Source organism: Panthera tigris, chromosome E1 (assembly GCF_018350195.1).
Source record: "Panthera tigris isolate Pti1 chromosome E1, P.tigris_Pti1_mat1.1, whole genome shotgun sequence".
Taxonomy (NCBI): domain Eukaryota; kingdom Metazoa; phylum Chordata; class Mammalia; order Carnivora; family Felidae; genus Panthera; species Panthera tigris.
Window position 1 is genome coordinate 43,829,426 of NC_056673.1, and position 121,896 is coordinate 43,951,321.

The following is a 121,896-nucleotide window of genomic DNA, read 5'->3' on the forward strand; positions in this document are numbered from 1 at the left end:
CTAGGAACCTGGAAACTCACCCAAGAATCCTTCATAAACAGGAGACCCTTGCTGGAATGCAAATGCTTGCCTCTCAGGGACTGCTTCCTGCAGCCCAATGTCCCCCACATACTCGGTCTTCTTAAAGCAGGAAGCCCCTGAGTCCAAAGAGAAAAGAATTACTCTGGGAAAAATCTCGGGCCCCTCGTAACCCAGCCTGGGCAAAGCCTCACGTGCCTGCAGTTCTGACCCAGTCAGTGAAGTGAACTTTGGCAGGAAGGGCAGGTCTCCTGAGAATCCTGGCCTGTCACAGCCCAGGGTCTCCTCCAGGCCATCCACTGCTGCAGCCAAGAGAGTGTAAGCCAGGGGCGGGTCTGATCTCCACCCAACCTTGCTTAATCCTTAAAGCTGACTGTGGTCAATTGAATAATGTCCCCCCAATAGGTATCAATATCCTAGTCCCTGGAACCTGTGAATGCTCCCCTCCATGAAGTGGGGGGGGGGGGGGGGGAGGTGGGGGAGGAGGGAGAGGAGGACTTTGCAGATGTGATTAAGCTAAGGATCCTGAGATGAGAAGATTATCCTGTATTATCTGAGCAGGCCCTGAGTGTAATCACAGGAGTCCTAATATGAAAGGAGCTGAGAAGTATTACACGCAGAAGTGGCTTGGGCACTGTGATGCTGGAGGCAAAGATGAGAATGATGTAACCACACGCTGAGGAACACCAGCAGCCACCAGAAGCTGGAAAAAAAAGAACCAGTTCCCCTCCAGAGCCTCCAGAAGGGGCACGAGCCTGCTGACCCCTTGATTTCAGCTGGGGGATACTGACTTCAGACTTCTGGCTTCCAGAACTGTGAAAGAATAAGTATCTGTTGTTTTAAGCCACCAGCCTTGTGGTAATTTGTTACAACAGCCACAGGAAATTCATATGTACTGGTCCACAAACATCCCTCACACAGGCGTCTATGTACCCAGCACTGTGCTTGAAAATGAAACATTTTACAGAACAGAGGAGACAAAGAAGCAACAAAACAGCAAAACTCCCAGTCTGTGTGTTTCTTTCTGCAGAGGAGAGCCAAGCACAGGGGAAGTCAGTGAAGGAGAGGCAGGGATTGGGGTATGAGTTACCATTCTCCGGGCAGGCTCCAGGGACTTCTTTCTATTGTTAGATTATTGCACTTTGGAGAAAAAGTAGAAAGGACAGGAGAGTAGGGGGGAAACACACAATCACTGTTAAAATTTTGGTATATTTCCATCCAGTCATTTTTTTTTTTCCTTTCAGAGGTTTTAGTGTGTTTCACTTACATAGTTACCATCAAACTGGATATACACATTGGATATATGCAACATTTACATAGTTGCAATCACATCGGACATGCAGTCAAATTGGATATACATAGTTACAATCAAATATGCATACCAATATACATTGGTATTTTGCTATAAATATTCTATGTAACCCTTGAACCTTTATTTGGAGCAGGTTATGTAGTATTCTATAGCAGATATAACCACATAGACTTTATATTCTCTTATGGATGTTTGATCTGTTTCTTATAGCACTATGAAGAATATTTTTGGCTGCAAATTACTTTATATATTTGAGAAAGTGTCTGTAAGATAGATCTAGCCATTTTATTTCTGGGAAACTGGGGATACGAAAATCTTTGAAGGTTGTCCTTCATTTTGCTGAATTACTTCCCAAATCATATTTGTGACAATTCATCCTGTGTATGCTGTAAAGTAGGGAAGTGATCATTTTACCACACCCTCACCAGCATCTTTGTTAATTTGATATAATGAGAAACAGCATCTCTTTAAATTTGCATATCTCTGATTAGTAGTGAGGTTAGATCTCTATTTCCTTATTCTGGTTTATTAATGGAATACTCTCCATTCCGGGGCTTACCGCGGAGTCTGACTAGTTACCACTTCCTATTGATTCGGCACTAGGAAAATCTCTAGAATCCATTTTCTCATTCCCATTTTTACAAACTTATTTGAAGACGTCATCTCTCACCTGGGCCATTGGGATCTTTGTTACAGAAAAGAGAACAATTGTTCTTAGTCACGTCCCTCCAGCTGAAAGACTTCAGATGCCTCTCTACTGCCTGTCAAACCAACCCCAGCTCCTCAGTCTGGTGTTGAAAGCCAGCCACAACCAGGTTTCTCTGCCAGCCAACTTTGCCTCCTACCAGCCTCCAGCCTCTGTGTGTGTGTGGTTCCCTGCACACGCTTATTCTCACTCCATGCCTCTGCCCCACTGTTCCACTCACTTGGAATGTGTTTCTTCCACCCTCCTCTGACTCCTGTGTACACATTATCCTCTGAGAACCAGTCCACGCTCCCCAACACCCCTGTGCAGGGCCCTGTCCAAGGTCCTGGAGATGAGCAGTCACAGGATGTATAGTTCCTGACTCAGAGGGTTTTACCGCCAAAAAGCAGGTGGAAGAGGGCACAGATACATTCTCACTAATTAGGAGCCTTTTGGCTTTAAGAAGTAAGTGTCTACTCAAAATATCTCATACAAAAAGAAGAACTTATTGGAAGGATATGAGATTTCTCAGGACACAAGGGCCACCAGCTCAACTGGGGCTCTGGGGAATTGTAAGTTAGAAAGCTGTCAGAAAGCAAAGCTGCCCTCTCTGCCTCCCAGGGCTGCATGGTTTCTGCGTATCCACTTCCTCCCCACTCCTCCCTGAGCCAACTGCCTCTGCACATGCATTTTGCTCTTGGCCCACTGTGGTAGTGGCCCCAACTCTGGGGTACTGGCCTCAATCATGGTCTCTTGGCCCAGGGATCACCACCAATGGGCAATGGTTTCTATTCAGACACCATTCAGAATCTCAAGGGGGAAAAAAGTATGTATTAGATTTACTCTATTTGGGCAGGGTCCTGTCCTTGGCTGTTGGTGAGCCCATGGGTCCTTCACTTGGGCGCCTACCCCTGGCTTAATTAGCTGTGGCTAGAGATGAAGGGCAGGGGGAGCGGGGTCAGATGGTAAAAAGGGTTATCAAAATCTGAATTTTAACAAGACCCCCAGGTTTTTCATGTGTTTATGAAAGTCTCAGGAGCACTGCCATAGAGCAGCAGCTCCCAGAATGATCTCTGATCCATCACCTGGGAACTCACCAGAAAGACGAATTCTGAGGTCCTTCCCCAGGCCCTGGAGAAGGTCTGGGAAGGAGCTGAATGTTTCACACAGGTGCTGTAAGCAAGTTCCATTCCCTGCCCTCCATTTGCTACAGAGAAAATTCCCATCTTCTTTCCATGATGAAGAGTCAGTGTCTTGCTCTCCACCTGTCACCTGTGGGTCTGCCAAAGAGAAACCACCCCACAGCTGCTCTATATAAATGTAACACATTGGCTCCATTCATACTGGTCAGAGGCATGTCACCTCTCCCTGTGGCCCTCATTTTCCTATTCAGGCAGCAAAAGGGCCAATGATGTCTATTGTCCCTTCAAGGATCATGGGTTTTAGTGTCCTGGTTGGTTCCCCCCTGTGTTAGTATCATGTGGTTGCTATGACAAATGCCACAAACTGAGCAGCTTAAAACCACAGCCTGGAGGCCAGAGGTCTGGAATTCAGGTATCAGTATAGCTGTTCTCCCTCTGAAGGCTCTAAGAGAACCTTTCCTTCCCTCTTCCAGCTTCCGGTGACTCCAGCCATTGGCCTGTGGCCACATCTAGCTCCAGTCTCTGTCTCCATCTTCACATGGCCTTCTCCTCTTCTCCTCATATCCCTCTGACTTTCTCTCATGAGTGCACCTGTTGTTAGATTTAGGGACCACCTGGATCACCCAGGATGATTTTAACTGGAGATTCTTAACTAATTATCTCCACAGAGACCCCTTTTCCAAATAACGTCACATTCACAGGTTCTGGGTAGACATGTATTTTGGGGAGGCCGCCATTCAAAATACTACACCATCCTCCCCTTCCAAATGTTTGGGACCAGACTAGGGACAAATGGTACCCTTGTCTGATCTCCATCTTTGTCTGGAATAACTACAAATGACAAGATTTCTCGTTAGCCCCATATTAGAGCCAGAGGAAAAAGAATATCAAAGAAACAAGGCACAGCCCCTCTTCTCAAGGCACCAGTGGTTGGGTGGGACCAGAAGAGCCAAGAGGGATGACACTGTTGCACCCCTGACCATGGCAGTGCCCACCCTGGCCCCTATCTCCTGTCAATTTCCGGAGCTCTGGCTGGAGGATGAGAGAATGCCCTGAGAGGAAGTCAGAGCATCCTGGATAGCATTCTGGGAATGGCAGGACCCCCAGCACTCCCAGTTCCGCCAGTGCAGGAGGTATTATGATTGCCAGAATGGCAATTAAGGAAGGGATAATCAGCCAGCGTTCTTTGTAGTCTGTCTCAGGGCCAAGGAAGATGAGACTTTCCAGAAAGTGAGCTGGTCCAGAAAAGGCCCATCCCAGATGGCTGCTAATGTCATTAGTCCAGTAATGCTGAGTGAAATGAATGAGCTAGCCTGGCCCCACTGTGCTTCTCTGAGGGATGCTGATAAGAACATGATCTCCCAGGTAGGGACCACCAAGCATGGGACCAAGGAAAGGAGAGACAGGAGAACTGAGGACAGGGTGTTCGTGTTGGGCACAGGGAGTCAGGGCAGACTCGGGTTCTCTTCCCAGCTTGGTTACTAATGAGTTGGGTGAGCTTGGAAGTGTTCTTAAATACAGAACCTCTACACATCATTAGAAAAAGACAAACAATCCAACAGGATATAAGATGGGCAAAGAATTTGAGCAAGCATTTTACAGAAGAAACACAGATGGCCAAAATGCATATGAAAACATGTTCAATCTCTCTAGTAATTAGGGAAGCAAAACCGAAAACCACCAGAACACGAGTGGTAAAGTGGGTGACATCTGAAGAAAAGTGGAAGTCTAGTTGATAGAACCGAACCGGCGTTCATGTCCTAGTTTTGATCACTGTGTTAGGGCTACATAAGATGCTAACATTAGAAGAAGCTGGATGCAGGGTCTCTGAGAACTCTGCTGTCACAACTCTTCTGTTAGCCTAAACTTTTTTGCCAAATAGAAAGGTAAATAAGAACTACCAGAACAACGATGACAGAAAAGAGAGAGAGGTCACTGTCTACCCAACAGAGTGGCAAGAATTACACAGATTAGAAAGATCCAGCGCTGGAGGTGGTACTGAGGAGGAGCCGGCTGCATCGTGCACCTTGGGTGGGAGTGTGATTTGATACAATTGTTTTGGAGGACACTTGGGCAGTATCGGTTACAATGTCATTTTGTGTGCCCCTTGACCCAGGAATTCCAGAGCTTACGATTTACCCCACCACAATCTTTCTACTTGTATTCAAAAAGACATGTCCAAAGGCATTTGCCACAGCCCTATTTGTAGTAACCAAGAGCAACCTACATGCCCAGAGGAAATGCACAACACAGGAAAGGTTAAATGATACACTGCCTCTAGCCCTGAAATATTACATAGCAGGTAAAAAAGAACGCAACGCATCCACATGAACAAAAAGGAAAAAGCTTACAAAGCAAAAAAAAAAAAAAAAAAAAAGAAAAGAAAAGAAAAGTATAATCTCACTGGGGCACCTGGGTGACTCAGTTGGTTAAGCATCCAGCTTCGGCTCAGGTCATGATCTCACAGTTCATGGGTTCACATCCCGCATCCAGCTCTGTGCTGGCAGCTCAGAACCCAAAGCTTGCTTCAGATTCTGTGTCTCCCTCTCTCTCTGCCCCTCCCCTGCTCATTCTCTCTCTCTCTCTCTCTCTCTCTCTCTCTCTCTCTCTCTCTCTGTCTCAAAAATAAATAAAACATTTTTAATTTTTTTTTTTTTTTAAGTACAATCTCAGGGCACCTGGGTGACTCAGTCGGTTGAGTGAGCATCCGACTTCGGCTCAGGTCACGATCTCACAGCTTGTGGGTTCGAGCCCTGCATCGGGCTCTGTGCTGACAGCTTAGAGCCTGGAGCCTGCTCCAGATTCTGTGACTTCCTCTCTCTCTGCCCCTCCCCCGCTCACGCGTTGTCTCACTCTGTTTCTCAAAAATAAATAAATCTAAAAAAATAAATTTTTTTAAAGTGTAATCTCACTGATGCAAAGGAAAAGCACAAATAAAACCATACATGCCTAAATGTGTGTATAACAAATGTGTCCACCACCCCCAAAAGCTAGGAAAGATACCCTCCCGACTGGCCCAAGTTTCCTCTGGAGAGGCCGGAGGGAAAGAGCTTCTTCTGGAGAGGCTGGAGGGAAAGAGATTGGGGCACGCAGGGTGGGTAGGGTGGTGCCAAAGGGGACTTTTACTTTTTCTGTATTCTTTGCATTTTTAACAATAAGGCTTTCACGTATTACTTGTGCAATTTTTTACGATATGTTTTCAAACCAGTGCTAACCTTCTCTGACCTGCAGTTTCCTTATCTTTAAAATAAAGGAGGTGGTATTACAGTGTTACGTGTCAATTTTATCTCAAATTTTAAAGATTCAATTGATTAATTAATTAATTTAATTTAATAACGGTGTTGGGTCAGGGCCCAACCTCTTGGGTTGCTTCCAGCTCCGAATGTCTCTAACTTGAAGCTGGGCTGTGTCCACACCGTCCCCTCCCCACCCTGCTCACACCCCCTTCTCTGTAGTCCCCACACTTGCCAGCTTATTCCTGACTTAAGGCTTTCGAGCTTGCCGTGTTTCCCAGATGGCACGCTCTGCCCCCATCTTCACAGCTGGCTCCTTTTGGTCATTTAGAGCTCAGCGTAATGGTCACCTCCTTGGGGCAGCCTCAAGGTAGCAGTGGGGAAGGAGGGAAAGGCAGGGCCAGATCAGAGGGGCCTGGCAGACCAGGGGAAGGAGTGAGGATCTCAGCCTCAGGTGGGTGGGAAGTCGGGAGGGATTGGGTACTGGAGGGGCAGGGTGAGGGGAAGAGGGTGGGATGACACAAGGCTGCCTCCACACCTCATCACAGCTGAAAGTCTGTCTCATTCATTTTTGCGGGCAGAACGTTGGACATAAGGTAGAACCTGTCCTTGAGCAATTGGAAGTCATTTCAAGGTAAACAGAGCTGGAAGAGGAGGGGAGCGTCAGAGTGAATCTATTTCAAGTGAGTTTCCTGTTAATGTAGGTTTATACTCCTCTGCAGCACAGTGTTTTTCCGTCTCCTGGACAGTAATGGCCCTCCTAAATTCACTTAAGACTTAAAGTATCCTGTTTTGACCTCTTCTCAGATCCTGTTCTCAAAAATGTCTTTCAACACAATGGCACGTCATCTCTTCTTGCTTCTCACTTCTTTCCCTGACCACTGTTTTCCACTCATCCTCTTTTCCCCAAACTTCCTAAGATTTTGGTCATTTCTCCATCCCCCTCCCCTTCCGTCCTTCCTCACTTACCAAGACTGAGATTCTTTGCCCTTCCATAAATTCTCTTCCCAGAGGCATTTTGTTGCTGGTCCTGCCCACCCTTCCAGAGTGGTCATTGGGCTGGACACACATCGATTTGGCTCCACGCACATTTCCAAGGCTGGCTTCCGCAGGCTGAACGCACAGAAAAGCTTCCGGAACTTCCTCCTCCTTCTTTCTCATCCACAAGCCCAGCCTCATGAGTTGTAAATGGTCACCTGCAACTCGCTGGGGTAGAGAGGGGGAGCTGTGGGTTCAGCTGCAGGGAGGGCAAGGGAAGGTCCGGGCAGGGACTCAGACCCTATCAGGCCTCTCCCCATCTTGTTCCTGCTTCTCTCAGAGGCACTTTCTCCATGAGACTAGAGCCCTGGAAGGGGTGGAGAAGAAGGGAACCTTTTCTCCCAGTTACAGCTAGACGGAGTCCTGGGGTCAGCCCAGTTTGGATCACAAACCCACTTGCACAGACAGAGAGGTGGACACCATTATAGAGGACCCCATCAGAACCACATGGTTCAAAAGGACAAAAGGGATATTTCTCTCTTTTTTTTTTTTTTAAACGTTTATTTATTTTTGGGACAGAGAGAGACAGAGCACGAACGGGGGAGGGGCAGAGAGAGAGGGAGACACAGAATCTGAAGCAGGCTCCAGGCTCTGAGCCATCAGCCCAGAGCCCGATGCGGGGCTCGAACTCATGGACCGCGAGATCGTGACCTGAGCCGAAGTCGGACGCTCAACCGACTGAGCCACCCAGGCGCCCCAATATTTCTCTCTTTTTTAAAAATGTGTATTCTTGAGAGAGAGGGAGACAGAGCACGGGCGGGGAGGGGCAGAGAGATAGAGGGAGACACAGAATCCGAAGCAGGCTCCAGGCTCCGAGCTGTCAGCCCAGAGCTCAACGCAGGGCTCGAATTCACAAACCGTGAGATCATGACCTGGGCCTAAGTCTGACGTTTAACTGACTGAGCCACCCAGGCGCCCCCAGGTGGATATTTCTTCTAAAGAAGAGGACATACATCTCCAAGAAAAGGGGAGAGACTCCTAGGCAGACAAAACAGGAGGTGTCCACATTCTCCCATGTCTAGCCCACGACCTGGCCTCCCTGTATATGAAGACTGATTCTTTAACAGGCAGGCAGACCTTGAGAGACTGGCTGGGACCACTGGTTGTTCTTGCTGTCCCTCCTTAAGCAGCTGCTGCCCAGAGTGCACTGGCTCCCAGTTCCGTCAGCCCCCAGCTCAAGGCATTCATTTCCAAGGCATCCTGGATTCTGCCAAACCTGATTTTTTTTTCAGCAGCCAGTCTAACTGGAAGAAAGTTATTTTAGATGTTAAAATGTCAGATTTGGAAGGTTGGTTGTGTCAGAAAATGCTTCATTTGTGTACAAAGGATGGGCCCACGCTTCCCTCCAGGATGCTGCCTTTCAAAGAATCAGAATTTTTTTTTTTTTTAAGAGCTAAGAGACCCCCGGAGGTCATCTATTCCAACCCCTTTATTTTACAAAAGAGGCAACAAGCACAGAGAAGTTGAGCATTTTGCCCAGTTCAAACAGCTTGATAGTGGCAGTGGCGATTAGGAATCTTAAAAACGAATGGACACTAAGGGTCTCCACCCGATGATGTTTGCACACACAAATAGGGCGATGAAAATGATCTCGGACAGGCCTGCCTCACTTTTTTTCTTTAGGCTTAAAGTTTAAGCCATAGATTTTTTTTTTTTTAAAGAAGTTCCTACTTTCTTTTTTTTTTTTTTTAACGTTTATTTATTTTTGAGACAGAGAGAGACAGAGCATGAACGGGGGAGGGGCAGAGAGAGAGGGAGACACAGAATCGGAAGCAGGCTCCAGGCTCTGAGCCATCAGCCCAGAGCCCGATGCGGGGCTCGAACTCATGGACCGCGAGATAGTGACCTGAGCTGAAGTCAGACGTTTAACCGACTGAGCCACCCAGGCGCCCCTTTAGATTTTTTTTTTTTAATTACATGAATACTGAATCTAATTTTTCTCATCTACAAAATGCTTTATCTTTACATGCCTTTGATCTTCAGTGGGCAATGGATCTTAGCTTTACATTTCCCTGCCCTTTGCCTTCTACTTGGGAGTTCAGGGACATGGGAGCAAACACTTCAGGGCCCCAAGGGGATTGGGGCAGAAGAATTCTTTGTAAAAGAGTTGCTTCTGTCACTGGTCCACTCTTTCTGGTTTATCTAGTTAGGTCTTCACATGTGTCTTCCTTAAAGAGACACACTCCCCTGTATTTATCACGTTTAGTGTCATTTTTCTTCTTTAGTCTGTTCATAATTTTGATTCCATATCCCAAACCAAAAGTCACTGGCCCAACTTGCAAGAGAAAGCAGTTATTGTGGATGAACAAGCAAAGCACTGGGCCCTGAGATGCTATTGTTACACACAAAAGCCCCTCTATGACTTTGTGAGAGTCAATCTCCCACATCACACAGCACGAGAAAAAGGGCACTCACTGTGCTCATGCTCTGTTTAACCCTCCCGAATTTGTAAACAACTGAAACATAACACAAACAAGTTTTTTTTTTTTTTTTTTAGCTTGCTGGTGTTTTTAACTCAATAAACTGTTTGTTAATTAACTTCACGAGCTTTTCTTTTTAACCCCAGATTATGTCTGCATGAATGAACTCCACGGGCTGGTTTGAATCGGATGGTTTCTTTGAATACGGCTGATTTCTGTGTTTGTGCCTTGTAACGGTCAGGATGGGATAGGCTGCGGTGGAGTAACAAAAAAACCCCCAGGTATCCATGGCTTGCCAAAGGTTTGTTTTCTGCTCAGGTTACATGTCCCGTGAGGATCTTGTTGTAATCACACAGAGATCCTGATGGAGGGAGGTTCCATCTTGTGACGAGCTTCCACACCCACCTCAGCAGGTGGCGAGAGCTCTGGAGGAACTTTCACCAGCAATCGAATGTTCCAGCCCGGAAGTGACACCTGTCACCTCCCTTTACAACTCATTGGTCTGAAATAGCCCTATGACCCCATGCAACCACTGGGCACTGTGCCACCAAGAACGCCACACAGACCTCACCCCCCCTCCCCCAACACACACACACATCCCTCACAAGAATCCCATCTTTATACTGGGTCCAGGTAAATGCCTTTCTGGGGACAGCCCAGTGCCAAATCAATTGGTCAAACATTTAAGTACTAATCATGAGGAATTTCTAGTAGGTTTTTAGACAACCAAAGTCATAGAAATTCTTCACCTAATTTTATGGTATATAAGTTGTGCCTCAATATTAAAAAAAAAAAAATTCATCTGCTCTTCCACGGGGTTGGTGGTGGTGGAGGGGACGTCAGAAGGGTACGATGACATCTAGCGGGTAGAGGCCAGGGATGCTGCCATATACCCCACATGGCTCAGGACAGGCCCCACAGCAAATGCTCACATGGTCCAAAAGTGGATTCGCTGAGAAGTCACACCTCCAGGTAGAAGGCACACAGGAGCGTCCGTGAGACAGGCTGTGGCCGAGCCCGGCATAGGGTGGTGACCAGATCCCACTTTTGATAACTAATTACAAGTGGCCTCAACTCTCCCAATATGAGTAGCCCTCCCTCTCCAGCGGTGACAACACAAAATGTCTCCAGACAGCGTCATAAGTCCCCAAGGGCAGAATCTCCCCCAGTAGGGAACCCTGATCAGAAACAACACCAACCTTTGTCAACAGCACCATTTCAGCTGTGCTGCAGAGGAACCCTGGGCTGGGAACTGTAAGACTTGCCTTTAAATCCAACTCTGCCTTGGGGCGCCTGGGTGGCTCAGTCGGCGAAGCATCCAACTCGGGCTCAGGTCATGATCTCGCAGTTCCTGAGTTCCAGCCCCGTGTTGGGCTCTGTGCTGACAGCTCAGAGTCTGGAGCCTGCTTTGGGTTCTGTGTCTCCCTCTCTCTTGGCCCCTCCCCTGGCTCATCCTCTGTCTCTCTCTCTCTCTCTCTCAAAAAAAATAATAATTTTAAAAAATTAAAAATAAATAACTAAATCCAGCTCTACCTTTATATCACTCAGTGGCTTCCCTCTTGGGACCCCAGCTTCCCTCTCTGTAAAATGAGAGGATTGATCAAGACACTTCCTAAAGTGGATTCAGAACTTCTAGAAGGCTCTAGGGTTCGGGTTCTGGAGTTTTTCATTCCAGCATCGTTCCAGGCATAGCCTCACCCTCTCCCCCAAAACAATAGTGGGGGGATGATTTCAGCTGCACAGCAGCACTGTCCAGATGACAAGAGGCGGGGGCCGTGGGGGACCACAGAGCGTGGAAGGCCAGCAGCCAGTGGAGAAAGAGAAAGATGGGGAAACGCATCATCAGTGGAGCTATGGGATGCATCAAAGGCATTTCCTGGGCTGACCCTGGGCTGATCCTGGGCTGACCCCATTAAAAAGCCACCTGGGACCCAAGGAATAGACAAGACGAGAAGGGGCTGGTAAAAGATTTTTGGAGAAGAAGTTAACAGGATAAATAGCGAGCTCTGTACACAGAGAAAAGAGCAATGCACCTGAGTGGGAGGGAAGTGTGTGTGTTCGTGTGCGTGCACGCCCGTCTCTGCTGTATCCTTACTAATGGCAAGAGAAATTGGACACTTTCAATTCAGCTTGAATCTGCCTGTAAGCTTTAAAGAAAATCATGATCACAGGATTATTAGATTTGCTGATCTCTTATTGGCCTCCTGACTCTTGTTCAGCTCCAATCAAGACAGGCATGAGAGAAGGAAAGGGAGAGGGGTGCCCTCTGTTCCTTGCCAGCCACATTTCCTCCTGGTCCATCTCCGAATCCAATAAAGCCAGCAAAACTTGAAAGGGAGTGAGAGGTATTTAATAAACAGCTGTTCAGTCTGAACAATGATTCAGGGCTTTTAGAAAGCTGGAAGAGACAAGCCAGATGGCCCTTTTCACTCTAGATCCCCTAAAAAGGGCATATATATATATATATATATATATATATATATATATATATATATAAAAATTTTTTTTCTTTGTGTTAGGTTTGTACTTGTTTGGGTTTTTTGTTTGTTTGTTTTTGGTTTGGGTTTTTGTTTTTTTTTCCAGATGCATGAACAGTTCTTTGGATTGCGAATAAACTGAGCTCCCAGGCTGTCCTATATCCACAGTCAGCACCTGTTTCTTAGAAATATCTCACCCGGTTGTTCTTTTATCCATTCAGTCTGCCAGCCGCTCACTCATCAGCTGTTTCTGAAGCACCTGCTGTGTGTCAAGTACTGTGTTATGGGCTGAGGGTACAGAAGGGAAGAGAATTCAGCCCTGGCCTCCCAGAGCACCGCACTCAGATAGACACAGGCATGTGCACAAGCAATCACACCCCAGTGTGGTCAATGGGGCACCTGGGCAACATCTGGCCCTGAAAGGGAGGGCTCAGGGGAGCTAAGTCTTGAAGGACAAGTAAGAGTTATTTTTGCAGAGATGAGAGATGGATCCAGGCTCACGAAAGGCATAAAAGCAAGAGAAAGTGTGGTGATCCATTGAACCATAGAGAGTGTATTGTAATTGGACAGTAATGTTCAGACAGGAGATGGTCAGGCCATCCCACGTCTATGGTGCCCAGGAGCTCTGCCCTGGGCCTCTGTCCCTGGTTACCAAACTATGGTTCCCATTACTCACTTTCCCATTATTCACGGTAGCTATCTTCTCGAAAGTCGCCATGCACACTGGACTAGCAAATATCAAGCCATACTGCCTGTAGGGGAAATACAGGCTTAGAATCTTACAGACCTCTGGTCACAACATTCTCATCAGATGGATAACACATACCCCAGTTTTACACGTGTCTCTGCTTTTTTTTTTAATTTATTTTTTATTTTTTAACTTTTTAAAAATTTATTGTTGAGGGGCGCCTGGGTGGCTCAGTCGGCTGAGCGTCTGACTTCAGCTCAGGTCACGATCTCATGGTTCGTGAGTTCGAGCCCCGCGTCAGGCTCTGGGCTGATGGCTCAGAGTCTGGAGCCTGCTTCCGATTCTGTGTCTCCCTCTCTCTCTGCCCCTCCCCCATTCATGCTCTGTCTCTCTCTGTCTCAAAAATAAATAAACATTAAAAAAAAATTTAAAAAAAAATTATTGTTGAGACACAGAGCACAAGTGGGGCAAGGGCAGAGAGAAGGAGACACAGAATCCAAAGCAGGCTCCAGGCTCTGATCTCTCAGCACAGAGCCCGATACGGGGCTCGAACCCACGAACCGTGAGATCCTGACCCGAACCAAAGTCAGATGCTTAACCGGCTGAGCTGCCCAGGTGCCCCCATGTGTCTCTGTTTTAAAACACCTTATTTAATACATATTGATTCATTAATGTTGAGCTCATGGCCAACAGCTCATACCTGAATGATGCTTGCCTAACATACATAGTTTCTTGGTGAGGCACGTCACAGCCTTCTTGTGTTTACAAACACTAGACAACACTTCAGCGTTATGTTTGAGGGCAATTTTAAATGGCAAAATCACCAACAAATAAACACAAAAATGCAAAAAGTGTGGCACCAGACTATGAAAAGGACACTTGTTTACAGTGTGTGAGCTGGAAGGAGAAGGCAGAGCATTGCCTTGTTTGACCTCAGCTGGGAACGTGCCCAGTTGGGCCAATCACATTTTTTTGCCACTCTGCCCATGTCCGTGAATGACTGCAAAATGCCACGACTATTGATTTGGGGGTTACAAATACATTCCAGAGAGTAGGCAGATTGACAAATCTGGAATCGTGAGTAAGATGGATTGTCTGTGTTTCCAAAACGTAAATACAGACCTCTAAATTCTTGGAACTGCCAATGACCACTTACTCAACAGAATATTTTGATTCTCTTCATTTTGATTTTTCCAGTAATACAGGAGAAAGGCATGAGCGAGTGTAGGGCTCTCTATCAATTTAAGACTAAAGATCTGGGAACTCATATAAAGCCACATTACACTAGAGCAGTGTTCAGAACAGACCATCGTGTGTCATTCTAGAAGGGCAGCCTGTCAGAGGGTGACATTCTCTGATGCCAGGGAAACCAGACTACTTAACCTGCAGAATCATTCGCGACTGGAGCAAAGGAGAGTGTCTCAGAGCCCCAGAGGGCTTCTCTATTATGTCAGCTGTCAGCAACCACGTTGTCTGTATTCATATATGGAGGAACACCAGGAAATCACAGCATCGTTGGGCCCGTTGCTGTCAGGAATGCGACAGGCTTTGCCCAGCAATGTTTTAAGAACGGTCTGGGCAGCCTGGTGCTTCAGAATTTTCTGGAACAAAGTGATAAATACATTCCCAGGAACCCTTCCAGGGAGATTATTTATTTGAAATGCTAGACACAGGACTAATAGATTTTACTTACTATTTTAAAATACAGGTAGTCTCTTGTATAGGAAAAAAAAATGCTGTAGAAACAGTACCCTCAGTTTAATCTCCTAGCTGACCCACTGATGTCATCAGGGACTTTTCTGTATCATTAAAGAGTACACGTCATTATTTAGGATTTGATCTTTAAAGGATGTGTGCTACTAACTGCCTAGGTGATATTTAATGCCAATTTTTTTGCATTTCCCCAATTAAAAAAATTTTTTTTTATTTTAGGGGGAGAATGAGCATGTGCATGCAAGTGGGAGAGAGGTTCAGAAGGAGAGAGAGAGAGAGAGAGACAGAGAGAGAGAATCTTAAGCAGGCTCCATACTCAGCACAGAGCCTGACGTGGGGCTCGATCCCATGACCTTGGGATCATGACCTGATCCAAAATCAGGAGTCGGACATTCAACAGACTGAGCCACCCAGGCCAGGTGCCCCTGCATTTCCCCAATTTTTTAAATGTAATTTTGTAGACAATAGATTTTATTTTTTCAAGTAAGTTTAGGTTCACAGCAAAACTGAGTAGAAATTACAGAGTTTCCATTTGCCCCCCATTTGCCCCAACACATGGCCTTGCTCACTATCAACACACGGCATCAGAGTGGTACCTTTGTTACAGCCCACGAACCTAGTTGACACATCATTATCACCCAAGTCCACAGTCTATATTAGGACTCACTCTCCATGTTGTCCATTCTGTGAGCTTTGACAACCACACAATGACACGTACCTACCATCATAGGATCATAGAGAATAGTTCACTGTTTTAAAAATCCTCTGTGCTCTACTCTTGCCCACCCCCCCCCCCACCCTGCCACCCACCCACCCACAAAACCACTGACCTTTTACTGTCTCCATTGTTTGGCCTTTTCCAGAATGTCATATAGTTGGAATCAGTATGTAGCCTTTGCAAATTGGCTAACCCTGAATGTGTAAGATCAAAGTTAATAAGACACTTGCAAATTGCCACGCTGTGAGCGGCTTGAGGTCTTGGTCATAGGTGTCTTAGATGTTGAAAGCATGAATGGATGCATCTCCAATTAAAAAAAAAAAAAAAGGCAAGCAGATTCTCCAATTAAAAAAAAATCAGAACACTAATAATAATCACTAGTAGCACTTACAACTTAGTATTACTTGGGAAAAGAAATGATGATGATATTTTCTCTGAATAAAGAACAGCTTGTAAAACCTAAGGTACAAATGTCAAACTGTGTCTCTCTCCCTCTCCCTTTCTCCACAGATGATGGATGGAGAAAGACAGAGGGAGAATGAGATTTGATTCAGATCTTAAAATCCTAACTATATCCTCCACAGAGTGGGAACTTTCCAAATGATGGCATGGTTTAAGTGAAAGGAATTTCTGCTCAGCTTTTTCAAGTTTTGTGTTTGGCGTCCTCTCTGAGCATTCCCCAAATTACCTGACACTCCCCTAGGGCTGGGTTATCCAGAGTGTCTGAGCAAAGCCAAATATAAGGAGAGGATGAGCTCACAGATCCGTTATGCCTTGTCCCTATTTCTAGCCCCAGAATCATCTTTGCTTTTTTGACAATAGAGCTGCACTGCTGAGTCATGTGTAACCTACACCTTCGTCTGAAGTTCATCCTGCTTCCTGCCGGAACCCCGGGGAGCATAGCAAGGAGCCATGGCCTCAGCAGAGAAATGGAGGGAAGGAGAGGTGATTAGAGGCATTTGGGAAATATAAAGACAGATAGGAAAACTTGAGCCTAAACAGTAAGTGGTGAGAGGTACGTCCAGAGCAATTAAAACATGGATCTGCCTCACTTTACATAACTAAGGTGTTTATAAATTTACATGTAAATCAACCTGCATTCTAACTGCAACTGGGGGAACTGACATTTAGGCAAATCTGGTGATGGTGCCTTCTGTACTGTGATGTATTTGTCTGTCAATATCCACTTTCTAATTTAGCTGTAGTATATTGATAGTTCCCTATGTTGGCTTTGAGAGAGGACTGTAGGTGTCTCAACAAAACACCTCGCCTAGCAGACAATTAGGCAGGACAAATACATTTAAGGCTGGGTATATAGCCCATGAATCTGGGCCTTTGGCTTTATATTGAAAATAAAGACACGTTGGTCTTGAAAGCTGTCACATGTCTCAAAAGCAAATGTCTTGTTATGAAAAATGTTTGCGGGGGGTTCCTGGGTGGCTCAGTCGGTTAAGCATCGGCTCAGGTCATGACCTCAGGGTTCATGAGTTTGTGCTGTCAGCACAGAGCCTGCTTCATATCTTCTGTCCCCCTCTCTCAGTCCCTCCCCCACTCATGTTCTCTCTCTCTCTCTCTCAAAAATAAATAAAAACACAGGGTGCCTGAGTGGCTCAGTCAGCTAAGCGATTAAGTGTCTGACTTTGGCTCAAGTCATGATCTCGTTGCTTGTGAGTTTGAGCCCTGCTTCCGGCTCTGTGCTGACAGCTTGGAACCTGGAGCCTGCTTCAGATTCTGTGTCTCCCTCTGTCTGCCCCTCCTCCGCTGGCACTCTGTCTCTCACTCTCTCTGAAAAATAAAATGAACATTAAAAAAAATATTTTTAATAAGTAAAAACATTAAAAAACATTTAAAAATAAAAATAAATTTTTTTTCAGGACACTATTTCAAACAGAAAGAATGGGTTGCTCATTCAGAGGAATTACCAAGTGAGATGGCCTCCTTGCATTATTGTGGTTATTAATTGGTACCCCCTCCTCCCCCTGGAGCTGATATTAATCGGCTCACAAGGCCCTCTCTAATAAAGACTACATTTCCCAGGCTCACCGGCAGCTTTGCGAGGCCGTGTGAAAATCCCGGCCTGCAGGATGTTAACAAGAATGTCATATGTGACTTGCAGAAAATATCCTCAAAGGATAGAGATGTTCTCATCTTTATTTCTTCCTCCTTTCTGGGGATGTGATGTTTGGAGTTTAAGCAGCCATTCTGGACTCTGGGGGAGTGAAGGGTTTCAGGACACCTCCCCCTCCCACTCCATCCCCAAATGTGCCACTTTGGCATATGGATGATTTTGAGCTGAAGGCACTTGAGACCCTGTAGGCTCAAGAGAAACTTTTTATCCTCCCTTACCTACATAGAAGAATCTAAATTGGGGGTCTTTCCCAGAATAGGGGTTATTAGCAGAGATAAATTGTATCTGAGTGACCCATCTGTAATGGCAGGGCAAACATCTAATTACCAAATATCTGCTCTTATTGTCCTGTGCAGTGCTTTTCTTTCCTCTGAAACCCCAGACCCCCTACGCCTTTCTGTTTAGTTCAGAATGACATATATACCTCATTTTACCTGACCTGTCTTGGGAACTTCCGTGTCTACCTGGATTCCCCACATGCATGTAAATTTGACATTCTGCTGTTAATCTGTCTCATGTCAGGTTGATTCTTAGTCCAGCTAAAAGGACCTTTGAGGGGACGGGAATTTTGCCGCCTAAAAGGAGTGTCCTAAGGATGGCAGAGAAACCAAACCGATGGACATGGGCTCCAGGAAGGTTTTAGAATTTCTTTTTTTTTTTTTTTTAAGTTTATGTATTTATTTATTTTGAGAGAGAGTGTGAGCACGAGTGGGAATGGGCAGAAAGAGAGGGAGAGAGAGAATCCTAAGCAGGATCCGCACGGTCAGCACAGAGCCCAGCCAGGGGCTCAATCTCACCAACGGTGAGACCATGACCTGAGACTAAATCAAGAGTCATCAAGGGCTTAACTGGCTGAGCCACCCAGGGACCCAAGGTCTTGGAACTTCCAAATCAGCCTTTGACTCCTCTTTGTGGACTTCCATGTAAGAGAGAAATAAAATTTTCTCTTATTTAAACCACTGTTGTGCTGCATTTTTTTGTCAGAGCTAAATCTCAGACTGACCCAGTCATAAAGGAAATGCTCATTTCATCTCATTGTAGACTTTATTTAATTCAGTTAAATGGACTTATTAAGCCCCTCTCTACATAGAAAAAGAAGATAGGGGTTGTTAGCTTGAAAGCGGAAAAGCTCGTCTTTATTTTTACAACCTTTACTGGAATTTTAACATATCAGTACTGAATGTAGTATTAACAGTACCTGCGACTTTGTCATTAATAGATATGTATTTTTTAATTATTTATTTTTGAGAGAGAGAGAGAGAGAGAGAGAGAGATACAGAGCACAGGAGGGAGGGGCAGAGAGACAGGGAGACACAGAATCGGAAACAGGCTCCAGGCTCTGAGCTGTCAGCACAGAGCCCAATGCAGGGCTTGAACCCTCGAACGGTGAGATCACGACCTGAGCCAAAGTCAGACGCTTAACCAACTGAGCCACCCAGATGCCCCGATAGAAAGATATCCAATGATGCCTTCTCTCTTTGGAACTTAATTTGAAATTTGGCTGTCATCTTTCTCTAGTTATCTACTACCTACCACAAGGTCCGCTGACATAGTCACATGTGTGAGAATCTTATGATAGACCAAGTTCAGGTTCTTTTCCCAAGGGTCTTTTTCATCCTGAATGTAAGTCAAGGTGTGCATGGCAGAAACTTCCACCCTAATCCTTTCTCTTCTTCTTGGGTACACAACTCTTCTACATTTATTGGTGTGCCTGGCAGCTAGGGGTGGCCATGTGATTAAATTACAACACTGTGATTAGACGCTAAATTACAAATGTGATTAGACGCTATGTCCAGCCTCTAAGACAGCCAGTGTGCTTCCTCCATTTGCTCCTTCTCCTTCTGCCAACTGGACCCAGCACACGATGACCCAGCCTCAAACAAGCCACACAACAAGACTCTAAGGAATGGCAGAGACTCAAGATGCAGGGAGTCTGGGTTCCTGGGCCTCATGTGGAGAAGGCCACCCACCGACCTGGAACACTGCCCCCTAGGCTGCAAAGGAAGTGCAGTTTGAGCCGTTACATTTTGGGGTCTGTTTATCACAACAGTTTAGCCTACCTTGACTGAAATAGTATATGAAAAGATTCGGTAGCAGACTGCCCAAATTCTATGCGTATCTGGAGCTTAGTTCCAATCCCACGTGGGACACTATCACACAAAGAAATTGAAGTCCAGGAAGTTAATGAATTTACCTAAATCATACAAGATGGCTAAGATTAGGACCTAACTCTTCTGAAACCTAATCCCTATGTCATTCCCCTTCTATGGTTCTGTAGGGAGGGCATAGAATGCTGAATGTGGCCATGAGATTTCTTTTTTGTTGTTGTTAGGTTTATTTATTTATTTATTTCTGAGAGAGAGACAGAGAGAGAGACACAGAGAGAGGCAGAGTGCATGAGCAGGGGAGGGGCAGAGACAATCCCAAGCAGGCTCTGCACTGTCAGCGGGGAGCCCAGTGTGGGGCTCAACCCCACGAACCATGAGTTCAGCACCCAAGCTGAAATCAAGAGTCAGACGCTCGATGGACTGAGCCCCCCAGGTCCCCTGTGGTCATGAGATTTCTATTTCAGCAAGAGGGAAGGGCAGGGAGAAAGGGACGGGATGTATTTCTTGGCCTGAATTAGTCAGCCATTAGCTACCTATGGTGATTAAATTATCTGGAAAGAATACCCAACTCCACATCACATACAGTTAAATGACAGAATGACAGATCTGTTTAGGGTTGTTTTGAGCACTCATTACTTCAGTTCAACGTAGACAAATGTGATCATTCAGTATCTTGGCACCACAGTGTCATCAGGCCCCTGTCAGTTCACAATTACCTAAATCTTAAAGGAAACAGGAAATTTGAGTGAGGATGACCGTTAATTTGACTGCTACATTTTATTTTACGTATAGAAATAAAATCATGTGTAGCAAAAGCATTGATAATGAACATGATGATAAAATGGCCACTATTTCTTGGCTCTGCATGTGGAACTTTACCCATATGCACACACACACACAAACACACTGTGTAAGAATATATATATATATTTATATAGATTTATATATATATATAAATCTATATAAATATATATATTTAATAATATATATAATATAGATTTATATATATAAATCTATATAATATATATTTAATAATATATATATTATATAGATTTATATATATAAATCTATATAATATATATTTAATAATATATATATTATATAGATTTTTATAAAGAAATTTATATTTAAGACTATATATTAATATATATATTCTCATTAAAATTTTTTAATGTTTATTTTTTTATTTTTGAAAGACAGAGATAGAACATGAGCAGGGGAGGGGCAGAGGGAGAGGGAGACACAGAATTCGAAGTAGGGTCCACAGTCTGAGCTGTCAGTATGGAGCCCAATGCGGGCCTCGAACTCACAAACTGTGAGATCATGACCTGAGCCAAAGTCAGTCGCTTAACCGACAGAGCCACCCAGGCGCCCCTATATATATAGATTCTCATTGAATTTCTGTATCATCAGCTTTGCTGTGATGACAGCTCTCAAAATCTCAGTGATTCACACAATAAATGTGCATTTCTTACTCATGTTATATGTACTTCCTTGTGTGTTTTTTCCATTCTGGGACCTAGGCTGAAGGTGCAGCTCTACAGGACATGCCATTCTGGTGGTGAAAGAAAGAGCAAAAGTAGTAGAAATTTGCAATGCCTCTTAAAGCTTCTTTTGGGACAAATTTACATAATGTCCATTAATTCTAGTAGCCAAAAAACATCAAATGGCCGAGTCAAACATCAATGGGGAAGTAGAAGGCCGAGGCAGTGCAGATCACACAGTAACAGGCAAGGACATATAATAAACCCCATACGGGAAAAAGGGAAAGAAAACAATTGGCTACAATAACACAACTTCAGTGCTACAAGAGAGCTCTTAATTCCACTCCCCTCTTCACTTTGGGAAAGATGAATAACTCTTCCAAGCTCCTTCTAGGGGTTGGAAATATCCCTTTCGGTTAGGGTGACTAAGGGAGGCTTTGGTAAAATTTGAGCTAAGGTTTGAAGGTTACGTAGGACATTGGGGGCGGGGTGGGGAGAAAGAGGAGGGGAGAAAGAGCAAGGACTTTGTTAGGCAAAGGAAAACCCCAGAGTAGAGGTGGGAAAATGCCAAACAAGATCCATCTGCCACAGAGTAAAGGAAACTGGAGAGACATGGGCTCCTTGAATAATGGGAATTGAAGACTAAGGAGTTTAATTTCATTTAGGGGGCAGTTAGAAAACTTTAGATATTTTTGAGCAAGAGAGCACCATGATTGAAATGATTGCTTCTAAAGACTGATCTGATTAGGGGGTGCAGGGTGGGCTATACAGGGAGAAACAGAACAGGGAGACCAGAAAGGTGACTACATTTCCAGAAACAAAGTAGCAGCGTTTAACTAGAATGGTAGCAGTTGCAACAACAAAAAGGTCAGTTCTGGAGACTCAGAACCAGTGGTTTAAGAAATTAGCCCCCCCCCCCCATCATCTACCACTGCTCCTAATAACAACATATTAATCTTGTGTGAATAAAGCATTTTTAACAGCCTACTTTTTGTATTAATGTGTAATATACACTATTGGGCTTTTAAGAAGAAAATATGAGTGCTATGTGAATTAAAGCTTCAAGACAAGTTCCCATACCCCTATACAAGATGGTTGCCACCCAAGCCCCAAACATACAAAGCCCTCCTCTGCCGGGGAAGGGGGGGCGTTAAATTAAATGTTTTGATAGACCAAATGAGGCCAAACAAAGTCGGGGGACTGGGGGACTAGATGAATAAAAGCCACTGGTCAGTTTCAATTTGAGGTGTGCTATCCAGGTGAGAGTCTCCAGCAGGCATTTGGGAAATTCAGACCCTAAGCTCTACTTACAGTATAATGGTGTTCCAACCAACAAGATAAAAATAACTGTGTATGTGAAAATGCTTTGTAACGTGGTAAGCGCCATTGGAAACTTCGTCTAATTTAAAATTTTATTCTAGGATCCAGGTTATGTAAATAATAGACTTGAGTACTCCTTATTAAAAAAAAAAAAAAAAAAACAACCCTACACTACTGTATTACAACTACATTAGCCTGTTTAAAAATTTTCTAATGCTTTATAATTTATTTTTGAGAGGCACAGAGACAGAGGATGAGCGGGGGAGGGGCAGAGAGAGAGAGACACAGAATCCGAAGCAGGCTCCAGGCTGAATTAGCCTGTTTAAAATGGATTTACTAGGAATTCACGTTGGTCAGTAACAAAAAAGGCGGAAAGAAGGCAGGTAGAAAGGAAGCGGACTCAGGGAAACAAATCTCCAAGAGGGAGACCATTTCAGGGAAACTCGGGGGGTCGGGATGCCCGGCCAGAGAAAAGCAGGGCGAGCCCAGGGGGAGGCCTTGAGGTCCAGGCTGGACGGACTGCGGAGCTACGTGGAAACACGCCCAGGACATTTCTGAAATAGGACATCACCCCCCGGGACAGGAAGGATAAGGGGCAGCGGATCTGGGGACAGAGCACCAGCCCCTTGGCGAACCCAGGGGGCAACCGAGTGACTCTCCCAAGGGCGGAGACCCCTCAGACAAGACAAAGGCTCCAGCCGCGGGAGGAGACCCAGGGTGCGCGTGCGCCACAAAACGCGCGTGCGCTTGGCTGCCAGCTCCGCGGCCCGAGGTGCGGGGGGGAAGGGAGACAAGGGAAGGGAGGCGTCAAGAGCAGTGAGCCAGGCGGCGGGGGAGGGCCGAGTGGTGCGGCGCTCGCGCGCGCCCACTGGTGGCCGGAGGAGAGAACGCCCACGGAGCGCTCGATGCCCACCCCTCCCTTGGGGAGGCTCGCGCTCCCGCTGCTCGCGCCTGCGCCGCCCGTCGGCCTCGGGAGCGCGCCCTCTCCCTGGTGCGCGCGCTCGCAACCTCCGCCACCCACCAGCTCCGGCACCAGCAGCAGCAGCGCCGCCGCCGCCGCCGCCCACCTTCTGCCGCCGCCACCACAGCCACTTTCTCCTCTCTTTCCTCTACTGTCCTCGCCCTCTGTCGACTATCAGGTAAGCGCGTAGCTCCTAAATCTGCCTCCCCGTCCGCCCCCTTGCACCCCCATGCTGCCAGCTCCTCGCCCCCTGCGCAGAGATGGGTTTCATGAGGTAAGCATAGGTCCGAGGCAACAGCGGGGGCCCCTCCTTGGCGCCCTGTGCGCCCTGGAGCTGGGACCGGGGGCGTCTTGGAAAGAGGACCCATGCAAGGGATGCACGTATGCGTGTGTGTGTGTGTGTGTGTGTGTGTGTGTGTATGTGTGCTGAGGGGGTGTCCATGCGACACCCGGCAGAGGTTGTGCGCGAAGGGTGGGGCGCGGATGGTGGTGACCTGGGGGAGGGGGCTGCTGTGCACTCTGGATCGTCACCTTTTGCCGCAATGGGCGTGTGTCTATGTGTGTGTGTTGGGGGTGTCCAATGACGACCCCCGAAACCGAACCTGTAATCCAATTTCTCTGCTTCGGTTTGCTATAAGCCCTTCAGGAAGGTATGGATCCGGTTCTAGAAAAGATGACTCCCTGCCTGCCCCTCCCTACACCTCCCCGGCAGCAATTCCATTGGGGCTTTCGCTGCCCCTGATTTAAGGCGGTGGCCCACCCCCTCCCCGTTTTCCTCCTTCAAAAACCCGCAGGGGACATTTGGGGGCTGGGAGTGGAATCGGGGAGATGGGGAGGGGTCCAGGCGCTGTCACTTTAGTCGCCCTTCCCCCTGCGCGCGCCTGGCACCGAGACGCGAGCAGCGCCGTGCCCGAGAGAAGGTAGTGCGCGGATCCCGATGTGGAGGCTCGGAAAGGCGAAAGGCTGGAGTCACCTGGCCTTGCGATGTGGAAAGACTCGGCATCGGCGGATCCCGGCTCGCTCGCTCTAGCAGCCGCAGCCCCGCACAGACGCGCGCGGGGGCTGCAGGTGCATTTCGGGGCGGGCCCCTTTCTCTGCGCTCTGCGCCTGGCGTCCAGCGTGTGCGCTCCCTGTCGGAGGCGCGGGGCTGGCGCGCAGGGCTCGCCCCTCACTGCGGCAGTGGGTGTGGACCCGGGTGGGCAAGGGGGGGGGGAGTAGGCTGTGCCTCCTCCCACTCCCACCCCTGCTTTTTTTTTCCCCTCCAAACGCGAGGTGCCATCTTTTTGCGGCGTGTCACGTCTTTACGGTTCCGTGCCAAGCCGGGTGGCTGGGCTTTGGAGGACAGGGCGAGGACTGTAATTAAAGGGGGAGAGGGGTAATCAGAGCTGGAATCTTGGTGTTTTGCTGTGGGCTTGAGCTCTGGGGGCGTTCACCCGGAATCTTTCTCAGGGACTAGCTGCTTTGTTTGTAGGGCTTACGTGATCTGCGTTGCCAGCCCTAGTTTTTTGGCTCTTATCGATGAGGGTGTTTAACCAAGGTTCCCGCCCCTCCCCCTATTTTCCGCCCCTCATTTTCGAGCCCTTTGTTAGATCTCGGGCTTGCTGGGGTCAAGGAACTCGAGTCACAGCCCCGAGGGCATGCCTGGAACGGGCGTGACCCCGCGCGGCCCCCTCCTGGAGCCGGGCCGCGCGCCAGGAACCGTCCACCGAGCCGAGGGGCTGGGATTGGAGGTCTCCGAGATCTCTGCGGGGGGACGCTCTGCGGGGTCCCTACACCCCAAGAGGCCTGGGGGGGACCACACTCCACCAGGCTGCCCACCAAGGGGCACCGGCGACACTCAGGAGGTGGCGGGGACAGCGCGCAGTCGGAGACCCTCTCCGCTTCATGCCCTGTTGCTTCCCACGCGGGAGAATGTGAGGAGGGGGCAAAAGGGTTCGTCGGGTGCTTCGGGCCACACCCATTTTTTCCAGAGATGACTGGGGGAAGGGGGCACGGAGGGGAGGTTGCTATGGAAACCACACGCGTCCCGAGAAAGGACCCTGGGGCGTGGCCCCGCCCCTTCCCAGCAGAGATTGAGAACCCTAGGGACTGGCGAGGCCGCGGCCCCTCCATCTTCCGCAGGAGGGAGACACCCCCCCTCCCCCGACACACACACACGCATCCCTGACTGAGCCGGTGGCTCTTCCTCATTGGCCTCCGGCGGCCGCAGCCACCCAAATCAGCGTCCCTCATGTATTTTTTATTATTGTGGCCGAATATTATTTTGGAAACGTGCAAGATTTTAACTTAAAAGCCCGAGTTCACCGCGACCCTTGAAACGAAGCGGGGGAGCGGGGAGCGGGAAAGGGGAGCACGGACCTCCGGCAAAGGAGTCCGAGCCTCGCCCTCCTGCGTAGAGCCTCGTCCGCCCGGTTTTCTGGTTAATTCTATCGCTGAAAACTGATGCGGGGGCGCAGTTCCGAGAGGGATGAGCATCTCTGAAACCGAATCATCCACACGAGCTGCACAGATTGATCTGAATGTCCGGGAAATGGCCCGGCTCAGGGTCGAGAGTCCACCTGGGGCCAGGCCGAACCTTCCCGCTGTGGCGTCGGAGATCGGAGCCCGGGTAGTGCCCGGCCTCCCTGCAGAGTTGGGTCCGCCCCGGGCGGGTTGCAGTAGAGGCTCAGGGATCGCTTCCAGGCTCTTCTCGGCTCGCCCCCCTCCACCTCCTCCACCCCCGCTACCTTAGAGCTGGGCTCGGAATTCTGGTTGTTTGCAGAGCGAGGGTCTCGTAGCCGCCCTGAGAACTGGTAGTCCATGGCCAAGGTTGCCCAGGGCGGACCCCGGGCGGAGAGGTCGCCTCCTGTCGGTTGGGGGAAAGGGAGCTTTGCCGGGAGCGAGCACATTTAGCTCAATGCTTAGGAACAAAGCGCAGTCCAGACGTCCGTGATTTTGCTCCATTTTGAAATGTGTTGGCGCTTTGGTGGGGCTGTCGGTAGGCAAGGCCTGGGGGGCTGCTAATGGAGGAAATACCGGGGCCAGGGGCTGGGTGTTCATGCGCAGATCGGGAAACACCATCCCAGCTCTGAGCGCGGCTCTGAGCGTGCTTGAACTAAACGGCTTCCCCACCCCAGGATCTCAAGGGATGCAGCATGTGTGCCCACGCTGCGACAGGAAATGTCCATGCACCGATCCGAGGGCCATCAACTCCTGTCCCCAATCCCCATCCGGCGGGAGCTCCTTTACGTCCCTGGAGACCTCACTTAGCCTCTGGCACCCAGGAACCTTCAGGCCCCCGGCTCCAGCTGGACTGAGTTGGGATGGATGATGGAACCTGCGACAGCCGCCTGGCTCTCCAAGCCACCTTGCCTGTGCTCAGGCTCAGTAGGGTGGCTTTTTTTTTTTTTTTTAATCCCCATCCCTTCAAATGACATGTCCATAATTAATTAAGGTATTATTTTGCATTTTATGATGCTACTTAGGTTTGCTAGGGAAGAATTGCTTATCCATTCCTCCATCCCCAAACAATAAACAAATTGCCACCCCACCCCACCCCACCCCCATCCCAGTGCCTGGTCTGGAGTCACTCCTGGAGCTAATCAATTCCTTGACCAGTAGTTGCTTCTGTAACGGGTTGTGTTTACTGCAGTAACCTGGCTTGACTCTTGGTGTTGCCTTTGGATAGTTTGCAGGAGAGTTTTGTTGGCTTTGCTGTTTTTTGGACGAGTGACAGTCCATGACTGTGTGCCTGCCCTACACAGACCTCGTCCGCACCTGCCCGTGATGGAAGGGCGTGGCTTTTAACTGGTTTCTGGTATTAGGCTCAGCATCCTTGACAGGAACAAAAGAAATGGATTATTCCCATAAATTGCAAGAAGAAAACTTAGAATCAGTTAGACTGAGAAAGGGTCAGATCAATTCCATTTGGAGAAGAGCTCCTTCTACTGAACATGACCTTTGACCCCCATGCCCTTTGAGGGCAGTGCCAGCCTGGAGGTATGACAGGATTGTGGTGACCTTTGTTTAGGTTGGATTTCCTTTCTGCCCTTTTAACATCAGTTCATGAAGCCCATTTGTTGACCACTTTAAGAAATTGTGTTTTATTCCCCCTTCCTTCAGCATTTATGTATATGGTCTGAGTGGCTTCACAGCTTGTGTGTGTGAAAGGATGTTAGTTTTCTAGTGAAACGTGTAATAGTTTTCCAACTAGATAGTTTTGTCCTTACTCCCACCTTGAAAAAAGAATCACTCAAAAACAAATAAAAACATGCCCAGGGGCTTAATACAGTGCTGGACATCCAATAGGTATTTGGTCCATACCCATTTAACAAATCAATGGGTAAAATGGGAAAATGCAGGTCAAAAAGGTGGCAAAGAGAAAGTAGAATGGGAGGGGGGTGCCTACTCAAGGTCATGGCATCAGGAAGGTTTGGGAACAAATCCAGTCCAGTTTGTCCCTTTCTCAGTGTCCAAATGGCACCCCTCAACCTGCTTCTGCCCTTTGGTGCACCTCCACACCCTCCCTCCCCTGCTTCTGAGCCACCCCCCTTCTCGGTACAGCACTTCCTGGCTCATGTCACCCTGGTTGGCCAGAAGAGTGCTGAAGAGGGAGGAAGGGAGAGAGACCACACAATCCCACCCTGCCATCTCTGGGACTGTAGGCGCTCCCGGTACCCGAGGTCAGAAGGACGGAGGTGGGAAACCCCATTGGCCTCTGCCACTCCCCGTCCTCCCACCCAGCCCTTTTCATGATCCCGCTTCAAAAACTGCCCTCCGACACCTCTACACCCCCAGAAATATCCACCTGACTAGTCACCCCCAACTCACCACCCTAGGTGCTTCTGCTAGTGCCTTGCAGGAACACTCGCATGGAGGGGCACCTGAGCAAGTGGTGAGAGGAGAAGGCTCCTGCCTCACCAACCGGGCTGCAGCAGAGAGAGAAACCTGATCTTCCAGCCGGGACTCTCTGCTGTTTTCCTGTAAAACAGTGGGTCTCAGCTCCCGGGGCCACTGACATTTCTAGAGACATTTTTTATTTTCACAGCTCAGGAAGAGTTGTGGCATCTAGTGGGTAGAGGCCAGGAATGTTGCCAAAGGTCCTGCAAGCCACAGGACAGTCTGCCACATCACAAAGTATCCGACCCCAAATGTCACTAGTACTTGAAACATTGTTACTCTGGTCCTCTTAACGTGGCAGCTTATGTTCCTCAAGTGCCTTTAAGGAGGCATTGTTCTAAGTGCTCCCCAGAGATGATCTCATTTAGTTCTCACGGCAGCCCCCTTTGGTAGTAGGTGCTGTTACTGTCTCTGTTACATATGGAGAAACTGACGTACAGAGAGGTTTAGTAACTCACTAAAGGTCACACAGCCAGTAAATGGTAGAGCTGGGATGTCTGACACTAGCCACCTCCCCTTCTCAGCTACACATGGCTTTAGTAGGCCTTTGTGGGCTAGCCTGGAAACCCAAGCGTGCTCTGTAACATTGACCCAGTGAGAGTATTCAAGTTCCAGAGCCACTGATTCACAAAATGAGCTTTTGAGAGAGTCTGTAATTGGAACACAATCTAAAGCTCACAATTTCTGATCTAGCCTTGACACGTGGAGCAAGGGATTTCACTCAGCCTCTGTGCCTCTGTTTATAAAACAAAGAGAAAATATCCCAGGGACCTTAAACCCAGGAAGCCCCAAACCCAGGTTTTCAAGACCGCTCTATCATACAAAAGAGCAGCTGGGTCCGATTGACTCAGATGAGGCTAGAAATCAAGACTGGGGGCTCATGACATAGATTCCGCTATGGTCAGGGTCAAATCACTGAAGTTTTAGGGACGGCAGATTCTCATCTTAGGTCCTGCCCCTGTGAGAGATTGAAGCTCTGGCACCAACCAGTGGGACCAGCTCTGAGCCTGTGGCTGTGAGTTGAGTTGGATGGGCATGGAAAGGGCCTCATGCAAGAATCTCGGGGCTCCCTTGGCAAAGGTGCTACCTGCTTCTTGCTTCCTGGGGCCCAAGCTCTGCAGGAAGTATTCCTTTATGCTGTGACTTAGAGGGACTGCCTAGAATCCTTCATCCCCAGGACTCACTGCCCCTCCACCCTGGGAGAAGTTTGGAGGCCACTGTAATCCCACAGCCTCCCCTGTACCCTGTGTGGGCAGTCAGACATATACCATACCCATCAGTCTCACCCCAATTACCTCGCCAAAAGGGTTACTGTCCAAGAATGCGTTTCCTTCTCCAGGCGCCATGTTCCTGCCACCTCCAGGTTTCTTTTCTGCACAGATGGCCTCTGCCTGAGTGTGGGGAAGCAGTGTGAGGCCAGCTCGGATGGGTTTTGAGCTTTTTGAGTTCTCTGATTCGGAAGCATCCTGCAGGTGTGCAGCCATGTGGGCTAGAATCGGCTTCCACAAAATACAAATTTGAATGACTTCCAGGTGGATTATCTGAATTTGTTTTTGCTTTGTTGACATTTTAGCGGGTTCTGTACTTGCTCCAATCAGGGACGCTATTGAAAGAATCCCCCCAAAATGTATTTTGTGCCTCAGCTGTTGAAGGAAGGTTTGTGAATACCTTGCAGGCAGACACCGTTTCTTCCTCAACAGGCCCTCAGTGCAAGGCACTGGCCGGCGGCAGAGAGAGGTATTACTTTTGGTCAGTTGTTTAAGGGTGTGGACTCTGATCAGACCTCTTGGGTGCAAATCCCGGCTCCCCCACTCACTGTGGGACCCGAGCTGTATTGTCCCCCAAGAATTTGGTGTTGTCCCCAAACTGGGGTATGCCAGTACCTATCTCACTGGTTGCTGTGAGGTTTAAAAGGGGGTGGGGGGTGATGCAGTGCTTAGCCCAGGGCTTGGCACCTAGTAAATTGCTCAGTGAATGGTCTCAAGGGCAGCAGCCTCTGGATCAACGCTGGTGACTGGATGAATGTTCAAAGGCATCTACCGACCCTACTGATGGAATCACTTGTAACAGATAAATTGTTACACTGAGTAAGGCTCGAGCTACAAGTAGGCACCTGCCCAGCTACCCCTGGAGCCAGGCTGGAAGTGGGTTCCCCGACTTCACACACACCCGTGTTTAAATGTGCAGACAGAACTCTTGCCACAGGCAAGCAGAATGACTTGTCATCTGTTGTCCGTGCTTCTGTCCTCTTCCTTCCTGAAATCCACTCCACGCCAGGAATAGACTGTGTAATCAACATGCCAGCCTGAGCCGGACCACGCCCTCCCACCATCCCGGAACGGTGACCTGGCTTAGCTAACGCATGGATTCAGAGCTCTTACTTGTAACTCACTGAATAAAAAGTGAGCGAGGATGGGCTTGGGAAGGTAATGGAAGGCAGTGGAGGAGACGATTTACAAATGCGTTGAACTTGGTAAACTGGTAAGCAGGCTTCATGGTCAAGCAGGAAATGTTAAACAAAACAAAATGGACATGTTCTGAATCCAGGGAACTCCCAAGCATCTGATAAGCATGTTCATATCTGAATTTCTAAATCTGGTTTAACAAGCCTTCCTATCAATGAAATGAAAACTGAGGGTCATAATACGTTAGTTTTTCAAAGCCATTCCATCAGAAAAACCATTACAAAATGATGCTCTTGGTGTTTGGATCAGCTGGTTGGAATTTCTTGTCTTTTTTTACCTAAGCCACACTCATAATACGTTGGTTAGGACTTCAGATTTTAGTTCCTTGGAGAAAGGGCTTACACTACAGAGGAATCTGAATGCAGAATCTCTCTAGCATTTTACTATTTTGTTCACAGTCTGTAACATTTTGTTTGACAGTAAAAAATTACTCATCTTTTTTTTAATTTCTTAAAAAAAATTTTTTTTTAATGTTTATTTATTTTTGAGAGAGAGAGAGACACCGTGAGCTGTGGAGGGGCAGAGAGAAAGGGAGACACAGAATCGGAAGCAGACTCCAGACTCTGAGCTGTCAGCACAGAGTCCCACACGGGATGTGAGGCTCAAACTTGGGGCTCAAATTCATGAACTGCGAGATCACGACCTGAGCCGAAGTTGGACTCTTAACCAACTGAGCCACCCAGGTGCCCCCAGAATTACTCATCTTTATGAAATGTTTCCAAAGCCTTCAACTGGATTTTCCTAAAACCAGTTAATGGTTTTAAGAGTTTGCCCTTCATTTTGCACTTGAATCTCATTAGCTTGCATCTTATTTAAATGATGGAGTTATTGTAACAAGTGTGAAAGATTGGCTGTGGTAGGAGGAGGCCTTGGCTGTGGACATCAGGCCCTGTGGACCCAGCCTTGAATATTTACAGTCCTTCCTTCCTGCTTCTTGCATGGTGACAGCTAGGACAGGACCTACTGTGGAGACTTTGGTATTAAGTGAATGGTGGGCAGTCCCCCACCCTCTCCCCACATCTTTTCCCTGCCCACCAGGACTAGCTCAGCACTTTGAGTCCATTCACAGAGAATCCTGGTTTAAGGGAGTGTTGCAAAACTCTCCCCATAAGACTCAAAATAAACGTAAATCCCTCTTACTATATTAATTCTCCATAGTGAAGGAATTTTAGATCAAGGTCCAACAATTAAAAACCATTGTAAATCAGCACGTTAGAATTAAATCTGAAGCTGGTGAAAATAGTGTTCCATTCATGGTCCTTCCTTTGCTCTTGTCCGCTGTCCTGCTCAATCAGGCATCCAATAGAAGAGGGACACAATTATCTCTGGTCCCAGCTTCTGGTTTTCCTACCCACCTGTGGCCTAGTTTTCTATATTTCAAGGAAGGCTGGATGATGTTGTTTTAGGATTAGTCTGCAGTTGTAGCAGAGAAAGGCCAGGATGCACTTTCATCTATATGCCCTCCTCCCCAGGACACCAAGGGGATTAGAAGACCCCTGGGTCCATAATTGCTGTCATGTCATCTCTAGCCGACACAAAATGCCAAGAAGGAAGTGCTGGGAAAGACTAATTCATGGAAACGCGCAACTGTTTCCCTCCTGCATGGCAAAGGACCTGAGTTAGGACCAGTGTTCTAAATTGTGTGTCAGCCGAATTGTCCAGTTCAGCCGTATATTTGAAGGTCATTTCAGAGATGCTTTTTTCCAAACCATTATCTTAACTCACGCTCCCTCTCACAGCCTACCCCTCAAAAAAGAGGCTTATTGGACAATTAATAATCTAAAACCAAGTGCTTTCATGCCCAAGGGAAGTTGACAATGTAAAAAATCTCTTTGGTTTAAAGTATATAGACATATAAATATTATAATTATATATTTAACTGTGAATATTCACTCCCTTATTTGTTGTATGTCTAGACTTTATATATTGAGTTTGCCGAACACCTGAACAGCTTTCAACTTTAGTATTAGCAACGCATCCGAATTTAAGTCAAGGTATATTGGGGCACCTGGGTGGCTCAGTCAGTTGAGTGTTTGACTTCAGCTCAGCTTATGATCTCTCTGTTCGTGGGTTCTTACCCCGCACCGGGCTCTGTGCTGACAACTCAGAGCCTGGAGCTTGCTTCAGATTCTGTGTCTCACGCTGTCTCTGCCCCTCCCTCACTCATGTGCGCTCGCTCACTCTCTCTCTCTCTCTCAAAAATAAATAAACATTAAAAACTTTTAAGTCGAAGTATGTTAATAAGCCAAGCAAAGGATGTATATACAAGTAAGATAGTTGTATATAATTTGCTGTATTGGGGTTCGGTAATAATTGTGGTGTAAATTCTTGTGAACCTGTCCCTTTCAAAGTTGCCCGTTGCCAAGAATAGCAGTTTGGAAGTCACCAGCCCTTCTGCCATCCACTTTCGTCTTGTCTTTTCCTTAAGAACAGGGAAATTCCACACTGGCCCCAACCCACATGCAGCAGCTGAGTTTCAGCTGGTGCTGTCACCACAAGCCCAGGTTAGAAATGAAGGAATTCGCAGAACATCCCTAAATCCGCTTGAATAAAGAAGCTATCAGTGACAGACTCACCTGAACCTGCTTTAACTCTCTTTAATCTTTCCCCAGGGTTAATCCTGTGGGATGTGCCTCCTGGGCATCTCTACTGGGTTCAGTTCTGCCTCCTGTCGTTCTGAAGTCCCTCCCTTTTTAACACTGCAGGGAGTGATGGCTGCACTCTGTTCCCTGCAGAGTGTTAATAAAGACTGAATAAATTGAAATAAATCCCTTTCAGTGTCACTAAAGTGCTATAAATAATTATGAACCAATGCTTGATGCCTGATGGGAAATGCACGGGAAAAAATTTTTTTTTAACTGGCAGGATTCATGTTATAAGTTGACAATCTGGGCCAAGTGAAAAAGAACTTAAAAAAAAAAAAAGATCTCCTTATCATTTATTGCTGGCAAAAATGAATTCCAGAAGCTAACCGTCACCTCATTTTGTGGACCCGTTATCACCCGCTGCGTGGGCTTGCCAAACCCTGAATTTAATTGCAGCCTTTCCTACTTGCCAACTGAGAGACTTGTGGGGAAGTTAAAGATTTCCTGTACCTCCATTTTTGTATCTGTAAAATGGGGATTGTGCAGTCCCCCAGCCCCAAGTGGATGATAATGTGGGCTCCCTTCTCACTGGGTAGTTGCAGAACTGAAATAAAACCATCTATGAGAATTCATTTGAGCTTCTCAGAAGACAGGTACCACAGGGAGTGGGGATCCCTCCCGGGAGCCAGAGTCAGGCGCCAGACCTGAAGTCTCTCGTGGGTTGAATGGAGCCTGATGCCTGAAATAGTACACCTGTGGCCCCCTTGCCCCCCTCTTGCGGGCCAGACGGTGCAGGCTCATTCCCAGGGGTGAGCACCCGTCAGCAGGGCCTGCACCCAGGATGGATGGACAGGCGGCTGCAATCCAGCCTGTACGGGTTGTATCTGTCCCCCTCTTCCCAGAGGAGGCCTAAAGCCAGGGTGCAGGACAGGACAGTGGGTGGAAGTGCCCGTAGCATAATCTCAGGTGATATCCTGCCCCTGCCAGTGCCGACTTCTCTGGAGAGGGGCTGGAGCTTTCCTGACACCCCCAGATGGAACATCCTAGGAGCCCTTCCATTTTCCCTGGGGGTTTTCAGTTTCCTCCTAATCAGACAGGGACTTGCTACAGAACCTTCTATTTCTAATGAGGCCTGGGAGCAGCCTCTTCCGGCTACCGGGTGGTTAGCCCGGGTCGGGAACCGATTAAGGCAAGAGTGATTGAATTAAAGGTTGGAGTTGACAAGGGGGTATAATATTCTGTTGGCTCTTTGGTGGCAAGAACTCAGTGAAGTCTCATTCATGGAAGCGCTTGCTGTTGGGATTTGAACTGACTGGAGCTGGGCTGCCGTCTAGCTGTCTTTGCCCAGGGAACGGAGAAACCCGGTTTCTCAGGCGTGTGCATGGTGGGTAGTATTTCAGGGCAGGTGTGTAACCCCAGCCCGACTTCCCTACTTCAGACCAACTTAATGCACTCCCTACTGGTCCAAGTTGGTTTTATTGTATGAAGATGCTGATAATAACGGTACCAGCCAGTTGCATTTATTTTACTAAAAACATCGCCTTATTTAACCCTCACTACACAACCCCCGCCCTCTGAGGCAGGGATCATCATCCCCATTTTGCGGGGCAGCAGACTGAGGCCCAGAGAGATCTCGGCCGGGGACACAGCCAGATCGCACTTCTCTGCAGCTCCTGTGCCTCCTGCCTTCAGTGCCTCCCCTCTGGGTCCGCTCTCCAGGCCAACAGGCATGTCTTTAGTGCTAATGACCAGAGAAACTGTGCCCTCCAGCCTCCCTGAATGGGTCGTATGTAACCTGAGCCTGGAGAAGGTATCTTAAACCGAAAGCTAGCCTCTAAACTGGGCTGTTGTTTCATGTTGCCGGTGACGGCAGAACCAAATTTAGTGTCGTGGGCAGGTCGACAGTTATCAAACAGAACAGCTCGTTTTTCTTCCAGTTCACATAAAGCATGAAAAATCTCCACCCCTGCCACACTTCCGTGGAGGGGTATGTGTGACCCAAGGCTGGCACAGGTGGCCAGGAGGGGTCCGGTGTGTAAACTCAGGGGAGATGACATTCAGGTTCCCGGGCAGTGTCTACAGGGAGAAATTTCATTGAAAGTGGGCATTTTCCCTGGACCAGGCAGACGGCTGTTGTTAGGAAAAAGGGTCAAGGTGGGAGGGAGGGAGGGAGAGGGAGGGAAGATGGGTTGAAATACCCAGCCTCTTGGTGTACCGTCTGATCCCCTTCATACAACCATCCACTTGATTTCCCCCATGTCTACGCCACTGTGGTTCATGCTCTAGGACCAGGAAAAGGGGGAGTGATGGGGAACAGAAAAGGGGGGCTCACACAGATGGGGTTGGGTCACACATATTACATATTTAGGATTTGCAACCTCACCAGGTACTTTTAATGGTATTGAAATACATTTCCCACAGCCACTCTTGCATCTGCAGCAAGCTATTTCTCAGTTCTGTTCTTGCCTCCCACCTACTCTGAAAGTTTGTTTTAAGTTTATTTTTTTTATTTGGGGGGGAGGGGCAGAGAGTTGGGGGAGGGGCAGAGAGAGAGGAAGAGAGAGAGAATCCCAAGCAGGCTCCACACTGTCAGCGCAGAGCCCAATGGAGGGGCTCAAACTCACGCACCATGAGATCATGACCTGAGTCGAAATCAGGAGTCAGATGTTCAACCAACTGAGCCACCCAGGCGCCCTCCCCAGGTTTTTTGTTTTTTTTTTTTTAAATCCACTGGCTATAAAGGCAACCCGATACCATATGTGAGATCCCACCTTGGATTTTTGTTTTGTTGGATTTTTCTGGGGGGAAAGACAGAGCAGTAATCATTTCAGTCTACAAATTTTATTCAGGGTGAGTAATACGAGTTGCTCTTCAAGAAAATTCTTAAAAGCACCCCAAAATGGGGCCACCTGGAAGAACACTGTCAGTCTTAGCACTGAGCACAGGCCCGCTTAGCTCTCGTGGACCCCGGTGGGAGCTGCAGGTTTGCACACAGCCCTGGAAGCAAAGTCAGGAGCATGAGAACACTGGGCAGAGGGCAGCTCTCCTGGTCACCCTTTGGACAGGCCAGAGTGTGCTGGCCGCATCTGTGCCTCTGGGTGCAGGGACCTCATCATCAAAGGCTATGGCCACATAATAGATACCAGAACTTCCAGTAGAACAGACCCTGTCCCCCGTGGGCCCAAGTTTGCAAAGAACACTTAGGATGATGAGGCTTTCTGGATGCCCTAATATCTTTCTAGTTTGGACTAATTAGGGAATGGTCAGTCTCATTTAAAAACCCGAGTTACTTTAACACTCTTATCTAGGTATTTGGGAGAGGGAAGTAGCGTAGGAACATTTTTTAACACATAGGCATGAGGAAGAGCTCACGTCTGGGTGGCCTACGTGATGTGATGTCAGGACTCCCCATTCCCCAAATTGCTAATAAGCAGATAGTACTTTACAGTTGATATGATCTCATTTAGTTCTCTTTTTTTTTTAACGTTTATTTATTATTTTTGAGAGACAGGGAGTGAGCAGGGGAGGGGTAGAGAGAGAGGACGATAAAATATGAAGCAGGCTCCAGGCTCCGAGCTGTCAGCATAGAACCCGACACGGGGCTCGAACTCACGAACCATGAGATCATGACCTGAACTGAAGTGGGACACTTAACCACTGAGCCACCCAGGTGCCCCAGATCTTATTTAGTTCTTGATGTGAGCCTGTAAAAATTCTTTTCCCTTTCACAAATCATGAAACTGAGGTTCAAGGAGGTTAAGTGGGGTTCAGGAAAGCTAAGTGGTACTTCAGATCACATGGCTAGTTTTAGACCAACAGGGGATTTGAACCCAGGACTTCTGCTTCTCAAGAGCAGACCTCACCCCTGGCTTTTCCGTCCGTGGCTCTCCACTCATTGTTTTAGCCTGAGGGATCCTACCAACTGCCGGTTCCTGAGTAGAGGGTAGGGGAGAGGAGACCTCACTGCTTCCCACACACCTCCCCAGGACAAAAAAAAAAAAAAAAGTTTTATATATGTATGTATGTGTATATATATATATATATATATACACACACACACACACACACACACACATACATATTAACATACGTATACATATATATATACATATATATATATATATATATATATATATATATATATGGCAGTGACCTGGAATTTTAGCCTGAGGATTTGTACATTATGATAAATAAATGAAAAGATGGCTTTTCCTTCTTAAAAAAAAAAGTCTATTCGGCATAAGATATGTTTGGTGTGTGGTCATAATTTGTGTCCCCCCAAAAGTGCTCCCTGCACCCCAGCAGTGGGGAGCAAGGAGCAGTGCAGGTGAAGGGAGAAGATGAAAGTCCAAGTAACCCCGTTCTGGGTCAAACTGGTAGGGATGCCCTGATGGTTTGCTTCGTGGTCATCACCCACATTTCCAGGGATGCAGAAGACCCGGAAAGAGGGGAAAACCTCCACGGTGTTAATTAACACAGACCTGCCTAAGTAACACATCCTATAATACAAGTTTTTTTTCATAACTAAAGGCTAAAAGTGGTTGCTAGAATTTAAAGGTAATTAGTAAATTAATGGGGTTTCTCTCTATACGACTAGTTTCAAAGCAAATTGATTAAAACCCTCCTCCTTCACATTACTAGTGTCCATTATTTGGTGTTTAATTTCCACAACGTTGTCTCATTCCACTTTTTTTGGGCTTCCCCCAGGGAATGAGGCTCCCTAACACATCCGTCTGTTGGCCAATGTTTTGTTCATCTTTGTATCCTCAGTGCCTAGCACATGAATTCTGTGCAAGTGGCACAGAATAAAGGCTCGGTAATTGTTTGGTGAATGAATGAATGGATGAGGGAGTGAATTCAGTACTGATGAAAACCTAAGGCCTTTCTTTTATTTTTTGAATATTTTTTAAGTTTATGTATTTATTTTGAGAGAGAGGAAGAGCAAGCGAGGGAGGGGCAGAGACAGAGGGAAGGAGAGAAGCCCAAGCAGGCTCCGTACTGTCAGCACAGAGCCCGATGCGGGGCTTGAACTCACAAAACCGTGAGATCATGACCTGAGCTGAAACCAAGAGTCTGATGCTTAACCGACTGAGTCACCCAGACACCCCAAAACTTAAGGCCTTTCTTAAAGAGACTTGCAGGTATGTAACTCATATATTTGTGAGTGATGTGCCACTTTATGATTTTAATACCCAATCATTTTATATCAAAACAATTCTGGGGCACCTGGCTGGCTCAGTTGGTGGAGCATGCAACTCTTTTTTTTTTTTTTTTGGTAGTTTTCATGTTTTTATTTAAATTGCGGTTAATTAATGTATAGTGTAATATTAGTTTCAGGAATAGAATTTAGTGATTCATCACTTACATACAACAGCCAGTGCTCATCACAAGTGCCCTCCTTAATCCCCATCACTCATTTAACCCAGGAGTGTGCAATTCTTGATCTTGGGGTTGTGAGTTCGAGCCCCCCGTTGGGTGTAGAGATTACCTAAAAATTAAATCTTTAACAACAACAAAACAATTCCAACACTATTTTTTCTCTTAATGCTTTCACACAAATGACCTGGAGTGGGGAGGGGTGCAGGTCAGCATTTTGAGTGTTAGAAGGGGAAATATGTACACTACTTGCCAGAATCTTTTAAAAAGCTAAGACTTTGTATTGGTCTAAGCCTTAAGATTCTCCCGAAAACCAGAATGAGCCCTGCTTCAAAGACCAAAGATGTTGATGGGCAGGACTGGGTGTGAGGCCTGGTCCCTAAGCTCATACTGGGAGGGGTGGTGAGCAGGTAAAGGTGAGCGGCTTAAGTCCCTGCCTCCTGGGGAGAGGCTCAGGCCCAGGGAGGGCTGTCAGAATTAGCGAATTAAAACCCTGGATGCCTGGTTAAATTTGGACTTCAGATAAACAACAGTTTTTGTGTGTGTTTTTTTTTTAGTATAAGTGTGATGGGCTACATAAATGCTCCCCAAGGATATCGGATCCTAATTCCCAGAACCTGTGACTATGACCTTATTTGGCAAAAAGGATCTTTGCAGATGTCATTCAGTGAGGGATCTTGAGGAGAGATTCTACTGCATTGTCTGGGCGGGTGGTAAATGCAGTGTCCTTACAAGAAGGAGGCAGGGAGACGAGAAGACCCCGTGACTGATGATGGAGGCACAGGTTGGAGCGACGTGGAGTGATGTCGATCGCAGCAGCCATCAGAAGTCGGAAGAGGGAAACAAAGGATGTTCTCCTAGAACTTCCGGTAGGAGGGAGACCTTGCCAACACCATGGTTTTGTCCCAATGATCTGATTTTGGAACTCTGGCCTCCACAACAGTGACAGAATAAATACCTATTGCTTTAAGCCACTCAGTCTGCAATTTATTGCAGTGGCCCCAGAAAACTCACACACAAAGTATGTCCCACGCAGTCTTTGGGACATACTTACATTTAAACAGTTGTTGTTTATCCAAAGTTCAGATTTAACTGGTTGCCCTCTATTTTATCTGGCAACCCTGATTGCCAGGGCCAAAGAAAGGGGCTTTAGTAATTTGCAGGGAAGCTGGTTGAGGCTCTCAGGAAGTGGACATCCTTACACTAGGAGTCTTTGTGAGCATTTGTGAACACAGTTCCACTGAACCCGTTTGAACTTTACTCTGGACAAAAAAGGGGGGCAATTAGACAGGTGTTAATGATTTATTCTTTCAACAGTCACTTGAGCAACTTCCTATAAAGCAGCAGCTCTGTGTGAGGGCAGAGGGGTAGGACATGAATTGATCCAATACCTGATGAATCCTGCCAGATAAATCCCGTGAAATATTGATAACACCCGAGCTCGGGTGATTCCACGGCACGTTTCTGATACCTGAGCTGCCCCTGGGAGTCCCGCACCCTTCCTGCGGGGTGGCGGGGCCCACGCAGAACCCGGGCGGTCCCCGGGCCCTCGGGTTGTGAATCCTGCTCGCAGAATCCACGTTGTTAGAGCTTTAAGGGACCTTGGGTCATCCAGAACAGGCAGGGGGTCCTGGGACACCTCAGAATTGCCCCAGACATCTTACCAAAATACCAAGCCTGGGAAAAGAGAAAAACAGATAGTTTACAGGAAAAAAGCAAGAAAAAAAAAAAAAAAGGGTGGGGACTGAAAAGATGCTCGACTTCACCAGTTATAAAGGACCGCTGATAAAGCCACAGAGAGATGCCACTGTCCCGTGGATCAGGTAGCAGAGATCTGGAGGGGAGGTAACCCTGCAGCTGGCTGGCGTATGCTGTCACCTCCTCTGGAGAGAAATGTGGCTGATCCATCAGATGCCCTTTGACAGAGCATTGCCACTTCTAAGAATTTATCCTCGGTATGTGAGCAAAGGCATCTGTGGGAGGATGCACTGGGGAGCCGTCTGTTATGCAAAAGTCTGGAAATAATGGATATGGAACTGGTTAATTAAAGTGTGGTCCCCCCCATCCGCCCGAAACGCACTGCTGTGGTCGACAAGGAGGAGCTGTCCTGTGTTCCCGCTTGAATAAAAAAGAGGGAGGATGCCTGTCAATGAGGCCGTGTATGTGGAGCCTGGCTGGGAGGAAAATGAAAATCAGGTTTCGATGTAGCCTCTGGGGAGAGAGATTGTGGGTGCTGGCAGGGAACGTCATTGTCACTCACTCTGAACTCTTTTCAACTGTTGATGTTTTACATCGTGTGTATTTTTTTTTAAGCTAAATTCATAGATATGCTCAGGCTCATATATATGCTCACTTCAGACGGATGAAAATCTCTGGAAGGAGGGTTCTTTCAAAGGCCCCCCCAGGGGAAGCTGACAGGCATGACATCCCTGGTGGAAAAACTCTTCATCCTCTAATTTCAGAGAGATGGAACCTCTGTGACATTTGTGGGCTAGCCTGGGCGCATCATTGTCTTCGACGAAGGGCCTTCCGGATGAGTTACAGGAATCCGACTTACCAGGAGCACACACACTGTGGGGGGTGTGTGTGTGTGTGCAGCATATCTGAAGTGTGTAATTGAACACACAGAGCACCTGCTGGAGCACTCCCTTGAGATAGAGGTGGATGGGGCAGGAGGACAGGGGAGGTGAGCTACCGTGTTATTTCAGTGCCCAAGCCTTGTTGTGCTTTGGGACAACCCAAACTAGCCCCACGAGCCACCCTGGTCCCCAGAGTGCCTGGTAGCCTGCGTTCCAGGTGAGCCGCCCATGGATGAGTTCTCTGGGGCGAGGCTGGATGATGCACCACTTTACAATTTTCGTGCCCAATCCTTTTATATCAAAAACAACTTCAGTGCTGTTTTCTATCTTCTTGCTTTCACACAAATGACCTCATCCTCCCACTGCTAGCCGGGTGGCACTTACCGTTTGGAAGGGGGGAAAAAAACAGAAGCTGCCATTCTAGAACCTCAGCAGTGGGGACAAAGGTGAGGCGCTTTCTGGCCGCAGCCCTGCCTCAGGGGACCTGGCACCGCGGCCTGTCTCCCGCGGAGTAACTTTCGTGAGCAGCTCCACACTCTGCTCCAAGGCCTTGCCAGAGTCCCTCCAGAATCCCCCATGTTCCTCGAAGGACATAGAATGTGGCCCCGAGACCCTGCTCTTTGGGGTCTCCTGCACCCAGAGAAGCAGAAAGACACTTCTAGTCTCCTCTTTCGGGTACAACAGAGCAATTCTCAGAGACCTTCCAATCCTCAGAGGGCCTCATTTCAGTTTTAATTATCGTGTTGCCCGTTGGCTCTCTCCAGAGAGGCTGACAGGCACGGCCACGGCTAGAAGTTCGTGCCCCCCGGCCCTGAGCATCTCCCACTGTTTGTTAGTTAAGGGTCACTCTGCTTGGCCTATAGGACCCTGAACTCTCAGAACCGTGGAGGTGGAAGGACCCCCAGGGGCCACCTGGTCCCAGCAACTAGCCACTGCCCAGACCTCCCCTGCTGCCTTCCTGACAGAGTCACCCAGTGCTCTCATGATGGTGGCTTGTGGCCTCTGTCGACGATGAGATGGGGGGGTGGGGCATGGAGGGAGGATGAAGAAGGGGCCAGCAGGTGGAAGTGTTGGGAGGTGCCCCAGATGTGTGACATCCTTAGAATGGATCACCACTTTCCCTTCAGTGCCTTTTTTCCTTCTCAAGGGACCTTTCCCCCCACACCTCTCCTGCTCTCTGAGGTTATACTGAGAAAAATCCACAGAGGTGCCAGTGCAAGGTGTTAAGGCCCACGAGTTTGGCATTTTAACAGAAGCCAGAGCCACTTGAGAAATGAGGGAACAGCCCAAAGAGGGAAAGTGACCTCCCCAGAGCCACACAGCACGTCCATGGCAAATCTCAGCTAGCACAGGTCTCCTTCCTCCCCTTGCACATCCCCTCCCAGGCTCCACGTGGCTTCCCCGGCAATGGCTGGAGTGCCAGAGGGGGACTCTCAGACCCACCTGGCCAGTCGTGGGCGTCACCTTTCGCTACAGCAGCCAGGCTGAACTGGCTTTACTCCTTTTGAAAGGAGAAGCATACACCCTGCTTAAAAACGCCTGCTAATTTTCCTAGAGAAAGTCCACAATTCCTGGAGGATGCCTGGGTGTCCCAGGTGGAATGGCTTTCCCCTCTGGTGTGCTTAAATAACAGAAGCAACATTTGTTGCTGGAAAATATCCATTAGGTTAATGAGATTTTTCTGCCCACGGAGATGAAGCACTTCCCAGCAGTGGGCATGCTGCGGTTGGACACGTTGCGGTGTGAACAAGAACTTCAGAACCGCCATTCCATTTCGCCCACCCACGTGGTAAGCCCCGCGAGTGGAGTGGGCTCATTCATTTTTCTGTCCACTTTGGCCATTTGCTCCCTTGCTGTCTCCTGGAGCCACCTTGCTGTCATTTCCAAAGTCTGTGCATCCCCTGTTAGCACAAAAGCTGCTCTGGGGGCTCCTGGAAGGTCAGCCCTCCCTGCACCTGCCTGGCCTATTCTTAGCAGCTCAGTTTTCCCCAAGTATTGTTTCAATCATTTATCGTTACCATGTCGTACTCAAGAAACGGACATGAGATGCTATTTATTTACCTACTTCTTCCCGCCCTCCTGAATTGCAGATGAGGTGTGGTGGCAAGGGTGAACGCCTGGGAGGAGGGCAGACCAGGCTTGACGCTTGGCTGTCCCCTCCTGGCTGTGTGACGTTGGGTAAGCAGCTTGACCTCTCTGAGCCTGGTTCCACATCTGAAAAATGGGAATATTAGCTCCTCTCTCTCCGGGCTGTGGTAAGGAGCGGCAATGATTCATATAAATGACGGGACACAGTGAGCGACCAGCTCTTAGTCACACTCCTGAACACCTACCGTGATAATCTGCAAACGTGCCCCTGTGTTATTAAGCTCTCGGAGGCCAGGTTGTGGAACTGAAGATGGGTTACAGAGGGACTGTCACTTTCTACCTTCTGCACTGCATATTTTCCCAAATCCAATAGGTCTGTATTTCTTGTGTGTGTGTGTGTGTGTGTGTGTGTGTGTGTGTGTGGCTAAAAATTTATCATATTAGTAATGATTCTCATTATCAAAACTTCCAACGGCAGCATGAATTACTTTTATAATCAAAAAGAAATATTTTGAAAAAATTTTTGAAAATTTTTGAAAAAATTCACCTCAGTGACTCCATTTTCCACTCTTCTGGTGTTTTTGAGTCTTTGCCGCTCTGTCCACCTTCCAGCGGTGCTGACCTCTCCAGCCCTGCCTGTCATCACCTCTCCACCCTCACCCCAGCCACGCTCCCCTCCACCCGGGCAAGGTGGAACTGGAGGAAAGGGCTGCCCCTGCTGCCCTCCTCCCAATGCACCCTCACCCCTGCTGAGGCCAGAGCCCCTCATCCTGGCCCCTCACCTGCCCCTACCCTGCGGAGGACCCTGGAGGTTTCCTCAGACCGGTGTAGAGAGCTCCGCTCGGGTTAGTTCCTGTGGCCACACTCACAGACGAGCTTGTGGGAACCTGTGGGTTCTAGCCAGAGCTGACTCTTAATTACTCTGCCTTGTTCGCGTTTCTTCCCTTCCCTTCCCTTTACCCCTGTCCTCCACTTCTGGGCTCTAGCGGAGGTCAGTGGGCTCACAGCTCAGAAAGATTCAAAGGTTTCAAGGTGGGCCTGGCAGCTCAAAGCTGCTGAGGTCTATCGCAGACATAGACTCTGTTACTAGGCCTCTGTGAGCTAGCCTGGGCACCTGGATGCCTTAGACCAGAGAACCTTCCAGATGGGCTGTAGATAGAAAATGTAGGTGCTGGAAGTGTTTTTCCTGGGCTCTATATGCACCTGCAATGCACATGCTTTGTACAGATCCTAGGCCTCCTGTTTTTGTTTTTGTTTTTGTTTGTTTCGGTGATGGATTGGGCTTTCCCCCAAGCCGTGTGCTCTCCTGTGCCCTGACGCTGTTGACCAGCCACCTGGCTGGAGTTCACAGTAGCAACAAAACAAAAACAGTAATGACTAAACAGTCATCACTATATCGCCCCACTGAATTTGCAGATTCTATCCATTTTTTCACCGGGGGAAACTGAGGCTCAGGGTGGCTAGGTAACCTTCCCGTGGTCCCTCAGCCCTTAGGGGTGACGCTCAGCAGTACAGTGGCCCCTTCCTCCTCCTCCGCCTGGAGGACACTCCAGCCTGAGCATTGCTGCCTCAAGGGGCCTCCTCTCCCCGGGCTGTATACCTCCTGCCTGGCTCTCCAGCACTGGGCCTGATTTCAGGGGCTCAGCTCTGCCCCCCTGACCCTTCTCTGTCCTTCAAGGACACCAGACTGGAGTGCTCTGGCAAAGTATGGGGTGGCTGCACAGGGCCCGTCACCTGCAAATGCCTCCCAGTGCCTGGAAGTCCACAGACACACTCCTCAGCTCCCCACCAACCCGCAGAGGACATATCTGAAGTCCTGAGACAGTGGGGCGGCTCTGCAGGGAATGGAAGCTGCAGACCTCAGCAGTTAGAGAGACAGCTGACTGGCGACGCGGAACCTTCATCGCGTCTGCCCCTCATCTGCTGTTTAGCACCTGGCACACTGTGGGTACTTAATACTAATTAAATTCATAATGAACGTCAAAAAGGCCGGCATGGGGTAAATGTATGCATCTTTGCACAATAGTTCTACAGTGTGATGAATGAGCCATTAATGGTTAATAAGGGATAAATGTGAATGTGGGAAAATCTGATTGCAAAGGAGTTTCCTCTTTCCTCCCCTCCCCAGATTTTTAAATGAAAATGTATGATAATTTCCCTTCGGTTGTCCTTGTAGTAGGATTTATGATGAAAAGAACAGGGACAAGAACTTTTACGTGCTTCTCCGTATAGACTTGGGCACGAATTTGGAGTGTTTCTCAGTCGGTGAGAGCCAGCACAGAACAGGCCGTGGGGAGTCTTCTCTTCCGGAATGGACAACCAGTGTCCCTTGCAGGAAAGTCCTCTTCTCCAGACCCAGAGCTGATGCCCTGGCATCCGTTTTGGGAGTGTGTCCTGTAAGACAAACTGGGTCAGCTGGGTCAGAGCATGGAGGCCGCTTACTCTTCTCAGTGCACACCAGCCAGCTCTGAGAGTTCAGGACACTCAGCCCTCCTTCCCGTAACAACCCCCTCTGGGCAGCGCCTGGGTGGCTTAGTCGGGGAAGCACCCAACTTTAGCTCAGGTCATGACCGCGTCGGGCTCTGTGCTGACAGCTCAGAGCCTGGAGCCTGCTTCGGATTCTCTGTCTCCCTCTTTCTCTGCCCCTCCTCTGCTCGCACTCTGTCTCTTGTCTGTCTCTCAAAAATAAATAAAAACATTAAAACGAAAAAAAGCAACCCGCTCTGGACGGAAGACCTTGGAGGAAGCACTGTGCCTGGCCTGGGGTCACTGGGCTTGGAGGGAAATCAGAGGGGGTCCATGATTGCTTAGGTAAGTGGGTGACAATGAATTGCTTGGTGCCCCGAGGGACAAGGTGTGAAGAGCCCAGACAAGAAGCAGGTCACCAAATGCCCACACAGGAGTGACACTCAGGAGGCCTCAGCCAATGATACTGTCGTGTGGGAGTGCGCCTCCAGTATGGCCAGATCATTTCAACTTCTCAAGATAAATCAGAAATTGTACTCTGGAGGAAGATATCAGGGCACGTGGCTGGCTCAGTCAGTAGAGCATGTGACTCTTGATCTTGGGATTGTGAGTTCAAGACCCACGTTGGGGGTGGAGATTACCTAGAAATAAAATCTTAAAAAGAAAAAAACATCCACTCTCTTAGCAACTTTAACAAAAAGAAGAAGAAGGAGAAGGAGGAGGGGGAGGGGGAGGGGGAGGGGAAGGGGAAGGGGAAGGGGAAGGGGAAGGGGAAGGGCACCTGGGTGGCTCAGTCAATTAAGCATCTGACTTCAGCTCAGGTCATGATCTTACAGTTCATGGGTTCAAGCCCCTCTTCAGGCTCTGTGCTGACAACTCAGAGCCTGGAGCCTGCTTCAGATTCTCTCTCTCTCTTTCTCTCTCTCTCTGCCCCTCTCCCACTCAAGCTCTCTCTATCTCTCAAAAATGAATAAATGTCAAAAAAGAAACTGTATTTCAATTGAATGTCACATTTTCAAGTGTGAGTTACTAACTTAGAAGATTTAAAACTAATATACTCATGGGATGTTTGTCTGGTTTAAACTGTATCTGGAAGGATTCAAGCTAGACAGCAGGAAGAACTTCCTGAGATGGGGATTTTGAGAGCTTGGGAGAAGCATATCATATGGTCCTGCTCCTGCCAGTTTGGAATTGGGGTGACAACCAGGAGTCGCTTATGGAAAGTCATTTCCAAAGGAGTGACAGCAGATCCCACTGCAGAGTGCTGGGGCTGGGAACTGCCTTCATCTCTGTGGCAGAGGCCAGCCCTTTGTCTACTTGGGGATATTCTGGTGCCATTCTATTGGAAAGGAGGAGCAGGGACTGAAGATTCCCCTTAAGGAGATCCAAAGCACCTGAGCCCATGACCCTCAGCAAATGGTTTTTGCTGACGGATACTCCGAGTCCTGTCTCTGGGCAATATCATGACTGACCCTGGACGACTCAGCCTCCCGATCCGAAGGCCTTATGTTTTGCTCTTCGAGGGTTCCATTGATCTGATACTTGTTGGATGCTGTCTTTTAACTAAGGGACGTTTTATCAAAACTCCCAGCCAAGGTGTCTAAAAGTCTAAAAACGTTCAGCACGTCCAGTTGAAGGCCTACTATGTGCCAGGCACTAGGCTACTTGGAACCACTCAGTCCTGGCCCATGAGAAACTGAGTCTGGCTAGGGAAGAAACACACACAGACACACACAGACACACACAGGGGTTTTATAAATTAGTTTTATATGTATGGTAAAGGTGTTATTATATTGAGGCGTCTTGACATACTGTTCTCTTACAAGAGAGGACGCCTGGAGCAGGTGTTACCTGAAGGCTTCTCTCCAGCATTGGTTGTCCTCTATCATGACTCAGGGATTTTCACTGAGCATGGGATGGGAATGTGGGTCAGAGATGAGAATGATGTTGGGACTGGATCCCCACCAGGATGTCAGACCAGGCTAGGACTGGTCCCCAGAGCCATCAGGAGAGAATTGCCCCTCTGTGGCCGATTTAGCCCAGAAGTTCCATAGTGTTTACTCTTGAGACAGCTCCAGGGGACAGGCAGCTGGATGTGGTCTGACTGTCGCAGCTTTGCTTATGGGCACTGAGGGAATGCTGGGGGCCAACCTACCTCCAGGGCTCTGTGTGGTTCTGGTTTCCTCTCATAAAAGGGAATCTGAGTTTTTCTCATTAAAATCTTCTCTCACCTCTGCAGCACATAAGGAAACCGCAGCTGTTCATTGACTCAGCCACTGTCACCACTGCGTGGAACCTTGACCTACCCACTTTAGTCTTTAGGAATAGTCCTCTTCTTGAATGATACAAACCGGTGAGGAAGTGGAACTCCACTCTCACTTCTGGGAAACAACTTGTCCTACAGTTCTTCTCACATGGCAGTGAGCTTTTACGCACACACTCGAGCCGAATGCCTGGGTTCAAATCCCAGCCCTGCTATGTCCTAGCTGTATGTATGAGCTTGGGCAGGTTGCTCGACCTCTCTGTGCCTGAGTTTCCTTATTTATAAAATTGGTGTAAAAATAACAATACCCACTTCATAGGGCTGTGAAAAGAATTAAGTGAATTTGGGTTTATAATGTGCTTAGAAAAGAGACTTGCACATAGCAAGTGGTAGCTGAGTGTTTGGATTTAAAAGATCCTTCAGTACATTCTCTGGAATTCACAAGTCCCCTTTTTTGCATTTCACAGCTAAGCCCTGTCTGCCTTGAAATCCAGTGTGAGACAGGCCTATGCAAATCTGCAGGAAGAGGAGAGAGAACACCCCCCCGCCCCGCCCCAGTCCTTGACAGTGACCTCAGGACATAGCCTCCTCTGTGGCCCCATCAAGTGCACAAAGTCTGGAATCTCCAAAGCCCCTTCAGATGCCAGTACCGGGCCACATGAGCTTCAGTCACCTGTGACTCTGAAGGCTCCTTTGCTCAGTCCATCCTCACTAGCAAGGGTCACGGGGAGTGGAGGAGGGCGTATCGACTCCCAAATACGGGGAGAGTGGTGAGCTGGCTTCCCAGCCTCCTCCCCTCTGTTCTTCTCTTGCCTGTTCATCCATTCCTTCCTCTTTGAAGGCAAAAAACACCAAAAAGCAAAAGCAAAAACAAAACAAAACAAAACACAGTGCCCAAGGCAGGGGAGAAGGGCCCCAGAGCTCCATGACCTCACAGACCTGGCTTTTCTGCCAGGGTGACTGTGACGTCATGCCCTCCCTCCATCCCTGGCCACACAGCCCCTGGGGCCCGCAGGACGGATGCGTCAGTTCCATCCCGCCCGTAGACCTTTGTGCACCCATAGCCCCCTTGCAGCCCCTGCTCAGCCCATCTCTGCCCATAGGGGCTGCTCCTGCCGGTTTAGAATCCAAGTAACAACCAGGAGTCGCTTATGGAAAATCATCCCAATGGAGTGACAGCACGTCCCACTGCTGGGCCCGGGAACTGCCTTCATCTCTGTGGCAGAGGTCCGCTGTTTGTCCACCGGCTCCTGGGCAGAGAAGCAGCTGCGAGAGCCCTCCCTGTTTCCTTAGGTAATGTTGCCGCCCTTCCCTGGGCAACGCTTGGGGACCGGCACTTCATAACACACCCAGTGTCCCCCCTGCATCTTCCTAGCTGCCTGGATTTTGGAATTGAATCAGATCGAGACTGGCCTGCAGAGGAGGCCGATCTCCAGACCTCAGTGCAAGAGGGGGTCAGATTTTCCTAAGAAAACTTGCTGCGTTGTATGTGGGCGAATTTAATTGTGACTCCTGCACACCCCATTAGTGCCTTTCATCCCATGATGCCTTGCTTTTTCTTTTCCTTCCCTCTCCTTGTCCCTTGTGTTGGACATGTGATAGGAGTGCAGACATACATGTTTGTAGATTTGTTTATGCATGCAGTGACCATTTCAGTGCCTGCCGTGGGCCAGGCAGAACGAGAAGCTCTGAGAGGTGGGGATCCTCCCCTCCAGGGCCGCACCTCCCTCTGCTTGCGGACCCTTCAGAGATAGCATTTACTCAGGTCTGCCCCCATACGATGCTAGTGGCAGGAGGCAGTTTGGCAGGCTGTATAGAGAGGCTTAAAAATGCTGCTATCCAGGGGTGCCTGGCTGGCCATCCTAGCTGGCTCCTCCTCTTCCAGCCAGATTGTTCTTAAAGCATCCTCAACACGGTTGGCACCTCCACATTCTCCCAACGTGCCCACCCTCCTAGCTGAATCTAGGCTGGACTTGGCCCTCTGTCTTTCTGTTATAACTGCTGTATCAGTCAGCAAGGCCAGGATGATGCTGCAGTGACAAACAAGTCCCAAATTCCAGTAGCTTCACACATTAGGCGCCACTGCTTCCCTCATCTTCCAGCCTTATGGGTCATCTTTTAGGTAATTGAAAATTTTCTGCAGCCTCCTGCCTTGGGGCCTTTGCATCTCGTCTCCCCTCTGTGTGGAATGTTCTTCCCTGGCACTCTCTTCACCTTGCTAAGTTACCCGTATCCCTCAGGCCTCTGCATATGCATCGCTTCCTCAGGGAAGTTTTCTCCCACCCCCCAGGCCACCCAGGTGCCCCTTCTATGCTCCTGTGACCTTCTGGCCTTTCTTGTGACACTTGTCTCACTTGATTGTCCACTGTCTCCCTCAATGGTGCCTTCACAAGGGCAAGGACGTGTCTGTGTCACTCAGGGCTGTGGCCCCAGCACCTGCACCCTGGTTGCCAACCTAACTACACATGAGATTCATCTGAGGAGCTTTTAAAACATGATGCCCAGGCCCTACCCCAGGCCAGTTGAATCCTAATCACTAGGGTGGGTCCAGCCATTAGCAGGTATATTTTTAAAGCACTGTAGGGAATCCTCTGCTCAATTGGTTGAGCATCTGACTCGATTTCAGCTTAGGTTATGATCCCAGAGTCATGGGATTGAGCCCCGTGTCAGGCTCCATGCTCCATGAGGAGCCCATTTAAGATTCTCTCTCCCTTTGCCCCTCTTCCCCCACTCTCTAAAATAAAACAAACAAAAAAACCAGGATGGGAAAGATATTTTCCTAGGTAACAATATGTTAATTTCATATTTCGCTTCAGCCAAGCTTTATTATGCACCTTACATGGGGCAGGCTCAGTGCCTGGGAAGGGTATGATTATACCCATTGTACAGACCAGGAAAGTTACTGTAGGTGAGTGGGGCACAAATAAGCAGTAAAGGATTGCAATAAATATTAGCTCCACCATCAGTCAAAAACAAAATCTCCATTACTTTTTAAATCACTGCTTAGGCCTTTCTTCTTTCCTTATTACTCTCTCCTACCTGCCATCCGGTCCCCTTACTTCTAAGTACAGGGGGTTAGGATGACTTATTCTTCACTACCCACAGTTTGCATGTGTTTATTAAAAAGTTTTTATGTTTATTTATTTTATTTTCAGAGAGAGAGAACATGAGTGGGGGAGAGGGAGAGGGAGAGAATCCTAAGCAGGTTCCATACTGTCAGCACGGAGCCTGATGTAGGGCTAGATCCCATGACCGTGAGATCGTGACCCGAGCCGAAATCAAGAGTCAGACGCCCAACTGACTGAGCCACCCAGGCACCCTGCACGTGTTTATTTAAATGTCAGGAATACCTGGCCAATGTTGGCTGCTACAGATCTCTGAAGCACACACTCCCAGGGGAACTGGTAATGGGTGCCCAGCCCCTGCTGGCAAGCTGTCCACCCTCTGGCAAGCTAAGTTCCTTTCTGGAAAAAGTGTGGCGTACTCTGCATAGAGAAATCCTTGTGCCTGACCTCCAAGGCAGCCCTGAGGCAGGGCAGGCAGAGGGGCGCCTAAGCCCCATGAGGTTTTGGCTCTGTCCCTGGAGAGTATTTTATGTCATTGTTGAAAACTACGTAGGAGAGCTGAGATGGTCTCAGGTATCAGAAGACAGACACAATTTTGCTTCATCTCAGCACAGCCTTTAAAGGTGGGGTTATAGACTCACATTACAAATGAGGAAACTGAGGCTCAGAATGGTTAAGTCGCTTGCCCAAGATCACACAGCCAGTAAATTGCAGAATCAGAATTTGAACCCAGGTCTTTCATCTTCAAAGCCTGTGTTCTTTCCATTTCCCTCTGGTCAATTTTTTAATTTCCAAGATCAGACTCTTCCTCTTTTTGGGACACCTGCCTCCTGTCCCTAGAAAAAGGTAAATACTGTTAGAAGCTTTTCTGGCATGAGCCCACTCCAAATTTGCTTAATTTTGCTTTGTCATGCCTGCCCGGTTCCCCCGCTGGGAGACCGGGAAGTAGGTCATGGCTACAGGGAGCACATGCTCTGGCTGCTGTGAGGGTCGCCTCTGGTTTCGGGGCTGGGCAAGGGCCAGACCCCAATGCAGCACCACCCTCTGTGGGCCCTGCTCAGGTTTCTCATCCCTGGCCCTGAGAAGTCTTCATGAACCTTCACATCGTTGAGTTTTACATGGAGTATTGCACATTAGCAGGGAAATTGGTGGTTCAGGGAAAAATTAACCTTCATTCTCTTGCAGATCTGTGGATGGTTGAGCCTGGCCGATTGTGGAAGGGGTTTGCTCACCCATCACAAGCCACTTTGCAGAACGGTGGTATGAGCTGCTAGGCACCTTGTCACTTCACTTTCCCCTCCTTTATATCACAGAATGATCTTCAGAAATAACCATGAAATGAAATGATAGTAATAATGGCCAGAAAAGAAACAGAAATAAGAAAATGTTTCTCTGACTGAACTCCATACATATAATTATGCCACAATTACAAAAAAGAAAAGTAAATATTATGGTACAAAATAGGAAAAAAAGCACAAGTACTTATTAAACTGTTATTATATCTACGGAAGTTTGATTATTGGTTGCAGCCTGATATAATGATAATTTATGTAAATCGCTGTTCAGTTACTAATAAGTGAATTTTCATGAAAGTGAGACATCTACAGAAGTTGCCTGTAATTTAGCAACCACTAAATCATACCACGGATGTACTGCTTTACTGCTTAATTTTTTTAGTTTTAAACACGATAACTCAACAATTAAAAAAGAAGACATTTCCATTTGAAATATATTATTCAGACTCAGTAAAATATATCACGTGTGAGTAAAAGTTGTACTTACCAAGCACAAATATTACACTTGGCAGTTCACACTCAGTGTCGCTCTTTTAAATTTTAAACACAAATAAAAATCTCCATGTGGCCCCACGAAAGGACAGCATTAAAGTAAGTGAGCTCCTAGGTGGCCAAACTACCTTGGTTCACGCTTACAACCTACTTCCTAAATGCAGGAACGTGCTGTCTCACTGAGACTGAAGCTACAAATGGTGCCCGAAGCAAGCTCACAATTCTGAACTGTTAAGAACTTTCTCTTGGAACAACCGTGTGGAGCCAACTCCACATATGTTGGGGCCAATTATGTACCTGGGAGTTCTCCAAGTGACTTCTATGGAGAAAACCAGGTTTCCTAAAGGGTACGTTTTTTAAAGTGCTAATGTAAACCTTACATACGTGTTATTAACACTCACCAGCAATGACACCGATTGTTTATAACTTAGAGACCAAGAACACATTTTTGAGGAGGAGTATTTTAGCACAAATACCGTTTAGGATTCTAGGCACATGACACTCATAAAACCAGGCTGGCTGTTAGTCGGTTTTATTATTGATTTTGGATTCTGTACAGACAGTCCACCCCTTTATTACCTTGCCGTGTGGCAGCCACTTTCTCCACCTCACCCTTGGTCCCCACATTGTACTCCAGCCCCTTGTCCTGGTGGAGCCAAAGGGAGATTATAGAACTTTGCGGACAGTCCTCCTAGGACTGAGGAAACTGAGGCAAAGCCTTGTTTGTTCGGGGAAGATAAGGCCACTTGCCAGATCCCAGGTCCCTTGACCTTCTTCCTGGACAGGAAGAAGCCACTCTGGCTTGAGGGTTCCCCCTCCCAGTGCTCTCAAGTGTATCTGCACCTTAAAATGTCTTCTCGTGGAACTTTTGCTCTGTTATATTTACTGCCTTAAAAAAAAAATGAATGGATAAACCAGAACAGGTTAGGTTTGAGAAGATTGAAGTGAGCAATGGGTTTGAACTACATTCCTGCAGGTTTTTCTTAGGAGGAATGATCTCTCCAGCCATTCACAATCAATTGACTGAATTCAGAAATTCAGTCATTATTGGTTTACACTTTGCATTATTGGTTTGTTTCCTTAAAATACAATCATTAGTGGTCATTAGAATATTTAAAAGGAGTGTGTTGGATCTAAATGATGCATGAATTTATTCTTCTTTTCCGAGAGTAGTTTATACTGTGGGTTTTAAATTAATTTAAAAGAACACTTTTCTTGGACAGTTGCCCAAATGATACCATCAGCCATACGGTTGAGAGTGTGCCCCCTGCTGGTGCTTCGGTCACTAGACTTTTGCTGGCTGACCGCCATTGGCTAGAGACTGGTCAGCCTATGAGCAGGCAGGGACTTGAGCATGTGACCACGCTGTTGTAAAGTCATCAGTTCTCTGGAGAATGGAAACCTGCTTTCTGGCACCATGTGCCTCCATCTGCTCTAGGAGGCTGATTTCTTGTCTTCCTTTGCTGTCGACTAGCTGGGTGTCTTTGGGCAACTTGCGTAGCTTCTCTGTTGCCTCATCTGCAGAGTCGAATAACCTTCTTACCAGACAGAAGGTGGACTCTGAGCGGAACGCCTTTTTGAGTTTCTCTCCTCCTAGAAGGACCTCTGATCCTTCAAGCTGTTTAACAACCACGGGTTAATAATTGGGAAAAGCAAAGGGAACACTTATGTTCAGATAAGCATGCACATTTTTGTCCTCTGGCTGGACAGTGACTGCGGAAGGAACTGCCTGCAGTTACAGCCTTCTAGGGCAGACGTCTCTGGAGAGGGCTGCTGTATCCAGGAGCCTGTCACTGGCATTTGAAAATTGACTGTGGTCGGTCTGCTGACTCTGACAGCTAATGGTGTACTGAGAATTATCCCTCCAAAGAGGCCTTTCCATTGCCTCAGGAGATGCCAGGCATCCCCTCCTGGGTGCTGTGATGCTGCCTCCTCCCTCAGTCCCCACCCCATCTGTTCCCCTCTTCTTCCCTCCCCAAGCCCTCCTTTCCCTCGCAAGGCTTTATGCTGCTGCAACCTTTTCTAATGAGGAAGCTCTGGCCAGGACCTCTTCAAGCTTAATTATGTAACCTGCCACTGCTTCTGGTTCAAGGATCACTCTTGAAAGGGGGTCAGAGGTGGGCACACGGCCAGAGCCAGTTTACTTACCCCCCGGAACTCAGGCAGTGCAGGAATTTGCACTCTGCAAGAATTAGCAGCTCCACTACGAGCCCCGGAACCAAACCTGCAGGAAGAACGCTCTTCATTCTTTGTTAATTTCCAGCAAACAGGACCATCACAGAGAGAGCTTGTTGGCTGCTCTGGCTGCACAGGGAACTGTTCTCCTGGGTGTTGGCTCGGGGCCTTTAGCTGGCGCCTGGCCTTAAGTCTCTCTGATCTGGGCTTCTCCAAAACGTCTTGCCTCTCAACCATCACCCTCTTGACCAGAGGTGCCCCTTTGCCTGGAGATGATCCCTTTGTCTGATAATGACCCTGTCACCACCGTCTCCAGCCAAGAAGAAGGGGTTTGTTGCTCTGGGCCTGCTCTCCTTTCTAGTCTTAGCCCAAGTTCGCCATACTTAGCTCACAGAATCAGACTCTTGGGGGACAAGCCAATCTGCCTTCTCTCTTCTGGTCTGAGACTGTGGTTATCTTTTTGTCTTCCCTCCCAAACCACATCTGAGAGAGCAGGGAGCACGCCGTCCATCCCTTTGTCCAGCCTGGAGCCTCTGCACGTGGTAGGCAGCATTCCGAGAATGGAGTTGCCCATGGGGTCGCTTTGCTCTGAAACTATCCCTGTGTCGTTTAGTATTCGTATATGTTTCTCCTTGGCCAGACTGAATACACCAAAGGGCAGGAACCACATCTGCTCCTTTTTCTGGGTCTCTGGTGGGGGCTGGTACGTGCCTTCCCCATAATCTGCTCGCTGACCTAGTCCCTGCAGTCCCCCCAGCTGCTCAGCCAAGGCCAGGCCACCGGGGTTGCTCTGTCCTGTTTATATCATCCTCTCCCTGCCTGGCCTGTTCTGCTGCCCATAAGGTATCCTGGGGCTGCCTTCAGTAATGGAGGGCATGTGTGCACAGGCATGGGCATGGTACCCCACCACACACACATACAGCCTCTAAGCACAGCATCAGTAATGCATGTGTGCACAGAAAGCTGCTATAAACTTCAGTACACAGCTGACATGCCTCAATCAGTCCCCAAGCCTCCCTCCATGGTGCGGTGATTGGCGAGCCTCTCACTTAGGAGCCCATTTCTCTCTGCCTGTTAATAATAGAGGCTTCCTACAACCTCAGTGTGGCTGCTTTGATTTAAAAGTGATCTTAACCGAAGAGACTAATGGGTGGGTCTGAACTTGCGCCTTTTAAGCACAAAGCATTACTCTTAATTAACAGGATTCTATCCTTTGATTAGGAAAAGGCCCTCCCCCCCCCATCACATCATTAGCTACCCACATCTGGACAGCTCCCAAAGCAGACTCCTGTTTTGAACTAAGCCCAGGTGTGTTCGCGGAACACCCAGAACGCTGTGAGAGCCATGAGTGCCATTTCAGCACACAGAATATGCAAGCCTGGGCTGTGTGGCAATCAGTGTGAGAAGCCCGGAGGGGTGACTCCCACCCCATTTCCTCCCACCTGGGAGAAGAGGTCTCTTCCATACATCTCACCATCCACAGTGGGAAAAGATCCCTCCTCCTGCAAGGGCCCACTCCTAGTCTGCAGATACATATGGGGTATGAGAGCACATTGGTTAGCCGTCATCAGTGCAGTTCCTGGGTCAGACTCCCCTCCTGATTTATTTCCTTCCTCCACCACAGACCAAGAGGCAATATACTACTTTGTTTGTGGCCCCTCCAATGGATGGTCCAGAGGCTGGGGCCATAGAAGGGCCAGAGCTGTGGGGAGGAGCTCTCTTGCACCTCTGGCCTGCTCCCCAACCCTGCTGGCATATGGGAGAGAAGGGAGGAGGGGGCCCGGCAGGGCAGGTGGAGAGCCACCATTCTGGGGTTCTCCTGGTGCTCAGTGGGACAGAGCAAGCCCTGTGGGCTTTTTGCATCATTAAGCTTGAGTGGAGGAAGGCCATGCCGTCGAATAGAAACTGATTTGGAGGCAAGCAGACTTGTTCACACCCAGGCTTTGCCACTGTAGCAGGGGGAGCCTCAGACAAGCGCCTTAACCTCTTGGAGATTCAGAGCCGTCAACAACGGCGCTGTTAATACCTACCTCACTGGAGGGTGGGGGAGACTGAGTGTGGCACGTACTTCAGGGTCTCCCATGATGCTGGCACATGGCAGATGGGCTGTCCCAGTCCATTTCTTTCCTTCCTTTCCCCCAAATCCAGTTGTCGTTAAAGTACCAGTCCATATGAGTGAGCAGACTTACTTGTCTGTTTGCTCGGGTAACTGACTGCTACCAACGTAGTGCCTTAAACCAACACAGACGTTTATCTGACGGTTCTGGAGGTCAGAAGTCTGACGCAGCTCTCACTGGGCTAAAATCAAGGTGTTGACGGCACTGCACACCTTTCTGGAGAATCTAGGGGAGGTTTGCTTTCTTGCCTTTCCCAGCTCCTGGAGCTGTTTACATTTCTTGGCTCATGGCCCCATCCATCTTCAAAGCTGGTGACGACCAGCTGAGTCTTTCTCATGTCACATCACTCTGACGCCGACTGTCCTCCCTCCATCTCCCACGTGGAAGGACCCTTGCGATTACACTGGGCCCACCCGGATAATCTAGGATCAGCGCTCTATTTTAAGCTCAGCTGGGCAACAATCTTAATTCCATCTACCTTCTTACTTCCCTTTTGCCACGTAAAATTAACAGATTCGTAGGTTCCGGGGATTAGGACATTGAACATCTTTGAGAGGCCATTATTGCCTACCACATTAACTAAAGGCAAATGCATAATTTTACCTAAGAGAAAAAGATTTAATAATTAATCTTTTCAAACCAGATCTGGAAGACGTGGGATAAGTATCTTTTTTTTTTAGTTTTTTTAATGTTTATTTTTGAGAGAGAGAGAGAGCAGAGGAGGGGCAGAGAGAGAGAAGGAGACACAGAATCCGAAGCAGGCTCCAGGCTCTGAGCTGTCAGCACAGAGCCGATGCAGGGCTCGAACCCATGAACCTCGAGATCGTGACCTGAGCCGAAGTTGGTCAGAGTTGGAGTTGGTGGCTTAACTGACTGAACCACCCAGGTGCCCCTAGGGATAAGTATCTAAATTAGAGTACAAATAATCCAAATTATACTTGATAATACCTTTGGTCACATTGTACTTTTTTTTTTAACGAGGTTTTTCTAAGTAAAATCAGTTCCGTTTGTATCCTGTTACAGCATCTTAACTAATTTTATATTTTTTTCACCTAAAACAAGCCTTTAATCACTGGCTTCAGGTGTTTAGACACTCTTGATCCCTTGGATATTACTTACAAGTGCACATTTCATGGCTCCCTGGAAAATGCTGTCCACACAATAAGCCACAAGAATGAAAAGGCAATCACAGAGCTGTTTAATCGTAAACAGTCTTCTACATGGTTTCTAATTACTCTGCTCTTTCTCTTGAACTGAGAACTGTGGGTGACAGGGTGACAAGTTCTTAGATAATCATATGATGTGGCTTCATCCTGAGCCCCCAGGCACCCAGTGACAGAGCATCTACTCCCAAAATGTCCCCAGGGCCACATGTGAGAAGAGCTGTGGACTTCATGCATGGCCTGCATTGGTGACAGCTTCTCTTGACATGACATGTTCCCTCTGAGCATATTTCGGATTCTGATGTCCTTATCTCTCTTCAGTAAAAAGAAGCACATTCAGTGATCTGTACGCAGTGAACTTACTTTGTCGTATTTTCGTTCGTTGTTGGTATAGCCTGAAGGAATCAGATCATCTCTCTCCTCCCCGACAGGAAACACAGATTGATTTCCTAGAATTGTGACGGGGATTCAAAGAGAACAGTGAAAAGTAAAATCTATGACATGGGCAAAGATAGCCTGTATAGCAAAGACGTGGTATTTTTTAAGTAAACAGAATAGCATCTGACCTGTAGTATCAAACACATGGGTTTGATGTTATGGAAAACAGTGGTTTTCTGCCTTACTTGGGGTATCCTCATTGAAATGTCCCCCTGACTTAGGTTTGTATCCTGGCTTCAGTGCTGACTAGCTGTGTGACCTTGGGCAAGTCACTTCACCTCTCTGTGCCATAGAGGGGCTCTTTCTTTCTTTCCTTCTTCCTTCCTTCCTTTCTTTTTTAAATTTTTCTTTAACATTTATTTATTTTTTAGAGAGACAGAGACAGAGTGCCAGCTGGGGAGGGGCAGAGAGGGGGAGACACAGAATCCGAAGCAGGCTCCAGGCTCCGAGCTGTCAGCACAGAGCCCGACGTGGACTTGAACTCACGAACCCTGAGATCATGACCTGAGCCGAAGTCGGCCGCTTAACCGACTGAACCACCCAGGTGTCCCGAGGGCCTCTTTTTTAAGGTCCATTCCAAGCTTGAGAACCCAGAATTATATGAATCTGTCCTGGCCAAGCAGGGGCTCCCAGACAAATGCCTGGAGAACAAGGTCTGCTTTGGGGGGAGGGGGAGAAGGAACAAAAATAGGAGAGACCTTGATGACAACGATGACAAACTTAAGGTCATTCCTGGTTAAGCCCGACACCCAGCTGACATAGCAGTTATATCCCATTCATTTTGGTCACTTGAGGTTTACAAAGGGGTGGGGAGATTTTGAGTTCCTTCCCCGATCACGATCACAGGGGAACATTCTCTCCTGGGGGCTGTCAGAGGTACGGCTGTTAGGGGGCTGGGTGGCCCGTACGAGGGAACAGGCTGGCTGTCAGATTTGCAAGACAGCATGAGCTGTGAGCTTGGGAAGCAGTTCGTGTTGCCCCATCTCCCCCCTCCATCCCACCAAAACCCATCTCCCTGCCCCACACACTCATTGGTTCTCCAGTTTAGTGAGGACCTTCTTTGGGCCGGGTGTGGGCCAGGCGCTGAAGCCACAGTGGTGAAGAAGGTGGCACAGCCCTCCCACCCTCAGGGCATTAACCCTCCTGGACCAGTGCCAAATAACCAGAGAATCACAACACCGTGCAACAGGCGTTTACTGGGGCACACTTGAGGGCGTCTGGCGGAGCCAGGAAGGGCTTCTAGAGCTTGAGTGGGAGTTAGCCAGACGCAGGGGAGGGCAAGTAGAAGGCTTTCCTGGCTGGGAGACGAGCACGCACAAAGGCCCGGACATGAGAGAGAGTGGCGTGGTGAGGGCGGCACATGCCGTTTGACAAAGTGTGCCTTGTGGCTTTCAGTGTGCATTCTTTCCTTCGTCAGTCTGTGAAGGTACGTGGAGCACCTAGCCCGTATACCGAGCACCGCACTAAGAACTGAGCTGTTTACCGTGGTTTAAAAAGACAAGTGCAGGAGTCTCCACCCTCAGAGAACCTCTAATGGGGAGTCTAACAGGGTACAATTAGAGTATGAGGGGACAAGTATGACGGTGAATGCCGGACCAAATGTGGAGTGGAGGGAGGTCATAGGATCCCTACCTGTGTCTCAGGAACGTGGAGGTTTCCAGCTTAATCCCACAGACGTGGGGTCAGGGACATGTGTGGTGAAGGCTTCAGAAGTGAGGGCGTCGTGGTGTTTCCCCTTCCCCAAGACATCGGACGTGTGTGTGTGTGTGTGTGTGTGTATGTGCATGTGCGTGCACGAGCCCCTCCCCAGCGATCCCTGCCTCTGTCGGCATCTGCACACCCTGAGCTTTGGGAGGACAAAATGGTGAATACAGCCCGGGCCTGCTGGCTCAGAGGGCCTCTGACAGGCCCATCTCTGTGGCAAAACAGCCTTCCGGGTGAGCAGTCTGTTTCTTCCCATCCATTTTCCCTCCTTTCCCTGCGCGTAGCCAGTTCTGTGTTTTAATGGATGTGACCTTGCGCCTCCCCCGCTAAGGTGTCTTCACCTGCCACGCCCTGCTGGCCCACCCACCTGGGGCGGTGCCCTGTGGCCCAGCGTTTTTTTCCTGGGCCCCCCCTCTGCACTGTGGGGAGCCACAACCCCTGCTCCGACCAAGGCCAGGACCTCTGCTCTTCCCACAGAAGAAGTGAAAGCTTCTGAGATGGTACAAACATTGCAAAGCCACCTCTGTGGTTTGTTTTATCACAGAAAAACTTGCCCCGGGGGTTGGATCTGAGCCAAAGCCAGATTGCCCAGAAGAGAAGAGGTTTGTGTGCAAGCGTCTTAATCTCAGACGGTCCTCGGAGTGAACCACTTTCGAGCCGTTCAGGCCCAGGGTTCCAACTCCCCGCCCACAGCAGAAGGGCATCTGTATTTTTCGATTTAGGAAAAGAAAATAAGCTTAACTTCGAGCCTCTTTTGCAATGTTTTAAAAACATCTTTATTAAGATAATAACTCACAGACCATAAAATTTGCCTATTGAAAGTTACAATTCAGTGGTTTACGGTATTCCTTTAAGATGTTGATGCTGATGGTAATTCCTGAGACCCTGGGAAGACCCAACAGCAGCTCAGATACAGGCAGGGGAGACAGCACTGAGTCACATGAATGCCTCCCGCTTATGACCAACAGGCGTTCAGGGTCTCCCCTTGGCTTACACCCCCAAGGTATGGTGATTCCTCATTTTCCATGTAGAATTTATTTCCCATTATGTGTCTAAGTTTTTTGTACTTCTTTCTTGCTTCACGCTGATAACATGGAGTCATACGCATTAAGTGCGTACCTCAGGGGCGCCTGGGTGGCTTAGTCGGTTACGTGTCTGACTTTGGCTCAGGTCATGATCTCACAGTTCGTGGGTTTGAGTCCCGTGTCAGGCTCTGTGCTGACAGCTCAGAGCCTGCTTGCCTGCTTGGGATTCTCTCTCTCTCTCTCTCTCTCTCAAAAATAAATAAACATTAAAAAAAAAAGTGTCCCTGAAAGACTACACATCAGCTGTTAGCAAGCCTGACCTCTTGGTCTCATTACCTTCCTCCCAGCATTGATTAGACTTTCCCATCCAGGGGTCCCCACTGGCTCTATAGGCCTTCACCCCTGTCAGGCGCCTTTGGTGATGCTTCTACGGCCTCAAGTCAGAGCCCCACATGCACATGTCACCCTCAACAGCCTCTGTCTCCATGATCGATCACAAAGTGGCCCTGATGCCTAGAATCAATGTTAAGTGTCTTGGCTACCTCATCCTTCCAGCCTTGCCCGTGGCTGCAGGCAATTCGTGATATTTGAATCGAAGGAGAAGTGCACTGTGGGAAAATCCTTGGCTGTTACAAGGATGGTTTGCATTGCCAAAATGGGATGGTATTTGTTGCTTTTTATCAGATTATAAACCTAATATACGTCTATAAAACAGTATAATAAAACACAAATGTAGGGGTGCCTGGGTGGCCCAGTCGGTTAAGCGTCCGACTTCAGCTCAGGTCACCATCGCACAGTTCGCGGGTTTGAGCCGCGCACCAGGCTCGCTGCTGTCAGTGCAGAGCTGGGAGCCTGCTTCAGATTCTGTGTTTCCTTCTCTCTCTGCCCTTCCCCTACTCACGCTCTGTCTCTCAAAAATAAATAAATGTTAAAAAAATAAAAAATAAAACACAAATGTAGACCAATGAGAGAAAGTCTCCCTAATTCCACTTCCCTTTCCAGAGAAGACCTCTGTTCAGCACATAGCCTTTAGGACTTCTTGTATGCATATATATGTGTGTGTGTGTGTGTGTGTGTGTGTGTGTGTGTGTGTGTGTTATTTTTGTTGTTGTTGTTTGTAAAAATTCTGCACAAGCACATTTCTAAAGCTACTTTTTTTTACTTGGTATTACAAGGTGGAATTCTCTCCATGCCTCTGTGTTCCTCTCCCCCATCCCTCTTACAAAGGAGTCAGCTTCATGCAGGGTGCTCCAGGACATGATTTTGGCCCTGTCTCCAGGCGTCACGGGACCAGGGGATGATCTCACTGGGTACGCCATCTGCCCTGGCTGGCCAGAGGCTGCATCGGGAGGGCCAAGGGGCACCACGTGTCGTTAGATCTAAAGTGGGGTGGGGCTCTGTGCCCTATGAAGACTGTTTAGTCTGAAAATACAAACAGGATACAGAAAGGTTTGGCTAAATTAATGGGTGATAAGGTTGTCATGATAATAACCACAGGTGGAGCTTACGTAGTGTTGTCCAGGAGCCAGTGATGGTCCTAAGCACCTGACACATTAACTCACTTAAACCCCACATTTCATGGACAAGGCAGTGGAGGCTCTGAGAGGTTGAGTGACTCATCCAAGGCCACCCAGCTGGTAAGTGGCAGCCTGGCCCTAGTGTGTGTGCTTGTGCTTGACGCCCCTGTACCACACTGTCGTTGACTCTGGCCCTGATGCCGTGTCAGGGCACCTTTGTCAAGGGAGGAAGTCAGGGATGGCGTGCCTGCCCAGGTGTGGCATTTCTAGCGTGTGGTTCTTGTGCCCTTCCGGGACGGCGCTGAGCTCAGGCTGCTCATTACTGAGGGACAACTGCTAATTAGCAACAGCCTCCCGGCACCTTCCTCTCCCCCGCGTCTTTCAGAGATGTCCTCAGACTCAAGCAGTAGAGATGAAAATATCTTAAAAACGACTGCCTTTCCTCCTTCATTCTTCTCTTGCCTCCCTTTCTCCTCTGTGGCTCCCATCTAATGAAATGTCCCGGCAAACTCCGGCCTCCCACCCCACCCCTGGGCCCTGCTCCCAGCAAGCTGAGACTTGGTGCCGAAGGGTCCGCACGCCCTCTCTGAGCCTGTCTGTCATTGTCGGGGCACCTGCACGGGGAGGAGTGGGGGGCACAGACCCCCTCGTTCTACTTTTGACATTTACCTTCTCTCCACCACTTCTGAGACCTTTCCGGAAGGCCTCCTTCGTTCTTCCTCTTCTCCCCGGGCTGCTCCGACACTGCCTCTCCCCTCTTTGGGCCATTATTCCCCCTCCTTCAGGGCAGAGGCACGGCCCAAGGCCCTCACATTGGCCCCTTATTTTATCCCTTCAGGCTAAGCCTCCTCTTTCTCGTCTTCAGGTACCTTCTCCTGTTCATAACTCACCTGTCATGACAACAGCATCTTACATGAGTCCAGAACAGTTCACTAAAGTGCTCTCTCTCAGGCATGTTTCCATTGACCTTCACAGCCACACTGTGAGACAGGTATCATCATACCCACGTTCCAAATGAAGAAGACGTGGTACCGAGAGGGCAAATGACTGGCCCAGTGTCAACCAGCTAGTGGTCCCTACTCAGCCTCGAACCCAGGGCTTTTGACTCCACACCAGGTGTCCTTTCCACCCAAATCCATGGAGAGCTCTCAGCTGAGAACAAGCGTCCCTCAAGAAGATTGGAGCTGATGCCTGCATCTCAGAAGCCATGGGCTCAGGGAGTCCAGCCATTCATTCAACTGATCAGGTTGGACTCGGTGTGTGTCACAAAAGGAGTTGGGGTTGAGCGGCCTCTAGGTGCACCTGTCGGGGAGACACAAAGATAGCATCTTAAGATCAGGAGACCTTGCTTCATGGAGAGCCCCAGGGTGGGCGGTGAAGCAAAGCATCCTCCAGGCTCACATTTGGGCTTAGAGTAGAGGGGGCAGGGTGGAGGCTGCCTCCCCAAACCCTGCTGTGAGGGTGAGGCCGGGCAGTGTTCTCAAAGTGCCTTGAGAAAGGGGCAGCCAGAGTGCCATCCATCAGTGCCAGTAATGGCTAATGGTGCAGCAGGTGCATTTCAGAACCCATGATGCTCTTTGGCACATGGCCCCAGGGTGCCTCTGAGAGGCTTCCTGGCACCCGAGGCGCTGCTGAGGCAAGAGCCTGACTGAGGAGTCCCATTCATCAGATGTGGCCACGTCTTCCTGTCTGAGACGCCACTCTACCCTGCCTGGGGTCAGTTCTGGTGCTCAATACCAGCCGACTTCCCATTCCTGAGCTGAGCTTTCCAGCAAATGGCCACACACCAGACTCTGTCCCCAGCTCTGCCACGATTTCTAGGTCCATTGGAGGTCCCTCAGCCTCAGCCTCTCTGTGTCTCAGTTTCCCCAGCTGCAAAATGGAGCTAAGATTGGACGCGTGCACCTCGCAAAGGTGTAGTTGGGGCGGTTCCTCCTACATCAGGACTGTGTGGTGGAGCTTCATGGTTCCTGGTGGAGGTCTCCAGAGACCCACCCAATGTCACACCCACCCAGTGAGGGCTAGGACTACACATTCAAAGCCACGTGCGGCCTCCCCTACTCCCCAGCCTGAGCAACTGAGCCTCAATACATAAAAGGGAGATAAGATAATAATGTTCCCTACTTCACATAGGTTGTAGGGAGGATTAAATGAGATAAAAATGTGTAAACAGTGCCTGGCTCTAGAAATACCCTTTCTTCCTAAGAGATGATTATGGATGGCTAAAAAAAGTGGGGGGGGGGGGTCAAAGTTTCCCCCGCCTCAGCACTTTTTAAGTGTAATCTTGTGTTGGTTTGTAGACTGTTTGCTGCCTGTTGGAGCTGGGAGGCAGACACAGCTGTGATGCTACAGATTATATCCACTAAAGATCAACCAGAAATAAAGCTTATTAATACAGCATATTAAGTGAATAAAATAGGCTATAGAGCATAGTCTCATTTAGGGAAAATTCTATGTATGCACAGGAGAGGTGTCCGCAAGGAAGTTCCCTAACAATGTTAAAAGTGGTTATTTTGCTTTATTCTTTTACATTCTTGTATTTAACTTTTTAATGATGACTATGAATCACTTTTATAAAACAATGCATTCTCTCTCTCCCTCTCTCTCTCTCTAAAGATTGAGTGGTTTTCCCAAGAAAAACAATTTTTTTGCTCTGATTTTTTTGGCTCTGACATCAGAAGAAACTCTTCCTTATCCATTTGGTGCTCTGAGTTCAGGGGATTCATCTCAGGTAGAATTAAAGTGGTGGCCAGGGACATTGGCAGTTCCTGAACAGGACAGAGGCTCAGCAGCCTGTCTCTACCACCCATCGGGATGTCACATGACAGCACTGTCCTCATTGAAGGCTGATCGAAAACTTACCAGAAAGGGGGTTGGAGGGAAAGAGACTGCGTTTCTGTAAACAAAGGCCACCCAAGCCTGACACATCACCCAGCCAGATGTTACAGCCCCATTTCACTATACCAGCCGTTACAAAGGAGGAGAGAAGGCTTTAGTGAGCAAAATAAAATGAAATAAAACAGAAGCCTTAAGCTTAACACTAAGATTGTCCTCTCAGACACAATCTGTGAATTTTCTTACGATGGTGGGCATTAGCCAGCTGACATCAGCCATGACACATTGTGTGTGCACAGCAGCACCACCACCCCCCAGAAAGCAGCCTTCATTCATGCTTTCATACAACTGTTGATTGTTCTCTTTGGATGGACGCCCAGGATTATTCCATTTTCTTCTTACCAACCTAAGTCTTCCCTCACTGTGAGCTCCTTTATCCTCTCTCCTCTTAATTTGGCAGTTATGCTTAAAATCTGGGTATTTTTTACTATTGTTCAAATTTGGTTCTAGAACATTCTGTGGCACGCTGTGCTATGATGTGACCATGAGCTCACATTTTAGCGCTTCTCTGAGGGAGGAGCCATGTCGTCTTACCCTCCTGCAAGTGAGGACTTCCCTGTGCCTGTCTCTGTGCTGGGCACCACCCATGGGGGGCAGGGGAGGTGAAGGCGACACAAAAGGAGACGCGGCCCCTCAGACCCTCACAGTTGGGACTGGCTGTTAGCGAAGGGCCTCTGAAGCATCATGGTTGCCAGGAGTCAGCCTGAAGGGCGCGTTGATTCAAGCCCTTGAGACTCTTTCTCTTCCTTTGGGTACAGTTGGCTCCTTGCTTCCTGAGTAGAGGGATTTCCTAATGACCTGGGACCCAGACTTCACCTCACTCAACCCATGAGATGGGGATGCATTGCCCTTTCACTAACCTCTGTCTTAAAGTAAAACAGTTGGACCATAAGCACTAAAGAATAGAGTGTAAATGCAAAGAGGAAATTTTCTTTTAAAAAAAATGTTTATTTTAATTTTTAAGAGCTTATTTATTTATTTTGAGAGACAGCACAGGAGGGGGAGGGACAGAGAGAGAAGGAGAGAAGGAGAGAGAATTCCAAGCAGGCAATGTGCTATCAGCCTGATGCAGGGCTTGAACTCACAAACGGTGAGATCGTGACCTGAGCCGAGATCGAGAGGCAGACACTTAACTGACTGAGCCACCCAGGCACCCCCTCTAAAGAGGCAATTTTCAAGGGAAGTGAAAGGTTTAATTTAGTTGAGCGAGTGTCCTGGTATTCCTAATCTGGTATCTCAATCACTGCTGGATTTAGTCTCCGTTAACAGACCGCTTAAGGAGGTGAGACTCCGTGCCAGGCCACCTGGGCTTTGAACCCTGACTCCATTACATGCCTACTCTGAGACCTTAGGCAACTTACTCAACCTCCCTGTGCCTTAATTTCCCCATCTGCAGAAGTAGGCGTAATAAGAGACGGGTGTACGAATTAAATAAGTCAATACCTGGAGACACTTGAAACACGGCTCCTGTCATTATGAGGGATCCTGTTTTCCACCCTAGTGCACTGGCTCTTTCCTGATGGTACAAAAAAGGGACCAGAGCAAAGGAAAAATGGGATGCAGGAGCCAAAAATAACCTTGAGGAACAAAGTTCACTGGAAGGTTATTTTTAGATTCTAAATTATCTCTACTTGATCTTTCAGCTGTCTGAGAGAAGAGGTCCATTTAGGGTATTTGTTTTTTTAATGGCAGCTTTATTGAAATACCTACGGTGCCGCCGTGAAATTCCCCCTTCAAAACGTACAATTCAGTGTTTTCAGCATATTTGCAAAATTGTGCATTGTCACCACTCTCTAATGGCAGTGTGGGATTTTTAAGCCGAGGGGGTCCAGGGGCTATCACCCTTTGTCTGAACGGAGCCAGGGAACAGGACGGGCGATTCCGCTTTCCGCTGAGTCACGGCAGGCACCCCGGCGGGGCCTGCGGTCATTGCTCCGGGAGAAGCCCGCCGCCCGCCAGGCGTCTGCTGCCCCCTAGCGAGGCTGCCGCTTGGCCTGAGACACCCCTGCCCTTGAGGTGCGCTCGCGGAGGTGAGATTCAGACTCTCAAAGCTCGGTTGGGATCGGGTAGTGAGCCGATCTGCCAGCCCTGAGCATGGAGAGCCAGGGCTGCCCTCCACTCTTACTCCAGCCTGGACAGCGTCATTTCGCCCAGTCCTGGAGGGGAGGAGAAAAGGGTTGTGCTCTTTAGACTGTTGGGAAGGCACCAGTAGGAACCAGTAAGATATAGTAGCCTCGAGATGGGCTTTATCATCAAAAGATCAAAGTTCAGACCCTGCTCTGCCCCTTGCTTGCTGTGTGACCCTCAGCAGGTTACAGAACCTCTGAGCCTGCTTCCTCATCCAGGGAGTGGAGACAATGATTCCTCTCATGAGGTGTCTGTATTACAGAGAAACTCTCCCTCTCTCTGAAGCCCCTGTGACTGGCTTATAGACAGGGCTCACATAAATAGATGCTATTAATACTCCAAAGCTGCCACAAGGGTGTCCAGTGTGGCCCTGGCTTATCCAAGGAGCTTTCTAGAACCTGAGTTGCTGATAACCAAACTGCATTGCTGTGGGTAAGAAAATGAGGAAGAATAGGAAGGATGGCAGTAGGCACAGGAAGGCCATTTCGTCCTCCTCTACATCAGGTAAAGACTACCCTAGGTCAGAAGAAACCTACAGACCCCCGGGGGAACCGTACAGGAGGAAAGACCTGGGTGGGGAGCGGAAGGAGGCATCAGAACTGCCAGGAGTCCACGTCCCAGAGGGCAGCAGGGCTGAGGGAGCGGTATTCGAATCTAAGTAAGGTCCCAGGCTGCCTCAGTGGTCTTGGGCAAGTCATTTAGTCTCTGGGGGCCCTTTACCTGTCTCGGATTTGGGTCCTGCCCACCTCTCAGATTTGTAGCGAGCCTCGATGTCGTCATGGAGAAATGTCCAGGAAGACAGCAGATGAGCTCCAAATAGTGAGCAGGGCCCCCTGGCAGCGTTTCAGAGGTCACCTTTCATCTGGACTAGGTGCCTGGGGTTCCCTCATCCACCACCGGACACCTCAAAGGGCAGCCTAGGAGGCTCAGAAAACAAAGGTACCTCTTCAGGTAAGCTGCATAGAAGACGTGAATTCTGCCGGGCAGAAAATTTGCTCCGTCTTGCGGCCTGCGGAGGCCCCATTCTTTGGGAGCAAAAGGGACCCGGGGTCTCACCTACACATCCCTGTGCCCCATGGGGGCCCAGCCTTGGTGAAATGAGGAAGAAGTTGAAGATTGCCAGGGGGGCCCTGCCCTTCTCTTTCTTCTACCATCCCCCCTTCCTGCCCACACCTTTCTCCTCCCTCCACCCCAATTTCACCATTATCTGATAAAAGTCACAACAAAAATTCCATGTTAGCTTGTTTCCGAACTTGTAATTTATTAAAAGACTGCAAGTATCCATCAAAGGATAAATGGGTAAACACAATGTGTTATGTCCGTACAACGGAATCTTATTAAGGAATGAAGCCCCAGCACGAGCCACAACATGAAGGCGTCCTGAAAACATTAGGCTAAGTGGAAGAAACCTGTCACAAAAAGGCCACATATTAAATGATTTCAGTTATCTGAAATATCCAACAAGGGTAATCCATGGAGACAGAAAGCAGATTGGTGCCTGGCAGGGGGTGGGGGTAGGGGGTTCAAGAGAAACCGCTTCATGGACACAGGGTTTCTTTTTGGGGTGATGAAAATGTTTCCAAGCTAGTAAGAGATGGTGGTTGCACAACACTGTGAATGTACTAAATGCCACTGGACTGTTCACTTTAAAATGGTTAATTTGGGGGGCGCCTGGGTGGCTCAGTCGGTTCAGCGTCTGACTTCAGCTCAGGTCATGATCTTGTGGTTCGTGAGCTCAAGCCCTGCGTCGGGCTCTGTGCTGACAGCTCAGAGCCTGGAGCCTGCTTTGGATTCTGTGTGTGTGTGTGTGTGTCTCTCTCTCTGTCCCTCCCCTGCTTGCATTCTGTTTCTCTCTCTGTTAAAAATAAACATTAAAAAAATTAAAGTATATATATATATATATAATGGTTAATTTTCGGTTGTGTGACTTTCTCCTCAATCAAAAGAAAACAGAAAAAAAAAGACTGAGTAACCGCGGCCCTGATTGGATTCAGGGATTCTGGGATTCTCTTTCTCCTTCTCTTGCTGCGCCTCCCTCTCTCTCTCAAAATAAATCAACTTAAAAAAAAAAAAGTGGCCCCTTTTAGTTTCCAGGTTTAACTCAACTTTTGTGCCTTTCCTACAATTTCTTCCCTACCTCCCACCCCACTGCCTTTAAGTCACCGCCGGGGAAAACAGGAGGTAGGAAATGAGGGTGGGGGTGGTGGGGTGGTGGGAATTGGTTGATTTAGAAGAATAAGAAAGCAGAGTGCAGCCTTAAGAAAACAGCTCCCAGTGTGTTTATTTTCCTGTCTGTGTGTCCCTCTTAGATTACAGGGATCCGTGGGGTGGTGATCATGTCTCGTCTGGGCTGTGTCCCCACCTCGGGGGTTGTGCTTATTTTCGTGTTTTCAGTCTGCTGTCCTTGGCTGCAAGTCTTAGGGCTGGGATGTGTGGCGGTACCATTTATTGGAAGAAGAGAACTTTAGTCAGCGAGCCCGTCTGTTCAGGGCATAAGTGGAAGGTGGGCTTTGGGACTTCTCGACTTAGCCAGGAGCTGAATGTGGCGAGCTAATAGTGCGTGTGGGTCCCTGGTGTCTCACGCCTCCCAGGCTCCTTTGAAAGAACCGCTTTCTCTAAAACCTGTGATTTTAAAATATGAGCAACAGGAGCACCTGGGTGGCTCAGTCGGTTGAGTGTCCGGCTTCAGCTCGATGATGGCTCACTATCTGACGGTTCGTGGGTTTGAGCCCCGCATCGGGCTCTCTGCTGTCAGCGCAAAGCCTGCTTCAGATCCACTGTCTCCCTCTCTCTCTGCCCCTCCCCCACGCTCTCTCTCAAAAATAAATACACAATAAACATTAAAATATGAGCAGCCACTGAATTGGGGGCAAACTGACCTCAAGAGTAGGGAAAAGAGTAGAATGCCCTCCCTCACCCTTGCATTCTTCTCCTGCAAACCCTGCTGAATTCTTCCAGCTTCTTTTCACAAGCTCATTGATGAGAGATTTTCTGCTAAGAGATGGCATCTGTCTGATCGAGGCCCAGAAAATGCTTCTCCCGTTTATTCCCCTGGAGACGTCGAGGGGAACCCATCACTTCGGGGCCAGTTCCAGCATTGGAACGGTGGCCTGGTCACCTCCACTGAGGAAACCCAGAGCCCTTCATGAGTCGTCAGCACAATGAGGGCAAGGGTCCTGTTCACAAAGGCAGCACAAAGGACAGCAAGACGTCGAGAGTGAGCTCAGCACCAGAAAAATGCAAATGACACCCCCTTACCTCCACCCAGAGAGATTTGGGAACCGGAATAATCGGGAAGACAAACACTATGCTTTTGGGTAGGAACGCTAAATATTCTGAAGAGAGCAATTGTTATCATTTTGGCACAAAATATAAGCCCCAAATCCCAATGGAATTTTGAGAATTTGAGAAAAAATGTTCTAAAGGACACCTGGAAGAGAAAACATGCAAGAAGGTCAAACAGGGGCACCTGGGAGGCTCAGTTGGTTGTGTCCGACTTCGGCTCAGGTCACGATCTCACAGCTCGTGGGTTTGAGCCCTGCGTCAGGCTCTGTGCTGACAGCTCAGAGCCTGGAGCCTGCTTCGGATTCTGTGTCTCCCCCCTCTCTGCCCCTCCCCTGCTCACGCTCTGTGTCTCTCTGTCTCTCAATAATAAATAAATATTAAAAAAAGAAAAAAAGAGGAAACCGATACATCAGAGTTTTACCTGTATACCTCCATCCACCATGTTTCAGGAGGGGAAGCGTGGTCATTGAAAGGAATTGATCAAACCTAAAGAGCAAAACCATGAAGCTCACTCAACTTCTCAGCCTTCCCTGAATCTTTAGCTGCAGGTTGAACAAGGTGCCCTGAGTTGGCTGGCCTGGCTCACCTGGGCCAGTGTCTCTAGCCAGTCTGGGAGGCCTTGAGCTTCTGGGGCGATCCCACTGCTCCAGGGTGAGGCATCTGGTGACTCAGCCAGATGGAGTGACTCATGGACCAGTCTTGGGGATGAGCCATTGGGCGGTGACCGGGGACGCTCCGAGAGGCTCCACCAGGGAGGAAGATGCTATTTCCTAGAGCTGAGTGAGGAGCAGTAGTTTCCTCAGATAATGGAACTAGTCCCTCTTAGAAGAGGGGTTCTGATGTTTGGAGGCTTTCTAAGGGAAACAGACCATTAGGATATCTAAGGGTGGAAAATATCACCCCTAAATCCTAAGCCTTGAAGGATGAACGGGGACTTTGATCTCCCCAAACTAAAGTCCTGCTCACCCTTGGGGAGACACCAGAGATTTGGAGAACCTCAGTCTTGGAAGCCTTTGCCACGAGCTGTCTGAGGGACAGTGTCCCCAGTCAGAATGGAAAGAAAAGATGCCCCTTTTCTACAGGAGGTAGCTGCCTAAGTAGGGCCAGGCCACCCACCCTCTCCCCACCCCCAGCAGAGGTCCTGCTAAGCTCATTCTTTTTTTTTTTTTTTTAAGAATTCATTTTGTGGGCACCTGGGTGGCTCAGTGGTTAAGAGTCTGACTTCGGCTCAGGTCATGATCTCATGGTTGGTGAGTTTGGGCTGTGCACTATCTCTCTCTCTCTCAAAATAAATAACATTTAAAAAATAATAATAGCATAAGTAATTTAAAAGAACAATATCGGGGCACCTGGCTGGCTCAGTCAGTCACTAGAGCATGTGACTCTTGATCTCGGAGTCATGAATTCAAGCCCCATGTTAAGCGTAGAGATCACCTAAAAATAAAAAGTTTAAAAGAAAGATCACAAAAAGAGGAGACTCAAATTACAGAGATAAAGATGAAAAAAAAAAAAATGGAATAAGCCAAAGTAGGATGGATGAACCAGAACAAAATGGCATACTCAAAAATCTAGAATTCACAGTTATGAATTACTTTTAAAATAAAGAACTAAATATTCTCAACAAAGATGAGAACAGAGTATGAGCAAATGACTTTCTAGTGCGGTTCTGTGGACGTGAAGTACTGTCTCCTGCTGGGGCTCTAGGGGGCGATGTGTGCATGTGTGTGCATGGTGCTGTTAGGGACTTCTGAGCCCGACCCCCAAGAACGCACACCCGAGAGGTCTGGTGGGGGACCCTGAGGTGAGTGGAGGCCCAGCCCTGACCTCCGGGTGGGGGAGGCTGGACAAGGGTCAAGAGTCGGTTTGCCTCGCTGTTGCCTCGTGATGGAATGATCCCATTGCGTCTCTGTGCGTCATTTTCCTCACTTGCTGATGGCGCCCCTCTCCTGATGGGCCTTACATTTTAATGGGAAGAAAAATAAATAAGTAAGCAAGCTACTAGTGGGCAGCATTTGTATTTTAATGAAGTGGAAAGAGTGCTGGGCATCACGAGCCAGGCCCGGGAACCTGCCCACTTGGTGGTTCTGAGTATGAACTGATGTGATGCAGGTGAATTAAAAGTGCACATACGCGTAACGGGCGCGGCGGATGAGGTTGGGCATCCCTCGGGGAGGGGGTGGGGGGCGGAGATCTGTCTGCCCCGGGAGGTGGGCCCTCTCTCCCCGCCCCTACCCCCATCCCCCTAGCGCTTCGACCCCTCAGCTCAGCTTGCCCGCCCTCATCCTCCCATCTCCCTTCCCCAGGTGGGCCTTGACCCAGAATGGCTGAACCCCGCCAGGACTTCACCGTGATGGATGATCACGCTGGGACGTACGGGATGGGGGAGAGGAAAGACCTCCCCTCTCAGGGGAGCTACACCCTAATGCAAGACCACGAGGGTGACGTGGACCAGGGCTTGAAAGGTGAGTGCGCAGCCACGCATGCGCAACAGGTGCCTGGGGGGCGGGGCGGGGTTGGCGTGGGTGGGTGGCCGCCAACCTGCTTGTCAGGAAGGGGCTGGCCCGAAACAACAAGCTCTTGAAAGGAATTTTAAATACTTGATTGTGTTGGGTTGTCAGTAGAGTGAAGCCTCATAATTTGAAAGGGCCAAGATAACTCAAAATGTGAGGCCGTTTGAAAATGTACCCTTCCAAAGAAGAGTCTGACACGTGTGTGGACAGTGGCATGACCAAGATTGCAAGGGGCCTGTCAGTCTGATTTATACCCGGTGCTCTCTTGAGTCTTTAGCCCAATCTATTCACCTTTAGATCAGCAGCATTCATGAACATGAAAAATACTGGGCTTTGTATGTTATTTTTATCTCCTCCTTAAGAGCCTGTCTGGGCCCTCTTTCAGCAAGGTCAGCGCTGAGATTCCTGCTGTACCTATACTAACAAACTGGATCCTCTAAACCTCTAAATATTCTTTGTTTTATTTTTAAGTTTAGTTATTTATTTTCAGAGAGAGAGCGCAAGAGTGCACAAGTCGGGGAGGGGCATAAAGAGAGAGGGAGAAGGAGAGAATGCCACGCAGGCTCCTTGCTGTCAGCGCAGAGCCCGACACAGGGCTTGAACTGATGAACTGTGAGATCGTGACCTGAGCCGGGCCCTTAACCGACTGAGCCACCCGGGCGCCCCTAAACCCCTAGATATTCTATAATACAGTCTTTGGGCCAAGTTTTCTCGACCTCCTCCTCTCCCCCACCAAACACCTGTGTTTCATGTCCGCGGAGTTTGGGGAGTCCCATGGAGGGCACCAAGCCCTCTCTCCTGCTTCTCATGCTGTCCTCTCTGTCATTGCCAAGTGATACCCAGTGTAAGAAGACCTCCATTCCTGCCCTCCAGACCCATTCCTGAGGAGACAAAATAGCAAACAGCCTGCTATTCTCTTTCAGTGCTAAAAATAATAAAAAATACTTTGCACCCTGAGGTGTGGAGCAGTGGCTGGAGGCGGTGGGGCTCCAAAGTGGGAAGGGTGCTCTTCTGGGTGCATCTGTCTGGGAAGGTTCCCTGCAGGAGGTAGGGTCACCAGGAGGACCCCTGGGTTGGGGGAGCGCGAGGAATGATAGTCCCTGCTCGCAGGACTCATTGTGGGGCCTGGTTTCAAAGGCGACTTCTGTCTCTCTGTTGAAGCAGAGAGCGTAGGAGTCAGAGAAACCTGGGAATCAGACAGGTGGGCTCCTGGCTGGTAAAGGAAGAGTGGATATACTGTCCTGGGGAGCTCAGAGGCTGCCCTCTGGCCTTCTTGGGACCTCCCAGCCCCAGGTGCTGGGGGAGGGGAGTGGGGGGAAATACCCACACCAGCCAAGTGTCCCAGGGGGCCAGATCTGCCCTCTGGGTGTCAGGCTCCAAATGGTGGTGAGAAATGTTCGTCCTTACCTCTCCCAGGCCATAGCCTGGCTCCAGCCAGAGCTGCTAAGGTGCAGCTCCCATGGAGGGCAGTGAGGAAATCTGCTTTCTCCTTTGAGTCCTGCTGGGTGCCCTTCCTCCCTTTGTCCCCGACTCCGTTCCCCCCACCCCCGCACCCCATCTCCTCCTCTCCCACGGTCTCCTTTTCCTCCTTCCCTCTTTCCCTTCTTGCCTTGATTTTCTTTCCCCTGCTGTCCCCCTCCACCCCCGTGGCTCTACAGCTCCTTTCCGTTTTCTCTCCCCACCCCGACCCCAGCCATATGGAATGAAGGGTACTGGCCCCCAGGACCTCGATCCCAAAGGTTAGTGGCACTCCGCTTTCTCCCTGCAGCCCTACCTGGCTGAGGCAGCTTGGGGTGGGAGCCAGCATTTGCCTTGTTCCCTGATCCCCTGATCCCCTGACCCCTTGACCCCCTCATTGGGGCCCTGAGAGCTCCTTCTTCTGAGGACCTGAGCCCACACATCCACGTGCAAGTCTCTGTTCTGGGTCATGATGACCATTGCCGCTTCCACAGTCAAGTGTCCCAATTTGGGTAATAAAGTTTATGACCACCCTGCTTATAAGGGAACTTCCTTAAAATGGTAATTGGGGCATTTTTCTAGAACTCTAGGATTGCAAAGGCCTTCACCACCAGTGTCTCAGGCAATGCTCACAACTGCTGAGGGCAGATGTCACTTTCCCCGGTTGACAGATGACAAGCGGAGTTTCCTCTCTGAGGTCAAGGGCTGATATGCGGTGCTGCCCCATCAGAGGGATGTCTTTAGCTCCTTGTCATCTGTTTTGCCCCTTGTCACTCAGTCAGGTCCCGTTGGAACTTCCGTTATTAAACCCTCATGGATGGAATCCAACTTAGAATTCTGCTTGGTGTGAATTATGCCAGTGACATTCTGTTTAGGGTAGGCTGGTATTAAAAATTAAATTTAAAATACATACAGTGTTGCCACAAATATACCTAATAGTATAGGATGTTAATAACTGGGGAAACTTGGTGTGGGGTATATTCTCTGTAGTAGCTTTGCAATTTTTTTTTCTATAAATCTAAAACTGTTCTTAAGTAAAAAGTTCGTTAAAAAAAAAGGAAAAAAAAGTGTTTTTTACCATTCATATTTTTGGGGGGAGAAATGAAATTCAATTTGTAAAGTTAGAACGAGTTTACAAGTTATTTTGTGTCTCAGAGTTGTCTAAGGTATGTTTGCTAAAACTGCTCAATTCTTTAACATAAAACACGATCAGAAGTTCTGTGCTAAAACAAATATATGATATATGATATATGATATGTGTGTGTGTGTGTGTGTGTGTGCAGATTTTAAGTTGCTAGCCTTTTTGTCACTGCTGTGAAAGGGAAACATTTGTAGATAGTTTGCTTACCTAAAGAGTATACTTCCCAAGAAAGCAAGTGATACTTAAGAGTTTCCATCACTCCCATCAAATTTGTTCTTGCTTCTAAGGATTTAGGAGGTATTTCTATATGGGGCGTGAGCGGTATAACTTGGCAGAAGCTGTGTCACTTTACTAGCAACATTTTAGATACGTGACAGACTATTTGGAATCATGACAAGAAACCACGTAGAAAATACTAGAACAAAGAGTATCTATGTGGAGGCTCAAAGTTGGACAAGGACTGGATACAGCCAAGAGCTTCCAGGTGGGTGAGGTGACAGGTGGTTAACTGATAGAGGAATGCACCCTAAGGAATTAAAAGGTGTTTAAGGGTTAACTTGTTAGATCTTCCAGATAAGACGTTCGGAAAAGGCTTCTTCCTCCTTCTTTCTGTCCCTCCAAGAAATTTAATAAGGCTAATTCAAATGATAAGGATGGCAGGCCCCAGGACAGAGTGGGGGAGGGGCTGCTAGGGGGACAAGCATGCTTGGGGCGCTCTCCATATGCTCTTGTGCTCTGACAGTCAAGCCTGGTTAGTAATAACAAGACCCAGCACACAGTCTGCAGATGCTTTCTCGCCATTTGTCCAAAGCCTTCTTGAGGCAGTTTGCAGGTTTGTGTAAGCCCCAGGACCAGGGAGCTGTGCGTGTGCCGGAAATCTGTTTAGAATTAGTCCTTCTTTGGCCGGGTGGTCGCCCCCAGGGCTGGGTATCCACTGGCGGCATTTTAGCAGTGGGTGTCGGATCTCTCAGTGCAGTGGCACACCGCTTGCCCTTTCTCGTCTTGGGGTTCTGCTTTGTACACAGGCCAGCCCCGCAGACCCTGCCCTCACCCCCAGGTGGAGTGGCTTTCCCGGGCTCCACCAGAGCCTCCTTGGCTTCGAATTCTGAAAGGGCAGTTGTCTCCGTAGGTAACTGTGGCTGACGTTTCAGGTGCGACTCCAGTCCTGCTGGTCAGTACTTGGAGATCTTTCTAGGAAACGAGCTGGGTGAAGTCCAGACACACGATCCGACGTCCAGTTAGAAGGCACTGCGTCTGCCCTTTTCAGAGGAAGGAGTTGGATCGGAGTGGGTTTCCAGGCGTTCTACCTGTCGTCGATGAAGGGTTGCGCTCTCCCATGAGCCTCTCTCGGTCAGGAAAGACGCAGCAGCGGGCTTCCTAGTGTCGGCTGCCCTTTTGTCGGCATGAGAGCCGAGTCTCTGCTGAAACCGCGGGCTGATTAAAAGGCAGTTTCTCCTCTTGTCCGGGAACGAGCACCTGCATCTTGGCCTGATGACCCTGCTGTGGGGACACCCGTCGTGTCGGGATGGGGGTGGGGTGGGTCCCCCTTGTGACTTTATCACGTGGCCACGCCCCATCCATCTGGGTCCCGCGCTGGGTGGTTTTCGGCTCCGAAAGACACTGCTCCCCATTTCCTCCTGCAGGCGGAAGGAGGGGTGGGGAGCGGCAGCCGTTCTGAGGGGCTCATTGTGTATGTTCCAGAGTCTCCCCTGCAGACCCCCGCTGATGATGGATCTGAGGAACCGGGCTCTGAAACCTCGGATGCTAAGAGCACGCCGACGGCAGAAGGTGGGCCCTCCTCTCCTTGCCTCACTGAGACAGCTCCTCCGTGCCTCCAGCCTGCGCTTAGCCGTGCTTTGAGCCCCGCGTGCCACCCTTCCCGGCTGCGTCCGCTGCTGCCTCTCCCGCTGGCTGACGGCCATGCTTGTTCGGTGCTTTGCAGGATGGGCTCAGGCCCGGGAATGTCACGGGAGCCAAGCCCTGCTTTGGTGCCTCGCTCTCCAGTGCCGTGTTTGGGCACCTTCATCGTGTGTGTGCTTTCAGGCAGCCGCGTTTGGAGAGGCTGGGTCTGTGGCCGAGCGGGGCCCGAGCAGAGCTCCACAAAGCCCCTGCTCCGTGGCAGCTGTCCCCCCACCCCACACTCCTTCAGAAGCCCCCGCCCCCCTTGCTCTTCTCTCATGAGCCACCAGGTCCCAGTGCAGCCATTTGGGTGAGAGAGGGGGCGGGTCGGTGCACATCTCCAAGCTCATACTTTGGGACTGATCTGGTTTAGTATCCTTCATTTCTTGGGCTCTCGGCATGGTCCAGGGCTCTGGACCTTGGCCGAGGTGTGCATTCCAGCACGCCTTCTGACCTGTCCTCTCTAGACGTTTGGTGTCTAGGTTATTACAAAGCTCCTCATGTATTTCCTGAAGAGCTCCTTGGTCCTGATTTTGACCACCTTTTCTTGCTTCCCTTCTGAGTCAGTCAACACTGCATTTGGTTTTAGGTAATGGAAAACCAAACTAGCCGGGGCCCAGATATGAAGAGGTTTGTTGGTCTCACTTAATAACATGTCTGGATGGCAGCAGGTCTCCAGCGTGATCAGTGCTCTTCTGTCTTTATCTTCTGCCATCTGTAATGGTTGGATTATTGCCTCGTGGTTACAAGATGGCTGCTGCACTTCCAAGCATCACATCTGCCTTCCAAGCAAGAGGAAAGTAGCAAAGCATGGCTAAAAGGGCCCTGAAATCAAATGTGTTTCCTTTTTATTAGGAAAGCAGTTTTCCTGCAAGCCCCGCCTAGCCGACTTCTGCTTATGTCTCATTGGCCAGAGCTGAGTCTCATGGCCACGCCTGGCTATAAGGGGGAGGCCGGAACATGGAGCGTTTTGCTTTCCAGACTCATAAGTAGGAGAAATCAAGGGATAAGGGCATTGAGAATGGCTCTTAAGTAACCAGTCTGAGGTATCTGCCCTTCCATTCCCCACCCCCCCATTCATCCCCAGGGAGGTTCATGGTTCTCTTCTCAGTACTCTCCTCCTCCTGGCTCTGCCCATGACTTTGGAGGCTGTCACAAGACGAGAACGTGTCCCGGCATCTCCCCAAGTGTCCACCTTTGAATGAATTGAGAAAGTGCCTGCCAATTGCTTGGTGTAAGGGACCATCTGTGGGGGAGAAAGTAGGTGTGGCCCTGCCCCCACCCCGGCGCACCCCCCCCCTCCCCAGGTTCTCAGCCCAGTGAAGAGAATACGCAGGCCAAGGGCTCTTTGTGCTCCTTCTTAGAGCTGCTGATGCAAGACATTTCCCGCTGATCTGGTTAGGACAGTTTTGCAAGTTGCTACCTCCCTGAGGTCGTCAAACACTAATGCCAGACTTCATAGCAGCCTCCCAAATCATGGTTGTCAGTGGCCCCGTCAACATTATTCTGGAAGAATCTTCCAACCAAGGCTTGCTGCACTCTGGATCCTGTACATGTGTGGGCCCCGAGAGTTTCCACTCCCTCCCCACGAGGAAAGGGACTCTGCTGGGGCTGGGCTTGGCCAGGCAGCTCCGCCTGCTCCCGAGACGACCGTGATTAAAATGGATTCCATTTGACTAAATTGACTCGGACTCTTGGAAAGCTTTCAAAGCTGACAACTCCTTATGTCTGCCTGGAACAGCCTGGGAGTATGCCAGGGCGCTGCTTGGGGAGGAGTGCTGAATTGGAAGGTGCTCACCTTGATGAGAGGCTGACAGCAGCTCCTGGTGGTGGGTTTTTACCTGTGGCCTCTGCTCTGCAGGTGGACCATCTGTTAAGCCTATTGTCAAGCACCCAGCTCTGGACGGGACCAGCCTGTTCATTGCCACCTGGGGGAGTCTGTGCTTTTAACCGTGAGTCACGGACTCACAGGACAGGGGGCTTAGAGCTGGACGAGAACTTGAAGGTCACCTGGCAATGATATTCCCATTTTGCAGATGAGGAAACTGAGGCCCAAAAGGCAAAGGTCTTGCTCAAAGCCTCACGGCCATCTGATTTTAGACATTTCCTCTTTAAAACACCTGGGCCCGTCCCCGGCAGTCTCTTCTGCTGCAGCGTCCACACGGGGGCTGTCCCCGGCAGATGGCCTGGGCATCTCATGAGGCGGTGCCACCAAGCAAGATATTCATGTGCTTCCTGGGGAAACATCAGGCAGGGGCGCGGCTCTGGGTGTTGCTTTGTGGTGTTGCTTTTTGCATGCCGCCGAGTCCCCTCCTGCCTCCCCGCCCCTGCCTGCTCCCACTCGAGAAGTAAGGTGAGGGGCTTGGCCTGGCTTTCCTAGCCTCCTTAAGGCGACTCTCGGTTTCCAGACGCGACAGCGCCCTTAGTGGATGAGGGAGCCCCCGGCGAGCAGGCGGCCGCTCAGCCCCACACGGAGATCCCAGAAGGAACCACAGGTGAGGGTGACTCTCGTGGCTGGGTGGAGGCGGCCCTGGCCGGATGCCCGGCCGCCCTGCAAGGAGGAGTGGGTGCGAATAGGGGTTATGCTGTCTCCCAGCGAGGCAGCAACGTGGGAGGACTCCCGGTTTCTGGGAATCTTGGGTCATTCCAATCTTGGTGCCTTGATGGCCGATGGCTTCCGTGGCTGCCCGCCAGCCTCCCAGAGGAGGGAGGATCTTCTGGATTCCGTCCAGCTTCTCCCTCCATCTCAGCCGGCACAACAGCTCCAAGCTCTCTGCAGGGTCCTCCGAGGCAGGCTGGTGGCAGATCACCCCTGGGCTCAGTCCACCTTCCTGCTGGGGCTCTGCCCAGTGACAGGGTCACCTCCTAACAGACAGTTTACCGCCTGGGGCACCCAAGCGTGTGGCAAGGTCTCATGACTGACCCACGCCTTTGGAGGATCTTAATGGGACAGCCCCTAGGGAGCTCAGCAGTGTGACCTAGCATCCATTTCTAGAACTAGCTTTTTCAACGTATCTGCATCGAAGAGGCGTGACGAGACTGTCCTGTCAGCACAGATGATGGGGGTCGCGCAGACAGGGCACCTACCAGAAATGGTGGTGGCCTCCAGCCCCCTGGGACCCTTAGGAAACAGCTCGCTCAGCCCAGAGCTCTGGCCGCCGTCCCCTTCTGGTAGCGTTCTTTGCGCTTATGTAAACGCTCAGCTGTTGGCTTCTGGATTGGGAGGGCACTGAAGAAGATGTGCAGAAGAGTTCCAGACAGGATGTCACCAGCACTGGAGAATGGGGAAAACGTCCCCAGACAGGAGTCTTGTTTCCTTCCTGAAGACGGTGCTCACGGCAGCTTTTTGGGAAACTGCAGCTTTTTCTCGGGGCTCCATTTGTTGAGAACCCCCATGCAGAGGTCCAGCGGCAACCGCCCCTCCCTCCACTTGTCAGAACTGTTTCTGCTTTGTGAGTTGGTCTTTTGAGATGGATGGAGGCATGTTCTTGAAGCTGGATGGCCCTCGTCCTTGACAGTGAAGGTCGTTTGAAGGCTGAACAACGATGAGCTCTTGGATAACCTGATTTTTGTACCCCACCCCCACCCCTGTGCCTGTATAGTTTACTCAGTGGGAGAGCCCTTCCCCTCCAGGGTGAAAACTGTAGCCCGCTTCTGACTTTTTCATCACTGCTAGGCGATCAAAAGTACCTTAGTCTCGTCGCAAAACACAGTTTGCGAGTGCCGGTTAGAATGTCTGGTCCCATCCAGTAGCCCAAGCTCATTCAGGGTTGCAGCCCCCCACTTTGGGGCTGGGGAGGTGGAGGGGATGGGAGGCAGGAAAGTTCGTCCTGGATCAGCACTACTGGGCACGGCTTCACGCTCTCTGCAGCGTTTAACGTCGACTCTTTCTTTTGTGGGCACCTGTTTGGAATCCTTCCAGACTCCTCCATCCCAGTCATCCCCCAAAGGTCCCTCCCTCTGCCCTTGATTCCAGCAGGCACTTTGCTGTCTTCAGCCCCTTGGAATCTGCAGATCCCCTCCAGCCTTCTGCTGAAGTTGGCTTGTTTCTATGGGCAGCCCACCGGCCATGGTCCAAGGCGCCTCCACGCTGCTGCCTCCCTGTGTCCATATCGGGTCCGTGGGAAACACAAGGGCATGCTTTGCCCAAGCAAACTTGGGGTGTGCAGACTGACCACAGGGCTGCAGCCACACCCTTCGCTCCGCCCCCAAAGCGGGGCCAGCCCATCTCTCCTCTGGTTTTCCCAGGTGGGATTCTGACAGAAGTCCGCCGTGTCGCTAACCACAGGGGATACGCACCAAGTGTCTCCGAGTGGTGCCTTGAAACCCTCCCTTTGGGGCTGAGGTGGGTGGTGGCCATGCAGCCCGTCCTCCAAGCTCCCAAGCCACCCTCTCCACCCTTTACATCCTCAACGAGATAGGGAGGATTTAGATTCGGGGGGCTTTTTTTCAGCTGTTGACCTGGATGATGTGTAACCTAGTTTCGTTCTTGGTTAGGTGTCTTACATTCTTGAAACTTCTCCTTTGAGGCCTACTGGGGATGCAGTGTGGCCGCCCCACAGCAGGAATCCTTGCCTTGCTGGGATGGGAACCCCTGCCTCTTGGGGCTTCAGGGATGCGGAAAGCCCGTGTAGTGATGTGATGGTCCAGCCACGGCCACACACCCTACCTCCTCCCTTTGGCCTCTCTGAGCACCTCCCTTGCTGGGAACTGGGGAGTGAGGGGGCATCAGGGTTATCAGCAGCCTCCAGTGTCTGACACGCACCGGGGCCAGGATATTGCAATTCTGCACCCGCGTGTGAGTGCAGTGACCTCCCAGGGCCACGGCAGTGATGTCATTCCCATGTGTCCCCCACCCCCTTCCCCGTGTTCTCCGTCTCCAGGACTCTATGCCACTTAGCTGGACCTGCTGTCACTCTGAACCTTTCTACCGCAGCCTCGTCAGAAACTCAGACAAAATCTGTGCTTGAAGCTGTCACTGTTTGACCTCGTGGGTGGCACAGTGTCAGCTTGCGGGGGCCCCAGAGCAAGGTCGTGTTTATGATCTGGTGGTTGGGGAGCCCACTGCCAGTCCCCTCACGGCCCTCACAGCCGCTGTTCTGGGACAGCCAACGGGCCAGGTGTTTATAAGGCCATCATGCAGCTGTCCAGCGACCCAGAGAATCTTTCTTTTCCCTCCTCCATGCCCTCCACAGCAGGCCTGAGCTGGTGACTTGGCATTTCTGTTTTAGGCATGAAATCGTAACCATCTCAGGTCTGGGAGAAAAGACTCGTGGCCCAGCCAGCAACTTGTAGGCATTTCTTAGGGGTGGTGGTTTCCCTGTCTCCATCCATCAGGGCATGCATGTTGGTTCTTCTGGCATCATGAGGCAAGTGCACGTCAATGTGTGCACCAACTTGCTTTATAAACTCTCTTCTACACAATTGTATCTGTTGTCCTGGAGCAATGTCCTGATTTTTCACTGTGCAGAAATTGGCATTGCAGTAAAGCTTACTAATTTTGTCACTGTTGATGATGTGATCTTCTTCATTTGGGGTGAGCCCAAGACACCCTAGACGCTGCTCACTCCCGGCCTCCTCCTAACCAGGTGGCAACTACTCCTGGCAGGTGGTTACAGGGGTTTGCCCAGTAGTTTGGAGAAAAGAACCTGCACGGCTGTGGGGCACTTCCCATACGCCCGGCATCTCACTAAACACAGTCATTCAAATTCTCGTTTTCACCGTCGTCCTCCGAGACAAGCCGTTTTCATCACCTTGGGGGTCTAGGTGAGGAAACAGAGGCTCCGAGAGGTTAAGTAAATGGCGGTGCCTGGATGCGAACCCCAGCCTGACTCCACAGCGCACGCCTAGTGCTTTCCTGCACCCTGAGCGCCCCCAGAGCACTGGCTGGGGCTGGGAGTGCACCTGCCGTTCGGTGGTGGTTCCCGTGGTGATGGTTGAGCAGTAAACTGCTTCTCTGACCTCACCCACCCTGCGTGTCTTTGTTGAGTGGGGCACTCGGGACCCTGGGCCCACTGTGGAGAAGGTCTTTCCTACAGGATCATGGTCACCTGCAAAGTGTGTGGGTACGGTGGGGTTCATTTAGTAACCTGCTTTTGTAGACATCCCCAGCAATAATATTTGCAAAAAGCCAGAGGTTCAGCCCCTTGGTACTTACTCGTAAGATGTGCCTTTCCTGAATGTTTTCAGAAAAATACTGGAAGATGCAAAGAACTTGGTTTCTGGCAAACAATAACTGTTTTTGCTTATATCTTCTTCATTTGTTGACACATAAACCAGCTGAAGAAGCAGGCATTGGAGACACCCCCAACCTGGAAGACCAAGCTGCCGGACATGTGACTCAAGGTCAGTGGGCTAGAATCGCCTGCCACAACCTGGGGGTCAGGAGAAGGGAGATGGCAGCATTCAGATGGGTTCTACCCTGCAAAGAAAATTCACACCTGGGCCCTAATTCATGGGTCCAGGAGGTTCTTATCAAAGATGGGCTAATCAGACATAGAAAGAACTCTAGACACACACACACACACACACACACACCTCTGTTTTTTTTTTTTTTTCCTAACACTGTTCCTGAGTTATTCCTAAGGTATTTAGTGTCCTGAGAGAGGCTGGCCCTGTCCAGCCTGGGGAGTCAAGAAAGAGTGTCCAACAGAAACTCACATGTGAATGATAGGTGATTTTCTCCTCAGGCTGCCCTCTGGCCCTGTCCCAGGAGCAAGGCCTCAACCATATCTCCACCAAGCAATTTCTTTTTAACTTTCTCCTGTGCAACATTCAGACCTTATTATGATTTTCTTCTCAGGGACCAAAACTGTGTTCAAGGAAACCAACTTTCTGTAATCATTTAGCCCAAATGTTTTAAGAACTTAATTTTATATTAAAGATTCCTTATCAGGGTGCCTGGGTGGCTCAGTGGGTTAAGCATCCAACTTCAGCTCAGGTTATGATCTCTCGGTCTGTGAGTTCGAGCCCACATCGGGATCTGTGCTGACAGCTCAGAGCCTGGAGCCTACTTCAGATTCTGTGTCTCCCTCTCTCTCTGCCCCCACTCACTCTAGTCTATCTCTCTCTCTCTCGAAAATAAATAAACATTAAAAAAAACTTAAAAAGAAAAAATTCCTTATCTCAGGAAATAGAGACCTCTGATATAATATGGCACTAGGTTCATTTTCTATCACCTGCTGCATCGATGAACTGGAGAGTCTACTGTATCATGTGGAACTTTCTAGACTGCCAGAGAGCTAGAAAGACACTTTTTTTCTCTCCAGAAAGTGATACGGGATTTGTCCAACATCTAGTGCTGGCATTGGGGCCATCTGGCTTTAGGAAGACTCTGGGCCCAAAGAAGTGTTTCATTGAGGGTTGTTGGTTTTTTTTTTTTTTAATGTGCATTTATTTTTGAGAGAGAATACTAGTATGCATGAGCAGGGGAGGGGCAGAGAAAGACAGAATCTGAAGCAGGCTCCGGGCTCTGGCGGGCTCCAGGGTCGAGCTGTCAGCACAGAGCTCGAACCCACGAGCCATGATATCATGATCTGAGCCAAAGTCGGACACTTAACCCCCTGAGCCACCCAGGCGCCCGTTCATTGCCCCATAGTGGGCTAACCTCATTTCGCATAGCATGGAGAGGTGTGTTTTCACTCTTAGACTCACAGAGAGCTTCAGAAAATATTAGAAGGGATAATCAGTGTAAGGAAGAACCCCAGTCTGTGTGTTAAATAACTAGAACCCTGCCACCTGTTTCTTTCAGGTCATGATTTTCAAGCTTAGGTGAAATGAGAGGCTTTTATAACCACTGGAAATGACCATTTATTTCCATAGAAGTGGATTTGAGTTTTTTCTACAAGTATTTATTACAGGCTAAGTCTTCATGTCCCTGCAACATATTCCTTGCGATGAAAAGATCAGGCCAACATCTTTTGTGGAAACTTTGTTTTCATGCTCACTCAAATTTTTAAAAAAAATTTTTAAATGTTGATTTATTTTTGAGAGAGAGACAGACAGAGTGTGAGAAGGGGGGGGGGAGGGGCAGAGAGAGGGAGACACAGAATCTGAAGCAGGCTCCAGGCTCTGAGCTGTCAGCATAGAGCTCAACACAGGGCTCAAACCCATGAACCGCGAGGTCATGACCTGAGCCAAAGTGAGATGTTTAACCAACTGAGCCACTCAGGTGCCCCTGTGCTCACTCAATTTTTACATTTTTTCCCATCAGTGGCCTAGAATCATGTAGCTATGAAGATGAACACCAGGTAGACATTTGCAGTAGGAAGTTGGCACCAGATCTGGAAAACGTGGTTTCTACCTCTGATCCTAAGGAGGACTTGATTAGGACTGCTGGTCCAAATTGATGAGCCCTGTTCCCTCCAGCGAAATCGGACATGCTCGTGATCCACAAACACACTTTATTTGCTAAAGGCCTGTAGTCCATTTTCAGATTTAGAAAGAGCCATCTAACAAAAGCATAGTTATTACATCTTATCCTTGCAGTTTCTGCTGCAGAAAGAAGGCCTCTGGTAGCCCATGTTCATGAATACCTGCCAGACAAGGACGTTTAGGATGGCACTTCAGGAAGCAGAGTGTCAGATAAAGGAAGGCCTTACCCACGTCCTGTCACACGGAGGGGTAGACCTTTCTCCTGTGTCATGAAGACCAGGCCTCCTGACAGGGATGTGGGGAGAAAGTTTATCCAGAGTCCTGAGGCCTGCACACTGTTTGCCCAATATTGTTTACCTTGGACCACCCCCCGCCCCCCCCGCTGCAAGATGATTGCTATGTTTATTACTTACTGAGCACTTCATAGTATTCTAGGAACTGAATAGAATATTCTCCCAGCCTCACTCCTTCCTCCAGAAATATAAGTTGCACGATGATCGGTTCAGTCAATACGCACACACGGTACAATCAAATATTGATGACTTTTCAAGACGTGTTCACTATTTATGTTTGGGGGCCTTTTTCTATTTTTTTAATGTTTATTCATTTATTTTGAGAGAGAGAGCACGTGAATGGAGGAAGGTCAGAGATAGAGGGGGAGAGAGAGAGAGAGAGAGAGAGAGAGACTCCCAAGCAGGCTCCAAGCACTGTCAGCACGGAGCCCGATTCGGGGCTCAATCCCATGAACCATGAGATCGTGACCTGAGCGGAAACCAAGAGTCAGACGTGCAACCGACTGAGCCACCCAGGCACCCCCCTCCTTTGTCTCTTTTTTAATGAAGGTCATTCCAGGTCTTACAGTCTGTTAGAGTACAGTAACGTCCTGACCGAGAGCAACTTCTAGAAAGCTCTGGGAGGAAAGCTTTTTCCAGAAGGCAAGGATGCATGGCTCGTCTAGGAGGTGTAAAGACTAGCATCTGCCTCGGCCTCTGGTCTGTTGAGCTGGTTGGTTGCTGAGAAGCCATGGTGCTGAGGCACCTGCTCAGGTTGTCTGGTCCCTGCGTCTCTGTCATTTGGGCTCTTCTTCCCAGCGGCTGACCAACGGTCCCAGTGAGGTGCTGCAGACCCTGCAGAAAGCAGAAATGAGCCTATTTTCCTGACAGCAGTTCACCAGGCAGCATTCCGTTGTTGGTCATCGCTATGTGGCAGGCACCGTGGTTGATGGCAGGAATAGGAAATGAATGAGATCGTGATCACGAGGCCCTGGTGTCAGGGCCCTGGTGTCACCCCCTGGTGTCACCTCCACCTGGGGGTGGAGGTGAGCCAACAGGCAGCTACAGACTCTGCCCGGGTGGGGAGAGAAGGCGGGCATGTGTTAGCTGTGCGTCCACAACTGCACGCCTGTGTGTGCACATGTATTCTCCACCACCCTCCCCTCAGCTCTTCCAGTCCCCCGAATCTTTGGGGTTCTAGGTTTCGTTTAGAGGAATTGTATGGCTTGTCCTGCTGGAACCAGATGGGAGGATTAAAGGGTGGGAATTAAAAAAAAAAAAAAAGGATGTTTATTAGGAGTACCACAGAGCATGACTCTCCTGTCCTTAGTACACGGTCAGGTTCTTTAAGGAGGGTTCGCGTGAACGCCACCGGGATGAGCCACAAAGGGTGACGTGACCTCCACCAACTGCCAGCTGTGTGACCATGTGAATGTGGTGGTCTCGTGGGCTGGCGATGTCTTTGTCACGCAGGACCCTTTACGGCCACAGTGGTCTGCTGCACCTTATGCAAAAGGCCCGTACTTGACCCATGAGCCAGATAAATCTGAATTGTGCTTCTGTGTATAGGAAACTTACGGTTCCTGACGATGATAAATTTTGGATTTTCCAAATCTATCAGAGCGTGGAGCTTGAGGCTGGGTTGGTTTAGGGGCACCCGCTGGTTTCATTTTGCAAAAAGGGGAAACACAGAGAGAGGGAGGAAAAAGAGATCCTTGGGGCACTCAAGCCAGGTCCTGTCTAGAGGCCAGAATCTTCAGGAAGCTCAGTGTCCCTGGAGAGAAGGAGAAGCTTCTGTGGCCTAGTGGATTCAGCACAAGGCAGCCCTGGATGCTGACGTGCTCCGAGGCCGCCCAGAGCCGGCGACAGAGGGATAATGCTGGTGTCAGCGGGGCCGTAGAGGTCACCAGGTCCAGCACCCCTATTGCAGATGAGAAAACTGAGGCGCAGAGAGGGGAGGTGCTCACCCAGTGTCACCCAATGAGTCAGTGTTAGGTAAGCCAATAGAGCTTTCATTCTGAGCAAAGAAAAACAACAAAGATGAGCCCAGAGCCCGCATTCCTCGTTCTTTGTTAGTTGGCCTCGTGATGCTGTTTAAACGTCCTTTTCTTATTTCAAGAGCGCGTTCCTTCTCTTAAACAATTAATGCATCCTTGCCAACCATTTGCCATTGCTGCCTCTTCAAACCCAGAGGAGTTGAGAGTTTCCAGCCAGCAGAGGGAGGTACCTTCGAGGCCCTTGGCCAATGTGTTTAGCTCTCAGGATCAGCCTGACCACGGCAGAGAAGCTTCCGGGGCCTCCGTGCTGCCTGTGGGGGAGAAACAGCCAGAGGCCCCTGTCCTAGTGGTCTCCCACCATTCCCAGCATCATCCCGTCTGCCAACCGCCTTCGCCAACAGGTGGCCCTCAGGAGCCCCACCAGGAGTGGGGACCAAAACCAGGGGATGGGGTCGAGGAGGGTCTGGCCTTTCCGAAGCCCGCCTCCCCTGGGTATCTCCAGACGGAGCCTGGGAGTGTCAAGGTTGTGCAGGAGATCCTCCTTGGGGAGCCAGGGCACCAGAGAGGTGAGGCCGCCGACCTGGGCACCCCAGGTCTGCCCCGCCAGCACGTGCCCGGGGCCCCCATCCTGCCTCATGGCCCAAGGGAGGCCACACACCAGCCTTCAGGGACAGAACCAGAGGACACAGAGGGAAGTCGTCATGACGTGGAACCACTGGAGTACCAGCTTGTGGGAGATCTGCACCAGGAGGGGCCACCTCTGAAGGGGGACCATGGCAAAGAGAGGCGGGGGGGCAAGGATGTCGATGAAGACCGCGATGTGGACGAGTCCTCGCCCCAGGACTCCCCTCGCTCCCACGTCGCCCCAGGTCTGCAGAGCTCCCCAGTCCGAGGCGGGCCACCCCCCCAGACAGTTTCCAGAGGAGCCACTGGCTTGTCCGGCTTCGCAGCTGAGGGTGCCATCCGCCTCCCTGTCGATTTCCTCTCCCAAGTTTCCACAGAGATCGAGGCCTCAGAGCCCCCCGGGCCCGGTGCAGGGCCCACGGCGGAAGGGCAGGACACGCCCCCCGGGTTCACCTTCCACGTGGAAATCAAAGCCAACGTGCAGAAGGAACAGGCACGTTCAGAGGTGGATTTGGAAGGGGCTGCACTTCCCGGCCCCCCTGGAGAGGAGGAAGAGCCCCAGGGCCTTTCTGAGGGAGAGGACACAAAAAAGTCGGACCTTCCAGAACCATCCAAAAAGCAGCCTGCAGCTGTTCTGCCAGGGAAGCCCATCAGCCGGGTCCCTCAACTCAAAGGTCTGTGTCTTGGGCTCCTTCGCTCCTTCCTGGTGACCTCGTGTGCCACCCAGGCTGCGGGCACTGCCACCAAGCTTCCGGCCCTTCCTTGAGTCCTGCTGCTTCCGAGGTTCCCAGAGAGAACCACTCAACCGACCAGCCGGGCACTGCTGCGCACCCTCCCGTGGCCTCCTCCTGCCCCTCAGGCTCTGGTAGCACGTGCTGCTCTCACGCTTGCCCGCCATGTTGCATGTCACCAACACCCGCCCAGCGCTTTCCGCCCCGTTCGTTTCTCTGGCCACTTGAATTACAACGGTCCTCCAGCCCCCAGCTGGTCGGTGTGCCGCCCTCCCCAGGGCGGATAACAGCCGGTTCACTTATGTGCCCTAAATTCATTGTCTAGAACCCTCCCAGCCCTTCCAAGGGGGCATAAGGAGCCCCGCTCTCCAAATGAGGAAAGTGAGGCTCAGAGAGGGAACGTAACTTGCTGAGGGCCACCAAGCAGTAAGTGACAGAGCCACATTCACAATCCGGGCGGGTCTGCTGTGCACGTCACACTCTTCCCTGGTCAGCACAGCACCTTCTGGAAGGTTCTCTGAGCCCAGAGGCACAGAGGCCTTGAGCCTGGCCTGTGCTGCTCTTGTCAGCGGACAACACATCACATACAGCACACGACACACGTATGAGGATTTGGGGGCAGCCGAGAGCCTGTGCTGAGCCTTCGGTTTAACAGCCCCCACCTCTACCCGCCCCGCCTTGTGGCAGGGGAGACAATGAGCAGAAACAACCTGTCCCGGGAACCCTGTCCCGAATCTTCTCTTCCTCCCCCGCCCTCAGCAGAGCCCAGGGAACCCTGTGCTGGGATTGCAGGGGCCTCAGCCCCAGCCCACTCTACCAGAGCAGCCCTTGGGGAGCCGGAGAGGTGGGAGGGGAGGTTCCCCCATGTTGGGGTCTATGTGTCCTGTCAGGAAGACGAGGAGGCCAGAGGAGGCCTCCAGGCTACAAGTTGGGCGCATTCATACCTTTAGGACCTCTCGCGTGTTTGGAGGGCTCAGAAATGGGTGTTACTTGAGCCATCCATTGCAAACCTCTATTCGATTTTTATTAGATTTTACTTGTCAAGAGAACTTAGAAATGTTGTAGATAAAGGAACCTGTGTTAAAGTTGAAGACCAAAAAAAGAAATCATATATCTTATTTTAAAATATCCTAAATTCCAAAATACTAGGGGACAAATACCTGTGATGCGGCAGATTATAAGAGCGTTTCCTGAAATGGTGTTTTATGAACACTGGCTATCGATAGATGTATCCAGGGGAAAAAGAGTTCCATGGTCCAATTAGTCTGGGAAAAACAGGCTAAGCCAAGTGAAGCGAGGTTTGCTGCTGCAGGACTTGTCAGAACCTTTAATACTCAGTTGCACATTATGACCCTCTGAGAAAGATACAGAGTATGGATTTCCCAAATTTATGTGATCCCACCTGCTAACATCTCCTGGAAGAGGACCCGTTCAGTAGCACCCAATTTGGGAAGTGCATATCTAGCAGCTGCTTTTGTTGTGACATGATGGCCGTGGTTGATTTGGGCAAAAGATGTGAATCCGGTCTACCTGGGTCTCTTATGAAAACGAATATTCCTAAGCCCCGCCTTAAGCTTACGAGTCTTGGGTGGGCCCAGGAATCTGTGTTTTTTCAACCTGTCCCAGTGGTGCTGCTGAGCAGTACGTTGTGCACATCTCTGGGCTAGATCATCGGTTCGGGTCACTCTAGATATCCAGGCTCCAGTAGCCAGTGTGAACCTCCAAGAGACCCCATTGACCTTTTGGCAGGGGGACTATGATATTGAAACCAAAGATGAAAATCTATCATCAATTGTCAACAAAGAACGTCAACCGAAGGAAAAGATGGGTTAGAGATGGTGCTGGTGGACGTGTGGTTTCACCAAGGGGTGCGGCTTTTACACACAAACTCCAGAGATGATCTGCTAAGATGTTCGACAGTAACTAGTTTGTAGCTAATTTGGGGAAATGGCAAGGATTTCCATTGGACAGTGGAAATTTTCCTCCCCTTGGGAGGGCCTGTAGGTGGCAGTAAGACCTTCCCGGGCTGGTGTGGAGTGGGCTTGTCAGGGGGCAGCTGGGGCTGGCGACTGTAGCCTCCATTAGTGAGGGACAGGCTCTGGGCAGACAACTCACTTACCCTGACCCTTGGGTGACAGCATGAGTGTGTGGGGGTCGGAGCATAGCTGAGCTTCCCCATCTGTGGCCCTGGGGCCTCCACATGCCCCTCCTTGGCATGGAGGTGGTCCCCGCTGGAGGAGGTTGACCCCGGCTAAGACAGGAAAGGAGCCCGTGAGATGGGTCTGCGCTGTCTCCGATCCTGATTGCCCCCGTGTCCGCGTGTGCCTGGAACAAGTTTTCACTGCGCCCCCTCTGCATGTCCCCACCCTCGGCCAGCCTGCTCCAAGCAATGACCCCAGTGCGCTGTGTTGATACTAACAACGAGAGGCAGATTGAAGGGGAAAGAAAATCAACTGAATGCCCACCAAGCCCAGCTGAACCAAACACGTGGCACTGATCCCGAGAAATCAGCGTTGACTACGTCCGGCTCTTTCTGGGAGCTGTGCAAATGGGGGTAACTTACATTCTCATTTTGTATCTTATCAGCTCGCATGGTCAGTAAAGGCAGAGATGGGACGGGAGCTGATGACAAAAAAGCCAAGGTAAGCTGATGAAACCGTGAGCCTCTGCCAACATCCAGTTTATCGAGAAGCCATGCTTGTCTGAATTAATTTGTATATGTAACACGTACAGAGCATCTGCCGCTGAAGGATGACTGTCATTAAAAGTGCTTTGTAGTTTCATGCAAACTTTTCAAGTTCCAGCATTTATCCATTTTGATGCTTCTGCCAGGGAAGGGCGGTCGGCAGGTTCATGAGTAAGAGCTCCTAACTGCAATGCCATTAGCAGAATTGAAATGCGATGTTCACAGTAAACGAAGATACATTTGAATTTTCTGCAGTAAAGTTTGAATCTTACACTACCCACTGCAAATCTAGGATCAGCAAACATATATGTACACACACACACACACATATTTAAGGTGTATAGAGAATATCATTTACTCAGGTGGCTGAGGGAGTGTTGATCAAGGAAGTGACCTCTCACCTAAGGTGGAGGGTTCTGGAAAAGCCCAAGAAAAGGGGACCAGTGAGGTAGGCCGTGAAGGAAAGGTAAAGGAGGGTTGCCGAGGCAGAGGTGGGAGCAGCATTCTGAGGAGTGGGAACAGCACAGCAAAACCCGGAAGCATGAGGAAATGATGCATGCTTTCAGAACTCTAAGCAGATGGGTTGGTTGGTTGGTGTGGAGTGCCAGGAGGGGCTGACGGACGCTGGGAAGGATAGTCGAAGAGGGAAACCCGATACACACCCTAAATGCTAAGTGGACTCGTGGTGCAGTAGACGCCATCTTGAAATCTTGCCATGGGGCCAGTTTGACGTAAGCTTTGGTCGGTCTTCAGAAACCAACCCGAGGAACCGTGAATGAAGCTCCTGCTCCCACCAAAAATGCATCCACGGCCATGCTGGCTTTCTCAGGGCTTTCTGTCAGTTGTAGTTTCCTCCCTTAATGACTTTGCATCCTGGAAAATTCTCCTGTCACTGGACAGTAAGGTTTCCCCAGGAAAATCCCCCTGTGGCTCTGGGTGAAGACTTAGTTTTCTTAAAGGCATCTAAAATTTCCAGTATAAATTCTGCCTGAAGCGTCTGAGTCCTAACTTGTCCCAGAGCCTCGATGGGGTCTTCAGATGCTGAGTGTAGCCCTGGGAGTTGGGTGGCATGTGTTTTGCCTGCCCTGTAGGAAGTCAGGGTTTGCCATCACCAGACCCCCTGATGAGGCAGCTGGGTGCTGCCCTAGGCCGTAGCTCTTAGGCAGTCGTGATGCACATTAGGGGAATCCCAGCCTCATGCGTGCATGCGTTCCTTTCTTCATGCATTTGCACACTTGGGTAAGACATCCGCACCCTGGACACCGAAGGGTCAGTTCTTTCAGGAACCTTGGCCAGGTGGGGAGTGCTGTTGGCAGAAGGGGGCTTGTGCAGCTGGAGAAGGAGGAGTACCCACCCGCAACCTTCCTTGTCACCAGCTCCAGGACCTCAGCCTGTGTCCCTCCCCCCACACCTTTCCCCACCCCTCAGGCCGCCTCCTCACCATGGCTGGCTGGCACAGAGGGCCTCAGCCATTTGGGGGGATGGGGGTCCAAGGCCAATGAGGAAACACAACCGAGAAGCCTAATGAGGTCTGTGGTCAGGACCCTGCTTGGTAGTTCTGACTTCCTCTCTGAAACACATCTGGACTAGGCCTCTGGGTTTTATGCCTGAAGGTGTGACCCCTCCTCCTCCCAGCTCACCTCCTCCAGGCGACCAAGCTTCCCAGTCAGAGTACTCCAGAGCCAGTTAGGACAAGCAATCGTCAATCAGTTTCCCTCTCCTCCAAGGGGCAGCTCCGTCCGTGAGGTCATCTGCTCCACTGACCAGGCTGTATCCTTAGGTAGAGTGTGTTCAAGAGTGAACACTGGCCAGGTGAAGATTCGCCAGATAGTGTTAAGATACGTTTTGTTTGAGACGTTAATCAGAAAGTGTGTGTGTGTGTGTGTGTGTGTGTGTGTGTGACCTGAGGTATGAGACAGAATCTTTAAGACTTGGAGCAAGCACAATCGTGATTTTAGCAAGCATGATACTCTCAGTGTGGCAGAAGGCAGCCAAGAGTTAGCAGGCCGGCATGAGTTCCTCACCTGGAATTTAGCAGAAAGTGGGGCCCTTCTGACCTATGACACATTGGGGATGTTTTCTTGAAAAACACCCTAAGAATCATATGCTTTGGCAATCTCCATTAACTCTTTGGGCATGAAACACCTTTAAACCAGTGGTCTCCAAAGTGGGGGTGGTGGGGGGCGGCCCAAGAAGATCCAATGGGCTAAAGAACATTCTAGAACTTCCATTGAGTTTTTTTTCTCCTCTTCTCGTTTAAAAGTTCTGTCATACATAAGTTTTTTAATGTACATCCTATGTTGGCATCATAGTATACATATTTCACCGATAAATAAGTATGAGGACGTTAGGGTGTGTGGCCGCTTTCTGTTCTTAGGGACGAGAAGGGTGGATAAGGGTACGTGATCCACACAGTTTGGAGATCACTGCTTTAAACCATGACCTGCCATGTTTATTTTTAGTTACTGTCCTTTTTCAGTTTGTTCCCCTCCCCCATGTGCTGACTTTTATTTTGATTTTATTTATGTTTATGTTTAAGACATCCACACCTTCCTCTGCTAAAACCCTGAAAAATAGGCCTTGCCTTAGCCCCAAACGCCCCACTCCTGGTAGCTCAGACCCTTTGATCAAACCCTCCAGCCCTGCCGTGTGCCCAGAGTCATCTTCCTCTCCTAAACACGTCTCTTCTGTCACACCCCGAACTGGCAGTTCTGGAGCAAAGGAGATGAAAGTCAAGGTAAGGAAACCGCCTTTGAAAAGAATCAGGCTGCTCTCATATGGTTTTCAGATGTGTGTTGTTTTTAGCCACAAAGACCTTCCTTCGGATAAACTCTTACCTGGAAGCACCGTGTAGAGCAAAGACAAGTCTGGTTGAAAGGGGAAAGGGGGGCGTGGCACCATTTTTCTCCGCTTCCGTTAGTCCCTCAGAACAGCCCCCACAGCACCCCATGGGACCCTGATTTGAAAATCCCCACCCTTTGGCACCGGAGAGAGCTTCCAGATTGCCCGCATTTGGGTTGGACACAGCAATGCCTGTCCCACAAGGTCACTCCTCTGCTGAACCGTCTTGTGGTCTTTGGTGAATGTCCGTTTCTTTTTTGAGTTTGCGTTATGTGTCAAGGTCAAAGCCAGTAACTGCCCGCAGTCAGCAGGCTGTGCCTGGGGGCTCTCGACCTTTGGCCGGTGGGCTGATTGGTGCTGGTGTTCACCCCGCCAAAGGCTCTCAGCACACTCAGGAGTCACTGAAACCTGAGGGCTGTTTGGGAGAGAAGAAAACAATGACCTAGCTCTGTTAGCGCTCGAGGCCAGGTTCATCGGTGTCTCCGCGGCTCTCTGGTGAAACCAACCACCATCAGTCAGAGAAATAAATCCCTACGGAGAATCAGAAAGTGGCTGTCCATATAGGAGTGTCCTGCCCATGATGGGCCCTGGGTGGATAAAGAGCTTGATCCTCACTATAAGCCCTGTTGTGTTTTTTATAGAACACATTAGCACAACTCATGCTGATGCCTGTTGTGGAAAATGGTAGTCAGGGCATGTGGCGTTTGGGTGGGGCTGTGGGTTGGTGTACCGGCAAACCCATGAGACTGTAGAAGACATTTGTCGCATCCTAGTAGGCGAAGGGTCGTTTTGGATCTTAGCCTCATTTTGAATCGAGGAGGTTGAGTGGGACTGGCACTGACTCTAGGTGATAGTAACCTTCCCCGATCGTAAAAACCACTGTGCCGTGCTTCGGTTCACAGGGGGCGGACGGTAAAGCTGGAACGAAGATCGCCACACCCCGGGGAGCGGCCCCTCCAGGCCAGAAAGGCCAGGCCAATGCCACCAGGATTCCAGCGAAAACCACGCCCTCCCCAAAGACCCCACCGGGCACCGGTAAGAAGAACATTCTGGAATCCACGTCAGGGGCAGCTGTCAGCACGTGCCCTCCTCCTCTCCGAAGGCCCCTGACAGTTAGCCACTTCTGGTAGCTGACGGGCACCTACAGTTCACTAACCACCAGATGCTCATTTTCTTTGTAATCCTTTTGACAATTTTCCGAGGTAGATCATTGAATCCCCACTTTTGATCAGTGAAGAAATCAAGACCCTAAGAATTTGCATGAATAAGTCTAAGCAGCTCACTTTAAGCATGAGGAGAATGCAGCCGTGTGATTAACAGTGGCACAATGGGACACCTGGGTGGCTCGGTCGGTTGGGCGTCCGACTTCGGTTCAGGTCATGATCTCGCGGTTTGTGAGTTTGAGCCCCGCGTCGGGCTCTGTGCTATCAGTTCAGAGCCTGGAGCCTGCTTCGGATCCTGTGTCTCCCTCTCTCTCTGCCCCTCCTGCACTCACGCTCTGTCTCTACCAAAAAATGAATAAACGTCAAAAAAAATTAAAAAAATAAAACAGTGGCAGGAAAGGAGATTGGCTAAGGTTCTCTAACCCCCAAGTCCCGGGCCCCCAGGAGGTGTTTTTCAGCCCCCTAGTGAGACGTGTGGCTCCGTGTCTCTGGATAGGTTGGATAGCCCACTATGGGTGACCTCACATTGGGTGTGGCCCTTTTACACTTGAACTTGCTGGGGGTGGGCCCTTTGGCAGCGCACCTGCCCGCTGCCCGATCCCCTGTGCCCGTGTGAGTAAACCCAGTTAGTTTGGGGAACCAGGCAGGGAGCGATTCTGCTCCTAGTGGTGCTATAAAGTGTAGAGTTGCCTTCTTTGGGGGATGGGAGACAGCCAGGCTGAGCCCCCCTCTCCCCCAGCCCCCGGGGGTCTGTCCCAGGCAACTGGGTTTGGATTCTGCACAATTCAAGGGGCATCTGGCCTGCGTTGGCTTTAGGGAGGTGCTCAGGGGCCTGTGGATGTTGTACGGGTCTCGAGAGGCCTGGACTGGTCAGTGGTCTCTCCGCCCTGCGCTGGCCCAGGCAGGGAGCTCGGAGCCCTCGGTGTGTGTGTGTGTGTGTGTGTTTTTGCTGTGGTGTTTGCCTGCTTTGCCCTGGGGTGGTGCCTAAGAGGACGGCTGCTCATTAACACGCATTGGTTGTTTCTCCTTGGATGTAATTCATTTGATAACAAGGGTAATTCACAGAATTGTGATTGGATTTTGAAAGTGATTTTGATCCTGCTTTTCTTTACTTGGCCTTAAACTAGTTGACTCACACAGCTGGGAACATGCATTTCTCTTCGGGTCTTACCTGCTTTTGGGTGGCAGCTTCCTGGTGCGCACATCTCCCCTGCGGGCCACCTCGCCCTGTCTCCTGCCAGTGGGGACCCCTGCTCCCTGAACACATTCCCTGCCCGGGTCGCTTCCGCCGTCTGGCCTGGCTGGGCATGGCTGGTGCCTACAGCATGAAGAGCTCACTGAGGCCCTGTTTAAGCTTCATTATAATGAGGCTTCCTGTGGATTTTTCTTTTTAAGCTACCAAGCAAGTGCAGAGAAAACCACCCCCTGCAGGGGCAAAATCTGAGCGAGGTAATTCTGAGGCCGCTTTGAGTGCCCCGTGGGGCACTTTGCTTTTCGTGTGTGGCCATTTGCTGGCTTAGGTTATTAGAGCGGAGGGGAGAGGACCTGCTTCTGAAACGTGCGTTTCACACGTTGAACCTGAACGCAGAACCGTCAGAGCTCCTGCTCCTCGTGTGTGGCATATGCAGACGTGTCTGTCTGATGGGCCTTTTTATTCCTGCGTGTTCTCGTTTACTCCAGCTGAGGCTTTGGTGGGGGCAGGGAGCATGTGTCTCCAGCTGCTGGTGGGTGCTGGAAGCTTGGACCAAGGTTTAGGTGTGAAATTCCTGTGGGCATTTATTAAACACACATGTATTAAACACTCCCCCCTGTTACTACATCCAGCCTTCAAATCAGCACTGTGGGCTGTGACCGCTCGCCCCATTTTCCAGATGGGAATACAGGCTTAGGAGGCTGAGTGGCTTGCTCACGGTCAATGTGCAATTACGTGGCGCAGAAAGGGTTTGTAACTAACACCAAGCCCAGTGATCAGCCTGTGTGCCTGGAGGCCAGGTTGGGGGGCGGGGGGCAGGGCAGGGGGCTGAACCTGGAGCGGAGGCCCTGTCTGTTGTTTCCCCATGTGGAAAAGGAGAAAAAAAAAAAAGCTTCATCTGTCCTGTTGCCAAAGCTTGACGACATTAGGAACATCCAACAGATGTGGAAATTCAAACTCAAAAAAATGGGGGTGGCTGTCCTTTTGATGGGAGAAGTCGCCTTTTTGCTGCCACATGGTGCTTCCAACCAAGAGCCATCCTTCTCCAGGCTGGAGCTTACAGGTCCCTGTTTGGTACAGAAGGTTCCTGGCGCAAGGGGCCAAGGGATCTGGGAAGCTTGGAGGCGGCCGTAGAGCCCAGACACCCCCAAAGCTGAGGGGAGCCGGGCCCTCACACCGGCACAGCATTCAGCCCCATGGCTGTCAGACTCCATTGTGCTCAGGAGTCCCCAGGGAGCTTGGGGGACACCTGGGTGGGTGGCTCACTGGGTTGAGCGTCCCACTTCAGTTCAGGTCATGATCTCGTGGTTCACGAGTTCAAGCCCCATGTGCGGCCCTGTGCTGACAGCTCAGAGCCTGGAGCCTGCTTCGGATTCTGTCTCCCTCTCTCTGCCCCTCCCCCGCGAGTGGGGGCTCTCTCTGTCTCTCAAAAATAACTAAACATTAAAAAAAGAAGAAGAAGAAGAAGAAGAAGAAGAAGAAGGAATTCTCCTGGGAGCTTGGGAAGAACCCATAGTGCAGGCCTTCAGCCCAGGAGGCTCCGTCATGCCAGGTCTGGACGGGCCCAGGGATCTGCATCCTACGGGTCTCATTTCTGACTCGAGGCTCTGGATGTTCTGATGCAGGGGCCCCTGGGCCACACTTGGAGAAACACTGCTTCATGGGGCAGGGGGAATAGTAACTATGGAATGGACAGGGGCTTGGGAAGTGCAGGGGGGAAGCTGCTAGGGAGCCCGGGACTGAGTCTGTCGGGGAGAGAACAGTCCCAGCAGCCTTCCTAAAAGTTTGCAAAGGTGCAGGGATCACCGTGCACGGGCGCAGCGGGGGAAGGAGCTGTTGGGGAGGGCACGGCGGCACGAGGCAGTGTGGCTTGTCTGGAGAGCTAGAGACGGGTGGCCACGAAGCAGGCGTACATTCGTCGACCCCACTCACCACAGAGGAGTCAGGGAGTGTGCACAGGGGCCTGCTGGGATAGAGGCCTTGAACTTCCTGAACAGCTTAGAAGCCACCCACTGGGCAAAGGGTCTAATAGACCCAGACAAGGGCACCCCCCTGGTCCTGTCACCGTGTCACCCTTACTCAGGGAAGGGCCATGTAGAATTGTGCTAGTTTTACAAAGCACATCTACAGGCATCCGTGCCTGGTGCCCCTCACTGCGGCATTATAATTCTCTCCCTGTTTGAGTCGAGGCCCCTGAGCTCTGAGAGGGAACATGACTTGTCTGGGACCACACAGCGTGTTGGAATCTATCTCTTGACTCCAGGGCCGTGGGGCAGAGATGGTCCCCTCGGGGAAGGCTACTGGGTGGTCCTTGGTGACCACTCTCTTGCTTCTCTGGGAAACAGGGAATCTCGGTCCCTAAGCAACAAGGCCCAGAGGAAGAGACATTTCTCTAGAAATGAGAGCAAGGACAGCCTCCTGCTGGTTTAGCTGAGCTTCTGGCCTTGTTCCCACCTGCCTAACTGGCTCTGAGTCTGGGAGTGGGCCCTCAGGACAGGCAGCCCCCCCTCCCCGGGCCTTTGCTGGCTCCCACCCACCCCAAGCACTGGGCTCACCCCCTCCTCTCTCTCCAGGTGAATCTGGGAAATCTGGGGATCGCAGCGGCTACAGCAGCCCCGGCTCCCCGGGCACCCCCGGCAGCCGCTCCCGCACCCCGTCCCTGCCGACCCCGCCGACCCGGGAGCCCAAGAAGGTGGCGGTGGTCCGCACTCCACCTAAGTCGCCATCTTCAGCCAAGAGCCGCCTGCAGACGGCCCCCGTCCCCATGCCAGACCTGAAGAATGTCAGATCCAAGATCGGCTCCACCGAAAACCTGAAGCACCAGCCAGGAGGCGGGAAGGTAAGGGCGCTCAGAGGCCGGCTGGGTGTGTGCCCGTCCCAGGACAACCAGGAGAAGGTGTGTGGGTGCCCCCACAGTGACTCTCACCTCACATGGCACCCCAATCCCTCCCGGATCTCTTCAAGGAAAGACGGCACGTCATGGTTCCATTCTGTTTGGGCGTCCCCACCAAGCCGTGAGTGCTCTCCCTGCTCAGGGGAGGGAAAGTACTGGTTCTTTCCTTTCCTGTTTGGGTCTGTGCTGACGGGACAGTATCTGAGACGACAGGGTTGGTTGTCTCTCCATGGGGTAAAGCCTGGGGGTTCTCAAAGTGGAGGCACCCACAGAGGTTCCCCAACCTTATATTTAGAACATGATGCAAGCAGTCTACAGGTGAGTGCCTCTGGCATCCGTTAGACGTTAGGTTAGGTTTCTCTCAAATCCTCAGTTCTGAGGAAATTTGGGGTGCCATTTGGAACAAGCAATTCTTCAGAGCCAGTGGGCGCTCATGAAATCTTTGGGTTTCCTAAAGGTGGAGAGACGTGAGCGTCCAAGGGCGTGAGGTGGTGGGAGATAGGGACTGACCTGGACCCCCTTCCTCCTCTTCATGTCCCTGCCCCCCATTGTATGAGTGTCCTAAGGCTGATGTAGAAAATACCACAGGCTGGGCAGCTTATATAACAGAGGTTTATTTCCTCACAGTTCTGGAGGCCAGAATACCAAGATCAAGGTTATCAGCAGGACCGGTGTTTTATGAGGTCTCTGCTTGGCTGGTGGATGGCCGCCTTCTCGTGTCCTCACGTGGTCTTTTCTCTGGTGCCTCTGTGTCCCAGTCTCTCCTTCCTGGAAGGACACCAGTCATACTGGATAGGGGCCCATCTCTTTAAAGACGTCATCTCCAAATACAGTCGCATTCTGAGGCACTGTGAGTTAAGACATCAGCATATGAATTTTGGGGGACACGGGTCAGCCCGTAACAGCCTGTCTCCTCCTCCAGCACCAGGAAGGGGAGTGGAGAAGGGAGAAGAGGTGGCATGTATGGGGGACAGAGGACCACGACTCCGCTCTTAGGAGCACAGATGTGTTTGGCCTCCTGGGCTTGGGCCGTCTTGGGGGCGACGAGCCTCTGGTTGTGCTGGGGGAGCATTACGGCATCCGGAACCAATGTTTCCCTTTTAGTTAGAACCATGCGCCTCCCCCACAGCGGGGGCCTTTGCAGTATTGACGTTATTTATCGCTCTTGGCTGGCGTCTGGGTCACCGTGAGGGGAGGGCGTCTCAGGGCTTTCTGTCCATGTTGGTGCCTTAATTGAAACCCTGTGCCTTGGTCCCCATGGAGCCTGAGGGCCTCCCCCTGGCCTTTCCCATCCCGGGGCTGTAGAGTCCTGCCCAGTCGGGAGGCCTGGGTGCCTCCCCGCGTAAAGCCCTGGGTCTCATGGCCACTGGTCTTTGGTCCACAGAGTTGGCCTTGTTTACTTCCCGTGTTTACTTTTCTGCAGTGTTTGCCTTGGCTGCTCCTTGTAAAGATGCCCATCTCCTTCCAGAAGGGGCTGGAAGCTGGGGCAGCCGGGGTGGTGACTTGAAGTTGGCCCCTCCGGGAGGTTCTCGGCAGAGGGATCTGCAGGAACAGTGTTTCCGAGGTGGTGGGGTGTTGGCCACTGGTGGTCGCACAGGCCCCTCAGCGCCGACAGCGTCTGGTGTGTGTGCCCTGTTCTCACGGCATAAAGTGACCGTTTGCTCCTCGCTTTGAAAAAGGAAAAACAGGGGCGCCTGGGTGGCGCAGTCGGTTGAGCGTCCGACTTCAGCCAGGTCACGATCTCACGGTCCGTGAGTTCGAGCCCCGCGTCAGGCTCTGGGCTGATGGCTCGGAGCCTGGAGCCTGTTTCCGATTCTGTGTCTCCCTCTCTCTCTGCCCCTCCCCCGTTCATGCTCTGTCTCTCTCTGTCCCAAAAATAAATTAAAAAACGTTGAAAAAAAAAAAAAAAAAGAAAAAGGAAAAACAAAACACCCACACGGCCAGTCCTGCACCTACAAGAAGATGGTGGCTGTGACCAGCATCTCACAATGACTCGTCACTCCAAGAGAGAAACTGTCACCATCAGCATCTCCAGCATGAGGGCTGTCACACAGCAGCAAACACTCACCTCTTCCTGCTGGCCCCAGGCTGCACCTGCATCAGCCCAGGCTGTACCCCCACCAGCTCAGGCTGCACCCCCACCAGCCCTGAGTTCCTCCGACATCGGCTTGGAAAGCGTGGGTGCTCCTGGCCTGGCTCCAGCAGCTCTGCAGAGAACTCGGGGCCGGGGCTGAGCATGTCCCACTCGAGACCCTTCCAGGGCCGGAATCTGCCCCTTGCACCCAGGACTGCCCCGTCTGTGGGGGAAAAGGAGTCTAGTGGAAGGGAGCCAGCGACCAATGCTCAGGGTGGAAATGCTCCCGATTTGGGGCGCAGGCACCAAGCTGTCCACGTCTACCGAAGGGTTAAAGGGGAGAGGGCAACTATCCAGGACTCTTTGGGGGAGGAGGCAGGAAAGTGGCAAAGGGAGGAGTAACAGCTTCTCTTAAATCCCATGGAAAACCCGGAAATTTTTCTGAAACAAAGAAACCTTCAGCCATGACAAAGAGCAACACTAATCTCCCGGGGAAATGAAGGGAAAAGAAACAGGAAAGAAGAAGGCACATGGGATCCACGGAGAAGGCCTTTAAAAGGCCCCGACTGCAGGTCTCCTGAGGTCTCCTTGAGACCTTTGGGGGCCCTGTGGCGTCCCACAGTGTCCTGCGTGCAGCAAGTTCTGTGGGTGTTTACGCTGCAAAAAGGTCAGCGCTGTGAGTCTGAAGAACAACGCAGCTCCCTGCATAGATGCTCACACCGAAGGAGGAGGTAAAGGGTTCAGTTTGTAAATCTGCAGAGACTGAAAACCGCAGAGGATTGATGTAAATCAGTGGTTGGAAAAAAAATGCAAAACACCTGTTTACTGCTCTGTACTTTGCTCTGTGTTCACGATTTGCTGTTGTGAGCAGGTATTGCTTGAAGAGTCCGGAATGGAATTATTTTTTTTAACGTTTATTTATTGAGAGCGTGTGCGTGAGAGCACAGGCCCGGGAGAGGCAGGGAGAGAGGGAGACACAGAATCTGAAGCAGGTTCCAGGCTCTGAGCTGTCAGCGCAGAGCCAGACATGGGGCTCAAACTCACGGACTGTGAGATCGTGACCTGAGCTGAAGTCGGACACTCCATGGACTGAGCCACCGAGTCGCCCCAGAACGAAATTATTTTTGAAATCGCAGTTAAGCCCTTGGCCACTTTAACAGAACCAGCTGAATCCACCAGGGGCTGGGGGAGAAGGGAAGGCAGGCCAGCCACGCAGACAAGCATACAGCTCCCTGGGGGAGCAGCCCTTCCGCCTGACTGCCAGAGGATCACCTGAGGGCTGGAGGGTCGGTTGTTTGAAAAATCTTGGTGCCAGAGCCTTCCCCCGCCCCATTAGAATCTCCCGGGGAGTCTCCCCAGATGTTCCCAATGTGCAAGCTGAGGCCCAGTGTCCCCAGATTCTTAACCTGCAGGCCTCTGGCCTCAACCCCCACTACTAGGGTCTCCTGTGCACCCTGGATCTGATGGCTGGTTTTTCCTTTCAGTCCTGACCCTGTTTTCAGATTCCCTCCACCTGCCTCGGTAGGCTTGTTCCCCACCCAGGCCAGCCCCTGTGTCCTGCAGCCCCGCCCTGGGTTTGTCCCAGCCCTGTTTGTCCCAGCCCACATTAAAAGAAAAACAGAAGGACATAGAAAGTCCATGTAACTGAAAGGGGAAATTTTTAAATACCAGGAATTAAATTAAACCCACACCACTGAGGGTCCCCCACAGTGAGGGTTGAATGTCACCACGCTGAGGGTCACTTGACCAGCATCACTGAGGGTCACCTGTGTTATGGACTGTCCCCCGCAATGTGATATGTCACCAGCAAGTCAGAAAAGACAGGACAGGCCCGTTTTGGAACCATCGTTGGTCTTTGAGTGCCAGGCACATGGGCCGAAGGAAGACAGTGAGAAACTACACCCTGGAGATGTTCAGACCAAAAGCGGAATAAAACTAGAAGTGACAGGGCTGGGGTGGCCAGGGGCACATGGGTTTAGGCTGGAGTTTTGTTCCTTTACACAAGAGCTAAGGGGGGTTGCCAGCCGATAGAGGGAGGTCCCTGCTGGGTCTGCGGTGAACCAGCTGGGAGTTTGCCCTGACAGGACAGGAGAGGACAGAGGAGGAGGAGGGCACTGCCCGCAGGGAGCCAGCCTCAGGCTCCATGGTCAGTGGGTCCTGGGGACTGAGGTTGGGAGAATCAGAGTTGAATAACCGGGCGGGTGAGGGCCCAGCAAGGTTAAGGCAACACCGCGAGAGCCCTCAGCAGCCCTTCTGTGTCAGTGGGAAGCACAGGGGCCCCAGGGACCGCCCAGGGTGGGAGAGGAGGAGCTCACTCAGGGCCAAGGCTGCCTGCTCCGGAGAACCAAGGCAGTGCCTGTGGCTGCCAAGGGTGGGAAAGGATTACAAAGTCATGGCAGGAAAAGGGCACGGGGGCCCAAACATGGGGTGGTCTGGTTGGTTCTGAGCAGATGGAGCTAAAGTCACGTTCTCTGAGGATGTTCAGGCCAGTGGCTGGGATCGGCCAGGCAGGACCGAAACCTGCAGGAGCTGAAGGGCCTTGCAAGCCTTGGGCTGCAATATTCCAGGCAACCACAAGATGACGACAGAATGCTGTGTCTGTCTCCATCCTGGAGAACTGAAGTCTGTATCTTTAAAATTCATTATAGTCAGTGACAAAGTCCCAGTTCTCATTTTAAAAAGCAGACACGTCTAGGGGCTCAAGGGCTCAGTCCGTTAAGCGTCCGACTTCGGCTCAGGTCATCATCTCACAGTTCGTGGGTTCGGGCCCCACCTCGGGCTCTGTGCTGACAGCTGAGAGCCTGGAGCCTGCTTCAGATTCTGTCTCCCTCTCTCTCTGCCCCTCCCCAGCTCATACTCTGTGTCTCACTCTCTCTCTCAAAAAATGAACAAATGTTTAAAAAAAAATTTTTTTTTTTTTTAAAAATTTTTTTTTTTTTTTTTAAAAAAACAGACATGTCAGACCTTTACATGGAGTAAATTAAGTCAATTTGTACCTGGGGTAGTCTGCCTCTCCCGGGTCAGGACCAGCTATAACTAAGCTAAACCTGAGCTAGGGTGCCAGGTCCTGCAGAACAGGGCTGGGACCCTCCCCTGGGACAGCCCTGCAATTTCCTGACCTTCTGGGCATCTCCCCCTGCACATGGCATCTTTCTGAACAATCTTGTATAAATCCCATCATTTTAAAGATGCACTGGGTATGTTGACCCTAGTGGAGCCAAGATGGGCCCAGCAAGCACCAGGCCATGCTGGAGACAGGCCTTTCCGGGGACAGCCAGTGGACACTGGGCCAGCCTGGGAGCTCCTGGGGGAGGACTGGGCCATCTGGAGCATCTTGAGAGCTCTGAGCTCAGACAGAATCAGATCAAGGCCCAGTGAGGGTTTGGGACAGCTTCATGTCCTTTAGTCACCCTCCACCCCAGCCTCTCCTCTAGGATCAAACCCTGACCACAGGAAATTCTCCCTTGACTGTGAGTCCCCGAGATCAAAATTTGGAGCCTCGAAAACATTGTTCTGTCCTTTGATGAGGATTTTCAGTGTCTGCCCAGGGCTGAGGGTCAATATCACACATATTGTTCTAGCTGAGAAATTAAGTTTCAGGATTTCAGTTTCGTAATGCCAACTGTTTTATCCCCCTTCCGTAAATCTAACATTCTGTAAAGGGTGTTGACTTAATTTGACGACTAACAATAATTCAGGTCTGCTTCGTCTATTGCCAAATCCCACAAAAAAACTTGCTGCCCTTTTTTTCTTTTGGTGTGGGACTGGAATAAGAAAAAGCCACATTAAAAAAAAAATTGTGTGTATATTGCAGATCTTATTATTGCTTAATGTCACTTGCTTCATTTGATGAATTTCTTTAAATGGATTAGTTCAGAAAATAATGTTATCTTCCTTGAAAAACTGGTTTTTATTGTCAGATAAGGAGAGTTAGGTAGCCCATCGAGTTTCCCTTTTTGCTTTGGCTTCCAGGAAGCTCAGAGTTAAATGTAATGATGTCTAATTGTCAGTCCTGATGACCTCTGCTTCTTTTACCATTATCCTTTTAATTTTGTTGTTCTACTATTTCGTGTGTTTGCGTGTGTTTTCTAATACTAAACAGCTCCAATTCCTTTGTGAAAGGCAAAGCCTGCTTCTGGGACTTATCCAGTGGAAAGTGATGAGTAAAAAATGATCCCCACAGAAGGAGTTCATGTCCCACTCCTTAAAATCTGAGGGTGGCCCGACGGGATTCAAAGATACTATGCAGAGGGCGGCGGTAGCTCCTTAAGAAGCAGTGTGAGAAAGCCTGTTCCATTTGCTGCCCCAGCACAGGCCGGGGCCGAGGCACTGTCCCTGCAGCCCCTTGCTGGCAGGAGAGAATTTTGAGGCTCACAAGAGAGTGTTGTTTGTACTTGGTGTATGAGAACCCCGGCTTAAGGACCGCTGGGGTGAAACTTTGTTGTCACGAAGGTAGGTAGGTAGCCTGTGGTTGTACCACTGAGTTGAGAAGGTTACTTAACCTCCCGGGGCCTCAAATGGCCTCCTCGTCACTAAGTTAGGGGCACGGCAGGTGCGAAGGATGAGGTGGAGTTAGATATTCTCCCAACCCGTTCACCCCAGATGAGGGTGGTGTTTACGTTTAAAAACACAGAAGAGGGGCACCTGGGTGGCTCAGTCAGTTGCACGTCCCACTCGTGATCTCAGGCCATGATCTCACGGTTCCAGAGTTCGAGCCCCACATCGGGCTCTGCACTGACAGGGCGGAGCCTGCTTGGGATTCTGTCTCCTTCTCTCTCTGCCCCTCCCCTGCTCACAGTGCTCTGTCTCCTCCTCAAAATACGTATACTTTAAAACAAACAACAGAGAAGAGAAGACAAAGGAAGACTTTGAATATATAAAGATGTAAACATTTGTAGGAAAAAAGTCACCTATGAGCAAAAGGGGGGCAAAGGAGCAACTCTGTAATAAAAAAAAATGCAGAATAAGCCAACGATGCAACCCCATTTATTTAAGTCAAAGAAAGCAAACCGATTCTTTACATGCCTGATGCTGGGAGCTGTGCAGTGAAACGGACTTTCTCAGCAGTGCTCACAGGGTAGAGTGATCCAGCCCCTTCAGGAAGCTGCTTGCAGAGGTGTACGGAGAATTTTTAGAGTATTTATTACTTTGACCCAGAAATTCTACTTCTGGGACTCTGCTATGAAATAATCCATAATATGGAAAGAGCTTCTTGCAGAAGGTTATTTGTGGTGAGGCTGTTTCTGCTATTTAAAATGGAATCGATACAAATGTCTGATCACACAGATATCACAAAATGGAATAGGACCTATTATTTCGTAACAAAGTTTTTTAAATATTTACTTATTTTTGAGACAGAGAGAGAGAGAGAGAGACGGCACAGGCGGGGAAGGGGCAGAGAGAGAGGGAGACATAGAATCAATCCAAAGCAGCTCCAGGCTCTGAGCTGTCAGCATGGAGCCTGACGCAGGGCTCGAACCCATGAACCGTGAGATCATGACCTGAGTGGAAGTGAGACGCTTAACCGGCTGAGCCACCCAGGTGCCCAGAATAATCCTTCTGATGACTGTAGACAAGGCAGATGCTTAGGAGATGATGTTACTTGATAAAGCAAGATACATTATTGTATGTAAGTAATTACCACCATTTATATGTACATGATGGTAGTTTTATTTATATATGTGTGACTTCAAGGGAATATCACAAAATGAAATTGTGGTTGTGGTAGGGTGGCAGGAAAACCGTTTTTTGCTTTGTTTAAACTATTTTTCAAAATCATAATGTTATGTTACTTTTCTAATGAAAAATACATAGCTTTTTATTTTATTTATTTTTATATTTTGAGAGAGAGAGAGAGAGAGAGAACATGAGAGTAGGGGAGAAGGGCAGAGAGAGAAGGAGAGAGAGAATCCCAAGGATCCCAAGCAGGGTCCACACTGAGGCAGGGCTCGATCCCACGACCCTGGGATCATGACCAGAGCTGAAATCAAGACCCGGACACTCAACCCACTGAGCCACCTAGGCTCCCCCATAGCTTTTTATTTTAAAGGAACATAAAAGAAAATGAAAAAGGGAGGTTAGGGGGCACCTGGGTGGCTCAGTGGGTTGAGTGTCTGACTTCAGCTCAAGTCATGATCTCACAGTCTGTGAGTGAGATCCCCACGCTGGGCTCTGTGCTGAGAGCTCAGAGCCTGGAGCCTGCTTCGGATTCTGTGTCTCCCTCTCTCTCTGCCCCTCCCCTGCTCGTGCTGTCTCTTTCTCTCTCTCAAAAAATAAACATTAAAAATTTTAAAAGAAGGAAAGAAAAAATGGGGGGTTAGATATATGCTTACCAGGTTTTTAGATCCAGACCAGTAAAACGAAGGGAAAAAAAAAAGGGATGGGGTCCGAGAGAAGATTACTCTGTCTTTATTCCGTCAGGCGAAGGACATCTCAAAATGCTAAATATGGCCTACTATCAATGTAACTTAATAACTAATAATTTAATAAAGGAAAGGCCATTTTCACACCAAAAAGTAGGATGGACAAAATTTTGCTATCACGTCCTCATTTCCCCATTTTGCGAGGACCTGTGGCACCCTTGATGGCTGACTGTGGCTCCTGGGTCAGAGTTTGGGACCCTTCTACCCGCAGGAGCCGGGCCAGGGCTCCGACCCCCGGCCACAGCCGTCCTCACGGATCCTGCATCTCTGGAGCAACGGCCCCCGCCTGGCCACACTGAGATCTCGGTGCCATTGCCACAATTTCAGAGAGCAACGCTGGCTCTTAATGGGGAAATCCAGTTGGCCGCTGTTATCAGCGATGAATGGGAAACTAAGGCACAGTTTACAAGCAGGGAGCACCTGTGGGGCAAGACACCTGTGATAAAGAGGTCGCCCAGCCCCAGCAGAGGTAACCAGGAGGTTTTTCAGCTCTCCTCTGTGCCGCGGTCGTCTGTGCATTTCCGTTGTTAGACAAATGGGGTAAAAAATCACCGCTAAAACAGTGATATCCCCGCACCGCCTCCCTGGTGCCTGGAGAGAGAAGCCTCTTAGAAACACAGGGGGACCACAGCTTTCTGGACCACAGCTCCTCAGGAACATGTGCCCGCTTCCCTTTAAGCCCCTGGCGGCCTTGTGGACAAGGGCGAGCCGATGGATAGAAGGTCAGGCGCCTACCCTGCCTTCCAGGTGGCAAAGCCCTCACCTGGAGGGGTGTCTGGATCCTTCTTCTCCAGAGTCATCTGTGTCTCTTCCCCGTGATGGCAGCGATCCCCAAACCTCGCCGTGCGGCCGAAGCACCAAGGGGAGACCGAGATTCTAATTCTAGGTCTGGGTGGGGTCTGGGATTAAAATAGAGGGAGATCTATCTGTATGTAATTGCAGTGCCCACAGGCTTGAGCACAGCCACAGAAAGGTCTCGCGGACGTTCTGGCGGGCCTGGTGGGTGTGCGAACGAGGACACAGATGGCACTTTTTATTCATTCATTTAAACACGTCATCGAGCACACCTCGCTCCGGCCCAGCCTGGCGGCCGCTCAGCTGCAGTTTCCAGGCCTCAGATGTGCCCTCTGGGGGGCCTCCGTGGTGCAGCCCTTTGGTGAAGGGAAGAGCTGCCTCCCGGTGGCTGTGCTTTGCAAACCCAGCTCGGTGAGGTGGAGCCCGGCCCTGCCCGCAGTCACTCACGGTTCCGGAACCGCCTTCCTGGGGGGGGCTGCCTGGAAGCTGTGACTCAGACCTCCTGCCCTCCGCCTGGAGCCTGGTCCCCGCCCTCAAGGCAGGAAGCGGAGTGTGTCAGGGCAGAGCAGGTGCGTCTGGGCCTGATGTGACATTCATCCTTTTTTCTGGCTGTCAAAGGTGCAGATAATTAATAAGAAGCTGGATCTTAGCAACGTCCAGTCCAAGTGTGGCTCAAAGGATAATATCAAACACGTGCCAGGAGGCGGCAGTGTGAGTATCGTCACACTTTCCCTGGGCCCGTTCCGTGGTTCTGGTTTGTAACAAGCGGCATGAGAATATACACTTGCGAGACATTGCAGAGAATAAACCGTCCTCGGGGGCAGAGTCTGTGCCCCCCAGGCTCCCTGCACCCGTGTCCACGGTTCTAGGAGGGGTGGGACCCCAGCACCTGTGGGGCCCCCGGCCTCTGCAGAACAGGAGGATGGCTGAGCCTCTCTCTGGCCCAAACCTGGAGGCCAGGTCCTCACGGCATAATACCCGGGGTCCACCCCCCCCACCGTCCGGCACGGGCTCCTGGGAGCCCCGCCGCCCGTTTGAGGTTGGGAGGAAAGGGGCAGCGTCTGAGACTGGGCTCTGTCCCCTCGTCCCCCGTGGACGGACAGCCCTGTGGACGGCTGGCACGTCCGTTCTGATGAGCAGACGCGATGTGTTGCTGTCCTCACTCAGAGCAGGAAAAGTCCAGTCCCTGCTCGTGTTTGTCTCCTGCATCTGCCAGGGACGAGCAGATCCCCAAGCCTCGGCTCAGGTGTAAAACCGGCCCCTCTCCTGGCAGAGACTTCAGGGGAAAAATAGCCCCCAAATTGCACAGGGGACCCTGCCTGCGGCGCTTGGGAGTTGACAGAGAAATGCTGCCTTGGACCCTTTTACATTAGGCTCCCTCCAAATGTCGTGGGGACGCCTGGTGTCCCTAGTGGGGGAGTCCCTGAGGTTTGGGGCTGGCATCCTCACCTCTCACCTACCCACTCCATCAGCTCTGCTGTTCCCCTCCCGGCCACTCCATGGTCACTCACCGTGGGTACGGACTGGGCCTCCTGCGGCCGGGCCCCCCTTCTCTGCGGCCCCTACCCCAGCCTCTGGGTTGACTGGAAACCACATTTAAACGCATCAAAGTGGGAGGGTCGAGCCCCTTTGAGGTCCACCCCCGGCTGGGGGGATGGTTTCTGAGAGCAGGTGCCTTGCTCCTGGCTGGCAGCCAGGAGGGTGGCAGGGGGCGGGGGACAGTGGTAGCCCCAGGCGGGCTGTCTCTCCAGAACGTGCCCAGCCTGGGCCCGCACCTCTGCGCCCAGCCCCGAGGTTTATTCTTGCAATGTGAGTCTGTCTCCCGCCCTGAGCTGCATGGCGCTTCCGTAACGCTTCCTCACCAGTGTCTGCTCAGCGTTTTCCTCTGTGTCCCCAACCCTGCTCTCCTGTCCCGCTGCTACCAGAAGGAAGGGGAAGGTGTGGGGACCACCCCCCACCCTGACCCACAACGGTGGGCTCCGCTCAGAGTGCTGGTTGCTGTGTTAGCTCTGCCTGGATCTCTGGTGTCACTATTGCAGACCCTGGCTCTGGCCGGAGGGGCGAGGCCTGTTCTCTGGTTTAACTCCTGTCTGGTCGGCCGGCAGGAGGCTGTGCTGGTGGGCCCTGGGCTGTGGGGTCCAGAGGTAGCTTCAGGCGTGAGCTCGGGGCAGACGGTACATTCCCACTGCTGATGGCAGTGCCCAGGACATGAGGGGACTTCCTCGAGGGCACCTCCTGTGCTCCCGCCCTCTCTGCCCGCCTCCGGCTAACCTATGTGACCTGGCAAAGAGCCGCGGGATATCTCAGGCTGGCCCTGAGCATTGTCCTTGGAGCGTGGCCACTGCTGGTTTGCAGTAGGAACCTTCACAGAAAGCTCTTCTCCTGGTGGAAGGCGGCTGGGGGTTCTGGGCACTTGAGCCAGGTGTTTTGGGGGTGCTAGACCCCTGGCCTGGGCCCTCCGGCCTCTGGCTTGTGGCCCTCCCTTCCCTAGCCTGGAGGGGATGTCCCAGCTGGCAGGCCCAGCTCCCTTGTCCACCTTGGGATCCTCCCTGCCTCCCTCGGGCTCTGGGCTCCACTCCAGGCCTGGCCTCCTCCCTCCCCGGGCCTCCACTCCTCCTGCCGCCCCTGCCCTGGCTCCTACCCTCAGGCAGTCCTGTCCCCTCTGCCTCCTTCTGCACACCCTCCTCTCCCCAGGTTACCTCATCCGGGCTGAGGGGAAAGAGGGAAGTCTGGGTCACAGAATTTACTTCCCTCTCTCTCGTGCCAGGAGGAGCTCCCGTGGCCCCTTCCCTGCCTCTCAGTGCGCTGTCTCCCAGACCCTGTTCCCTCAGGACCGTTCACCCCCCTCCCGTCCACCTGCACCGGCGCCGGCTGCCACACCTGGGCGCTCCCCTTGCCTCACTCCACAGACACAGGCCAAGGGCGCCTGTTGGCCTCGGTCAACTCTCCATCAAGAAGTGGCAAACGCCAGCATGATTTTAATTAACTAAAATCATTTGGAATTGTTCCAGGTGATTTAGACAGAAGTAGATCTCCCTCCTTTTTTGTCTGGCTCTCTGGCTGGAGGCCATCTCTCTCCTGGGTAACTCCGGGCTCCCACTCCGTGGTGACTGGCCTCTTGTGGCCTCACACGGGTGGTTGCTGGAGGCCCTGGGAAGTGTCCCTCAGTGACCATCCAGGGACCCCCTCACAGACACGGCTTTCTAGAGGCTTCCTCCAGAAAACCCATCTGCCGATGCGGGGGTCCCTGTGGGGGATCCCCTCCAGGGAGTCGGTTCTTGGGCTGAGATCGGTGGGGCGCTCAGCGGCTGTCATTCCCCTCGGGAGGGTGGGCAGTGGGAAGTGTGGCCAAGTTGCGTGCTGGGCCCCGGGCCGGTTCTGAGCCCTGTGTGTGTCTGAGCTGTGCTCCATCTCTCGGGGACTGACCTGCTGGGTCCTCTGTGCCGTCTGCCCGTCTCCTGCTGTCGCTTTGCTCCTTGAGCTCGAGAACCGAAATGTCTAGGACGCTGTGTTGTCCAGGTGCCAGCTGGCTCTTACCTCCAAGCTGCCAAACCGCTGTGGGTGCTGCTTGTCGAAGGTCCCCACACTTGCTGCGGTGCTGGGCTTTGTGGGAGCCTCTCCTGGGAGGAAGCGCCCCCACCGACCCCACTCTGCCCGCTCCTCTTTGAGGACCAGCAGATGTGGCTTTCTGGCTTGTCCAACAAGATTGTCCAAGTGCGGTACAAATGGATCCTATGGATCCCTCCTTTCTTTGTCCCCACCGAATGCAGTGTCACTTTCAGCTCAGGAAACAGTGACTCTTTTAAATGAACGGTGTGGGCCCTGCACAGTGACAAATATCCCTGTTTTCCCCCTGTGGGACCGAGGGCACTTCAATCCCACAGTCATTCTCTGAAGACCCACCTCCCCTGGGGCAGGGCTGGCGGAAGTCCAACAACACATTTTCCCACCATGACCGGGTGCCTTCCTCGCGGCGGACAGGAAACACCGTCTAAGCAGGGCCTGGACTTACACGGCTGCTCTTCGTGGGGTTACACCCGTAATTAAATCATCCTGTTTTATTCTCTGTCTCTCCCTCATCCTCTCCCGCCTCCAGGTGCAAATAGTGTACAAACCAGTGGACCTGAGCAAGGTGACCTCCAAGTGTGGCTCGCTAGGCAACATCCATCATAAGCCAGGTAGCCCTTGCAGAAGGCGGGGAAGGTCAGCGGGGGGAGGTGCGGGACGGGACTGGGTGGTGCCTTCTCCTGAAGTGGCTGGGAAGGATTGATGGGATGGGCTGACGAGGGGAGCATCGAAGGTGGAACTTGCTGGGCCCTGGGAGGGGTGGCTGTCCCATCTTACTCCTGAGCAGGGCGCCATGCTGGCCCAGCCAATGTGACGGGGGGGGGGGGGGGGGGGGGGGGGGGGCGGGTCCTAAGCCCCAAACTGGTTCTCCAAGCAGGCTGCGCAGAGCCTCTAGAGCCGGGGACAGGCCTGATCTGGCTCCCGAAGGCTGGCTTGTGGATGTTCCAGTTTGGTTCCCAGCCCACACAGGGGACACGTCACCGCCTGCGCCAGCCATTGCCAAGCTCCGGCCGTGACTTTGTTTCGACAGTAAATGCCGTTGGAGCTCTGCCATGCTTCCCTCCCCGCTCCCCTTCCCACACCACAAGAAAATCAGAGCTATCTGGAGATCTCTCTGCGCTGATGGAAATGTTCTAGACCTGCTCCGTCCAGTGTGGTGGCCCCCAACCACACGTGGCTACTGAGCCCTGAAAATGTGGCCAGCGCAGTGGACAAAATGAGCTAATTGTACCTAATTAAAATTTAAGTAGCCGCATGGGGCTGGTGGCTACCGCACTGTTCCAGGAGGCGGCCAGCGTAGATCTAGATTCTAACTCCTGTCCGGGGGTCCAGAGTGGGGACTTCTGCCGTGGGCCCGGTTCGGAGCTGAATCCGTACTTGCTGAAGCGTTCCTGTGGGGAGACAGGGCCGGCAGAGACGTAGTCCGGATCGTCTCTCATCCCGTTCCGGCTTCCTTACACTTGTTGTGGGAGTCTGGTCTCTCCCAGCGAAAACCGTCCCTCAGCTGTGCCACCATTCCCACCATGAGCAGCTTTCTTGGGCGGCCTTATCCTTCCCCAGAAGGGAAGGATGTCTGTCCGTCTCCCTCTCTGGCCGCGGCTCCCACGCTCTCGGGTGCGGCACCTAGTGTCCGAGGAGGGGGAGGGGTCAGGGCCCTTCCTTCGTTAGGGTGCATTTTGCCATTTAGTTTGGTTCCGAGGCCTTGCAGGGCTGTGGCTTTACAGGATGTTGACCGAGAGAGACTTCACTCTTTGGAAGCCGACCACTTTAGAATTTAGAATCTTTTCTCCTACCCTGAGTTGTCATTGACCTTTGCATGAACGAAGGAGGAAGGATTTGTTGAGCCAATACTGAGGCACACCTTGGTTAGAGAGCAAACTGTTGTCCAGCCCTTGGGAAGGGCTCTTACCTGGGCCCAGACTACCTTCTAAATGAAGGACCGTCTCGTCTACTCCGAAGGATTGGGGTCTACTTGGAATGGCTTGCTTGGCCCTCCTTCAAGGCCTGGTGCCCCGTGTGTGTTGTGTTCCAGGAGGCGGCCAGGTGGAGGTAAAATCTGAGAAGCTGGACTTCAAGGACAGAGTCCAGTCGAAGATCGGGTCCCTGGATAACATCACCCACGTCCCTGGTGGAGGGAATAAAAAGGTACAAGGGGGCGGGGTGGGGAGGAGGCTGCATTTAGACACGGCTGTTAATGGAGTGGGGTGCACGAACCCGGTCCGGTTTTCCAGAGAAGGAAAGCTGAGGGGCCTGAACTAATTGGCTTCCTGTGGATTCTCAGCGACCCCCAGGACTCATCGGGTGAGCCACCTTCGCCGGCCATTGCTGTCACCTGGGAGCCTTGCCAGATTTGATGCCCAGACCCCACCTGGAGATTCTGATTGGTCTCAGGTGCAGCCTGGGCACCTGGAGTTTGTAAAGCCCCCAGGTGATGCTTTCATGCCCGGAAAGGTGAGCGCCGCTGTCCTCCGTGACGGCGGTCGGCCCTGTGGTTGGCAAGCGTCCACGGAAGGAAGTGGCCATCCATCCCCAAAGCCAGCCCCAGCGCACCAGAGCGAGTAAAGGGAGCGTAACCTGATTTTGTAAGTGGGTCACCAGGCAGCCAGAGCAAAACGGTGATGCTGAAATCCAGATTCCCGCAGAGCCCCTGCCTGTCGGTCACAGAATCGTCCACGGGGACGGCTGCTGGACCCGGGCCTCGGCGATCCGGGCGGTCTCTGGAGTCCTCGGGTCTCGCCGTGGGAGCTGGGGGAAGGGGAAGCCAGGGCTTGTGGCCCTGAGCAGGCTCCCTCTGGGCGCATCACAGGATGTGGTCTTAGGGCCGTACTTCTTTTCTGCAGAAACACAGCCAAAGCGCTCTCTGGGGGGTTCCCACCCACTCCAGCGGCCGTGAACTTCTGGAAGTGGCTCATTTTCCAGTTTGCAGTGCCCCCCAGCAGCTGACAGAGGGGTGGTGGAAGGAGAAGGGGCGTCCCAGAATGGGCACAGACTCTGAGACCCGACCCAGCGTGAGAAGGGGCACTGGCCAAAGTGGCCCAGCTGGTTGGAAGTGGCAGCCGTCACACCGTTCATTCTGAACGGACAGGCCCCGTGCCGCGTGTGAGGCCGAAGCCCAAGGGGGCGGTTCTGGAGAAGCACTGGCTGGTGTGGTCTTACTTCAAGCAGAGGCCGCAGACTGAGACCTCAGGACAAACCTGACCACAGACGAGCTCCCCGAAGGCCGGGGCGCGGAGGGCGGGGTACTCAGGCCCTTGGATGGCCTTGTGCTCTCTGGCTCCCCGCAGCACCCCCTGTCACCCCCCCCCCACCCCCACCCCGGACAGCAGGGTGGACCCGGTTCCCCAGACTGGGCTTCCAAGGTGCAGAAATATCATCTCAGTGCCTGGTCCCTGGTAAAAGAGGGGCCGGGAGGCCGCGCGCTTCAAGGGAAGTGAGGCAGGGCCCAGTTCTCTGAGGTTGTGGAGAAGGTTCTCTGCAAAAGCCCGGTGGCTCTCCTAGCTTCTGTCACCTGACCGCCTCCCTGGTTTAAGGCCTGGGCATTGGCAATTCCCTGGGTGAAGGAAGGTCTCTGCCTGTCTCTGGAAGCTTCTATGTCCTGAGCAAAGCTCTGGGCTTGACTCTGCTTGGAGGTGGGACCTGGGCAGGCCGGGCAAGTGCTCTCAGCTCGTTTCTCCCTCAGCAACATGGGACCGAAATATCCACATCCCTGGGTGGTGCTGAAACCCAAAGGAGATGGTGTTCTGGAAGGTTCCTGGTACTTTGTAACCAGCTAAGAACGTGACTTAGAGTCAAGCCAGAGTGTGAACTTCTGTTTTAACTCACCTCTGTGCTGGCTGAGAAAGGGTGGGCCTGGCCCTGCCCACCACTCAGAAGACACTGTCCTGACCCCAGAGTGTCCCTGCCTATCTAGTCCCCCACTTCCTCCGTGATGGGCAGGAAGCTCTAACAAGCGGTGGAGTGCAGGACCCCCGTCTCCAGAGCGCCCTTCAGTTTGGGAGATTTGGGGACTTATAGCCACGTCCAAGCCCCCCCCCCACCCCCACCGCAACGGGGGCTTCTCAGCCGGGGTCCACGGACTCCCGAGTTTGTGCAGAACGCTTGTGGGTCGCTGAGCGCATGCCCGCTTGTGTCCATCTTTCTGGCTTCGCCAGATGCACAAAGGTCTCAGGACCCCAAAAAAGGAGAGAATTCCTGTCTGCCACTTCCGGGCTCGTCAGGAGCTCTTATGAACTGCTCACATCTGTGACACAGGCTTTCTGAGTGTCGTGGGCATCCTCTGGAGCTAAGTGCCTCTGGACTCCTGGCCCGGTCATTGTTTCTCTCCTTGAAAAAGGACTTTATGGCACCATCGTTTCTAGCACACCTTCCAGGGCGGTTCACGCTTTGCTGCCACCTCCAAAGCCCTCAGTCAAAGGCGAAGGGGAGGAGTGTGTGTGGCTCACGGCTGGACGGCAGTGACTCTGGGGATGTCCCTTAATCATCTCCAGCTTCTCCCTCATGCTTTACTTTGCAATTGGGTAATATTTTTTTTTAGAGAGAGGGCACCAGTAAGCGAGGGGCAGAGAGAGAGAGAAGCGGGGCCTCCCCCGGGCTCATGTGTTACCCGGAGCGGGGCTCGAGCTCACCCCATGTGTGACTCGAACTCATGGACTGTGAGCTCATGACTTGAGCCGAAGTCAGATGCTTAATGACTGAGCCACCCAGGCGCCCCATGCAGTTTGATGATATCTATTAAGATAAAACGCACATGTCTTTTGACCTACCAGCCATTCCGCTCCTAGGATACGGTTACACGTGTGTGAAATGACGTGCACACAGGGCTATATTCATACACGGCGTCATTTGTGATAGCACATGCTAGAACACCCTGAGTTTCCATCGATAGGGGAATAGATACATTTTGGTGCATGGTGATGAAGTACCACACAGCCCTCAACAAGCATCAGGGAAGCAAGTACTGGTAACGGAAGGTATTAAGTCTAAGAACCAAAGTGTGAAGCGCCTATTAAATATACATTTCTATCCCACACGTGTGGGCTATCTCTGCAAGGGTGCACAGGAAACGAGCGATGCTCACTGTGTCTGGAGAAGGGACGCGGGTGGCTGGCAGGCAGGCGCTGGAGGACCCGCGTGCAGGTGTTCACTCCGGGACGGTGGCCAGACCAGACCACGGTCCCCCCGCAGCCCCGGTGGTGGGGGGGGGGCAGGCAGGGCTTGCTCCCCTTCCTATGGCTTAATTCACCCCTCCTCCCCTCCCCCCCAACTACCTCCTCTCTCGCAGATCGAAACCCACAAGCTGACCTTCCGCGGAGAACGCCAAAGCCAAGACAGACCACGGGGCGGAGATCGTGTACAAGTCGCCCGTGGTGTCGGGGGACACGTCTCCGCGGCACCTCAGCAACGTGTCCTCCACGGGCAGCATCGACATGGTAGACTCGCCCCAGCTCGCCACGCTAGCCGACGAAGTGTCCGCCTCCCTGGCCAAGCAGGGTTTGTGATCAGGCCCCCGGGGCGGTCAGTAATCGTGGAGAGAAGAGAGAGAGTGTGGAAAAAAAAAGAATAATGATCTGGCCCTTCGCCCTCTGCCCTCCCCCAGCTGCTCCTCACAGATCCGTTAATCGGTTAATCACTTTAACCTGCTTTTGTCGCTCGGCCCTGGCTCGGGACTTCAAAATCAGTGACGGGAAAAAGAGCAAATTCCAGCTTTCCAAATTGATGGGTGGGCTGGCGATAATAAAATATTTTTAAAAACATTTAAAAAGACGACCACACCCACCATTTCCTTGGGCAATTACTTTTGATTCTTTTTTTTTCCCCCTCCGCCTAGAAGAGGGAGGAGAGGCTCTGCGAGCTGCTTCTGGGTTATCTCAAGGGACTGCGGGCGCCCCTGCTCCGCCCTGTCCTGGGGGTGTCACAGAGGCAGCGGCAGCAGCAACGGATTTGAAACCGGGTGCCGTGTGGGAGCCGCGGGGGGGCGGATGTCAACTTTGTGGTGGGGGTTGGGGGAGGAGCCCCGGAGAGGCTGAGGCAGGGGAAGGGGGGAGGGAGAGGGCAGAAGGGACAGTGTGGGAGTGGGTGATGGGGGGTGGGCGGGGGAGCCACTGCTCTCTGCCTGGAAGGACAGCGGGAAGGGCAGACCGCCTCGGCCGCCCACAGCTCGCTCGCGCCAGGCGGCCTCCCTGTGCTCGGTGGCCCGGGGTCCGCCGCGGGGCCCGTGTGCCACCGTCCCCGCGGGCGGCCCGTGGGAGAAAGGCTCCGGTTGGCGGGAGGAGGTGGTCGGTTGGCGGGAGGGGGGCACCCTGTGGATCGCTTCCTCGGAGAAGACTGACCTTGACGTCCCGAGCGCTGGCCTCTTTCTCCCTCCCCGCAGGGTGGGGGCCCCACGGAAACCCTGTTTTACTGAGTTCTGAAGGTTGGAACTGCAGCCACGATTTTGGCCACCTCACAGTTCTGGGACTTTAGGGCTAAACCAGTTCTCTTTGTAAGGACTCGTGCCTCTTGGGGGCATCCGCCTGTTCCCAAGCCTGGGCCTCTGGCATCCCTGGAGCGTGCTGGGGTCTGGGAGGTGGGTCCTGAGCCTCCTGTCCCTCCCGTGGCCACTGCAGCCACCTGTCCTCCCTCCCCCCACCATGCCCATGTGTCTGCTGTGCGGAGCCCAGTCACTGCCTGTCCCCCTCACGATGTCACACTGTCCCGAGTTCCCAGCCTCACCACGCCCCTTTCTCAGCACTGGACGTTGTTCAGACGCAGGAGGCACCTGCTCTCAAATAAAGGGGTGTCTGAGCGAAGGCAAAACCCAGGCACAAGGTGAGATCTCGGTCCCTTGGTTTAAGTTATAACTCACCCAACCGGTGTGTCCCCTCACGATGAACCTGATGACCGTACTCCGTCCCTTACCCCCCACCTCTCCTCGCAGACGTGAGCCAGGGTGGGCTCAGCAATGACCCGGGATGTTTTGGCCTTGTTTCTACTTGGAGAGCCTTTTCCTCCCAGAAGGCCTGGTCCCCTTCCTGAGTTGAGCTGGCAGCAGGTCGGCCGTCCTGGGTCCAGAGGCGGCAGCAGGTCAGGCAGGCAAGGCCCCTGGGGCAGGGCCACACTCTGTGCCCCGATTCCACCCGAGCTTGTGACTGCCAGCCTCTCCGAGAGCCCCGCCAGCGCTCAGCCCTGCATACCCCGGGAGGGGAGCACGCCCCTCGGAAATGGTTCTCCCCCCCCCCCCCCCCCCCCCCCCCCCCCCCCCCCCCCGCCACCCCCCGTCCCAGCTGGAAGCAGTGCTGTCTGTCCTGCTGGAGCAGCTGAACATATACATAGACGTCACCTTTCCCTCCCCGTCTGCACCCTGTCGCGTTGTAGTCTGATTTGTCTGTTTATGCTTGGATTCACCAGAGTGACTTTGATAATGAAAAGGTTAAAAAAAAAAAAAAAAAAGGACGCATGTATCTTGAAATGCTTGTGAAGAGGTTTCTAACCCACCCCACGGGGGTCCTAGATGTCTCTCCCTCCCACACGGGGGGCTTGGCTCCGGGTGGCCGGTGTGGCTCTACCCGGTCACAGCCTCCTGATCTGAAAGGCTTCCGGGGCATCTGGGACCAGGTTCTGACATTGGAGAACCTTCAGCTTGGAGGAAGGCCCAGAGCACAGGACTGGGACAGGATCCTGGGGCAGAAGCTACAGCGCCCCCTTGCCGCCCCGCTGGGACTTCCCTTTGTGGGGGCAGAGAGAGGTGGATCTTGTGGCCGGCCTGGTCTGCAGCGAGGAGATGGCCCTCTCCGGTCACAGCCAGAAGCCCCCAGCAGCCACGAGGGTCTTACGACA

General features: G+C 50.8%; 1 protein-coding gene and 1 long non-coding RNA gene across 2 annotated transcripts; one reads left to right on the top strand and one right to left on the bottom strand.

Moving 5' to 3' along the window:
- The first annotated feature begins 23,550 nt into the window (after window positions 1–23,550).
- Window positions 23,551–120,067, top strand: MAPT (microtubule associated protein tau). The gene is given in 17 exon segments (XM_042966931.1): window positions 23,551–23,623; window positions 73,747–73,905; window positions 78,254–78,340; window positions 80,860–80,946; window positions 84,731–84,796; window positions 85,797–85,798; window positions 89,602–90,391; window positions 93,035–93,090; window positions 95,674–95,871; window positions 96,878–97,010; window positions 98,534–98,587; window positions 100,904–101,169; window positions 111,133–111,225; window positions 114,611–114,692; window positions 116,114–116,226; window positions 119,363–119,389; window positions 119,391–120,067. Coding segments are annotated over 16 exon segments (2,385 nt in total). The 5' UTR covers window positions 23,551–23,623; window positions 73,747–73,763; the 3' UTR covers window positions 119,580–120,067.
- On the bottom strand, window positions 45,412–49,036 carry LOC122233640. The gene is made up of 2 exons (XR_006211289.1): window positions 48,819–49,036; window positions 45,412–45,810 (listed from the first exon to the last, which is right to left on the bottom strand). It is a non-coding gene; the product is annotated as an uncharacterized LOC122233640 (long non-coding RNA).
- Window positions 120,068–121,896: the final 1,829 nt, after the last annotated feature.